The sequence below is a fragment of the Taudactylus pleione genome, unplaced genomic scaffold, assembly GCF_031769625.1.
Source record: "Taudactylus pleione unplaced genomic scaffold, aTauple2 ptg000070l, whole genome shotgun sequence".
Lineage (NCBI taxonomy): Eukaryota > Metazoa > Chordata > Amphibia > Anura > Myobatrachidae > Taudactylus > Taudactylus pleione.
In genome coordinates, this window is record NW_028284472.1 from 2991554 (window position 1) to 3119044 (window position 127491).

General features: G+C 48.1%; 1 protein-coding gene across 1 annotated transcript; it reads left to right on the plus strand.

Moving 5' to 3' along the window:
* Nucleotides 1-53972: 53972 nt before the first annotated feature.
* Nucleotides 53973-99164, plus strand: XKR5 (XK related 5). Its single transcript, XM_088467308.1, has 7 exons — nt 53973-54036; nt 74099-74282; nt 87304-87491; nt 89357-89566; nt 90101-90270; nt 94160-94271; nt 96015-99164. The coding sequence occupies exons 1-7, from the start codon at nt 53985-53987 to the stop codon at nt 97175-97177; spliced, it is 2079 nt and encodes a 692-aa protein (XP_088323434.1). The 5' UTR covers nt 53973-53984; the 3' UTR covers nt 97178-99164.
* The last annotated feature ends 28327 nt before the right edge of the window (nt 99165-127491 follow it).

Below are 127491 nucleotides of genomic sequence, written 5' to 3' on the forward strand. Positions count from 1 at the left end.
GCGCCGTATAAATAAACGGTGATAATAATAATAATATACTGTGCAGGGTGCAAGTCAGGAGTGTCCACAGATGCTGCAGCAGCAATACTGACTACAGGGTGACGTTCCAGACACCCTGCTAGCCTGGAACAAGTGCCGTGGGGCGGCGATGGAGCCGCCCACCGTGCCTCTGCCCTCTATGCAGTGGCACCGGTCGCCCATAGCTAGTTACGGCCCTGCGGGGCCGGCTCTAGGGGTGTTCGACCAGTGCGGTCGCACAGGGGCGCCACCCGTAGAGGGCGCACCCCTCCTCAGCAGCCCGAATTCAGCGAGACAGTACTGTCCCGCTGTTCCACCCACGGGCCGAAGTGGCCCGCAGGTGGTCAATCGGGAGCTGGGGAGGCTGTGCGGCGGTGCCGGACCCCCGGAGTGTGAATTGATGCAGCAAGAGGGCTGGGGGAAGCCCAGCCAGTGACGGAGTGCTGGGCTTTAACCCCAGCCTGAGGTTATTTGGAGGCGTGCCATGCGGGCACGCCTCCAAATAAGTTGTGTCAATAGCTTCTTATTTGCATCTTTGCACAAGTGGTGAAGAATAGTATTAAGCAGTATTTTTCAGTGAAAATAAGTAGCCCTGGAAAATTTGGGGTACTTGAAAATGGGTGCTAAAGTGAACTTTTAAAAAGCATGAAAAATGCACCTGTTGCAAACACCTGCGATCCTAAAATCACCTCACCCAGACTTGCAGACCCCTAAGAAGTCTATTTCACTACTTTTTATGCTTGTACCCCCACTTTGTACTTTTTCGCCCCCAAATTCAAAGTACTTTTTTGGTGTGTTCCTTGCATTTTTGGGGGGACTTTTTGACGCAGTTATCCTTTGGGGGGCTGTCCCAAGGGTCCTGAGTGCTTTCCTCACCTTTGCACCCCAAAATACCAAAAATTGACTTCTTTTCTCCTGCTATTCAGAGGCGAATCTTTGTCGCCTATTACATTGCATTGACTTTCCGCGTACGCGAAAAGTATTTGGAATTGAATACGGAGATAAGTTTCCGACAGGCGAAAAGTCGCAATCGGCGATACTTTTTCACGGATCTTGGCTTTTCGCTTCTAATTGAATACGGCCCTAAGTCGCGATAAAAAAAAAAAAAAAAGTTGGGGGATAACTTTTTATTTCTCTCAGCATGGAGCTCACTGTTAATTGTAATATATTTTTCCAGCAAACAGATCCTGGAGCAGAGAGTGTTGTGTTCTCAGGGGACATCCATGCCAATACATCAGTTCCCAGTATGGGGTTATCGGCCTTACTATTTCTGTCCCTAAGTGGTGCCTTTCCCAGCTCAGTGCCAGACACCGGGGAGAAGGTCTTTGTCATCATCAGCCGTGTACTGGGGTCTCCTGGTCCTGAGATAACCCAGATTCTGCTGGAGACAGCGCTGGCCCCGGAGGTCACACACTGGTCACTGAGTGGGATTATTCAGAAGCTGCACATTGATAACAGGATGAATTCCAGAGAATGGTCACATAATGCAGGATAGAGGAAGCGCAGCCCTGTAACATTATATTTTTAAATACTACTGAGCTCTGCACTAACTAATTATAAGAAAAACAATAAATATTTAATAACATTTTACATATAATGCTCGGATTTACCCTTAACATAAAGGTTATTCACTTGCTCTACAAGTAACAATGAAGTGATTTAATAAACCCCCACAAACTGTTATCAAACAGCCCCAAAAAGACCTTTTCTATCACGGCTCATTGAAAATATTTTTCTTTGCTATTTATCAAAAAAAAAAAAAAAAAGGTTCCCAGCACTACTAGCCAGCAACAGTCTGCACGATTTTTATTAAAAACATAAATAAAAATTGTAAAATATTTTTAGCATATTTCAAGAAATAAAATGGTTATTTGAATAATAAAGCATTTTTTTTTTTACTGCATTTGAAAGATGGTGATCACATATACATATATTTTTTTGTGAATCTCCACCTTCTAATTACATTTTATCTGAATTTATTAAATTTGCAACTTTAATCCTACCATTGCTTTTTGTCTGCAGCATGTGTTATATATATATATATATATATATATATATATATATGTATATAATGCAGTTATATTATCTTAGATTCCTGACCTTTACATGTATTTGTATGATGCCCATGTGCATTTGATCAATGTGGTTATTATCTGTATATTGACTTTCATTTCCACATTATTATAATTAATAATTTAATATTTCTTAAATAATTTAAATGATGAAATATTTGTATTTTAATTTGCATATATTTTATATAGCGTATTCTCATATCATTATTATACAGTATCTTGTATATCAGATGTCATGTTTTGCACTGGTCCAAGAATGGAACGTGCTGCTGTGTTTACACATTTTCACTTTTTTGCCGGCATATTATCAATATTATTATTACTACAATGTGAAAACTAGTGTTTTTACACCCTTTCCACATTATTTTACTATCACATAAATGTATTAAAGGGCTTTTGGAGGGGGAGGGGCTAGCAGGGGTGTTTGCGCGGTCACACACTTGGGGTATTTTTCGCAAAAAATACCCCGAGAAGTACCGGGAGAGGATTCACAGGGACAGAGCTTTCTCAGTCCCTGCATGCAATATTTCATACAATCTTGCAATGTATTCAAATATCGCATTGCAATATTTATCACATCCCATCCCCATCTGATATGTAGATTGTGATAAATAAGCCTCTTTAAATAATTGATTGCCTAATAGATCACACTTATATAACTGTCACATTTTATGTATTTTTTAAATAAATGTATCTTTTCATTTTCACTAGAACCTGGCATTATTTTCTTTTGTTTCTAATGCTGGACAGGACAACATATGAAATGTTGGCTGAAATTTGCAGCAAAATGTTGGTAAATTAATTATTGATTCAGTAATTACTTAATCTATTATTTTAAGTATTATATAATAATATGTTAATTTACTACGATTAGTATTATTATTATTATTATTATTATTATTATTATTATTATTATTATTATTATTATTATTACAGCTGTTCTGTAGTTAAATTATGTATATTGAGCATTTACACGTGCCTATCCTTATCTTTGTTTTTTTGTCCTTGGAGAATGTGCATTATAAAAAGTTTGCTTTCAATGAGTGCATAGCGCCATCTAGTGATTATATTAATACACACTTAAAAGTTCTGTTCAAATGGTCATTTTATGATTTAATTATCAACAGTTAATTATATAGACTTATGGGGCATACGCACTAGACGATGGTGCTGAGCGATATTGGTGACAGATATTGGCTGTACACACTGAACGATACCGTGAACGATATTGCTGTGACGTCATCCTGCCACATCCCTGAACAGGCACTTTCTGACGATATCGTCAGATTGGCCTGCATGTTTGCATGACAGCAAACATTGTCAACGACCCGTGGGAGCGCACATCATTGGTCATTTGGTGCATACACACTTAACGATATGAACGATATATCGTTAAAGTTCATATCGTTCACTTTTATCGTCTAGTGTGTGTGCTCCATTAGACAAGGACCAATCTGTTTGGTACTTGTGTGTGTATTAAAATGCGAAATCCCAGTTTATGTTTTACATCACGCCTTTAAACAGTGGCGGACCACTATTATCGGGGGGGGGGGTGTAGCAGCTTCGGGGACCAGGAGAGAGGGGGGCGCTGAATGTGATCATATAACATATACTCTTTTCAATCTTAATAATCCTCTAATGAATAATACTGATAACACCTGTCTGGCTTGATCATTAAAAGCAACGTGTGATAACTACAGGGGGTGTGGCCAGCAATGATGTGCGGTCATGTGAGGCAGAGCCTCTCCTGTCATACTTAGGTATATTCCACAGTTTTTACTATAAAAATTATAACAGAAAAGTAAAGAAAATATTATAAATAGCTTCCTTGTATTATTCTAATAATTTTTATAGTCAAAACTCTGGAGTGAAAAGTGATTGGCAGGTGAGGCACTGCCTCCCCTCTCTACCTTTTCCACACATGCCTGATCAAAATGCACCAAATTTACAGCACAATATACTGCTGCACCTTTGTATAATGCCCACATGAACCTTTGCGTTCACATATGTATCTGTAAAACTGGCTCTGATACTAGCCAGTGCCTCCCAGCCATTTACCTCACCGCACGTCGCTGGTGGCCAATTTCCAGAGAGGTACGGCCGGCTACTATAGTGTCAGTCCACGGGCGGCATGGCTACTGCAGTAATGGAGGATGTAAGGATATGATATCTTAATTGCCAGTAATAATAGGGATTTTCCTGCTTTGATCAATTTGCCTCTTGACCCTTTAACTCATGTGCAAATTGAGTTTTGAGCTTGATCAATAGGTTCCTTAATGTAACAAAAATGTACAAAAATGTACTACTTCTCGCCATCCACAGGTTCAGCGATGCTGTAACCTGACAGTGTTACTGCACACGCGTGACCAAAATGGATCCCAATGGATCACTACGGACCCCCATCCAATTGGTATGAAGATGGCACAACCACAATATGCCCATACATTGTATCTGTAACTGCATTCTGCACCGTTACTAATAGGAATGCAGGAGACAGAGGTGGCATCTCCTGCGTTAGTGGTTTACCAACTTGGGCCCGTATTCAATTTGAGGCGAAAAGTCCGGATACGCCATACTTTTTCACCGATGACGTCATTTTCGCCTGTTTTGCTTTTACTCCGTATTCAATTTGAAAGACTTTCCGCCTAGGCGGAAAGTCAATGCAATGTAATAGGCGGAAAAGTTACAACCTATGAATACCAGGCGGAAAAAAGTGTTTTGGGGTGCAACGTTGCGGGAACCCCCGTGCAGCCACCAGACAGTCCCCCAAAGGTAAACTGCATAAATTATAAAAAAAAAAAAAAACACTTAAGAACACCCCAAAAAATCACTTTCATTTTGGGGGGGTGAAAAAACAATGTTGGGGTACAAAGTTAAAAACTAGCGAACTTGACTCTGGGGGGGTCCCCAAGTATGCCCCATGTGTTTTTTTGATTGCAGGTGCTTGCAGCAGGTGGATTTTTCACGATTTTTTCAACTTCACTTTAGCAACTTTTAAATATGCTGGTCCCCATTTTCAAGTACCCCAAATTTGCTGGGATAAGTTATTTTCAGGAAAAAATACTCCTGAATACTATTCTGCACCACGTATAGAAAAACGCTATTTAGCAGCTATTGAGCCCGTTTAAAAACACCAAATACCTTCAGCAAGCCAAATCGGGGGTACCATAGGTAACCCCCATGTCAGAGCATCTTTTGGGGGGTGTCAGGTTGATTTCCCCAAATCTGACAGTACTTTCCGCCTGTTCAAGTTTCGCCGGGTCCCGTTTTCGCGTACTTTCAAGTTGAATATGGGGTAAAGCGGGCACACGCACAATACTTTTCTGCCTGCAAACCAGGCGAAGTAGGCGAAAAGCCCGGGCTGCGAAAAAGTATCGCGGCTCAGCTCAAATTGAATACGGGCCTTAGTGGTAATTATGTGGGAAGTGATTATTTCCTCATGATTTCTGGCAGCGCAGGAGGAGAGCGATTTTCTGCCCTGTGCCGCCCCCTCTCTCAACATGTGACTTCATGATGTCAGGAAGATCACTGCTGGAGCATCCTTAGGATGCTACCGGCAGCTCTGCATGCTGCAGAACGCGTGCCCGGGGTGTCCTTAGGCTGCAGTGGGGTGCCATTCCATGCCGCCTTCAAGCTAATTTCAGGTGCTGTGGGGTAGGGATGGTGCCCTCCCCAAGTTCCTGCATCCTGGGAGGCGGCACCTTTTCCGCACCCCTAGTTACGGTCCTGATTACCAGGGCAAAAGGCTTGATAAATAGGCCCCTATGGAAGTAATGAATGAATTATTTATGCTTTATAAAAAATATATATATATTTTGCCTTTTGTAAAATTGCTGTTTTAAAACCCACCTGGGAGAACCTTTGAAAATGAGTGAAATTAGGAAAGCGCACACTTTATACATAACGCCTGATAGGGTGGCGGTTACGGCAATGCAGCTAGTTTGTAGTGACATAAAAAAGTGCTTGGAACTGTACAGTGCGCAGGAGCAGGTAGGACAGAACGTTCTGCCAGTGACAGGTATCCTGTACCTTCCCTGTTTCAGATCGCAGACAATCAGCACACGTTCCCCAGACAGGGCTAGAAGTGAGCGGGGACCCATCCATCACCATGACGTCTGATTAGACAAATGTAAAGTTATAATGTAATCAGGGAAAACTGGTGTCTGACTTATGAAGTGTGGAATGGAGACCTGTCACTGGTAAATACCTACACTGTCTTCTGGACAGATAGTGAGCTGTGTAACTCTGCCGGGAGATTAATGACACTGCAGTCAGTGCGGGGTGATAGGAGAGGAGCAGTCTGTCCCAATTACATAGCTAGGCTACGGACAGTCTCTTCATCAAAATGTCCTGTACAGCAGCCTTCACCCAAAACTAATCTCTCCAGCCTCAGGCTCTCCTCTCTCCTCTGTAAGCAGCACAAGGGCTGTAAGAAATGAATGCAGTAACCGAAATAAAGTGTTATAGGTCCACCCACCTGAACAAAATAAGAGAACGCACAAGTAATGATATTTTAAATACGTTTAGGCTTCTGCGTACTGTTAAAATGTGATATCTATCTAGCTAAGGCCCTGATTCAGAGCCGGAAACTCTTTCAGAGTTTCTGGCCGCTCGTTAAGCTGTGGGTGACCACCCACGGCTTTTGCGAGCAGCCAGGTGATGGTTGCGATGGTCGCGACCATCGCAACCATCGGGCTTGCGACGAGACCCTTGTGGTAGGGTCTCGTTCCCGCAAGCCCCAGTGAGCTTCCTGCTCTAATAGAGTAGTGATTTTGTCACTCGCTGTGGGGCTCACCCACGCGCAGTGCGCATGTGGCGCGTGCGCACTGCCCTGGCCATTGACCCGCTTGCGAGCGCATATCGCTTGCGAGCTGGTCTGAATCAGGCCCTAAGTGCAAGCAATTGGCTTCCTCTAATTGCCCATGTTGGGCTTTACGTGTAGGGCGTCACAAGAGTCAGAAAGTCGGTATAACAAATCATACATAAAAGAGAACATGTATATTATTTATTAATATTTATTTGTACAGCGCCAGCCACCACCATGTTCCACTATGCTTTACAACTGGGAACGATAAAGTAATAAAACAAGACTGGGTGATTACAGACAGAGAGGTCAGAGGACCCTGCTCGCCACCTTACACTCTGCAGGCAAGCTGATTCTCTAGAGTGCATTATTATAAAGTACCAGTCAATCAGCTCCTAACTGTCATTTTTCAAACACATCCTGTAACATGACAGTTAGGAGCAGATTGGTTGGTACTTTAATCTCCATCCACTTTATCTCTCTCCAAGCTTTCATGAATACCCCCCCATAGGAGATAGTGGGACTCGGGTGGTGGATGTCGGGACTTAAGCTGGTAAGACACCCAGGAAGAGTATTATCAGGTTGGGGTGTGAGAGGCTACAATTATGAGGTCGATGGAGAGTGCTTGCAAGCAGGGTTGTCTTAACAGTAATGTGGGCCCTGGACAAAGCAATGCACTGGGGCCCCTACCCATCCAATCATGGGAAAAAATTGTAAATGGTCAATAAAATTAAACCCTCCTGCATGCCCATCAGATCTTCCACACATGCAGAGAGACTCTGTCTGACTGGTCTCAAGCTGGCGGATGAAGTGAAACTGGGACTGAGGTGAGTACTCGCGGCTGTAGGGGGGCGGGTTGGTGGGTCCCTACAAGCTTTGGGCCCTTGGGCAACTGCCCCACAAGCCCTAAGGAAGAGATGGCCCTGCTTGCAAGATGGAAGGTTAGGGAAAGGTCTGGTCAGGTTCTGGAGAGCATTCCATATAGTGGGAACAGCTCAGGAGACGTTTTGGAGGCAGCAGTGAGAGGGGCTCATCAGAGGTGAGGCTGAGATCAAAAGCACATCTCACAGGGGCAGTGTTTCGAAGTGAGGCGTGAGGTGAATGGAGGGGTGGTGTTGTTGAGGGCTTTGCAGGTGAGGGCGACTCATTTTGAAATGAATTATGGAATCTATTGGTATTGGGAACCAGTGTAGGTGTTAGCAGCATGTTGCAGCGGGAGATGAAGGTCAGTTCTGCAGTGACAGTCAGAACTGATTGTAATGGGGACAGATGGCTGAGGGGATGGCCATGTCGGAGAAGGCTGCAGTAGACAAGGTGGGAATGGCCATGTCGGAGAAGGCTGCAGTAGACAAGGTGGGAATGGCCATGTCGGAGAAGACTGCAGTAGACAAGGTGGGAATGGCCATGTTGGAGAAGGCTGCAGTAGACAAGGTGGGAATGGCCATGTCGGAGAAGGCTGCAGTAGACAAGGTGGGAATGGCCATGTCGGAGAAGGCTGCAGTAGACAAGGTGGGAATGGCCATGTAGGAGAAGGCTGCAGTAGACAAGGTGGGAATGGCCATGTCGGAGAAGGCTACAGTAGACAAGGTGGGAATGGCCATGTAGGAGAAGGCTGCAGTAGACAAGGTGGGAATGGCCATGTCGGAGAAGGCTGCAGTAGACAAGGTGGGAATGGCCATGTCGGAGAAGGCTGCAGTAGACAAGGTGGGAATGACCATGTCGGAGAAGGCTGCAGTAGACAAGGGGGGAATGGCCATGTCGGAGAAGGCTGCAGTAGACAAGGTGGGAATGGCCATGTCGGAGAAGGCTGCAGTAGACATGGTGGGACCTAATAATAGAATGCATCAGGTCCATAGTGAGAAAGGGGCGTATTCTACCTATATATTGTACACAGGAGAGAAAAGCAAAGATCTGAGAAAACTTGAGGAACCCAATGGGTAGACGGAGTGAGGGGGAGGATGTGCGAGAAGTAGAAGTACTGAAGGAGCATTTAGAGAAGTAGGAGGGGAACCAGGAGAGATGAATAGCGCAGAGACTCAGGGAGAGAAGTATGCACAGGAGAAGATGGCGGCCACAAAACCAGCGCAGTGGCCCATTGGCTTAGCTGTGAGTTGTAGTCACATTAGAAAGTGCAGCTCTGCCTCGGATTCCACTGCTCCCTGTGCCAGAGAATGTTACTTCAGGATCCTTGGCCCTTTCTATCAAGGTTATACATTTCTAGTAACTCCCCTAATACCTTATATTATTACTTTGGTGGAGTCTCCTCCCTACAAACACTCACTGTATTCAGCAGGGTACTGTGACTACATACAGCCGGTACCTCTAACCATCAGTGTTGGCTCGGCTCTCTCGGTAGCAGGAGACATCCAATGCATGCTATTACTTAATCCAAATAAAGGTCATCCTGCAATCAGCGCAAACGGATTTAATTTAGAACCGATGTGATCTGTCCTGCTTAGACCACCGTGCAGCGCCAAAAGTGATTGGCCGGGGTCACAGGACCATCTGCTTCTTCTAATGCAGGGGTCTTCAAACTTGGCCCTCCAGATGCTGTGGAACTACACATCCCAGCATGCACTGCACATAGTTTTAGCATGCTGTTATATCAAAAAGGTGGCAGTGCATGCTGGGATGTGTAGTTCCACAGCAGCTGGAGGGCCAAGTTTGAAGACCCCTGTTGTAATGGGTCCACTGTTGCATATAGAGAATATAGATGTATCTCCAGCACTGGGAAAATTATATAGTTTACCCTTAATGTGGTAAACGGTCAGATATATCATTGACACATAACAGTCCCCAGAAGGAGAGCCAGTCAGTGTTTTGTGACAATTCAATGTATTATCACAACCATTTTCATAATGATCAAAGCCCTTTGCTCACTAATAAATATGAGCTGCCCTTTGCTCACTAATAAATACACATACACTATGGGCCATATTCAATTAGGAGAGAAAGGTCTGTTATCGGCGATAATTTATCGCCGATGAAGTCATGTTCGCCATTTTCACTTATCCCCATATTCAATTTCAAAGACTTTTCACAGGTGCGAAAAGTCTTTGTAAAGAAAACTGGGATAAGTTTTCACCAATGCATAGGTGACGGAAAAAAGTGCAGAATTGGGGTTTTGGGGTGTAGATTTAAAAAAGAAAAGTACCCTGCAGCCTTTGGAATGTCCCCTTAAAGTAAACTGTGTCAATTTAAAAAAAAAAAAAAAAAAGCATAGGACACCCCAAAAAAAGTAGTTTCATTTTGGGGCGAAAAAATAAATAAATTGGGGGACAAACTTAAAAACTAGCGAAATTGACTCAGACGGTCCCCAAGTATGCGGCCGGTATTTTCTAGAATGCGGGTGGTTGCGGCAGGTGGATTTTTGAAGAATTTTTAAAATTCACTTTAGGGACTTAAAAATATGCTTCACCCATATTCATGTACCCCAAATTTGATGGGACTAGTTATTTCCCCCCCCCCAAATAAAGCTAAGTGGTATTCTTCACCACTTCTTCAAAGACGCATTAATGCACCTGCCATGGCTGTTTAAAAACCCCAATTACCTTCAGCAGGCCAAATCGGGGGTATCCATAGTGATCCTCCATGTCAGACCATCTTTTAGGGGGTAACAGGCTGATTTTACCAAAAGTGACAGGACTTTACGATACCTTTCTGCCAGTTCCATTTTCGCTGATTCCTAATTGAATACGGGAATAAGCTGGCACGCGCCCGATGCTTTATCCCCTCCAAAAACGGCGATGATTGCGAAAAGTCCGACCTCCGACTTTTCGCTTCAAACTGAATATGGCCCTATGTAGACAAAAGTGATTGGACACTGACAGCAAATATTTTATGGACGTCAGTACTTTGTAGGTCCCCCACGTGCCCACAAGTCCCCCACGTGCCCACAAGTCCCTGGACAGCAGCAGGCGCCATGTTTTGCCATTCTGCCGTAAGAACAGTGACCAACTGTGACACTGAAGAAGGTTGAGTCGGCTTAGAACGCGCCCGTCACTCTCATTCCTCCCAGAGGTTCTCAATGGGGCTAAGATCTGGACTCTGAGCTGGCCAGTCCATCCAGGTTACCGAATTTTTCTGTATACCAGTCCAGGGTCGCCCTGCAAACATGACAGGTGGCATTATCGTCCGAAAAAAACATTTGTTGTTTCCGTAGAACTGCAACTGCATGGAAACTCGTGTGCAATGCATTTCGCTTGCAAGGGTCTGTCCAATCACTTTTGTGTACATAGTGTGGTTAAAATAATTTTACTTTATTTACCAATGGCATCATAATACATAAAAGTAATGTCCTGGTTAAACAAATAAAATAAAAAAATCTTTAAAAAAAACATAACAGACAAAACTGATAAATTGAATTTTATAAGAACAATTTTTTTAAAAACACAGTATCACTATTTAAAAAAAATAAAACGGACTTAAAAAAAAACATACTTAAAAATAAAGCATAAAATAAAAAATGATCACTTAAATGCTGCTACGTGTTTCAAAGCACAGGCAGTCAAAAATGAAAGTGTCACTGTACCTACCTGCCCATCAGACCAACCGCGCCGGACATCGAGCCATAATTCTGAAGCAATCACAGTAAATATCGCACCATGACATGAAACCATCGGTAAGATGGAGTACCATCGCAGCCTCACACACACACTTGCACAAGCTCTGACCTTACTCAGGAATTGCTAACCCCATCACACGCACTGAGCACTCGAGCTGCGTATGGCACAGCAGTGTATAATTTATGCACGCCGCTGCAATGGCGTTCTAACGCACTGGCACGCCAGCGTTTCGCAAACCACCCCCCGTCACCTCCCAAAAACTGCACTTCCTGTCAATCACTCTGCGATGGGTCTGCGTAGTCACTGCGATCACAGTCCCGATCGCAGTGGCCGGTTCGCGCACTGTGATGCTTACGCGTGCGCAGAAGGCAACAATCGGCCGATTGGCGGTCAGTAGTGAATCAGGCCCTTAGTGCTGGAACGTGGCGCATATGTAGAAGACTCTGGCAGGGTGTTGGAGCCTTGTGCTTTCCTGCGCACATGCAAGCGACTTTTATTCGTTAGTGGGGAGGGGGCACGCGGACATCTGCACAGGGGTCCACTCCAGTCTTAAAATGCCCCTTCTAAGTTGTCAGTTGTAATATTTTATTCTCGGTTTCGCTAACAGAAAAGCCGTTAGGTGTTGTCTCGTTCCGTACAGCGATATAAAATGCTCCCTTCATAAGGGGTTGTTATTTAAAATGACTTTTTTTATACCAAAACAACATTTTCCATTTTCAAACACTTTTTTGAATAAAATAATAATACATATATCTTAAGGAAACTATTTTTAGCCACTATTATCAGACGCAGCAATTCCTGGTGAGCGCGGTGACCTGTAATGAATATTTGTGCTGATAACGCCGTCTCCTCTGTCAGGGGCAGGGGGAGCACATTAGGGGAGCAGCGTCTCTCCTGCAGACTGCGGGGTGATAAATACGTTGTCGTTAGTCAAACAGATAAACATAACAAGCCGAGCTCCTTCTATCGCAGCACCTGACAGTATGTAGGACAGGCTCATTCTTTCTGTAAGATATAAATAAGTCCTGCAGATATTTGTAGGTGAATCTGACTTTCTTCAGAAAGGTGCCGTCATAGTAAATTGTACTTTGTGTCTCTTTTCCCAGTTATGTCGCTGGTGCTTAGGGGCCGCCATTTGCCATATTCGTGCCTGCGAATTTACGCTGATGCTAGTACCAGCCCTTCCCCTGGCGTACAACCCTGTGTCTGACTGTACAAGGACTGGGACGTCCACTTCGCACATCCAGACACTGTAATACTGCTTGGTGCATTTTCGTATCAATGAAACTTGATACCGCCCTACGGTAAATGCAGATTTTCCTCCTGAGTATGGCTTCCAATGTGCGCACTAGTGTACGTAACCACTTTAGCAACATTGAAACAAATAGATGGTGTGCCTCCATGGCGCTACTCTACAAAAGCCACTATTGTATTTTATCAGCGGTAGCTCCTACCCTCTGTGACAAGGGGGGCTGCAGTCCGCGCTTGGAGACAGTCTTGGCACGGGGACCAGCTCATACACACAAACAGTGGTGGGACTGGCGCATAAACAGCGGCTTCTAGGGGCTGCAGCTCCTAGAAGCTGGGTAGGGCTGACGGTAAGGCAAAGTAGTAGCTTCCTATCTGCTAATCACAGCCATCTCCCCCTGGGATGCAGCCATCTTCCCATTGGTAGCGCTACCTGCCAGTGCACGGACCCAATGGCTCACCGAGGGGGGTGGTATATTGTTCTGGAGGGGCTTCAGCCCCCAGGGTAAAAACGGACATTTTTTTTTAATCCTATTGATACAGAGAGATCTACAGTTTTGTTTGTTGGGAATAAGGGGCTCATTCAGAGGCGGTCGGAGGATGCAAGCGGTCGCTCAGAAACTGGGCGGCCGCTTGCATCCTGACCGCCCGCCTCTGTTGCGGTCGTTAGGCTGTGGGTTAATGCCATCGGGGCTTACGACGAGACCCTAGGGTAGGGTCTCCCTTGTCGTAAGCCCCGGAGAGCTTCTGGCTCTGTCTGAGCCGGAAGCTCTCCACTGACATCACTAGTGATGTCAGTGGGGCCTCCCCCAAACGGTAGGCATTCCCATGGGAACGCCTCCAGTTGGGCTGCCACCCCACCGGCCCGCCTTCCAAATGGGGCGAGCTGTCAATCAACATCGACAGCTCACCCCCTTTGGATCGAGACCCGCTACGACCGGCACTGTCAGTCGTATCGGGTCTTACGCATGCGCACGATGGCGCCGGCGCAGTCATGCGCATGCTCTGTGGGGGGCCATCGACCCGGTCCGAGCGCATCGGCGCTAACGACCGGGTCTGAATGACCCCCTAAATGTATGAACGATCCGGAAGCTCTTTAATTTTTTATTGGTTGACCCCTGGATGAGTGACTGTGAGAAGAAGGATCAGACCAGAGGGGCATCCACTACACGATTTTAGCAGGCGATTGAACGATAACGACGTCGATTTCGTTCAATCGTTTAAAAATCATTTATAAATCGTGCAGTGTTTGGTCTTTAACAATCAATGATGCGCGCTCCCGCTGGTCGTTTGATCGTCTCGTCAGTCGACTGAACATGCAGGTCACTTTCACTTGATCTATTAAAGATAGTTTGCAAATCGTTCAGACTGAAAGATAAAATTTCAAGGGAAAAAAATCAAAGGAAAATCGTTTAGAGATTGGACAGGGAGTAGATCGTCTGGTGGATGTGCCCCTTAATTCATCCCAGAAAAACTGTTCTTTAAATGTCATCCTATATATTACACTAACTAAGGGCCTGATTCAGAGCCGGACGCTATTTGCGCTCGCTCGTTCAGAAAATAGGGGTGGCTATTCAAATGAACCGTTCGCTCTTTGCGGTCTGTTCACACCTCTATGTCTGAATGAGCGAGCAAAACTTGCGGTCGTTTTTTGAAAAAATACACCCCCTGGCCGCTCGCATCCTACGTCATGTCCGCTATTTATTAGATTAATCGAGTACATCGACCAGGGTATGAACTGCTCGCTATTCTTGTGGTTGGTTTTTGCTACCACAATTTTGCGAGCAGTTCTGGCTATAAAATAACCCAGTGACGTGGTCAATGACGCTGCTGTATTAATTATGCACACCCATAAAACGCCCGTTTTGATCTTTAAGCACGCCTGCGTTCTGATCTCCACTCCCCGTTTTCAAGCACCTTCCCCTGTTACCACCCACATACGCCTCCTCCTGTCACTCAAAATAGCAGGCATTCGCTATTTTGCGAGCACGCGATTTTCGGACGGACTGACTGGTTCGCGCATGCGTATTACGATCCGTACGCATGCGCAGTTGGGCAAACATCGCTCGGAGCGAACGAGCGGCCGCTTACGAGCGGCTCTGAATCAGGCCCTAAGAGCAATACCCTATCCATATGCTGTTATTTCTTTACTTTGGAGGGTTCACACTGACACTGATGCACAGGAGGTGATGAAGACACTGTTGTTTTCCATGCATTATTGATTGGGACCCCGAAGTGGAAGACACAACAATCCCAACTCTTTTGGTCGATGTCCATGAATGAAGACCTATTATTGGACATGCATTGGTGCCAGTCTTTACCTGTTTGTATATTATTCACTTCAGCGACACTCCTATAATATACCCATAAGACGGACCGTTTTCCTGCATCTGAAAAGCCACCTCCCAGTCCCCGCCCAGGGACGCGCATTTCTAGTACTTTTCTGACACTGTGCGTCTCAATCGCTACTGCGCCTCTGTGCGTACACACCGTGCAGTGCATGCGCCATAGGAGATTTTCACGAGCATTAGAAGAAAAAAATCGCTGTAACTCCGTGACCCTCAGAATTGCGCGTAACTCAGAATCAGTCCCTAAAGCTGCATTACCATCATGGAGTAGAGTTGACCATCGATGGTTGTCTATCGACCATCAAAATCACCATGAAACCATCAATGGCTTGCTACCAATGGTGATGGTTTTAGTAGTCGATGGAGGAAGTCTAACCGCGGAAGTACATGTACTTTTTGTTTTGCGCGTGATCTGTTCATGCGCTGTCCTGAGCTATCAATGGTAGAATGATCTATGGTTTCCAGGGGATGGACCAAAACCACTGACCATGGACAACCCTATTCCGGAGCACTATAGCTCTGCCCCCTCACCAGAGTCCTAGGGGTAAATTTACTAGGAATCGTGTTTGGTCAAGATTGCAATTCAGGTGAGTTTAGGCATTTATTTTAACTCGCAAATTTACTAAAGCCAAACTCGGGTGAGTTTGGCTGAGATTTCTCTGTGTACACTGAAACACATGGGTGAGATTTATCTATGTACACTGAAACACTCAAGTGAGATTGCAAACATGATTAAATACACCGTTGGCCAAGTACTTTCACTGAAAAGTATACAACTCGGGAATTTACCAAGAATCGTCATTACAATCACGGATGAATTTGTAGCAAACTCGCAGCTAAATAGAAGTTTTAAATAGCCCAGTGCTAGTGTGTGTTTTGCTGAAAAATACACAGATCAGTGTGATCTGTGTATTTTTCTGCGTCTACAGATAGTTTGAAGTGTTAATTTAAAGAAAAAATTCTGTAGCTTTTCTCCCCCCCAAAAAAAAGCGTAACCAGCCCCGGGCGCCTCAGCCTGTCCTGGTTCCTAAAAATACGGGGGAATAAACGAGTAGGGTTCCCCCGTATTTTTAAAACCAGCACTGGGCTCAAATCCGGCCGGGGTGTAAAGCCACAGCCAGGGGACCCTTTCACTGGGTCTCCCTGGCCAAAGCATTATCACCCCAAGCTGGGGATCTCAGGATAGGTGGGGACCCCTCCTATAAAGTGTACAGACCCGGGCTCCATCTTAAGCTTACCCTTTATTGGGGGGTTCCTCACCTCCCCTGAGATCCCTGGCTTGTGGTGATAATGCTTTGGTTTGAGCTCAGTGCTAGTTTTAAAATTAGGGAGACCTCTACGCAATTTTTTCCCCCTATTTTTAAAACCAGGACTGGCTCAGCAGCCCAGTGTTGGTTCCTAAAATACGGGGGAAACCTACTCGTTTTTTTCCTCGTATTTTTAGGAACCAGGACTGGCTGAGAAGCCCAGTGCTGCTTATGCTTTTTTGGGGGGGAACCTACATATTTTTTTTTCAAATTAACCCTTTTTTTACAGTTAAAACACACAAGCAACCTTCATATATCTCACTGCTATGTGCAGGCTGCTAGTTCCGGAGAGTTTGGCCGCCGTGAGACACTGCAAACTCGGGTGAGAAATCTCGATCAGATACACCATCGGAAAACACACTCTCAGCAAAACACGATTCTTGGGTTTGATTCAGAGATGTGCGCTACTTCGATATTTACGCAGCTGAGTAATTATCGGTCGACTGCGCATGCATCATGGTGGCAACCACGCACTTGCGAATTTACCTTTGCAAGCCGCTTGCAGTGAGGATGACTTCACAGAGTGACTGACAGGGTCCATTTGAGGAATATAACAGGGATCGGTGTAAAAAAAAAACAACGCAGGCCGTTTTCGGGGCGTGTCGTAGCCTGCATCTGCGATCCAGTATGCAAAGTGTTTCCGACAGCTCAGTTGAGGCGGCTATTCTGCAGTCTATAGGTCTGCTCAGATGGCGAATTATCGAATGATCTGCGACAGCGTACATCCCTGAATCAGGACCTTATGGCTTCCTATTAGTCCTCCCAGTCATACCCCCTTTATTTGCAACCATTTTAAAGGCCACCGTTGCTGCCAGCCCAGTCAAGCAAGGGAGCGGGGCCGCTGGCAGAAAATGGGAGGAGCTCTACACACTGTAGGGTGTGTGCCCGGATGCTCCAAGCAGCACAGTAGCAGAGCTACTGTTTGCACGGTGACCTTTCAGACCCTCTGCTGGACAGATGCAGGCGCCACTGGGCAGCAACGGTGCCTTGGGCAACGGCACTGTCCGCACACCCACCCTTACAGCCTGGTTACTATGTGCAGATAAATAGAGAATATAAATGCTGTGTTGCTAATATTAATCCAAGCATATAAACTGCTCTTGTGACATTAGCCTACAGGTTATTAGGTGTATTTTCTAGCTATATGCCAGAAAACTCTTTTTATGAGGACATCGACCAGCGTATGAACTGCTCGCTATTCTTGTGGTTGGTTTTTCCTACCGCAATCTTGCGAGCAGTTCTGACTATAAAACAACCAAGTGACGTGGTCGATGACGCTGCTGTATTAATTATGCACACCCATAAAATGCCCGTTTTGACCTTTAAGCACGCCTGCGTTCGGATCTCCACTCCCCGTTTTCAAGCACCTTCCCCTGTTACCACCCACATACGCCTCCTCCTGTCACTCAAAATAGCAGGCATTCGCTATTTAGCGAACAAACGATTTTCGGCCACACTGACTGGTTCACGCATGCGTATTATGATCCGTACGCATGCGCAGTTGGGCAAACATCGCTCGGAACGAACGAGCGGCCGCTTACGAGCGGCCGCTTACGAGCGGCTCTGAATCAGGCCCATAGTTCGTTTTTATTTAAACGGTTGCTGAGGTAGAAATGATGTCATAAATATTTAGGAAAATCCATCAAGGAAATATTATGCACCAAATGTCATAGCTTGCAATTTGTGGGAGCAGGCGCGATTCTGGCGACGTTGTCACTAGATTTAAGACGGCAATTAGTTTAAAGGCAAAACCTGGTTTGTTTTGGCTTTAAACTAATTGCCACTTTAAATCTAATGGCTATCGCATGCCATAATCGCCCCGGCTCTTGAAAACTGGGGGCTACAACATCTGGCCCTAGGTATATTATGTACTGAAAGCTAAAGCAAGATGTAGATGTGGACACATCAACACAATTTACCAAATCATAAAACTGTGACTTGCGTGCAGAGGATGTCACAATCACACGTTGCTAAATATCTTCCTCATCCTCAGGTTTCAGCAGGAACACTGATATTTACTTCAATATTCAACACATTGTGGACCTCATTCAGAGTCGGTCGCGAGAGCCGATGCACTCGTAACCGACTCAATGTTTAGTCCTGCGCACGCGCAGCGGCCGCACTGCGCGTGCGCAAGCCCCGGAGCGACAGAGAAACTCAGTCGCTCTGGAGCTCATTACCAAAGGGGCGGCTGCCGATGTTGATCGACAGCTCGCCCATTTGGTAGGTGGGCCGGGGGGTGGTTTGCAAAACGGAGGCGTTCCTTAATGAACGCCTACCGTTTTGTGGGCGGCCGCACTGACATCAGTGATGTCAGTGGGGAGTTTCCTGCTCAAACAGAGCAGGAAGCTCCCTGGGGCTTACGAGTGCCGAGACCCAACCTTAGGGTCTCGTCGTAAGCCCCGATGGTCGCGATGGTGATCACCATCGCGACCATCAACCTGGTCGGTCGTTAGGCTGTGGGTGGTAACCCACAGCTTAACTAACGACCAGGAGGCTGCACTTCAATAATGAAGTGGCCGCCCTCATTCAGAACGAGCGGTCGCTTCTTGTGACCGCCTCTGAATGAGATCATGTATCGCATGATCCATTCTCAGATCAGGAACTCTGGACATGTATTCCCTGCAGCAGTCTCAGTTTTGCCTCTGGAAATGAGTAACCTGAAATGATTACCTACAATTCGAACTTCTGATCCACCTCAAGTGTCTCTCACCCAGCTCAGATGGGCACCACGGTCTGTGATCTCCTTATCAGCAGTCTGTAGCGGCAATTCTGGCCTTAGGATAGATGTAGAGTGACGCAGAGGACAGGACACCCATCACCTTCAAAGCCTTTTAGTAGTTTATTGGAAATTGATATAGAGATGAGGGTGAGATTACCTTCAATCAGGTATCAGCAGAAGGCTTGCTGGGGTGCCCAGGCAGGTCTCTGCCACTGTCTTGCTATGGACATTCAGTGGAAGAAGTAGAAGAGTAGATTTTAGGGGAATAGGGAGATTTAGGACTTATAGGGGTCTAGTTACTAAGCAGTGTTAGGAGACAGAGTGAAAAGTGATAAGGTACCAGCCAATCAGCTCCCAACTGCCATCTCACAGGCTGTGTTTGAAAAATGACAGTTGGGAGCTGATTGGCTGGCACCTTATCACTTTCTTATCACTTTTCACGTAGTCGCCTAACACTGCTTAGTAAATAGACCCCTTAGGGACATATTTACCCCCCCCCCCCAAAAAAAAAAAAAAAAAAAAAAACCAACAGCAGTTTTTATGTGATATCTGCAATGTTCAAGTATTCCCTGGATGGTTTACCAAGCTCGGAAATGGGGAGAGTTCTGGAGCTTGGCCCCGTTAGCCAACTCCATCTTCTGATGGCGTTTGACCATAGTAGCCCTTTGCAATTTTTGGATCCCCCCCCCAAGTCAGCCTACACTGACGGCTGAGCAAGCCGTAATGCTGCTTCAGCTCTTATCGCAGCCTGGGACCCGGCAAGACATTTTTGCTAAATTCGAGTGAAAATATAAATTTTGGCCTGATTCAACAAGGATCGCAACTGTGATTACGCACACAATCTGCCGTTTGTTGCATTCTGCGCATGCATCGCAGTGCCCGTGCGCGAACCAACCACTGCGAACGGGACTGCGATCGCAGTGACTACGCAGGCCCATCGCAGAGTGATTGACAGGAAGTGACCGTTTGGCGGTGGTGACGGGGGGTGTTTTCAGCCAAACGCAGGTGTGCCAGTGCGTTTGAATGCCGTTGCAGGGGCGTGCATAAATTATACACTGCGATGCCCTACACAGCTTGGGCTTGCACTGCGTGCAATGAGGTTAGCAATTCCTGAGAAAGGTCAGAGCTTGTGCAAGTGTGCGTGAGGCTGCGATGGTACTCACTGTTACCGATGGTTTCTCAGTCTTGCTAATGATTACGGATGTGTGTAAGGTAAGGTGGGCATCCTTATGTTGCGCTGCTACGAAATATCGATCGCAATGGATAAGCATATCATCGCAATGAGACTGGGTGCGTCATCACTATTGCATTCGCAGTTGCGATCCGTAATGTACATAATATCAAATCACATCTGCATTAAAAATGCAGATATGTGATAAATAGGGAACATTTGCTGCTCTCTGTACTATACAGCGGTAATGAAATGATTCATGTGCACATAGCAGAGACATACCAATAACAAAAATTCATACTCACAAAACGTTATAAGGTTGGCATAAATCAGCAGTGCTAGGCCTGTGCCACCGTGTGCCTACGCTCCACATGTAGCCTTGCCAATAACTGCACCAATCTGCTCCAATCTTTGGGCCTGATTTATTACAGATCGCTATTGCAATCGCAGTTCCGTAATCGCACGCAGGTCTGCTGCAAAAATATGCTAGTGACTGCTATGGCAATGCCGTGCACAGCCAGCATAGAGACGCCCACTGCCTCCCACTACCGCTAGCTCACATCAGTAATACCTTACAGTCCTGCGTACACATCGGGAACATCAAGTACCATTGGCCACTCACACAATTACAGCAGCCCTGACCTTACGTAGAATAGCACGCAGTGAGTACACAGTCTGTGTATGCGATTGCAGTGGCTAATTTATGTGCGCCCACACAATCACTGTCAATCACTCTGCGATGGCTCTCCGTGGTCTGCGTGATCGCAGTGGTGCCTTCGCGCCCGTGCACTGCGATGCATACGCATGCACAGCACGCAACAATCGGCCATCTGCGTACTCTTTAGCAGTTGCAATCCTTGCTGAATCAGGCCCTCTGGGCCTGATTCAGAGCCGGACCCTCTTTGTGAGTGCTCGCACTGAATCTGAGCGGCCTGGTTTTTTTCTTTTTGAACGGCCTCCAGGCCGCTCGCTAAGCTGTGGGTGATGGTCACGACCATCGGGCTTGCGACGAGACCCTTGTGGTAGGGTCTCGTTCCCGCAAGCCCCAGTGAGCTTCCGGCTCTAATAGAGCCGTAAGCTCACTACTGACATCACGAGTGATGTCAGTAGGGCCGCCCTCAAACGGCAGGCGTTCCTCAGGGAACGCCTCCGTTTGGCCAGTCACCTCCCCTCCCCACCTACAAAATGGGGCGAGCTGTCGATCAACATCGACAGCCACCCCGTTTTGTTAACGAGCCCGGAGCGAGTGATTTCTCGCCTGCTCCGGGGATCGCGCACACGGCGCGTCCACACAGCCCGGCCATCGATCCGCTTGCGAGCGCATAGCACCTGCGAGCGGGTCTGAATTTGTCCACAACTGGCACAACTTCCAGCGACCTGTTTGTACATATACCAGCAGGGGGCAGACATCTTACTTACGTACCTCGCCTGTATAACGTGCTGAGGGACTATCAGGCAATGAATAGTTGCATTATTTATGTACTTATTATTGCACCTGTTGAGAAATCGCAATCACAGGACGGAGAGGTGAAACAGACTGTGCTGAGGCTTCATGTGTCACTTTCCTGTCTAAAAGGAGAGAATTATATACTGTATATAATGTGAGATAATGTAACGCCTGACCCGGAATGTCCTATCGGTATCAGTGCATAGTTATAGGCGAGCGTGGCCTGCGGCCTCCTCCTCACCCCTTAGCATGAGAACGCAGCCGCTCTGGAAAATGAGCTCACGGCTGCCTCATATCCTCTGTGTGGGAAGGGTCTGATAACAGATCTGCCAGAGAACGAGGCTGTCAGCTGTCAGATACACCCAGCCTAGAACAACAGTTTACACATTAAGTAAATTCAGCATCCACAAATACTGCGAGCGGACCGGTTATCCGCCATGCAGGCCGAAAACATTAACATTATGGGCAGCCCAGTCCCCTCTCTGTTTGTGTGAACATTTATTAATAGCAGTACTCCCATTGCTTTTATAACTAGAGCTGTATTTGCTCTGAGACCCAATAGGGTCAGTGGCCTTTCACCGAGAGCTGTCTTAAGTTCTACTTCAATTAGCCCTTTGTACTGGTGGGTCTGGTTTTATAGAATGACAGCCTATGATTGTAGCTATAGAAGAGATGTCAGAGGCTCCCATGCTTAAAGGTCTCAATGTTTCCATATGCGCTGTCTCTATGTGATGCCCAGATAATAAGTCCCAAAAAATTGTCAGTATTCTGTGTAATAGAATATAGTCAATTTGCCACTATTTCAAAACAGTTTTCCTCCATTTCAATAAAATTTCCCCCTATATACTGCTGTCCCATAGAGATTTTTCTCTATTATTGTCCTGAGGACCAGCGGACCCAACCCATGCCACGGGAACACACCCCACGCCATTATGGAATCTGTGGCACATCGTAACCCTATCATCAGCATGACACAAAAGGAACCGTGGCTCATCGGACCACGCCACATGTTGCCAATCCTCTATGGCCAATTAGCGACATCACAAGGCCCTGTGAGTGTCTGTGGGCCTGATTCAGACCCGGTCACAAGTGCTGAGCGCTCGCAACCGGGTCGATGGTGGCCCACAGCGCATGCACACGACGGAGCCAGTTCCGCGAGACCCGGCTAGCGACGGGCAATCCGTCGCTCCGAGTCTCGCAACAAAGGGGGCGAGCTGTCGATGTTGAGTGAAAGCTCGCCCCCTTTGGTGGGCGGGCCGGGGGGGGGTTACCCAAACGGAGGCGTTCCCATTAAAACGCCTACCATTTGGGGCCGGTCCCACTGACATCACGAGTGATGTCAGTGGAGAGATTCCGGCTCTGTTAGAGCCGAAATCTCTCTGGGGCTTGCGGCCACGAGACCCTACCACAAGGGTCTCGTCGCAAGCCCAATGGTCGCGATGGTCTTGACCATCATCATGGCCGCTCACAATAGCTGTGGGTGGTCACCCACAGCTATGCGAGCGGCCAAGAGACCGATCCAAAAAAAAAAAATGCCCGGCCCTGATTCAGAGCGAGCGGCTCTGAATCAGGCCCTGTGTCCGGTGTCATAGTATTAATAGGTGGACTCTGGTGGATCTTCTGCAAATTAAGCAAATGCCTAGGGGCATCCCAGCCCACCTAGAGCCGGCGGTCGGCAGAGGTTTGGAACAGGCACTGAGGCGCGGTGCAGCTGTTACTGCCACTGCGTAGTGTCCACTCTTTGCTGCTGCCAGGCCCGATCGGAGCTGTGAAGCTGAGCTCTGATTGCCTCCCGGCAGCAGCAAACAGTGAGCGGGCAGAAAGTGGCAGAATAGCCGGTGGCGGTTGCAGGGACGCAGCACCTGAACGTCGGGGCTCTGCTAGTGGTTAGACGGCCGTGATCGGAGCTCTTGGCTCCGATTGGGCAGCAGGCAGCTCACAGCCAGCAACAGTGCGCTGACTTCCAGGGAGGATAAAGCAGAGTAGCAGACTCTGCACAGTGGGGGCAGTGGGCATCAACAAAATGGCCGCTGGTCTCTGGAGGAGGGGTGCTGCTCATGCCCAGCCACATCAGCTCCTCCTCCCATGGGTCTTTGCAGAGTGCGGCACACTGAGGGTCCTATGTGTGTGAGGTCATCCGCTGACCTGGAAGTAGTAGCTCTGCACTATACAATATGATGGGGTTGTTTGGTGCATTCACCAATGACAAAATTTGTAGACAATCGAGCCACACACAGACCCGATCCTTCATTGATCAATTTGCTCATCAGTTCTTGTGTCACCATCTTTAGACATCATCGGTTATTCTTGCACATCTGTAAGGCTGTGATTCTTCTTCAAGCTTGTACTGTATATGTATGTGAAACAGGTCGTTTTGCTGAGGTGCGAAGTTCCAGCAATACGATCTTTATTTTGCTCTTTTGCATGACGATACTGTCACAGTTAGCAATAACAACCGCCATGTCCCATCGCACATTTGAAGTCTGTGCCACTTACTTTAGTATGTTGGCCAGGTTGGTACGGCTTTCAGGGTTTCAGAGACATTGCCCGCAGGTTGAAACAAACTTTCATGTCCTGGAGTTGTTAGAGTTCAACTGTACAGGGCAGGCAGCCAACATTTCTCTGCTCGGTTCTCCACCCCATAATGCCTTATAATGGGATCTCACCTAGCAGTCAGTGCTAGGTGATTGCTCTGTATTCCTGCATCTGCGCACACCCAGCGAGCTCTGAATGATATACTGGATCTGACTTCTGGCTCATTACCAACTACCCTTTTGCCTGCTCCTCTGTTGACCTTTTCTGGTTACTGCCTCATCCTAATCTACCACTATTACATTGCTGTATACCGGATCCTAGATTTATTACTATGCTTTTTTTCTCATCTCTGTCTACCACTGTCTTGCCTAGCTATGGGCCTGATTCAGAGCTGAACGCTCTGACCAGAGCGCTCGCTCTGAATCAGGGCCCTCCTACCTGTTTTAGGAGCGTCCTCATGGACGCTCGCATAGCTGTGGGTTACCACCCACAGCTTATGCGAGCGTCCATGATGATGGTCGCGATGGTCAAGACCATTGCGACCATCGGGCTTGCGACGGAGACCCTGCGGTAAGGTCTCGCTGCCGCAAGCCCTGGAGTGATTTTGGCTCTATCAGAGCCAAAAACACTCCCACTGACATCACTAGTGATGTCAGTTGGGCCGGCTTCAGACGGTAGGCGTTCCCATGTTCCCATGTCAATCAACATCGACGGCACGCCCCCTTTGGTGCGAGACCCGGAGCGACAGCTTGGTGTTGCAGTCCGGGTCTCACGCATGCGCACGACGGAGCTCCCTCTGTCGTGCGCATGCGCAGTGGGGCAACATCGACCCCTTTGCGAGCGTCCTTTGCTCGCGAACGGGTCTGAATGACCCCCTATTTACTGATATTGGAAAGCCTGGCCACGTACTGCAATGCTCCTGAAACTGTTAGACAGGTGAGCAGCACTGTTCTGTTACTATATTCCTGCAGTTGCTCACCTTCTGTTACCTTATATAAGTGTGTCTCTGCCACTGTAGTGTAACTTTAAAATAAACACAACACAAGTCTGGTAATAATGAGTGACTGCCGGAGAGGAAATAGCAGTGTGTAGACGAGTGACATAAAGACACATTATTAACCTCGACTGTCCCCTTTGCAAACCCAGAATCTGTGCCACCCTGCTACGTGCAGCCACATCTGTCCCACTGATAAGGCGTGGGCAGGCCTACACTTAGAAGACGTGCGCTGGTGGCAGGCGCCAGAGTGGGTACAGCAGTTTGTCTGCACTGCAGTCACCAACACTAAAAACATATGACGTCACAGGTGATCTCAGCTTCCTCAGCAGAGAGGAAGATGCTGGTTATTTTGGCTTTTACACAGACTCCTGCAGAACCTCACGGCTTGGACATCAAACATGCAGGGACCGGAGGCTCTTTCTACTGTCTGCTCTTATCAGTGACAGCTCCTCCTGGAGTGGAACAGAGATTCCTTTATGAGTTCTGCCTGGCAGTATGGCTGACCCCTGGCTAACTTTATTCAGTCACAGCCCAGTTATAGAGTTGAACTCGGTCTTCTTCTGTACACAAAGCCTGATTCAGATATGGACGCTAAGACACGATCGTGCACTATGGGCGATTGTCGCCCCCATCTGCACATGCGTATGTGGCAAAATACGCATGCGCGAACCAGTCAATGCGGCCGGGAATCGTGCGCTCGTAGTACACAGACTGGACGCTACTTTGAGTGACAGCGCCGTTTGTGGGTGGTGCCAGGGGAAGGCGCTTGTGAACGGGGGAGTGGTGATGTGAACACAGGCGTGTCTGGCCTTCAAATCGGCGTTTAATGGGCGTCCATAATTAGCATGGAGGTGTCATTGTACACGTCACTTGATTGTATTTCAGCCTGCAGTGATCTCAGTGCTTGCGGTGGGGTAGGGTCTACCTCAAGCGCTGCGGGCAGCTCCGATGGCTCTCGATGGTTCTGATTAATCGCACACTTCCTGGAGATGACGTGTGTTAAAAAAGAAAAGTGGGCGTCTTTATACCGGCGTGCGTTCACTCTGCCGTCGCTCTCTAAGACATAGAAGGCGTACTTCCACAAGACAGTGCAATCACGGAATTTGCATACCCGGCCCCTTTTAGCTGCGAGAGAGCATAGCTCAGCATCCGGGTCTAAATCAGGTCCACAGTCTCTAGGGTATCCTACTTAGCATAGAATAACAGCTCAAATATATATATATATTGTTGCTTTCTATCTAATATAACGTGAAGCGGCTTGGTGCACAGAAATGTATGAGGCACAGTTTTCCTACCAAATAAAGTTACGGTCAGGTCACAGGTGTGACGTGACGGTCAGGTAATTTGCACAAAATGTGATTCTATCACTGATCAGCACTATTCACAGAGATAAGGGATGGATTTTGGGGGGCAATTTATCAATTTGTTCATGCTGGGACAGAGGCTCTGATATGCAAGCGTCCTGGCGAATGCAAACACCGACTGCGATCAGCTGCGACAGGTTACAGTGCAGGCTTTAGTCTCGGCAATGTTACTACGCATCTGCACAAAAGATTATCGGAGAAAGCCGAGGTTCTGTAGAGATCTCTCTTCACACTCCGATAGCTCTTTCCATTGGAATGCCTGCTATCACTATCTTAAGATGGTATAAACTACCAAGTTCCAAAAGATTTAGCTTTCTGGAGCTTGTTAACCACTTGGCTGGTGTGGTCACATCTGATGAAAAACAAAAACATCTAATACAACAGAAACATCTCCCCATCTCAAGCATTCAAACAACGGAGCAACAAAGAAATCCCCAATCGATGTCAGCGGAGCCAAAACAAGTGTACAAATATCGCAATATAAGTACATAAACAGAATGAACAAAACAAGAAAGGAGTGACTTACAGGACAGAACATTGCAGGACATGGACAATGTATATAAACATTGCTGCATCAGCCGTCATAGCACCCAAATACGCAGCATGGCGGAGAAACCCTAAGATTAGGTGTTGTTGTAAACGGTGGGGAAGAGATAATGGTATAAGTGAGGGAAGGAAAAGCACATGAGGGAAGAGGGCCCTGCTCGTGAGAGCTTACAGTCTAATAATAATAATCAATAACTGACTTTTCTGTATTATATGGGTTTATATACTTACTGCTCCTTACATATGGTAAATGGATGGAAGGCACATGGAACTGCAGAAAGAAATCATTGATCCTTATGGAGATACCTACACAAGTGTTATAATAATGCACAACGGAGAGGAGAAAGTAAAAAATGTCTTACTTATTATTAATCACTATACAGGCCAGAAATGCTGATGGAACCAGATTCATGAAACTTTATCGCCATCTTGTGGCGTTAAAAAATATTGTACTAGTTATATTAACAGTTCTATACTTAATATTATTTTATTTACTATGTATTTTTTTTGCGTTGCCACAACATTCCAAAAAGATGTAAAGGATCATCTAGTGACATACAAACCAGAATTCAGGATATTCAAAAAGCATACAAGTAAAAATAGCAAGAAATGAAGCATAATACATGTACATAATATGCAAGCTCCTAGGAGCAGGGTCCTCCTTCCTACTGTCTCACAGCCTTCTTCTCTAGCACTTCTATGACAGCCTCCAGCTTCCCAGCTGTATTGTGTATGGAGAATTATGTTGCTAATTGTTACTTGTGCTCTGTTTATAAGTTGGTTACTGTATTGTAATGTAATGTTCTGTGTACCCTTTACTGTATGTACCGCGCTGCGGACCACTTGTGGCGCCCTATAAATAAAATGTAATAATAATAATAATAGGTAAGGTATATGACAAAAAAGTGCTTCACAGAGCAGGAAAGTGGTATCTGGTATCCGGTCATCTCGTCAGCATTCAGAAAGTCGACAGTCAGAATGTCAACAGGTTCTGAATGTCAACAGTCTGAATGTCGACATGGTCATTAGGTCGACAATCAAATGTAAACATGCATTTAGGTCGACATTGTTACATTTTTATTTATTTTTTATTTTATTTATTATTCAGAATGTCAACATTTAACATGTCAGCACTAAAATGTTGACATATTGTGTTTGTTGATTTTTAGGTTTAGGCTTAGGTGTTAGGGTTAGCATAAAATAAAATAAAAACATGTTAAATGCTGACATTTTGAACATGTCAACATTTTAACCATGTCGACCTTAATACATGTCTACATATTGATTGTCGACATTCTGAACATGTTGACATTCTGGTGTCAACATTCAGAATGTCGACCTTCTGAATGACGACAAGTCATACAACACTAGGAATGGCCATCGGTAGGTTACCCATCGATGGTCGCCATTGATGGTACCATTGATGGATGGCCATTGGTGGATAACATCAATGGTATGAAACCATCGGCTGTGAACCATCAATAGTTTCATCCACCTATGGTTTGGCTCTGTGCCATCAATGGTGGGGAACCACTGGATCACTGCCATCGAAGGCAACACCACCAGTCATTGGTGGTTAACCATCGATGTTTGTTAATCATCGATGGTCGATGGCCATCCCTATACCACACCCTTTCCAGATGCAACTATGGGCCTGATTCAGCAAGGAACGCAAAGGAGAGAACGCACGCACTTGGCCGATGTTTTTGCACTGCGCATGCTGGAACTAGCCAGTGCGATCGGGTTATGGTACGCAGACTACACGCAGTGTGTACGCAGACCCTTCCGATATTGATTGACAGTGGAGTTTGTGGGTGGTGACGGGGGGTGGTCAGGCGAACGCAGGCGTTATAACGCCATTATAGGGGCGTGCTTAATTAAGGCAGTGCGGCGGCATACGAAGCCATACCGTAAACTGTACACAGGAAGCGGCCAAAATCCTGTAGCCAAATTCCGTGTTTTGCCGCATTTTATGCTAATCCCAGTGTTTTGCCGCATTTTATGCTATCATTTTATGATAATACAACAGTGTTTTGCCACATTTTATGCTAATCCCAGTGTTTTGCTGCATTTTATGCTAATCCCAGTGTTTTGCCACATTTTATGCTAATCCCAGTGTTTTGCTGCATTTTATGCTAATCCCAGTGTTTTGCCGCATTTTATGCTAATCCCACAGTGTTTTGCTGCATTTTATGATAATCCCAGTGTTTTGCCACATTTTATGCTAATTCCAGTGTTTTGCCACATTTTATGCTAATTCCAGTGTTTTGCCGCATTTTATGCTAATCGCTCCGTGTTTTGCCGCAGCCACATTGTATGATAATCCTGCGATTTAGTGAGTCGCCCACTTGCAGCGCTGCATTTCCGTCTCTGTGTGTCTTTAGAGGCACCATGGAAATTTATGGGAGATGCAGTTTCTACATCTGAGTATGGTGTCCTGTGTGAGCGGCATTTTATGCTAATTCCAGTGTTTTGTCGCATTTTATGATAATTCCACAGTGTTTTGCTGCATTTTATGATAATCCCACACAATGTTTTGTCGCATTTTATGCTAATTACACAGTGTTTTGCTGCATTTTATGATAATCCCAGTGTTTTGCAGCATTTGATGCTAATTCCAGTGTTTTGCTGTATTTTATGATAATCCCAGTGTTTTGCTGCATTTTATAATACAACAGTGTTTTGCCGCATTTTATGCTAATCCGTGTTTTGCCGCATTTTATGCTAATCCCAGTGTTTTGCTGCATTTTATGCTAATCCCAGTGTTTTGCCACATTTTATGCTAATTCCTGTGTTTTGTCGCATTTTATACTAATTCCAGTGTTTTGCCGCATTTTATGCTAATCCCAGTGTTTTGCGCATTTTATGCTAATCCCCGTGTTTTGCCGCATTTTTATGCCAATCCCAGTGTTTTGCCGCATTTTATGCTAATCCAAGTGTTTTGCTGCATTTCATGCTAATTCCAGTGTTTTGTCGCATTTTATGCTAATTCCACAACGTTTTGCCGCATTTTATGCTAATCCCAGTGTTTTGCTGCATTTTATGATAATCCCAGTGTTTTGTCGCATTTTATGCTAATTCCACCGAGTATTGCCGCATTTTATGATAATCCCAGTGTTTTGCCGCATTTTATAATCCCAGTGTTTTGCCACATTTTATGCTAATCCCAGTGTTTTGCCGCATTTTATGCTAATCCCACAGTGTTTTGCTGCATTTTATGATAATCCCAGTGTTTTGCCACATTCTATGCTAATCCTGCTGTTTTGCCGCATTTTATGCTAATTCCAGTGTTTTGCCGCATTTTATGCTAATCGCTCCGTGTTTTGCCTCAGCCACATTGTCTGATAATCCTGCGATTTAGTCTAAAATGAGTCGCCCACTTGCAGCGCTGCATTTCCATCTCTGTGTGTCTTTAGAGGCACCATGGAAATTTATGGGAGATGCAGTTTCTACATCTGAGTATGGTGTCCTGTGTGAGCGGCATTTTATGCTAATTCCAGTGTTTTGTCGCATTTTATAATAATTCCAGTGTTTTGCCGCATTTTATGCTAATCCCAGTGTTTTGCTGCATTTATGACAATCCCACACAGTGTTTTGTCGCATTTTATGCTAATTACACAGTGTTTTACTGCATTTTATGAAAATCCCAGTGTTTGCAGCATTTGATGCTAATTCCAGTGTTTTGCCGTATTTTATGCTAATCCCAGTGTTTTGCTGCATTTTACAATACAACAGTGTTTTGCCGCATTTTATGCTAATCCGTGTTTTGCCGCATTTTATGCTAATCCCACAGTGTTTTGGTGCATTTTATGATAATCCCAGTGTTTTGCCACATTTTATGCTAATTCCAGTGTTTTGTCGCATTTTATACTAATTCCAGTGTTTTGCCGCATTTTATGCTAATCCCAGTGTTTTGCGCATTTTATACTAATCCCCGTGTTTGCCGCATTTTTATGCCAATCCCAGTGTTTTGCCGCATTTTATGCTAATCCCAGTGTTTTGCTGCATTTTATGATAATCCCACACAGTGTTTTGTCGCATTTTATGCTAATTCCACCGAGTTTTGCCGCATTTTATGAGAATCCCAGTGTTTTGCTGCATTTCATGATAATCCCAGTGTTTTGCAGCATTTGATGCTAATTCCAGTGTTTTGCCGTATTTTATGCTAATCTGTGTTTTGCCGCATTTTATGCTAATCCCAGTGTTTAGCTGCATTTTATAATACAAGTGTTTTGCCGCATTTTATGCTAATCCCACAGTGTTTTGCTGCATTTTATGCTAATCCCAGTGTTTTGCCACATTTTATGTCAATTCCAGTGTTTTGTCGCATTTTATACTAATTCCAGTGTTTTGCCACATTTTATACTAATTCCAGTGTTTTCCGCATTTTATGATAATCCCAGTGTTTTGCAGCATTTTATGATAATCCCACACAGTGTTTTGTCGCAATTTAATGCTAATTCCACCGAGTTTTGCCGCATTTTATGCTAATTCCACCGAGTTTTGCCGCATTTTATGATCCCAGTGTTTTGCCGCATTTTATGCTAATCCCAGTGTTTTGCTGCATTTTATGATAATCCCAGTGTTTTGCCACATTTTATGCTAATCCCAGTGCTTTGCCACATTTTATGTTAATCCCAGTGTTTTGCTGCATTTTATGATAATCCCAGTGTTTTGCCACATTTTATGTTAATCCCAGTGTTTTGCCGCATTTTATGCTAATTGCAGTGTTTTGCCGCATTTTATGCTAATCGCTCCGTGTTTTGCCGCAGCCACATTGTATGCTAATCCTGCGATTTAGTCTAAAATGAGCCGCCCACTTGCAGCGCTGCATTTCCGTCTCTGTGTGTCTTTAGAGGCACCATGGAAATTTATGGGAGGTGCAGCTTCTACATCAGAGTATGGTGTCCTGTGTGAGCGGCTGTGTCTTTAAACGCAGCTGCTTACACACTCCCGCCCCCCTGACACTGCCACATCTGCTTAGGCACACCCCGTAACCTCCCAGGGACCCCCACCAAATACCACAGACCGCGCGTCCACATCTGTGCTGCGTTTCTGAGCGCTAACAATCTGGCCGCGTGAGCTGGGGGGGCCTGCGCAGAATTCAACCATCAGCCAACTGCATGCGGCTTCACCAGTGCATGCGACTAAGAATTAGCGCTGCAAAGTGCAGGAATAAAGTGTAGTCCAAAAAGGCGCATGATTTTGGCTGCTCTTAGCTTTATGACTTCATCAGAGTCAACAATCCACCAGTTCAAACTTAGGGCATGATTCAGAGATGGATGCAGTTTGCATCGCCTCCTGCCAGAATCTGCGATCCCAGTGCTGCATTCGAAGATGTGGCATCAGATCATCATTGCAAGTCACGATGGGCGCAGTAATCAGCAGGGTCAGGAAGTCTGCATCGCAAGACCCAGACCCTCCCAGAAAACAGAAGCAACACGCACCCTGTCCAGGGAGAGCAAGCCAGCTCCACCCACTTCCCACCCCCAAACGGCCACAGTCTGTCAATCAGGCTGCGGCTTTGGGGAACTGCGAGAGATCTCGCAGTACAAATCCTGCGCATGCACCAATCTGACATCGGAGATGTAACCTTCGGGTTTTCATACATCTCTGAACGAGGCCCTCAATCAACTGGGTGACTCCAAACTTGTAATTACCCTTCTCACTTTACTCATTATAGATCATAATGATTGCTCATTCGCAGGTGATAGCAAAGACTCTGTGGCCCTCATTCAGAGCCGCACGTTAACAACAGTACGCTCGTTGCGTTCCGATGTTGACTAACCGCGCATGCGTCGGTGTTACACTGCGCATGTGCGTACGGCAGATTGCGAGTTTTTTCTCTCTCGTTCCTAAAATAGCGTACAGGAAGTGACATGTCAAATGTGATTGACAGAACAGGGCGTTTTGGGGTGTTGACGGGGGTGGAGATGAAAAAACGCAGGCGTGGCGAGGCGTTTTTGGGGCGTACATACATTAGCAGATGCGAACGTCAAATGTGTTCGGACCGTCTCATACGTCACTGGAACATCCGCTTTCCCTTCAAAATGCTCGCACAGCTTAGGGTCAGGATTACTCGACCACATTGGCGATGGCCTTCTCCTCCGTCCCTGGACTCAACGATGGTGCTGCGATTAATCGCGGCTGGACAGTTAAGTAATTAGTGTTGGATTGAAAACCGGCTTGGTATGTGTTTGGAAAGCAGTTTATTGGGATAGCACAAAAGCGTACGCAGGTGGAAATCAGAGCTGCTAATGTCATGATTACACAATCAATTAGCGTACATTTTTGGTGTTTTATTTTGGCCACAATTTGTTGGTTATGGCCTATTGTAACAATAATGTCATCATGTTTTAATTAGCTCCCCTTTTTTTTGGTTTACTGTGGAATTTGCATCGCTATGTGATTTTTTAAACGTTTCTTAAAGAGGCCTTTTTTTTTTTTTAAGAGGGTCAGTTTTTGCCTTTAGGGCCAGGATTAAATGTAACCCATTTGTACAATAATGTCACAATACAATGTCAGTTTTTTGTTTTAAATTTATTGTTTAAACACAAACAAATTGGCCTAATATTTTGTTGCCTTTTTTTGTGGCAAAGATATTTGTTTTAAAAAAAAAAAAGCCATAACTGGTAACATAAACGTAAATACCAAATGTAAAAAAATTTCACAAGAAAGGAGAGGGAAGTTTTGACCAGAAAGGAATATGAGCCAAGCACAGAAGGAGTGTGGGAAAAGTCGCCATTGCTGTCACCGTTTTCTCGCCCGTTTGGCTGGGTGAGGGTGGGCGCCAGACCGGGTCCGGGATGCCATCGGGCTGGCCTGTCCAGAGGCAGATGTTGTGGCCTCTGGACTAGGCACAGGGCTAGGCACATTTGGAGGATTGGCTGATGTTGTGCCAGAGGTGGAGGATCCGGATGTTCCGGCAGGAAGGGAGGTCGGCTCCACCATGTGCTGGCGAACGAGATGCTCCAGGGCATCGGCGATGCGGATGTTGGCCCTGGTATTTTCCGCCAGGGCCTGAGCAATGGTCACGTTGGCCGCAGCATTTTGCTCCAGGGCCTCAGCCACCCGTATCAGACTGGCGTCCATCCTCTGCAGAATCTCCGTATGGAAATCCGATTTAAAATTGAGTTCTGTGAGGAGGCCCACTGCCTGCGAGGGGGCACGCCCTGGACTGGCTTCTGCAGGGTCCTCAGCCGGATGTACTGGTTCCTCCCCTGCAGAGCCAGCAGAAATTCTGCGGCCAAGGCTCCCCTCTGGAGCAGACTCATCCGCCTCTGTCTCTGTTAGGAAAAATGCGAAAAGACTCACATTAGAATCTACATATTGGCACAATAGCATTTCAGAGTTGGTGACATCACAAGACTTACCTTGGCCAACATGAGGAGCCGCAAAGTCTGGCATGTCCGTATCCATGTTGGACACGCCAAACACCTCCACAGCCTGCACACACCCCTGTGCCAGCTCTTCTAAGTCTGTCAACTCCAATGACACAGGGGTGGGACCCCCACCTGTCCCCCTTGCATGCCTAGCCCTGTCGGCAAGTTTTTGCTTGAGACGATATTTGAAGTCTGCCCATCTGTGGAATGAATTTGGAACCATTATCCTTTTTTTTACAATGGGGTTTGTTTATAGGATGGGAAAGTGTTTACTTACCGCCGTTTGACATCCCGGGCTAGACGGACATAATCACCCACCCTATTGACAGCAACGGCGACCTCCTCCCACATTCTCCACTTCTGGCTTTGGCTCATATTCCTGGCTGCCTGGGGCAGGATGTCAACGCACTTCTGGATCAAAACCTCCATCTCCTTGCTTGTGAAATGTGGCTGCCTTTTTTTTTTGGCAGCTTTGGCGGGTTGACTGGGGCCAGCAGTCTCTTCCATGTCATCCTCCTCACCTATTTGGGTAAATATGCAGATTTAGCCACTTCACAACTTGCACAATATTATGTTTTAAAAGAATCATTGAGACAAAATGCATGAAGGCCTTACCGCCGGATTTTTGGCCATTGTTTCCCTGGTCTGAAGCCATGTCTCTGCTTCCAGAATGAAATCAACCAGAAATTCAATGTGATTTCGTGACGTATTTATACATGCGTCCTTAGTTTGCGGCCGCATCATTGATTGTGCGTCCCTATGATTCATCCTTAATTTGTGCGGGAAAATAAACACTATTTATGGCTTGGTGTGTGTGGAGTCGAGGTTGGGTTGTTGGATTGTTGGCGGTTAAGTTGTTTGGATTTGGTTGTTTGCGGTTGGAGGATTTGGCAGAGTTGTTTTTTTTTTGGTTTGGCTACAGTTGTTTTGGTTTTCCGTTCGCATTTTTTTGCTTTTTTTCCCCATCCTTTCCTGATTTGGTAAGTTTTGTGCAGTCTAATTTGTGGCCAATTGGTGTCTACTTCTGGTTTTTGGTTAGCTTTTTTTTTTTAAACACTAATTTCATCTTTTTTAGTTTGTTTTGGCTTTCGGACCCAAAGACCTTTTTGTTGGAAATCTTATATATTCGAGTTGGGTAAGTCCATTTTTTTTCTTGCATTTGCGAACTAATTAACGCATTTTTGACTGTTGGTGTATTGACTTGCATTTGCGAACTAATTAACGCATTTTTGACTGTTGGTGTAGTGACTTGCATTTGCGAACTAATTAACGCATTTTTGACTGTTGGTGTAGTGACTTGCATTTGCGAACTAATTAACGCATTTTTGACTGTTGGTGTAGTGACTTGCATTTGCGAACTAATTAACGCATTTTTGACTGTTGGTGTAGTGACTTGCATTTGCGAACTAATTAACGCATTTTTGACTGTTGGTGTAGTGACTTGCATTTGCGAACTAATTAACGCATTTTTCGAGGCTTATTCATCATGTAAACCAGTTTTGCTTTTCCCTTTTCCATTTTTGGGGTCCATTTGAACCCTATTTGACGTACGGTGTGCAATGTCGTTTTCATCGATGGCCAAATGTGTGTTTCGCCTATTTTATGTGTTGGCTTGCAACAATTTGACAAACAAAAAATCACCCTCTAAATTTTTGATGTCTCATTTTTGGCTTTTTTACAGTTTATACGTATCATGACAATACCCCGGCATGTAAGCAGCTATGGATGGTATCAGAAAGCTAAGTTGTTTTATGTTACTTTTGGGGTGGCTCAAAAGCCTTACATTGTAAACTTTGAATTTCAGGTAGATCTGGGGCGAATTGTTCTGGCCCTGCTCCCGGAAGACGACCAACCTCAAACTCGTCCCAGGCGTAGGCATGCAAGGCCCCAGATATTTCGAACACGTGTCACCCTTTTTGGAATGCCCGATGATGAGGTTTTAAGACGCTACCGTCTACCTCCCAAAATCATCATAGACACTCTCTCATTAATAGAAAGTGATCTTGAGCGGCAATTGACAGTCCAACAGCAATACCACCACTGACGCAATTTATGGCGGTGTTACATTTCTGTGCCTCAGGATCGTTTCAAACAACGGTGGGAATAGTGGCGGGCATCTCCCAATCCTCCTTTTCCCGGATCCTGAGGGCAGTGATGGAGGCACTTTTCAAGCACCTCCATCATTTTATTAAAATGCCTTTGGATATGGGTGCCCTTAGTGTGGCCAAGGCCAATTTTTACCAAATAGCTGGCTTCCCACACATCATAGGGGTTGTGGATGGTACTCACATACCACTTCAGCCTCCAGCACGGCTGGAGGCAATATTTAGAAACCGTAAACACTATCACTCCCTGAATGTAATGGTGGTATGTGATGCCTCCCTCCAGATCCTGTCCCTGAATGCTAAATTACCAGGAAGTGCTCATGACTCCTTCGTCATCCGGCAATCAGGGATATGGCAGAAATTAACCAACCTACAAGCTGGTGATGCGTGGCTTCTGGGTAAGTGGAGACCTTTAGTACATAACAATGTTAAGCTTGATACACAGTGTTCCTGATGTGGTCTATTTTTTTTCACAGGAGACAGTGGATACCCTTGCATGTCCTGGCTGCTCACTCCTTATTTGGCTCCCACACCAGGGCCACAAAGTGCGTATAATTCCGCACTTACAGCCACCAGGCAAGTGGTGGAGCGCTGTATCGGCCTTTTAAAAGGCCGATTCAGATGCCTCCACCGCTCTGGTGGCGAGCTCATGTATGTGCCGGATATGGTGTCTAAAATTGTGGTCCTGTGTGGGATATTTCACAACATTGCCATAAGGAGTGGTGTCCCAATGCAGCCAGAGGATGCCTTACCTGAGGATGGCCCCCCCGAGGTTGGTCGAAGGTCAGTATGTGGGGGGGCCATACGCGATGATGTGGTGGCCAGATTTTTTTAGGTAAGTTTGAACAAAACTACAGTGTTTATACCTAATGTGTTTGTGTTTGTTTGCGAACATCTAATTTTGTTTTTTTTTTCTCACCATCTTCTGTTTGTTCACATAATCTTTGGCACTCCAACGCTCACTACTTCCTGCTACCCTTACCAAACCTGGATCTGGTCCTTTTGGGCATATATTCTGGAACCCATATTGCAACGCCATGTTTGTGGAATCATGTTGGCATGGTCCTTCATCAACCAGTTCTTGATTTTTTGTTTTGATTTAATTATTTCTTGGTATGTGTTGTATTTGAATTTATCACTGTGTTCTTTTTTTGGGAGTGACCACTTTGTTTTCTCTGTTATGTTGTGAATAAATGTTTGGAGAGTGAAATATTCTTCCTTTTTTGGGACGTTAACAGCAAGTGTAACCAGGTTAACACAAGTTACATTTGACTAAGGGGTAAACCAGTACTGACGCCAGGTGAGCTAAACTTAAATATGTTTTCAGCTTCCCAACCCACACCAAAAGGAAGCCTGGCCCAACCTTGGGATTTGTAAGATTGGCCTAAGCAGCTTGCGCACCAACTAGGAACCTGTAAAATGTAGAAATATGTAATTGACACTACACCCAAAAAGGGAAATGACATTGTTACTGTTATGTGTTTCTTGGGTCTGTTTGACATACAAAGACAAAACACAATCTAACTTTTAAAAAAGGGAAATCCTTGCAGGAACAGTCTACTTATGTCATGCTAAACTATCTTGGTTTTGGCTTTAAAAAATGAGCCACAACGTATATTTGTCTGAATAAATTTATTTTGAAAAAATACCAAAAATAAAAAAACTACTGCCGAAGGAGGCCAGACAGCCGGTCGAGGGCCACCAGAATGCCGATTACATGTTGGCGCATCTGCCCCACACAATCCGCCACCTCTTGCCGACGCCTCTGTTCCTCTGTGGGTGAGAAAAGTGTGTGGGTTAATACAACAATAGGGAATCCACATTAAAAAAAAAAAAACACAACCAAATCACTCCTAAACCGAAAAAAAAAAAAAAAAAAGGGGGGGCTGGCAAAAATACAAGGCCTATGTAAAAATTCCCACAGGTATGATATGTGTATGTTGAAATCACCAGGAAGAGGTAAAGGCAAACCTTCAAAATCACCAAAAGTCAAGCCACAAAAACACGAAGAAAGGCACGACACATGATTACATACAAACAGTTTGTGCTTTAAAAAAATTGAAAAAAAAAACATACCGGGAGCCAAAACGGGAGCTCCGGAAATGCCTCCATGATCCTCCTCGGAGGATCCGTCATTCCCCAAAGAATGGGGAGGAGTTATGATGGACTCCGGGGAGGGGGTAATTGGAAGAGGGGTGGGTGGAGGAGAGGGGGAAGTGGGACGGAGGGGAAGGAGGCCCGACATTTCCGGGAGAGGGTCTGGGAAGGATGGGGAGGAGTGGGGAATAGGGGAAAGATTTGGGGTGGAGTGTTGGCTGGGGGTTGGGGATAGTGGCCGGGAACGCCGTCTGGACGGACGGTGACGGCGGAGTCTTGGCTGTCCCCCTAAAATATGACAAAGAAATTGCGGTTAGTTTATGGACAAATCCGGGCAACAAAACTAAAAAAAAAAAAAAAAAAAGCCAAATAGCAGTAGAATGAATAAATCAGAAATAGAGGGAAAACATGCACACGCAGATATGAGTACAAATAATAAATAGGACAGACAGGAAAACATGCACACGCAGATATGAGTCCAAATAATAAATAGGACAGACAGGAAAACATGCACACGCAGATATGAGTCCAAATAATAAATAGGACAGACAGGAAAACATGCACACGCAGATATGAGTACAAATAATAAATAGGACAGACAGGAAAACATGCACACGCAGATATGAGTACAAATAATAAATAGGACAGACAGGAAAACATGCACACGCAGATATGAGTACAAATAATAAATAGGACAGGAAAACATGCACACGCAGATATGAGTCCAAATAATAAATAGGACAGACAGGAAAACATGCACACGCAGATATGAGTACAAATAATAAATAGGACAGACAGGAAAACATGCACACGCAGTTTGCCCCACAAACACAAACATTAAAACCACAATACATAACACTTACTTTCCAGGATCTCCATGCGAAAGCATGCCAGCAAGCGGGGCGTTCGCCGTTGCAGGTCGGACCACCTGCGCTCCAGCTGCCCGATGTTGCGGCGTGAGCCGAAGGACCGCAGGCGGGACCGTGCCTCCGCATACGCGGAGCACTTCTGGCGGTTGGTCATGGGTTGAGGTTGGCTGGTGATCCGGCGATCCATGACCTCCGTAAGCACCAGCAGCTCACGCCTGGTGAATGCGGAGGCTCTCATGATGGCAATGGTGTTTTTCTTAAAAATCATTTTTGATAAAGTGTGTAAAAATTTTCTGATTGGCTAATGTATTTTGGAAATTAACAGGAGCAGTTTTATTGGTTAGTGTATGAGTCATGTGTTCGACAGGGCCAGAAATCTCTGGAGAGTTATGATAGGCTTGATGCAGTGACATGCGTAAGCAAATTTAAATAAGGAAATGAACCCAGGGAAATATGCGGGGATCCACAGCAATAGTACAATTGTTTAATTGTGGTTCACATGTTTTTTGAACAATAAAAGCGAATGTTTCATCCGTACGTATTCTGCAGGTAAACACAAACACGGACAAGAGTAAAGTTTCTTGCATTGTGTTGAAAAAAACAAACAATTAAGCTAATTGATACATTGATTGGCATGATACGATTGATGGAGGTAGGCAGAATAAAGGAGCAGGTAATCGACATCTGACAAGGCCACTTCCTGTTTATACTTGTGCGTGCGTTCCTTTCAAGCCATTTCGGGGATGTACGCTCGCTATTTCGTACGCTCGTTAGTTAGAGGAGGGGTCGCCTGAGTTTAGGGAGGAATTTTAGATGCGAACGAAAATACGAGCGAGCCATTGAATTTAAATATTTTTGTACGTACGCCTAACGTACGTGCGCCCGCTTGCGAGTGGGTCTGAATGAGGGCCTGTATCCCTTGCCATTTATATTTTGCAAAACTGTTTAAAAAAAATTTGAAAATAAAATTGTGGTTCAAAAGATGATTTTGCAGTTTTTGATTTGATTAAAGTTTATTTGAAAATTTATCCTTTAGGCATATTGGGCAGGGGTCTCTACGTTAAACTGGGACAATGGGGTGGCAACGTTGCTACAACCAAGATTAATCCCTGCTAACACCTCCATCTCCCATAACCCAGAATTATGGAGCCTTCAGAGCAGAGCTGGTAGCTGTGTTGAGGGCGGACAGTGACCAGCAGCAGGGGGCTTTTACAACGTCAGGACGACCCCACTTTAAAACAGTGCACTGGGCATTGTGCATGTGGACTGTCTGTATTACAGGTGGCTTGTTTGTGTGTGATTTGTTTTGTATATATCTCTATTTCTACGAAGTCCATAGGGTTCCACAGGATACCTTGGGGTATTGGTGATGACATCAGGCATCGGGCACCACAGAGTTAATTTTCAGCCTCCCAGGATGCACTGGGGTCCCTCTCCCATACCCTGCCCCCTAGCCAAGGCACTCAGTTTCGTAACAAGCCATAAGCCGGAGGAGGAGAACAAAGAGACAGAAGAAAGTCTGGAACACACAAGAATTACATTCTCACCAGAGGGAGACGGAAAAACTGGTGACCAGATCAAAGCCCATCTGCAGTACAGGTGCGACAGGGCGGGAGTCCTGTGGAACCCTATGGACATTGTAGAAATAGAGATAACAAGGGTAAGTTCTTACCATATCTCTTATTTTCTACTTTAGGGTCCATAGCGTATCCACAGGATACCTTGGGGATGTCCCAAAGCAGTATCCTTTAAGGGTGGAGACGCTCCTGTGCTGGAAGGAAAATCTGCCGCCCGAAGGAAGCATCCTGAGAGGCGAAGGTATCAAATGCATAATACCTCACAAAGGTATGGACAGAAGACCAGGTGGCTCCTCTGCACAGCTGAACTGCAGAGGCACCACGGCGAGCTGCCCACGAAAGGACCCACAGACCGAGTAGAATGAGCTATAAGAGAGGATGGTAGAGAAAGGCCTTCATGAATGAAAGCCTCAGAAATTGCCATGCAAATCCATCCTGCCAAAGTTTGCTTAGTGGCAGGCCAACCCTTCTCATGGAAACCACAGAGGACAAACAGAGTCCGATTTCCTAAATGAACTGGTACGGTCAACATAAATCACCAGCAGATAGATCTGGGGAATTAAAGGCCGGTACTATGATTTCCTCATTGATGTGGAAACTAGATACCACCTTAGGTAGGAACCCCAGGCGAGTGCGAAGCACTGCCCTGTCCCTATGGAAAATCAGAAAGGAAGGGCGACATGAGAGAGCCCCTAAATCTGACACCCTTCTGGCTGAAGCAATGGCCAGAAGAAACACAGTTTTAGCTTTAAGCCATTTTAAATCCACTGAGCTCAGTGGTTCAAATGGTGGTCCTTGGAGAGCCCTCAGGACCACAGCCAAGTCCCAAAGAGCCATAGGTGGAACAAAGGGAGACTGTATACGAAGTACACCTTGCATAAAGGTGCGGACATCAGGAAATGTAGCAATCCTACGCTGAAACCACACGGAGAGGGCAGAAAACCTGCACCTTCAGGGAAGCAAGGCGAAGACCGTGATCTAAGCCCGCCTGTAGGAAAGCCAAAACCCTGGATATCCTAAAAACCAGAGGATCATAGCCTCTAGGGCGACACCATTCAAAACAAAGGTATGCCACACTCGGTGGCAAATTCTTGCAGAAGCCGGCTTCCGAGCTCTGAGCATGGTGGTAACTACAGAGCTGGAAAAACCCCTGGACCTTAAGAGGGCAGTCTCAACAGGCACGCCGTCAAAGACAGACGACCCAGGTCCGGGTGATGGCAAGGACCTTGAAACAACAGGTCCAGACGTAGAGGCAACAGCATTGGATCGTCTACGGAGAGACTCTGAAGATTGAAGTACCAGTGACGTCTGGGCCACGCTGGAGCTATCAGCAGGAGCGTGCTGCCTTCTTGCTTGAATTTGCGAATCACTCGAGGAAGAAGGGAGAACGGAGGGAAGAGGTACGCAAACTGGAAGGTCCACCGGACCGACAGAGCGTCTACCAGAAGTGCCTCTGTGCCTCTTGTTCTGGACCTGTACACAGGAAGCTTGTTGTTGTGTCGGGAGGCCATGAGGTCTATCTCTGGAAGGCCCCACTTGTTCACCAGTAGCTGAAACACCTCCTGGTGAAGAGACCATTCTCCTCGATGCACGTCTTGATGGCTGAGAGAGTCTGCTTCCTGTCATGATCAGGGCTGAGAGGTTGCCGAGGTCACGGTCCTTACCTCTCCAGGTGCTCTGGCGCGGGGCTTCCGGCGGAGGTGCGGGGTCCTGGAGAGCGGCGCTGGGCATAGTGAGGCTCCGGAGGCTGAGGGCTTCCAACTGGAGGCAGGTGAGAAGGGGTGAGACTGGCGGCACTTCCGTGCTGTAGACTGCTGGGCGCGGCCATCTTGGATTCAGGCCAGGTGACTGGTTGGGCCAATCTGGTCGTAGTTTGGCCTAAGAGTTCTAGCAGCCAATCCTGCACTACCTGTTGGTACTGTCAGGAAGTCCTTTAGTTGCCAGTGCAACGTCTATCACAGCGTATGCTGTGAGCTAGTTCTCTGTGCTCCCATTGCTCCTTACGTACCGCAGTTCCAGTGTGTTCCAGTGTATTCACCACTCTGCCTCGTATCAGTCCAGCTCCTAGTTGCTAGCACGCTTTCGGAACCCACTTCCTGCTGGTTTTCCTGCCGACCCCGGTCCTCTGAGTTCCGCTAAGATCTCCACAGCTGTGCCTCACCCTACGTATATCCACTGTATACCCTGAACTACGCCTTACCATTCATGAGTCATACCCCTCTAAGACCGGCTGCGTTCCAGTACCAAAAAGCGTTCCTTCAATCACCATCCAACTCCACTCTGGGTCCAAGTTCATGTCAAGCCTTGACACTTCCCAGTTGAGGACTCCTGGTATGAACACTGCCTAGATGGGAGAGAGATTGCCTTCCGCCCACGCTAGAATGCGTCCCACATTCAGGGCCGTCTGACTGCGGGTTCCTCCTTGGCGGTTTATGTAAGCCACCGTGGTGGCGTTGTCCAACTGTACCTGCACTGGTTTTCCGTGGAGGACGTCTTGCTTGTTGGAGAGCCTTGAATACTGCCCGAAGTTCCAAGACGTTTATTGGAAGCACAGATTCTGCTGGCGTCCACCTTCCCTGGAAAAAGTGTGGACTCGTCATTGCTCCCCAACCTCAGAGACTGGCGTCCGTTGTCAGAAGGACCCAGTCTGCAATCCAAAAGGGGCGCCCCCTGTTCAGATGAGTAGTCTGCAGCCACCAGGCCAAAGACAGACGTACCTCCGGTGAAAGCACCATTGTCTGTGTCTTTATCCGGTGGGGCACCCATCCCATCTGGAGAGGATCCACTTCTGCAGAGGTCTGGAGTGAAACTGGGAGTACTCCACCATGTCGAGCATCGACACCATGAATCCCAGTAACCTCATCGCCGAGTGAATAGACACCCAGCGACTCTGCAGGCAACTGCGCACTTTTGCCTGAAATGCAGAGATCTTTTCCTCCTTCACAAAGATCCTCTGATGTTGGGAGTCCAACAGGGCTCTGAGATGGAGCATCCTCTGTGAAGGAACCAGGGAGGACTTCTTCCAGTTTATCAGCCAGCCGTGAGCATACAACACAGACTGTCAGTTGAAGATGGTGCTGAAGGATCTCTGGAGACCTTGCCAACAACAGGAGGTCATCCAGATAGGGCAACAAGCGGACCCCCTGCATCCACAGGTGGGCTGCTATAACTGCCATGACTTTGGTAAACACTAGAGGCGCCGTGGCCAGACCAAAGGGCGGTGGTTGAAATTGGAAGTGTTGGTTGACTACTGCAAACCTGAGGAAACACTGGTGTGCTGAAACAATGGGGATATGAAGGTAGGCATCCTGAATATCTAGCGACACCATAAAATCCCCAGGTTCCATCGCCTAAATGATGGAACGCAGGGTCTCCCTCCTGAACTGAGGAACCCTCAAGAATTTGTTGAGTGATTTGAGGTTGAGGATGGGCCTGTAAGACCCATTGGGATTCTGTACCAGAAAGAGATTGGAGTAATACCCTGATCCCCTCTGGGACAATGGAACCGGCACTATAACTCCAGCCTGGAGCATAAAGTGGATCACCTTCTGGAATTCCAGGGCCTTGTCTAGATCAGACTGAAGGCCCGTGGTGAAAAACCGTCTGGGAGGCCTCCGCCGGAAGGAGAGGGCATACCCCAGAGAGACCACTTTTCTTACTCAAGTGTCCACGGTTGTGAGACACCAGCACTGGGCGAACTGAAGAAGCCGGCCTCCCACTTTGGGGTCCCCCAAGGGGAGGTCCGTCCAGTCTGGCTGAAGGCTTATCGTCCAACTTGGGAGTAGGACGTCTTGTACTCCAGGCCTGCTTCTTTGGCTTGGCAGATTTCTTGGCCCCTGTCTGCCTAGGAAAGGACTGCACTTTGGACTTACCCTGGGCCCTATAAGGCCGAAGAACTAGACCGTGATGGGACTGTTGCCGATGGCAGACACGCAGACTTAGCTGCTGCTAGAGTGGCCACAATTTTGTCCAGATCAGGGACAAACAGGACCTGCCCAGTAAAGGGCAAGCATTCCAATCACTTTTTGGAATCTGCGTCCACTTTCCAAGAGCGCAACCGTAGGGTGCGGCAAGCCGCCACTGCTGCTGAGATTCTGGAAGTGAGGAGCCCTATATCTAAGGCTGCCTTATTAATGTACATAGCTGAGTCTCTGAGGTTACCCACTAACTCCACCTGCTCAGGTGACGAGTCAGCGTCTAGAGACATCTCCAAGCTATCAGCCCAACGCTCCATGGCTCTGGCAACCCAGCACATGGCCAAGGGAATAAATAGATTTTAGGCATATTTCAACCGTGCGATCCGTAGCATCCTTTAAGGAGGACATGGACAATGTAGCACTCATCACCAGGCGTGTGATATGAGAATCCACTTGCGGAGGGGTTTCCCATTTGGAAAAATAATTATCCGCAAAGGGGTATGCAAAGGCCAAGCGTATCTGAGGATGGTACTGCTTACCCGGATTTTCTACTCCCCCTCTAAATGATCCACTAACTGACCAGATAGAGGAAATACAGTGGCATAACCTTTAATATCCTTAAAGAAGGCATATGTGGACTTGGCCACGGGGGGATAGTCATCTTCAATAACCAAGGACGCACGGACTGCCCGTATAAGGCATGGTATATATATTTTAGACTTAAGACTCCGCCTCCTTAGTACGGGGGGGGCTCCTGGTCTGAAAACTCAAAAATCTCCCCGTCATCAGACGTCATGTTATCCTCATCATAATGAGCCATCTGAGACACTAAAGGCCGCTTAGCAGGCCGCAATGGTGACTCCCCCTGCAAAACGTCCGTTAGGTGCTGTACAGTATTGCACAGTGAATTCATCCACGCAGGCTCTTGCGAGACCTGGGGGGGGGGCGAAAGTGGGAGACACTGGGGTACAATCAGCTGCCTGGGGAACCCCTGCATGGGTGATGACACTACCGACTGCTGTGATAACCCCATATGGGGAAACGCAGGGGGCGTCGCTGGCTGGCCCACAATGGTTGTAAGTGCCTTAGCAAAACAAGCCCAGGGCGGTTCCTGTACTGGCGCAGTAACAGAAATCGGGTGTGACAGTAATTAAACATGCCCTACATAAACCCTCAGTGTGTCCATCACCCTCCGCTATTGGTACATTACATGTGGTAAACTTTAGCTGGAGAGGAAAATTACGTTCACTCCCAGACATGGTGAGTATAACAGAGTGTATGTGACTCTCTTCACAGACAAATATTTTTACTGTGAGGCAATGAGCACCCTGCAAGACCGCACCACAAGGGCTTTAGCAGAAAAAGAACAGGGATAGTAAAATGGCTGACAGGCAGAAGCTGAAAGTACAGATAGACAGCGCTAGAATTAAGTCACATACAATGCAGAAAACAAGCCCTGCACTAAAGGCACTGTGATCAACTACTCAGACACAGAGCCTGGCAGGAAACAGCGCTGCATACACTGACCTTATAGGAGGAGAGGTATGTGGGGGTGACCCGGGCCGCGATGCCACCAGTATCCATCATCCAGCAGCGTTTGTCACTTCATATGAAGAAAATGGCCGCCGAGGAGCACAGAGGAGGCGGGCCCAGGGAGGAGCGCTGACACAGCCCGCGAAACCGCTGTTGAGAGGCACTGTGCAGCGGGGGAGGCGCCAGCTGTGAACAGGGAAGGCGCTTCCCCTGGCATGCATTTAACCCCAGGGACTTTGGAGCCTGTCCGTTCTGCTGCAGCCCGCTGTCCCTGGGGCTTGTGGAAGCGCAGGTTAATACCTGGCTCCACTCGCAGCAAGTCCCCAGCGACCCCCCTGCCTGGGGACTCAGGACTGTTATTCCGGCGGGCACCCTCCGCGGGACCCGCCGCTTACCTGTTCCCCTTAGATCCGGCCACAGTCCGGGAGGTCCGGGGTCACCTCTAGCCGTGACCCCAGACCCCCACCAGCATCCCCGGATCGGTACCAGCGTTCTGGTCCAGCGGGGTGAAGGAGTGATAGCATGGACATCTGTACAGACTGTCCATGCTGTACTGCTCTAGTGTGCAGCCACAGCCCCAATCTGTAGAAGGTGAAACGACTCCTGGCCGGGCACCGACGAAAACTGATTGCCTTGGCTAGGGGGCGGGGTATAGGAGAGGGTACCCCAGTGCATCCTGGGAGGCTGAAAATTAACCAATACCCCAAGATATCCTGTGGATACCCTATGGATCCTAAACTAGAAATAGAGGTTTTGTGTACTTGACTGAAATGATAATGGTAATGTCTCCGGCAGGAGCCCTTGTTATGCTAATATTTACACAGCGGGATTTATTATGTGCTATGTACTCTCAGTATTGTTTTTCGGAGAAGACTGTATTAAACGCTCTATCTTATGTTTCCGTCACTTGAACGATGGCGCCTGCTGCTGGTTTTACAGCTCTCAGTCTCCGTGGACATTTTATGAAGTGAAGGCAGGAAGCTGTATATTATTATTATTATTATTATAAATCTTCTTTAGGGTCATGAAACCATAAATGTGGCCACGTAGTCTAATACCAAAAGTAAACTGCTTACAATTTCTATGATTCATTTTTGGTGACAGAGCAGAATATTATAAGCGTTCCCTTGTACTGTCACCTGTGTAGGGGTCCAGACCCGACAATTTTGGATGTTGTGAGACTACAAATTAAGCTGGGTAGGTGCTTATCTCCTGAGCCGTCTGTCCTATGAAAGAGTCAGTGCCGAACATCCCAGGCAGAATTCTCCTGGCAGGACTAGATAGACAAACAAGGTTGTAGCTGCTGACTGGTGTCCCAGCAGCCTGATACAATTGGAGTTGGAGATCAGACATGGCTGTCGGAAATGAGAGTATTTTACTCCATACATGCTGGAATTCATGTAAGGCTCAACTGACGGCAGTAAAACGAATACTCTTTAAAAGGCAATGAATAAACTTCAAGGGAAGTTTGCAAACCACACAGACAACATAAAGGAAGTTACGTTAAGAGATAAGAAACATATGCTGGGACCGTGAAAAAATAGCTGCTGCCCTTTCAATACTGCTGATCTAGCTCGATCTCATGCAGCCTTTCCATAGATTCGCATTTGCAACCCATATCTTACAGGCCTTCATCCCATGTGTTACTGCGCTCACTGGACTTCGCCATCAATACGGGTCATTTGTAACAAAAATGACACAAAAAATTCAAACGAGCACTGGAGCAATTCATCATTGCTCCAGCGTGGAGACAGCTGATCCACAAATCAGCTGTCTCCCCGAATCTTTTCCCTGCTCCTTTCGTAGCGTTCCCGCTAGGCTGTTTTAGTGGGGCACTGCGCCCTGCCCTCTTTCTGGAGGGCAAAAAGCGCCCTGCCCTCACCGCGCAGCGCACCGCTAAGACAGCCTGCGGGTGCCATCTTCACCCGCGGGTCGCAGTGTCCCGCAGGTGGGGAAATGTGCGGTGACCCGGTCGCCGCCGGTGAATAGACGCTGGGCGCATGCGCCCGGCATCTATTCTACCTGTCAGCAGTGCTTGGGGGCTGCCCGGCGTGTCCGGAAGTGACGCGTACGCCCCCAAGAGTGGTGGAAAGGTGATGCGGCTTACAGACATGCCCCTTTTTTCAATGGCCACGCTCCCCTTTTCGGGTGTGCGCGCGAGTGCCCTCTCTAGCTCCGGCGCCTTGCCGGCCGCCGGAGCTAGAGTGAACACTACTTTTAGAGCTGTGAAAGTAGTGCGCCTGCGTGACCTAAAGTTCACGAAGGCGCACAAAAGCCCCGGCGTCCTACGGAAGGAGCCGGACGGGGGCAGAGCGATCAAAAGGATCCCTCTTCGCAAACCCGGGACTTCTTCTGATAGGGAAGGAGCGGGGTGCAGGAGCAAATTGTGCATTGGTATAATAGGGGTGCAAACAGCTGAAGATGTATTATTACTCCTGAATGGAATCAGTATGATTTACCGCCGGCCACATGGCGGCTCAAATCCCGAAAGCAGAAGCCGGGCAGGGGTGAAGATCCCGAAGCTACAAAAGGTTAAGTATTAACGAACCTTTTTTTACCCCCTAACCCTCCTTTAGGGGTGCCTAACCCTAAGTCTCCCGGGAGGGGGAGGGGGGGTGCCTAACCCTGACCTCCCCCAGGGGTTGCCTAACCCTAACTCCCCTTCCCCTAGCCTAACCCTACCGGGGGGTGCCTAACCCTCCCCCACCGCGGCTGTCCGCGCCTGGCTTTCCTTCGATCGGTATGCCGGGTGTCGGGCTCCTGGCGTAGGTCTAATGACAGGCGTCGGGATTTCAACGCCTGTCAGTACCTTGCCGGGATTAGACAGTCAGGAAGCCGGCGCTCGGGATTTCGTCCATCAGCTTCACGACTGTTTCCCCTCCTGAATGACCTCAAGTTTCGGCATTTCGCGGTACATAAATCAGACATTTACTTATATAGCACCAGAATCATAGGTGTCTGCACAAACCTTAGTCAGCCCCAACCAGCACCAAATGCGTCTCCTCCTCGCATGTCAGTGTGGGGTGCGTGTTAGCTGTATCACAGTTGGGATAGATATTATTGGATCTGCCCATCTTCAGGACTGGATGTCGCCAATGCTGAGCATACACTATACAATTATCTGTCCGAACCATCTGATATCGACGGCCAGATAATAGCACTGTGTATGCGGGCAAGCAATCTGAAAAAATTGGATCGCCCAGCTCGCCCGTTTGATCTGATATTTTCAAAGTAAAAGTCGGCTGCACCGGGCAGTGTATGCTCAGCCACGGGCCACCGACAAACATTTCTCCTGTTTCTTCGCAGAAATCGGGGCCAATACACTGTGATATGTGCGGTGTGTCAGGCTGTCAGTCTGACAGGCATTTTATCTGGTAGTGCATGCCCGCGCCTGAGTTGGGAGTAAAACAAAATAATTTGTGGGCTACATGTAACAGCAGCAAGTGTTTATCCTGCATGCAAAAATAATACATGTATTTTCGTCCCTTGCATTGCAGCATGTTTGCTAGTACGCATTTGTATAAGCCGCAATGTGTACGGGCCGCGATTGCTTCGCGATTACGTTCGCACGAAGGATCCACTTGCAAAGTGAGTGACAGGTAGTCAGCATTTGGGGGAGGTAAAGGGGGGTGGCCAGAAAAACGCAGGCGTCTGACCGTTTGAACGCTGTTACAAGAGCGTGCATAAATCAGCCATTGCGATCTCCTGTGCAGCATGAGGGCCCTCTGTGTGTCAGGAGAACTGCAGTGTATGCGGCTGGTCAGACCTGCTGCGAGGGCAAGATGGCTGCTCAATGTGCGTCGATGTTACCGATATTTACGCAGGTAAGCGACGTCGTACGGAGAGAAGGCAGCGGTGCGCGTCCCTATGCTCGGGTGATCTTTGCAACCATTAGCATATTTTCTGGATGGAAGCATTAGCATAATCCTGACCTACTTACACTGCTAAAAGCTATTCTATCGCTGGAATTTACCATTAAACCTATGGGCCTGGTTCACCGTTGTACGATACGCACACAGCAGCCTTTGGACGCAGCTGCTGTATGAATACTGTATATGCTAAAGCTGCCGGAGGCGTCCGAAGAAAAAGACGCCTCCAGCCAGCATCTCAGATCCCACGCCTGCATCCGAAGACACAAGATCGGATCAACATCGCGACCATTGACTAATCAGGTTGTAGCGACCAGGGTCTCAGTAGCATCGCAGCACATGCGCACTGAAGCCCAGTTGCATACGCAGACCACACACCATCATACTTTTCACGCAAACCATCGGGTGCAGCTGGCAGTGCTAAGGCTGAACGTAACGTCACTGATTTTTGCGGGCAGCCCCCCAGACAAGTGGGTGAATCTGCCCACTTCCGAGTGAAGTGGGCAGTACAGGGAGAGAATACTGGGAATTGCGAGTCTGTATGGAGTGGGCAGGGTTAAGATGACACGAGTTGCAACGTTTTAGCCCCAGCGGGGGCGGAGCCTACTGTTAGCCGGCCCCCGAAGTGCTCAGCCGCATCTGGTCTCCAGGCTTCTCCTGGAGAAGAAAAACATGAAGTCGGCAAATATGAGTAACGCCAGGCCAGCATGGGAGCAAACGCACATACGTGACTCAGCTTGCCGGGAATACGCCTGCGCAATCATGTAACTGGAAGCCCGGACTAGAGCTTGTTAAAAAAAAAAAGGATTAATCTAGTAATAATTTGTTTCTGAGAAGCGTATCATCATTTTAATATGTCGCAAGTATGCAGACGATCGGACGGCCGTGTGTTTTACTGAACACCTGCTTGAATTTAAATGCTTATTTTTAATATTGGTCATTATGTTCTCGCTATTGTTTTACATTACTGCAGCCCATGGTCACCCATTGCAGGAAGTGACTGATATACTAGCAGGGCTGTAACTAGGGATGTGTGAGCAGTGCCTTCACACAGGGCTCCGGGGGTGCCACCCTCTATGCCCAATGGTACCTGCAAGTGGCTAGAACGGCACCCTGCAGCAGGGACGTGCAGTCAGGGTAGGCAGAGCCGCCCCTGCCATATTTCCTGAGATTTGATATAAAAATGACTAGAATACAAAGATATTTATAACTTATAAACATCTTCTTTGTTTACTGTAATCATTTTTATAGTTAACGCTCACCAGCTTTGTGGAGCTCCCTGGGACGGCAGGGAGACAACAGATGAGGCAGCAACAGCTCGGCCTCGCTTCTGTATAGTGAGACACTGCTTGCAGAGATGGAGGCGTGTCCACACCATGGGCAGTAAGCTGCACAGAAAGAAAGCTAATAGAGGCATGCCACTGAGTATGTGGGGCATCGTGCCTTGAGCACTGATGGACATCTTGGATGTGTCATGTGACCAGGAAGTGTACTGCAGTGTTTAGAGGGCCTGATTCAGAGCCGGACACTCTGAAAGAGCGCCCGCTCTGAATCAGGGCGTTTTTTTTTTTCTTATTGTGGCCTTTTGGCCGCTCGCATAGCTGTGGGTTACCACCCACAGCTTATGCAAACGTCCATGATGATGGACGCGATGGTCAAGACCATCGGGCTTGCGACGAGACCCTTGCGGTAGGGTCTCGTCTGCCGCAAGCCCTGGAGTGCTTTTGGCTCTATCAGAGCCAAAAGCACTCCCACTGACATCACTAGTGATGTCAGTGGGGCCGGCCCCAGACGGTAGGCGTTCCCATGGGAACGCTTCCGTCTGGGCAGCCATGCCCCCGGCACGCCCACCAAAGGGGGCGTGCTGTCACTCGCCATCGACAGCACGCCCCCTTTGGTGCAAGACCTGGAGCGACGGCTTGGCCGTCGCTATCCGGGTCTCGCGCATGCGCATGACAGAGCAGCCTCCGTCGTGTGCATGCGCACTTACCCAACATCGACCCGCTTGCGAGCGCTCAGCGCTCGCGAGCGGGTCTGAATCAGGCCCTCAGTCAGCACTCAGGAACGGCAAGAGAAGACACAGTGATGCAGGTAGGAGAATTAGTGGACACTGAAGCTTAGTGTAGCGAGGGGAGAGTTACAGTGAGTAGGGGGTGGGATAGGCTCCCAGCACTCGGTATGCAATCGGGAAGCCGACTGCCTAAATACCGGCAGCCGGCTTCCCGACTGTCATATCCCGGCAAGGGTGAAATGCCGGGCATCTAGATGTAGACCCCCGGCATTGACCCGACGTCGGGAGACCGGCGCCCGGCATCCCGATCGTAGTGATGCCGGGCGCCGCGAGCGGACAGCCGCGGGGGGGAGGGTTAGGCTAGGGGGAGGGAGGGTTAGTTAGGCACCCCAGGGGAACTTAGGGTTAGGCAGCGGGGAAGGGGGTGGTTAGGGTTAGGCACTTAGAGGGGGGATTAGGGTTAGGCACTTGGGGGGGGAGGTTAGGGTTAGGCACCCCTAAGGAGGGTTAGACAATACTTACCTATCCACGATCGGGATTTCCAGCGCTGTCGGGCTTCCGCTGCCGAGATCTCTGCTGATGTCGGGCTGCCGCTGCCGGGAATCGAACCCGGCATACCAATTCCCAGCACTCAGACCCATCTCCATGCCAGTAGCACTACTGCAGAGCTGCCCGAAGTGTCCAAACAATGCTTTAGGCAAGTGGCTGTCCTGATTTTATGGTAATTTTGCCTGTATCTTAGCGCACCTTCATTATTTTATTGTTCCTTAAACGCCGCTATGTGCGAGATCAGTGGCGGGATGCATGGCATGCTAAATTCAATGCTTGATGCATCCCGCCCTACGGGGCCTATTCATCGTGATATATCTACGCTATCTGCTGCGGCCCTTCCACGTCTCGCAGCTGCCACAGCCCCCATGGGTTTCCTCTGGAACTCTCCCCAGCAATGGCAGCCTGCGTTTTTCTAACCACCACACGCTGAGTACTTTGCGAATGGTTCCGCTGTACGAATGTAGACGCGTGCGGTGGTGCGTTCACACATGCGCAGTAGCAAACTATCGCTCGATCTGCAGAAATATCGGCGCTGCGTCCCCTGATGAATCAGGCCCGGCTCAGTCTGACTCTTATCTGTAACGTCTGCTGCTAACTAGGTTCTTCTGTGCCAGCATGTAATTACCTACAGCAACTGCCCCCAGGCCGCGCATCCTGCTCCCTCAGTGACCGCAGCACTACATGAATGACGGCCGGACCTCAGCAAGCCGGGAGCAGCCAGCAACCGGGAGTGATTTATACACACTGTATATATACACGGGAGCCCGGGACAGGGAGGGGCCACCAGTAGGCGTGTCCGGCGTGTGGGAGGGGTTAATGGAGTAAAGGGGGCGTGTCCGGCCAGTAACCGGCGCTCTGGGCGGGAAGGCGGTAAATACGGATCCGGGCCGGGGGCTGTGGTTGTGGTTGTGGCGGTGGCGGCGGCAGGATGAGGGCTGTGGCGGGGTCTCTCCTGCTGTACCTGGCGGAGCGGGCGGCGGGTGAGTCCTCTAAATATCGCTCCCCGGCTACTAGCGCGATCAGTGTGTGATGGGAGCTGTATGTATACATGTGTGTGTGTGTGATGGGTGCTGTATGTATACATGTGTGTGTGTGTGATGGGTGCTGTATGTATACATGTGTGTGTGTGTGATGGGTGCTGTATGTATACATGTGTGTGTGATGGGTGCTGTATGTATACATGTGTGTGTGATGGGTGCTGTATGTATACATGTGTGTGTGATGGGTGCTGTATGTATACATGTGTGTGTGTGTGATGGGAGCTGTATGTATACATGTGTGTGTGATGGGAGCTGTATGTATACGTGTGTGTGTGTGTGTGTGTGTGTGTGTGATGGGTGCTGTATGTATACGTGTGTGTGTGATGGGTGCTGTATGTATACGTGTGTGTGTGATGGGTGCTGTATGTATACATGTGTGTGTGATGGGTGCTGTATGTATACATGTGTGTGTGATGGGTGCTGTATGTATACATGTGTGTGTGATGGGTGCTGTATGTATACATGTGTGTGTGTGATGGGTGCTGTATGTATACATGTGTGTGTGATGGGTGCTGTATGTATACATGTGTGTGTGATGGGTGCTGTATGTATACATGTGTGTGTGATGGGTGCTGTATGTATACATGTGTGTGTGATGGGTGCTGTATGTATACATGTGTGTGTGTGATGGGTGCTGTATGGATACGTGTGTGTGATGGGTGCTGTGTGTGTGTGATGGGTGCTGTATGTATACGTGTGTGTGTGTGATGGGAGCTGTATGTATACGTGTGTGTGTGTGATGGGTGCTGTATGTATACATGTGTGTGTGATGGGTGCTGTATGTATACATGTGTGTGTGATGGGTGCTGTATGTATACATGTGTGTGTGTGATGGGTGCTGTATGTATACATGTGTGTGTGTGATGGGTGCTGTATGTATACATGTGTGTGTGTGATGGGTGCTGTATGTATACATGTGTGTGTGATGGGAGCTGTATGTATACGTGTGTGTGTGTGTGATGGGTGCTGTATGTATACATGTGTGTGTGATGGGTGCTGTATGTATACATGTGTGTGTGATGGGTGCTGTATGTATACATGTGTGTGTGATGGGTGCTGTATGTATACATGTGTGTGTGTGTGATGGGAGCTGTATGTATACATGTGTGTGTGATGGGAGCTGTATGTATACGTGTGTGTGTGTGTGTGTGATGGGTGCTGTATGTATACGTGTGTGTGTGATGGGTGCTGTATGTATACGTGTGTGTGTGATGGGTGCTGTATGTATACATGTGTGTGTGATGGGTGCTGTATGTATACATGTGTGTGTGATGGGTGCTGTATGTATACATGTGTGTGTGATGGGTGCTGTATGTATACATGTGTGTGTGATGGGTGCTGTATGTATACATGTGTGTGTGATGGGTGCTGTATGTATACATGTGTGTGTGATGGGTGCTGTATGTATACATGTGTGTGTGTGATGGGTGCTGTATGGATACGTGTGTGTGTGTGTGATGGGTGCTGTGTGTGTGTGATGGGTGCTGTATGTATACGTGTGTGTGTGTGATGGGAGCTGTATGTATACGTGTGTGTGTGTGATGGGTGCTGTATGTATACATGTGTGTGTGATGGGTGCTGTATGTATACATGTGTGTGTGATGGGTGCTGTATGTATACGTGTGTGTGATGGGTGCTGTATGTATACATGTGTGTGTGTGATGGGTGCTGTATGTATACATGTGTGTGTGATGGGAGCTGTATGTATACGTGTGTGTGTGTGTGATGGGTGCTGTATGTATACATGTGTGTGTGATGGGTGCTGTATGTATACATGTGTGTGTGATGGGTGCTGTATGTATACATGTGTGTGTGATGGGAGCTGTATGTATACATGTGTGTGTGATGGGTGCTGTATGTATACATGTGTGTGTGATGGGTGCTGTATGTATACATGTGTGTGTGATGGGTGCTGTATGTATACATGTGTGTGTGATGGGTGCTGTATGTATACATGTGTGTGTGATGGGTGCTGTATGTATACATGTGTGTGTGATGGGTGCTGTATGTATACATGTGTGTGTGATGGGTGCTGTATGTATACATGTGTGTGTGATGGGTGCTGTATGGATACATGTGTGTATGTGTGATGGGTGCTGTATGGATACGTGTGTGTGTGTGTGTGTGTGTGATGGGTGCTGTGTGTGTGTGATGGGTGCTGTATGTATACATGTGTGTGTGATGGGTGCTGTATGTATATATGTGTGTGTGACGGGTGCTGTATGTATATTTCTACTTCAGGGTCCATAGGGGGTCCACAGGGTTGACCTTGGGGTATAGCTGGATCTGGATCCATGGGCGCCACACAGTTAAAAGCTTTGCTGCTCCCAGGATGCACTTGGGTCCGTCCTCCTCTATACCCTGTCCCCGAGCCACAGCACCTCAGTTTAAGTTGGTGCCTGGCCGGAGTCGGGTCACCCTGCGCCCCCTAAAGCTTTTTTATTTCTTTTTGAAAAAAAAAAAAAAAAGTGCTTGTTAGGTTTTTTTATTTATACAAGGCTCTGTAGTGGTAGCGTAGGGCTGTCTGTGCAGACGCCCACGCTGCCGCTCTTATTCCCCGCTGGCGCCGCCAGTATCGCACTGGGGATCGTGGCGGGAGGCCAGAGTCCGTGCTAGCCTAACTCAGGGGACCTCCCTGGACTGGTGCTGGAGACACCGGGGACAAGGTAAGCCGCGAGTGGCCGATTAGCGACGGCTCGCGGGTCTTGCCAGCAATGCAGTCCTTTGCCCCCGGTTCTAGGGGGCTGCCAGCGGTGGCGGCGGGCTCCCCCTCTGTGGTGGAATGCCCCGTCAGTCCACTAGACCACCAGGGTTACATCTCGGCAAGCGGGATGCTGGCAACCCGGGGGTTAATGGCTAGCCAGGGGAGGCAGCCTTCCCTGTATAGCAGCTCCTCCCCTCAGCTCAGCGCGCCTTTCAGCTCGTAGTCTGGCGTCGCTGAGCTGCAGATTACTCGGCCACTCCTCCTCTGAGGTCTGTGGGGGCCACTTTCTCTGTGGCAGCGCAGATACTCTCAGGGAGCATACGGACCGGTCCCCCTGTGTACCTCTCCCCCGATCAAGGACAGTGTACACAGCGCTATAGCCCTCCCAGACATTGAATCTGGCAGGTTGATTGTAGTGGAAAGGTGCAGTGAGTATACTTCTCTGCATGGTATGTGACTTTTGCTAGTGCTGCCTGTCTGTGCTTATTTCTACTTACTGTCAGCCTATACCTATCCCTTTACTTCTCCTACAAGCCCTACAGGTGTGTGGGGGAGGGGCGTTTCTACAGACCTCACCTATATAAATCACGTATTTGTGAGGTCCGTCACATACAGTTGTGTGCTACACAGTACCATATTGTGGGCTGTTGTTCAGCACACTGGTGAGTGCGCTTGTTTCGGCTCTGTTGCCAGATATATTTATTTGTATAATATATTTTGTCATGTCGGACGAGGAGATTGAGCACTCCGTGGCTCCGGTGTTGGTCTCCTGCGGACGCTGTTCTGCAGGAGTGGATAAGGAGGATTTGTCACTGGATGGCCTGTGTAGACGGTGCCAGGTGATTCCTGGCCCCTCAAAACCTCCTATAACGCAGGAGCCACCATGGGCGATGTTTTCTCAAGTGCTGGTGTCTATTGCAGACCATCTGTCGGTCCCGACTGCGGTTCCTGCTAGGGCGTTGCCCCAGCCGTCTGTCCCCCATTCCCCGGGTGTCCCACAATTATTGCGCAGCCCCCCCGGGTCTCAGTCTGTTGGTCCTTATGCGGGGTTGCCTATGTATATACAGGCTTCCCCGTTGATGCAGCAGTCTGTGGTGCCCTTCCAGGCCCCTCTGGCGGCTCCTTCACCCTGGGTGGATGTGCTCTCCAACTCCGTACAAAATTTGGCGGCCGCGTCTTTGGCTTTTCAGTCAATGTTGCAGACTGACATGCCTTCCAGGGCATCAAAATGCCCACTAATGGCGCAGGCGGCACATGTATCGGACTCGGAGGGGTCCTCAGATGATGGGGAGGTTCCTGACTACACTGACTCGGACACATCGGTCCAGGAAGTGGATACCAAATCGTCCATTAATGTGCGAGCACTGGTAAGGGTGGTGCGTGCCATTCTCTTGATAGAGGATGAGGCACCAGCTCCTAAGTCGAAGTATCCTAGTTTTAAAAAGACTAAGGTGGCTTCTGCGGTGTTTCCCCTGTCTGATCAGTTGACGGGTCATATGGCGGTGGCTTGGCAGGCGCCCAGTAAGAGATTCCTACCTCAGAAGCGGTTGGCTTCTAATTACCCCTTTCCTGAGGCACATTGTAAGAAATGGGAAACTCCACCGGCGGTGGATTCTCACGTTACCCGTTTAATAAGGAGCGCTACTTTGCCATTACCGTCTATATCCTCGCTGAAGGATCCCACGGACAGCAAAGTTGAGACTTGCTTGAAGTCTATTTACTCCCTCTCAGGGGCAGTGGCCCGGCCGTCCATGGCCATCTCCTGGGTGGCCAAGGCCATTGAGGGATGGGCTAACGCATTGGAGGATACCTTTCCGGACGGCGCTCCGGATGTCCAGAGGGCGTTGTTGGGACAGATGAGGGACGCTGCTTCCTACATTGGACAAGCCTCTTTGGATGCTAGTCTGCTGACTTCTCGAGTATCGGCTGCAGCAGTATCTGCCCGCCGATCCTTATGGCTGAGGTCCTTGAGAGCGGACTCTGATTCAAAGAAGGGCCTGGAGGCCTTGCCTTTCAATGGAGAACTACTATTTGGTCCGGACTTGGACAAAATAGTGGCTACCCTGGCTAAATTCAAGTCTGCTTTCCTCCCTTCGGCGGCAACGCCTGCCGAGGTCCGGAGCTCGGCTTTTCATTCCTTTCAGGTTCAGGGTAAGGCAAAAGGTCAGTCCTTCCCGAGACAGTCGGCGAGTAAGACTGCCTCTAAACCCAAGAAGCAAGCCTGGAGTGCTCGGCGCCCTTCTTCCAAGCAGGAAGATAAACCTGCGGCCTGATGGGACGGGCCTCCCTCTGGGGGACCTCAGAGTGGAAGGCCGACTTCTATTTGCCCAGTGCTGGCACAATACCTCCACGGATGCCTGGGTTCGAGAAGTGGTCTCCCAGGGGTACGCCCTGTCTTTTCGGCACAGACCGCCCCACCAGTTTTTCTGCATGAGTCCTTCTCAGGACAAGACCAAGATGTTACAGATTCAGGAGGCTATAGCATACTTGCTGAAAGCAGGGGTCATTGTTCCCGTTCCTCAATCACAACGAGGGATGCGGTACTATTCGTCTCTGTTTCTGGTGCAGAAACCCAATGGTTCTTATCGCCCTATCCTCAATTTGAAGTCTCTGAACAAATTCCTCAGAGTTCCCAAATTCAGGATGGAAACGTTACGTTCCATCATTCTGGCGATGGAGCCTGGGGATTACATGGTGTCCCTGGATATCCAGGACGCCTACCTCCATGTTCTGATAGCACCTTCGCACCAGCGGTATCTGAGGTTCGCTGTCCTTCAGCAGCATTATCAGTTCAGGGCGCTACCCTTTGGCCTCTCCATGGCGCTGAGGGTATTCGCAAAGATTATGGCTGTCATGGCCGCACATCTTCGGAACCAGAATGTACGGCAGCTGCCGTATCTGGACGACCTCCTGTTGCTGGCGAGCTCCCCGGAGGTACTGCTTCAACATCTCCACCTGACGGTCGCTTGCCTGCAAGCGCACGGGTGGCTGATAAATTGGACAAAGTCCTCCCTGATTCCATCACAGCGGATGGTTCATTTGGGAGCCCTGCTGGATTCTCATCAGCAAAGGATCTTCCTGACTCCGGAGAAGGTCTCCTCCCTACAGCTGCGGGTACACAGTTGCCTGAGCAGTTGCCGCCTGTCAGTCCATTCGGCTATGAGAGTCCTGGGTCCATGGTGTCGACATTCGACATGGTGGAATTTGCCCAGTTCCATTCCCGGCCCCTGCAGGGGCTGATTCTATCGGAATGGAACGGGTTACCTCACCGGATCCGCTCTCAGATGCTGGTGTTGTCCCCGGAGGTTCGGCAGTCTTTGGCTTGGTGGCTTCAGACAGCTCATCCTTTTGGATCCTGGACTGGGTCCTGCTCACGACAGATGCCAGTCTCCGGGGTTGGGGGGCAGTGACCGTCTCTTTGTCGCTTCAGGGTCGTTGGTCCGTGGAAGAAGCACTTCTCCCCATCAACATCCTGGAACTGCGGGCAGTATACAGGGCCCTGCAGTCGTCCGGCCCCACTCTTCACGGAAGGGCGGTTCAGGTGCCGTCCGACAACGCCACCACAGTGGCATAGAACAACCACCAAGGAGGAACTCACAGTCGGGCAGCGTTGTCGGAGGTGTCTCGCATTCTTGCTTGGGCGGAGTGTCACATTCCAGCGATCTCTGCAGTCTTCATTCCCGGAGTCCTCAATTGGGAGGCGGACTTCCTCAGCCGTCACGACGTGCATCCCGGGGAATGGTCGCTTCACCCAGAGGTGTTTCAGCTACTCGTGGACAGGTGGGGGCTGCCGGAGCTGGACTTGATGGCCTCCCGTCACAATCACAAGTTGCCCGTTTACGGGTCAAGCACAAGAGACGCAGGCGCCTGTCTAGTAGACGCGCTGTCGGTGAAATGGACGTTTCACCTGGCGTATCTGTTCCTCCGATATCCCTACTTCCTCGGGTTCTGCGGAAATTCAAGCAGGATGGCGGCACGCTCGTGCTGGTGGCTCCAGCGTGGCCCAGACGTCCTTGGTACTCCGATCTGAGGTGTCTCTCCATCGACGCTCCGTACCTTCTTCCTCAGCGTCGGGACCTGTTGTCTCAAGGGCCCTGCCTTTACCCGGATCTGGGTCGGCTGTCTTTGACTGCGTGGCTCTTGAGACAGCCATCTTGAGGTCTCAGGGTTTCTCCAGTTCGGTCATTGGTACCATGCTCAGGGCACGCAAGCCTGCTTCCGCACGGATTTACCACAGGGTGTGGCGCACTTACTTTCAGTGGTGTGAATCCAGAGGCTATGATCCTCAGGTGTTACGAGTTTCCAGAATCTTGGAGTTCCTCAATCAGGTTTGGACCTCGGCTTACGCCTTGCCTCTCTGAAGGTTCATGTGTCTGCTTTGTCCGTGTGGTTTCAACAACCAATTGCTATACTGCCAGATGTTCACACCTTTTTCCAGGGTGTTCTCAGGATCCAGCCTCCCTTCGTGGCTCCTTGGGACTTGGCAGTGGTGCTACGGGTCTTGCAGGGTCCTCCTTTTGAGCCTCTTGAGTCGGTGGACCTCAAGTGGCTGACGTTTAAGACCGTTTTTCCCCTGGCAATTGCTTTTGCCAGGAGGGTGTCAGAATTGGGGGCGCTTTCCTGTCGCCCTCCTTTTCTGATTTTTCACCACTACAGAGTGGTGCTCCACACTCGTCCTGAGTTTTTGCCCAAAGTGGTCTCGAAGTTCCACATCAATCAGGAACTTGTTGTGCCAGCTTTTCAGTCACCTGATCTTTCAGCTGGTGAGGCTTCCTTGGATGTAGTCCGGGCGCTTAGAATCTATGTGGACCGGACTGATTCGGTTAGGAAATCTGATTCATTGTTTGTCCTCTTCGGTTTTCACAAGAGGGGTTGGCCGGCCAACAAACGTTAGCCCGTTGGCTTCGTTCCGTTATTTGTGAGGCTTATGCACAGGAAGGTTTATCTGTGCCAGCCTCTGTTAAGGCTCATTCCACTCGTTCTGTGTGTCCCTCTTGGGCTGCTAGACGTGGCGTCTCTGCTGTTCAGCTGTGTAAGGCGGCCACTTGGTCTTCGATTCAAACGTTTTTGAGGTTCTATGCGTTTGACACCTTCGCCTCTCAGGATGCATCCTTCGGGCATAGGATTCTCCTTTCTGCACAGGAGCGTCCCCGCCCTTAGTTGAACTGCTTTGGGACATCCCCAAGGTCAACCCTGTGGACCCCCTATGGACCCTGAAGTAGAAAACAAGAGATATGGTAAGAACTTACCTTTGTTATCTCTGCTTCTACGAAGTCCATAGGGTCCACAGGGCGCCCGCCCTGACGCACCTGGCTTCAAAAGGGCTGTGTTGCTGGTCACCGGTTTTCCGTCTCCCTTTTCTGTGAGTATGGTTTTCTTCTGTGTTCCAGTCTTCCTTCTCTCAGTTTAGTCTCCTCCTCCGGCCTTGGCTGCTTACCAACTGAGGTGCTGTGGCTCGGGGGCGGGGTATAGAGGAGGACGGACCAAAGTGCATCCTGGGAGCCTCAAAGCTTTAACTGCGTGGTGCCCATGGATCCAGATCCAGCTTATACCCCAAGGTCAACCCTGTGGACCCTATGGACTTCGTAGAAACAGAGATAACAAAGGTAAGTTCTTACCATATCTCTTGTTATGTGTGTGATGGGTGATATATGGGGACCTTGACCCTGATTCAGAGCCGGACACTCTGACAGAGCGCTCGCTCTGAATCAGGGCCGGTCTTCTTTTTTTCTTTTTTAGAGTGGCCTCCTGGCCGCTCGCATAGCTGTGGGTGACCACCCACAGCTATAGCGAGCGGCCAGGAAGATGGTCGCGATGGTCAAGATCATCGCGACCATCGGGCTTGCGACGAGACCATTGCGGTAGGGTCTCGTGGCCGCAAGCCGCAGAGAGATTTCGGCTCTAACAGAGCCGAAATCTCTCCCACTGACATCACTTGCCGTCCACATGGGAACTCCTCCGTTTGGACAGCCACTCCCCCGGCCCGCCCACCAATGGGGGCGTGCTGTCACTCAACATCGACAGCACGCCCCCTTTGATACGAGACCCGGAGCAACGGAATGCCCATTGCTATCAGGGTCTCGCGCATGCGCACGACTGAGCCGGCTCCGTCTCGCGCATGCGCACTGGGCTACCATCGACCCGCTTGTGAGCACACAGTGCTCGCGAGCGGATCTGAATCAGGCCCCTAGTTCCATGTGTCCTCCCCCTCACCTTTATAATAATACCTGCGACAGATGGGTGAAGGACGGGAATTATCTCCGGCTGGACCCGGCGCCCCTGTGCGGCCGCACTGACAGAATGTGTCAGGAACCAGCCCTATGGGGACCCCTGTGTGTGTGAGATGGGGTGCTGTGTGGGGACCCCTGTGTGTGAGATGGGGTGCTGTGTGTGTGTGTGTGTGTGTGTGTGTGTGTGTGTGTGTGTGTGTGTGTGTGTGTATGAGTATGATATGGGTGCTGTATGTTTGTATGTATATATGTGTGTGAGATGGGTGCTGTATGTGGATCCGTGTGTGAGATGGGTGCTGTGTGGGGACCCCTGCGGGGGGTGTGCTGTGTGTGTGATCGCAGTATATTTGTGTTTGGACATCATCTTGGCATAGCTTCTTACCCCTTGGTGCCCAGTGATTCCAATTTCCCCTTCAGAGGGCCCTAAAGGTCCTGAAACATCAGGAGACCAGCGGTGGAGCCATCTCTTGTCCACATTGCCCACGAGTCTAGGCATCAGCTTCAGACATTTATATATACATACATTGACTTCAGAACTTTATTTGTATATACATACATCAGCTTCAGACCTTTTATATACAGCCATGGCCAAAAGTTTTGAGAATGACACAAGTATTGGTTTTCACAAAGTCTGCTGCTTTTGTTTTTATGATGGCAATTTGCATATACTCCAGAATGTCATGAAGAATGATCAGATTAATTGCAAAGTCCCTCTTTGCCATGACAATGAACTTAGGGCCTGATTCAGACCCGCTCGCAAGCAGGTCGATTGTGGGACAGTGCGCACGCGAGCCCCGGAGCGAGCGCATAAAGCACTCGCTCCGGTGCTCGCATCCAAAAGGGGTGCTGTCGATGTTGATCGATAGCTCGCCCCGTTTTGGAGGCGGGCACGGGGGATGGCTGGCCAAACGGCAGACGTTCCCGAAGGAACGCCTGCTGTTTGGGGGCGGCCCCACTGACATCACGAGTGATGTCAGTGGATGAGCTTCCAGCTCTATTAGAGCTGAAAGCTCACTGTGGCTTGCGGGAACGAGACCCTACCACAAGGGTCTCGTCGCAAGCCCGATGGTCGCGACCATCACCTGGCCGCTCGCAAAAGCTGTGGGTGGTCCCCCACAGCTATGCGAGCGGCCAGGAGGCCGGATTTAAAAAAAAAAAAAAAAAAAGCGGCCGCCCTGATTCCGAGCGAGCACACGCTTTTTGCGTGCGACTCTGAATCAGACCCTTAATCCCCCAAAACATTTCCACTGCATTTCAGCCCTGCCACAAAAGGACCAGCTGACATCATGTCAGTGATTCTCTCGTTAACACAGGTGAGAGTGTTAACGAGGACAAGGTTGGACATCACTCTGTCATGCTGATTGAGTAAAGGCCCCCATACATCAGAGATGGATTGCAGCAATCGTGCAATTTGCAATCGATTGTGTATAAAAATCTGCAATGTATGGGCTTCACAGATTGCAACCAAACAGTGATTGGAATTGTTTAATCAGATTGTCCAATATGTTGGATTTCACAGATCGATTGGGGTTGTAGATTGCTAGTGTATGGACATAATCAGCAGATTTGCAGATCGTTTCTAGCAAAATGATGGAGCCTTTCAAGATTGCCAGATCTGTGTTTGCTGCAATTGATCTGCAAATCACTGAAAAAGATCTGTAGTTTATGGGCGTAGATTGCTCGATTGGGAAATCATAAAATCGGACAATAAATCTTCAAATTGTTCAATTTTGGTTTTCAGATTGCTGTTGTATGGGGGGCCTTTAGACTAACAGACTGGAAGCTTTAAAAGGAGGGTGGAGCTTGAAATCCTTGTTCTTCCTCTGTTAGCCATGGTTACCTGAACACAGAAAAAAAAAAGAGATTTGCCCCCCAGCACACTGCAGCAAAAACAATACTTAAATCCTACATGATAATAGCGATTCAGAGGTATTAGTTACATACATTTGCAAATATATGAATAAGCGCCAAGCCAATCGTCAAGGCTCCTCTATACTGGCGTCCCTAGCATTAAGGGGTTCACGTCCGAGAAGCAAGGCAACCCAAAAAAATTCCAACCAAGCTTTTTTTTTTTGCATTTTTTTTGCAAGCCATGGTTACCTGCAAGGAAACACGTGCAGTCATTGCTTTGCACAAAAAGGGCTTCACAGGCAAGGATATTGCTGCTAGTAAGATTGCACCTAAATCAACCATTTATTGGATAATCAAGAACTTCAAGGAGAGGGGTTCAATAGTTGTGAAGAAGGCTTCAGGGCAGCAGGACCGTCTCGTAAAGTTGAATCAGCTGCGGGATCGGGGCATCACCAGTGCAGAGCTTGCTCAGGAATGGCAGCAGGCAGGTGTGAGTGCATCTTCACGCGCAGTCTTTTCGAGGTTGTCCTGGTGTCAAGAAGGGCCGCAAAGCAGCCACTTCTCCAGGAAAAACATCAGGGACAGGCTGATATTCTGCAAAAGGTACAGGAATTGGATGGCTGAGGACTAGGGTAAAGTTATTTTCTCTGATGAATCCCCTTTCAGATTGTTTGGGGCATCTGGAAAAACGCTTGTCCGGAGAAGGAAAGGTGAGCGCTACCATCAGTCCTGTGTCATGCCAACAGTAAAGCATCCTGAGACCATGTGTGGGGTTGCTTCTCAGCCCAGGGAGTGGGCTCACTCACAATTTTGGCTAAGAACACAGCCATGAATAAAGAATGGTACCGAAATATCATCCTCCAAGAGCAACTTCTCCCAACCAACAGTTTGGTGAGGAACAATGCCTTTTCCAGCATGATGGAGCACCTTGCCATAAGGCAGTGGTTCCCAAACTGTGTGCCGTGGCACCCTGGGGTGCCTCAGGGCCCTTGCAGGGATGCCCTGCAAGGGCCCTGAGGCACCCCAGTGGTCCAGTACCAAATAAAATGAATTTTATTCAGTGTGATAAGTAAAACCAGTGCTAATGGCTGCCAATCAAAGAATGTGTGGACAGAAAGAAGCGCAGCCCTATCTACCACCACATAACTAAAACTAAGGTTGACCTAGAAACACAATTTACTTCAACTTTTAATTTTTTTTTTTTTTTTTATTTCTCAATAAAAACTTTTGGCTCAGGGGTGCTGTCGAAAAAATGCTGATACTCCAGGGCGCCGTGATTCAAAAAAGTTTGGGAGCCACTGCATAAAGCAAAAGTGATAACTAAGTGGCTCGGGGAACAATACATCAAAATTTTGGGTCCATGGCCAGGAAACACCCCAGACCATAATACCATTGAGAACTTGTGGTCAATCCTCAAGAGGCGGATGGACAAACAAAAACCCACTAATTCTAATTAACTCCAAGCATTGATTAGGTAAGAATGGGCGGCCATCAGTCAGTATGTGGCCCAGAAGGTGAGTGACAGCATGCCGGGGTGAATTGCAGAGGTTTTGGAAATAGAAGGGTCAACACTGCAAATATTGTGTCTTTTCATAAACTTAATATAATTGTCAATAAAAGCCTGTGACACTTATGAAATGCTATAATCTCACTTTAGTATATCATGGTAACATCTGACAAAAAGGTCTAATTACACTGAAGCAGCTAACTTTGTGCATACCAATACTTGTGTCATTCTCAAAACTTTTGGCCATGGCTTTACATCCACTTCAGACCTTTATATACATTGGAATTAGTAGCTGCGGAGCTGACACTTTACTCTAGAACCCTAAATCTTCGAAGACGTCTCTGAAACTCTCATTGGCACAAAGCCATCATGGTGTTCTTTTACCAAACGACTTTTCCATAGATAACTAGCACATCCAGCCGTCTGACCCCCTAGCTTTATGGCATTGTAGTGTAAACCTCTTTTTATATATAATTGCTTTAAGTTCTCGTTACATTGCTTTTGGGGAAAACTTATCAGTCATGACCCGAAGGTATAAGGAACAACGGCAAAACCTTGCTCTCTTTATAGACCTATAGGATCACAATAATAATTTGGTCATTGTACCTAGTCACCTGGAAAGTCGTACCAGGGAACGCTGTACCACCCTGATTTGGAAACATGTCACCCGTGAATTGAAGGCTTTATTAGCAGACATGACCAAAAAAACAATTTATCACAGAAAAACTGGAATGAAAATCTATATAAATTAAGGTATAATTTATATAAGGTTTCTGACACATCCTTAAGGCGCACATCCACTACCCGATTCAACAGAGCGATTGAACGATAACGTTATCGTTCAATCGCTCGTTAATCGGGCATGCAAATGTTGGAAACGACCAGCGATGCTCGCTCCCGCTAGTCATTTCCGACATCAACCATCGCCCGAACATGCCGGGCAATCTGCCAATAACGACAGATTGGCCATGTTCGGGGATGATGGCGGGTGCCTACACTGAACGATATTTCTACTTCAGGGTCCATAGGGGGTCCACAGGGTTGACCTTGGGGTATAGCTGGATCTGGATCCATGGGCACCACGCAGTTAAAGCTTTGCTGCTCCCAGGATGCACTTGGGTCCGTCCTCCTCTATACCCCGCCCCGGCCACAGGCACCTCAGTTTTAGTTGGTGCCCGGCCGGAGTCTGGTCACCCTGCGCAGTGGGGCTGCATAAGCAGCCCCTAAGCTTTATTCTTTATTTATTTATTTTTTTTTTTCTGAAAAGAAGATTTTATTTTATTTTTACTGTCTTCAAAGCGGCAGCATCAGACTGTCCATCTGGACGTCTATGCTGCCGCTCCAACAGCCCCGCTGGCGCTGCGGCGCCGTTACTGATCCGGGGATCGCAGCGGGACCCCGGAGTCAGTGCTAGCGTGGCTCCGGGACCACCCAAGGACTGCTGCCGGACTGAAGGGGCCAGGTAAGCCGCGTGCAGCGCTGTCAGCGCTGCACGCGGGGAAAATGCAGTCTGGGGACAGACCGGCGGCGCTAGTAGCGGCGGCGGGCTCCCCCTCTTCAGGCATACCCCGCGTGTCCGCTGGCCCCCGGGGTGTAAGTACCGGCGGGGAACCGGCTTCCCCGGGGGTTTAGTACTAGCAGGGGAGGCAGCCTTCCCTGCTTCAGCGCTCCTCCCCTCAGCCCAGCGCGCCTTCTCTCGTGTGTGCTGGCGTCGCTGGGCTGTTCTCACTCGGCCACTCCTCCTCAGAGCTCTCCGGCGGCCATCTTCCTCAGGCAGCATCGCAGAGCTCCCAGGCAGGCTTCCAGTGGACCAGTCCCCCTGCGTACCTCTCCCCCTGCAAAGAACAGTGTTCGCAGCGCTGTAGCCCTCCCAGACACTGAATCTGGGAGGTTGATTGTAGCGGAAGGTGCAGTGAGTATAACTTCTCTGCATGGTATGTGACTTTTGCTAGTGCTGCTGTCTGTGCTTATTTTCTACTTACTGTCAGCTTTTTACCTATCCCTTTCCTTCTCCTACGGCCCGCAGGTGCGTGGGGGAGGGGTGTTCTTTCTGTGTACCTCACTTATATAAATCTACGTATTTGTGAGGTCCGTCACATACTGCGGTGTGCTCCTCAGTACCATATTGTGGGCTGTTTGGATTGCATACTTGGGAGTGCGTGGGTGTTATACGCCTTACCTCGTTTCGGTGAGACACTTTTTTTTTGCAAAAAAGTTTGTGTCATGTCTGATGAGGGGAATGAGCGCTCCGAGTCTCCTGTGTTGTTTTCCTGCCGACGCTGTTCGGCAGGGGTTGACGGGGCAGAATTGTCTGAGGACGGTCTGTGCGGGCGGTGCCAGTTGGTACCTGGACCCTCTAAACCCCCGGTGGCGCAGGATCCTCCGTGGGCAATGTTTACGCAAGTGCTGGCGTCAATCGCGGACCGACTTGCGGTCCCGACTGCGGCCCCTTCTAGGGCGTTGCCCCAACCTACCATGCCCCGTTCCCCGGGTGTGACTCGTCTGGTGCAGTCTCCTCCCGGGTCTCAGACTGTGGGTCCTTATGCGGGTTTGCCGGTATATGTGCAAACCCCCACGGTGCCGCAGCAGTCGATGGTACCTTTTCAGGGGTATCCTCAGGCAGTACCCCCGCCTTGGGTGGACGTCCTCTCCAGCTCTGTTCAGAGTCTGGCGGCTTCGTCATCGGCTTTTCAACATATGTTGCACAGTGATTTGCCCCCACGGGCGTCCAAGCGTTCCGTTCCGGCTTCACTGGCGGCTCAGTTCACGGACACTGACGTGTCTTCGGATGACGGGGAGATCCATGAAGACTCTGACTCGGATGCCGGGGCCCAGGAGATGGAGGCTAAGTCTTCCATTAATGTGCCGGCATTGGTTAGGGCGGTGCGGGCCATCCTTCACATTGAGGAGGATGTGCCCGCCCCCAGGTCAAAATACCCAAATTTTAAAAAGGCCAAGGTAGCTTCGACGGTTTTTCCCCTGTCCGATCAATTGACGGATCATATGGCAGGGGCCTGGCAGTTGCCCAGCAAGAGGTTCCAACCGCAGAAGCGGTTGGCTTCGAACTATCTGTTTCCGGAGGCTCATTGCAGGAAGTGGGGAAACTCCTCCAGCGGTGGATTCCCACGTTACCCGCTTAATTAAAATCGCTACGCTGCCTTTGCCGTCGATCTCCTCCCTGAAGGATCCCACGGACAGGAAGGTGGAGACTTGTTTGAAGTCTATCTACTCTCTCTCGGGGGCGGTGGCCCGTCCGTCCATGGCCATCTCTTGGGTGGCTAAGGCCATCGAGAGCTGGGCCAATGCTTTGGAGGATACCTTTCCGGAAGATGCTCCGGAGATCCAGAGAGCGTTGATAGGTCAAATGAGGGATGCGGCTTCCTACATTGGGGAAGCATCGTTAGACGCAAGCCTGCTAACCTCTCGGGTGTCGGCTGCAGCTGTGTTGGCGCGTCGGTCCTTGTGGCTGAGGTCTTGGAGAGCTGACGCTGACTCTAAAAAGGGACTGGAGGCCTTACCTTTTAATGGGGAGTTGCTTTTTGGTCCAGACTTGGACAAAATTGTGGACACTCTGGCTAAGTCTAAATCAGCCTTCCTCCCTTCGGCTTCTGCTCCTACCAAGGTACGGAGCTCTGCTTTTCGGTCCTTTCGGGTTCAGGGCAAGGCAAAAGGTCAGTCTCCTTCCCGAGGCAGTCGACGACCAAGGCCGCTTCTAAGCCCAAGAAGCAGCCCTGGAGTGCCAGGCGCCCTTCTTCCAAGCAGGAAGGTAAACCTTCTGCCTGATGGGACGGGCCTCCCTCTGGGGGACCCCAGAGTGGGAGGCCGACTTCTATTTGCCCAGTGCTGGCACAATACCACCACGGATGCCTGGGTTCGAGAAGTGGTCTCCCAGGGGTAGGCCCTGTCTTTTCGGCACAGACCGCCCCACCAGTTTTTCTGCACGAGTCCTTCTCAGGATACGACCAAGTCTTTACAGATTCAGGAAGCTATAGAGTCCTTGCTGACAGCAGGGGTCATTGTTCCCGTTCCTCAATCACAACGAGGGACGGGGTTCTATTCTTCTCTGTTTCTGGTGCGGAAACCCAATGGTTCTCATCGCCCTATCCTCAACTTGAAGTCTCTGAACAAATTCCTCAGAGTTCCCAAGTTCAGGATGGAAACGTTACGTTCCATCATTCTGGCGATGGAACCGGGGGATTACATGGTGTCCCTGGATATCCAGGACGCCTACCTCCATGTTCCGATAGCACCTTCGCACCAGCGGTATCTGAGGTTCGCTATCCTTCAACACCATTACCAGTTCCGGGCGCTACCCTTTGGTCTCTCCACGGCACCGAGGGTGTTCACGAAGATTATGGCGGTCATGGCCGCACATCTTCGGAACCAGAATGTACGGCTACTGCCGTATCTGGACGACCTCCTGTTGCTGGCGAGTTCCCCGGAGGTACTGCTTCATCATCTCCACTTGACGGTTGCTTGCCTGCAAGCGCACGGGTGGCTGATAAATTGGAAAAAGTCCTCCCTGATTCCATCTCAGCGGATGGTTCATTTGGGAGCCCTGCTGGATTCTCGGCAGCAAAGGATCTTCCTGACCCCGGAGAAGGTCTCCTCCCTGCAGCTGAGGATACACAGTTGCCTGAGCAGTTGTCGCCTGTCGGTCCATTCGGCTATGAGGGTTTTGGGCTCCATGGTGTCAACATTCGACATGGTGGAATTTGCCCAGTTCCATTCCCGGCCTCTGCAGGGGCTGATTCTATCGGAATGGAACGGGTTACCTCACCGGATCCCCTCTCAGTTGCTGGTGTTGTCCCCGGAGGTTCGGCAGTCTTTGGCTTGGTGGCTTCAGACAGCTCATCTGGTCGAGGGGCGTCCCTTTTGGATCCCGGACTGGGTCCTGCTCACGACGGATGCCAGTCTTCGGGGTTGGGGGGCAGTGACCGGCTCGTTGTCACTTCAGGGTCGTTGGTCTGCGGAAGAAGCTCTTCTTCCCATCAACATTCTGGAACTGCGGGCGGTTTATCGGGCCCTGCAGTCGTCCGGTCCCGCTCTTTACGGACGGCCGGTTCAGGTGCAGTCCGACAACGCCACCACGGTGGCGTATATCAACCACCAAGGAGGAACTCGAAGTCGGGCAGCAATGTCGGAGGTGTCTCGCATCCTTGCTTGGGCGGAGTGTCACATTCCAGCGATCTCGGCAGTCTTCATTCCCGGAGTCCTCAATTGGGAGGCGGACTTCCTCAGCCGTCACGACGTGCATCCCGGGGAATGGTCGCTTCACCCAGAGGTGTTTCAGCTACTCGTGGACAGGTGGGGGCTGCCGGAGCTGGACTTGATGGCCTCCCGTCACAATCACAAGTTGCCCGTTTACGGGTCAAGGACAAGAGACGCAGGCGCCAGTCTGGTAGACGCGCTGTCGGTGAAATGGACGTTTCACCTGGCGTATCTGTTTCCTCCGATATCCTTACTTCCTCGGGTTCTGCGGAAATTCAAGCAGGACGGTGGCACGCTCGTGCTGGTTGCTCCGGCGTGGCCCAGACGTCCTTGGTACTCCGATCTGAGGTGTCTCTCCATCGACGCTCCGTACCTTCTTCCTCAGCATCGGGACCTGTTGTCTCAAGGGCCCTGCCTTTACCCGGATCTGGGTCGGCTGTCTTTGACGGTGTGGCTCTTGAGACAGCCTTCTTGAGGTCTAGGGGTTTCTCCAGTTCAGTCATTGGTACCATGCTTAGGGCACGCAAGCCTGCCTCCGCACGGATTTACCACAGGGTGTGGCGCACTTACTTTCAGTGGTGTGAATCCAGAAACTAATGATCCTCAGGTGTTCCGGGTTTCCAGAATCTTGGAGTTCCTTCAATCAGGTTTGGACCTCTGCTTACGCCTGGCCTCTCTGAAGGTTCATGTGTCTGCATTGTCCGTGTGGTTTCAGCGACGGATTGCTACACTACCGGATGTTCACACCTTTTTCCAGGGTGTTCTCAGGATACAGCCTCCCTTCGTGGCTCCTTGGGACTTGGCGGTGGTGCTACGGGTCTTGCAGGGTCATCCTTTTGAGCCTCTTGAGGTGGTGGACCTCAAGTGGCTGACGTTCAAGACAGTTTTTCTCCTAGCAATTGCTTCTGCCAGGAGGGTGTCAGAGTTGGGGGCGCTTTCCTGTCGCCCTCCTTTTCTGATTTTTCATCAGGACAGAGCGGTGCTCCGCACTCGTCCTGAGTTTTTGCCTAAAGTGGTCTCGAAGTTCCACATTAATCAGGAACTTGTTGTGCCAGCTTTTCAGTCGCCTGATCTTTCAGCTGGTGAGGCTTCCTTAGATGTAGTCCGGGCACTTAGAATCTATGTGGATCGGACTGCTTCGGTTAGGAAGTCGGGTTCTTTGTTTGTCCTCTTCGGTTTTCGCAAGAGGGGTTGGCCTGCCAACAAGCAAACGTTAGCCCGTTGGCTTCGTTCCATTATTTGTGAGGCTTATGCACAGGAGGGTTTACCTGTGCCAGCCTCTGTTAAGGCTCATTCCACTCGTTCTGTGGGTCCCTCTTGGGCTGCTAGACGTGGCGCCTCCGCTGTTCAGCTGTGTAAGGCGGCCACTTGGTCTTCAATTCAAACGTTTTTGAGGTTCTATGCGTTTGACACCTTCGCCTCTCAGGATGCATCCTTCGGGCGCCGGGTACTCCTTTCAGCACAGGAGCGTCCCCGCCCTTAGTTGAACTGCTTTGGGACATCCCCAAGGTCAACCCTGTAGACCCCCTATGGACCCTGAAGTAGAAAACAAGAGATATGGTAAGAACTTACCTTTGTTATCTCTGTTTCTACGAAGTCCATAGGGTCCACAGGGCGCCCGCCCTGACGCACCTGGCTTCAAATGGGCTGTGTGGCTGGTCACCGGTTTTCCGTCTCCCATTTCTGTGAGTATGGTTTCTTGTATGTTCCAGTCTTCCTTCTCTCTGTTTAGTCTCCTCCTCCGGCCTTAGCTGCTTACCAACTGAGGTGCCTGTGGCCGGGGCGGGGTATAGAGGAGGACGGACCCAAGTGCATCCTGGGAGCAGCAAAGCTTTAACTGCGTGGTGCCCATGGATCCAGATCCAGCTATACCCCAAGGTCAACCCTGTGGACCCTATGGACTTCGTAGAAACAGAGATAACAAAGGTAAGTTCTTACCATATCTCTTGTTATCGTTCAGTCTTTTCATTGTCGCCTAGTGGATGTGCCCTTTAGCTTCTGCCCACAAATTCCTAATACCCCTTTGTTACGACGTGGTAAAGGTGCCCATCCACTAGCAGACCTCAAAACGACTGCACGATTACAACATTGTAATCCTGCAGTCAGTTGTCAGTCTGTGATGAGCCTGCACTGAACTAGCAGTCGCTCAGTGCAGGCTCATCAATCATCTGCAAACATGCTCAACCTGACGTTATAGTCAGGTTGTCCAGCATGTTTGCCCGATGATAGATGTCTAAACGACAAGCGGGAGCACGCGTCACTGGTCGTTTTAGACATCTTTGCAAACGATAACGATAGCTATCGTTCAATCGCACAATTTAATCTACAAGTGGATGGGGCTTCTTAAGATTACCATTGCTCCTGTCTAATCTGTGTTACGCTGTCCACTCATCAGACCTGCACTGTGCAGCATAAACCCATTGTAACCAGCACTATAGTTCCGCTGCCAGCAGATGTGAGCAGTTTATTATAAGATGCTATGTTGTGTTTTGTTGGCAGAGTGCGCGGTGATTACACACTACTTCCTGTCCGCGCAGTTTCTGTGGGCTGGATGGACGCTTGGACTTTTCCTCCCTGGTTGCCTCATCCAAGCCCTCAGTTTTGTCTGGCATCGGACTGATGGGCACCCACAATGCTTCACTCTGACCCTGGCACACATCTTGCAGCTTGGGATACTTAAGCGGTAAGAACACTTCACACCTTACATTAAAGATGCAGTCGGTTCACTTATACTTAAATACCACCTGAAATCTTATTACTGTGCTTGTTTATTCGTTCTTTCTCTGCATTGTCCTGATTGGAGGTGAAATAAAAAATTAAAAACTCACTGTTCTGTACTAGAAGGTACCAAACACAAGCATACCCTCTCCCGCGGGCAACAAAACGGCTTAAGGCTTTAATGGAATCCAGCTTGCACAGAAGGAAGGTAGAGTTGTACTCCGCACGAAGGCCGCCTTTCTCCATAGCGCTGCCTGTGTGGGCAACAGGAGATAGAATGGTGCTCGCCGGACAAAATGATCTCTCCACTCCCACCCAAATTTCAATCCATGTGCTTTTGATTTTTGTTCATTCATTTTTGCACGTCACGTCTTAGTTAATATAAATAGACATTGACACAGGACCTGGACTACTATGAATTCATCACGTTTCCAGGAAGACTGACTGACTACCTCATTATGTACAAGATTGCCCTATATATCGTTAAGCCATCCTCTCTCACCATGATTCAAGTTTAAAGTATCTCAACCACAAACTTTCTTTTTTTCTTCTGCAAAGTGTCTCTAATATAAAAGCCACCTTTTTAGGTTTATCTACTGCCTCCTCTCCCCGTCCATTGAGCCCGGTGCAATATGGCGGTTCCCCTAACTCAGGGGTCTTCAAACTTGGCCCTCCAGCTTTTGTGGAACTACACATCCCAGCATGCACTGCCATAGTTTTAGCATGCTGTTATATCAAGAAGGTGGTAGTGCATGCTGGGATGTGTAGTTCCACAGCAGCTGGAGGGCCAAGTTTGAAGACCTATGCCCTAACTGGTAGACTAAAGCTGGACACAGACCTGAAGGATACGTTGCTCTAGCAACAGTCTGATTAAAATGTAGCGATATATTTGTGCACACTTCCCAATCCGTTGTACAATGACACAATATATCATTGCAGGGGCTAATGGTAACGCACCGCGTCGTGTGTAACATCATTCCATCTGATCAGCACATCGGGAGGGAAGGTGTGACCAGACCATTCATTGAATTATGGTTACACACTATACGATGGTTGTTGCGAACCATCGCGGATCGCAAGATTGGCCAATATATCGTGTAGTGCAGAGGTTCCCAAGCCCCGCCATTACATGCCACGTTTTAAGGATATTCATGCTTAAGCACAGGTGACCAAGTACCTCAGTCAGTTTGATTTAACCATCTGGACTCAAGCCTGGATATCCTATAAAACCTGGACTATAATAGCGGAGTTTGGGAACCTCTGGTGTAGTGTGTACCCAGCGTAAGCCTCCTTTTGCCCAAAGGGACATCTGGTATTCAGAGCCATCAATGGGACGTCTGCTGGATATGCTCTTGCCATAGCCGACACGTGTGCGCACAGTGGAACTGAAAGCATATGTAAACTATGGCCGACGAGTCCTTGATGTATAGGGCTAAGCTTTTCAGCCCTTGATCAATAGGCCACTTAATGTTTGTAGCTGTTCGTCTTTTAAAAAAGTAAAATGGATAAAGCTTAATAGTGGTTCTCTACACTAGGACTCTTCTGTTAGGTGCCCCCAACCATTACCTGGGCAAAGACGCTGCAATATGGGAAACCATGCAGAGGATAGAGCTGTGATTGGGGAGCCACAAGGAAATATAGACCCATCATATATGATATGTCCTGCTAAAATTGGCATTCCGAGAACTGGCTAGCCACTTAATGAAGCTATGTGCTAACATTTTATGGAATTACTTATTTCAGCATCTATTATTAATTGCTGGTAGGAATGTGTCTAGCAGCTGCAAACTATGCCCCGTCCTCTCCCTGTTTTAATAGCTCTCACTTGCTGCCTAATATTCACAGCCCGCTACTATCCCAGCCGGTGCCCTGGTTGGAGGGACTTGGAGGATACATGAGTCTGGGGAGCCTGAGTGGAAGACACGGGGGTAGGGGCATGACGCTGAAAAGACACGGTAGTGGGGGTTTAAGGCTGGAGAGACACGGGGAGGCAGCATGATGCTGGAGAGACACGGGATGAGGGGGTATAAGGCTGGAGAGACACGGGGGAGGAGAGGAGGTATAAGGCTGGAGTGACAGGGATGGGGGCATGAGTTTGGAGAGATGGCAGATGACATGTCAGTCTTGTATCTCCCCCTATCCTAATTCTCCACTTCTCATGCCTCCATTTGTGTCTCTAATACCCCATCCACCCAGTGTTTCTCCAGCCTCATGCTTCTACTAAGCACATAATGCAATAAAGTGCATTTTGAACGGTGTTCTCTTATAAAATAGGAGTATATTAAATTGCATTTTCAAATGCCTTTTATAAAGCACTGTTTTAAATGAGGAACTAGAACACAAGTTACTAAATTGTTGCATCAGTCGCCATTTACCTATTTAGTATTCTAATTTACTATTACATGGCAGGAATATGGCCCTTCAGCTTCTGTGGAACTACACATCCCAGCGTACGCTGATAGCAAAACTTTGGCATTTGTTCATTCTAGGTCTGGTGCCGGACCTAGAAAGGGGCACTCCTGCATGCGCCCAAAAAGGGGACATGCCTTTAAGGCGCACACCTTTTCATCACTCTTGGATGCGTGCCTGGCCCCAAGCGCTGTCTCTGTGAATAGATGCCGGGTGCATGCGGGGGAAAGCTAGGGTTAGGCACTTGGGGGAGTGGGTGGTTAGAATACTGACCGAGAAGTGGTATTCTAACCCTGTCGGGATTCTGACCGCTGGGATTCAGAACGCTGGCATCCCGTACCCATCCCGAGCATACTGCTGCGCCCAATAGAACCCAAGGGATGGACGGGGGAAACTATTTACATTCCTAGCTGTTTTTCAGTGTCACAGTCCTAATTGTAATCTATGTATTAAGGAATTTCAGGTACTGGACTGTAGTGAGAATGGATATGAGCTGCCCCCGTATACCGGTCCCTGGGATCACACTGCAGGAACCTGTATGATAACTTGCACAGGGAGAGGAGTAGTTCCCCTTCCTCTCATGTTCCTACCTTTACATTCAGCTGCCCCCGTATACCGGTCCCTGGGCTCACACTGCGGGAACCTGTATGGTAACTGGCACAGGGAGAGGAGTAGTTCCCCTTCCTCTCATGTTCCTACCTTTACACTCAGCTGCCCCCGTATACCGGTCCCTGGGCTCACACTGCAGGAACCGGTATGATAACTGGCACAGGGAGAGGAGTAGTTCCCCTTCCTCTCATGTTCCTATCTTTACACTCAGCTGCCCCCGTATACCGGTCCCTGGGATGATAACTGGCACAGGGAGAGGAGTAGTTCCCCTTCCTCTCATGTTCCTACCTTTATACTCAGCTGCCCCCGTATACTGGTCCCTGGGATCACACTGCAGGAACCGGTATGATAACTGGCACAGGGAGAGGAGTAGTTCCCCTTCCTCTCATGTTCCTACCTTTACGCTCAGCTGCCCCCCGTATACCGGTCCCTGGGATGATAACTGGCACAGGGAGAGGAGTAGTTCCCCTTCCTCTCATGTTCCTACCTTTACGCTCAGCTGCCCCCGTATACCGGTCCCTGGGATCACACTGCAGGAACCTGTATGATAACTGGCACAGGGAGAGGAGTAGTTCCCCTTCCTTTCATGTCCCTAACTTTACGCTCAGCTGCCCCCCGTATACCGGTCCCTGGGATGATAACTGGCACAGGGAGAGGAGTAGTTCCCCTTCCTCTCATGTTCCTACCTTTACGCTCAGCTGCCCCCGTATACCGGTCCCTGGGATCACACTGCAGGAACCTGTATGATAACTGGCACAGGGAGAGGAGTAGTTCCCCTTCCTTTCATGTCCCTAACTTTACGCTCAGCTGCCCCCGTATACCTGTCCCTGGGCTCACACTGCAGGAACCGGTATGATAACTGGCACAGGGAGAGGAGTAGTTCCCCTTCCTCTCATCTCATGTTCCTACCTTTACGCTCAGCTGCCCCCGTATACCGGTCCCTGGGCTCACACTGCAGGAACCCATATGATAACTGGCACAGGGAGAGGAGTAGTTCCCCTTCCTCTCATGTTCCTACCTTTACGCTCAGCTGCCCCCGTATACTGGTCCCTGGGATGGTAACTGGCACAGGGAGAGTAGTAGTTCCCCTTCCTCTCATGTTCCTACCTTTACGCTCAGCTGCCCCCGTATACTGGTCCCTGGGATCACACTGCAGGAACCCGTATGATAACTGGCACAGGGAGAGGAGTAGTTCCCCTTCCTCTCATGTTCCTACCTTTACGCTCAGCTGCCCCCGTATACCGGTCCCTGGGCTCACACTGCAGGAACCCATATGATAACTGGCACAGGGAGAGGAGTAGTTCCCCTTCCTCTCATGTTCCTACCTTTACACTCAGCTGCCCCGTATACCGGTCCCTGGAATGATAACTGGCACAGGGAGAGGAGTAGTACCCCTTAATCTCATGTTCCTACCTTTACGCTCAGCTGCCCCCGTATACCGGTCCCTGGGCTCACACTGCAGGAACCCGTATAATAACTGGCACAGGGAGAGGAGTAGTTCCCCTTCCTCTCATGTTCCTACCTTTACGCTCAGCTGCCCCCGTATACTGGTCCCTGGGATGGTAACTGGCACAGGGAGAGGAGTAGTTCCCCTTCCTCTCATGTTCCTACCTTTCCGCTCAGCTGCCCCCGTATACCGGTTCCTGGGATCACACTGCAGGAACCCGTATGATAACTGGCACAGGGAGATGAGTAGTTCCCCTTCCTCTCATGTTCCTAACTTTACGCTCAGCTGCCCCCGTATACCGGTCCCTGGGCTCACACTGCAGGAACCTGTATGATAACTGGCACAGGGAGAGGATTAGTTCCCCTTCCTCTCATGTTCCTACCTTTACACTCAGCTGCCCTCGTATACCGGTCCCTGGGCTCACACTGCAGGAACCTGTATGATAACTGGCACAGGGAGAGGAGTAGTTCCCCTTCCTCTCATGTCATACCTTTACGCACAGCTGCCCCCGTATACCGGTCCCTGGGCTCACACTGCAGGAACCAGTATAATAACTGGCACAGGGAGAGGAGTAGTTCCCCTTCCTCTCATGTTCCTACCTTTACACTCAGCTGCCCTTGTATACCGGTCCCTGGGATCACACTGCAGGGACTTGTATGATAACTGGCACAGGGAGAGGAGTAGTTCCCCATCCTCTCATGTTCCTACCTTTACGCTCAGCTGCCCCCATATACCGGTCCCTGGGCTCACACTGCAGGAATCTGTATGATAACTGGCACAGGGAGAGGAGTAGTTCCCCTTCCTCTCATGTTCCTAACTTTACGCTCCGCTGCCCCCGTATACCGGTCCCTGGGCTCACACTGCAGGAACCCGTATGATAACTGGCACAGGGAGAGGAGTAGTTCCCCTTCCTCTCATGTTCCTACCTTTACGCTCAGCTGCCCCCGTATACCGGTCCCTGGGCTCACACTGCAGGAACCGGTATGATAACTGGCACAGGGAGAGGAGTAGTTCCCCTTCCTCTCATGTTCCTATCTTTACACTCAGCTGCCCCCGTATACCTGTCCCTGGGATCACACTGCAGGAACCCGTATAATAACTGGCACAGGGAGAGGAGTAGTTCCCCTTCCTCTCATGTTCCTACCTTTACGCTCAGCTGCCCCCGTATACTGGTCCCTGGGATGGTAACTGGCACAGGGAGAGGAGTAGTTCCCCTTCCTCTCATGTTCCTACCTTTCCGCTCAGCTGCCCCCGTATACCGGTTCCTGGGATCACACTGCAGGAACCCGTATGGTAACTGGCACAGGGAGATGAGTAGTTCCCCTTCCTCTCATGTTCCTAACTTTACGCTCAGCTGCCCCCGTATACCGGTCCCTGGGCTCACACTGCAGGAACCTGTATGATAACTGGCACAGGGAGAGGAGTAGTTCCCCTTCCTCTCATGTTCCTACCTTTACACTCAGCTGCCCTCGTATACCGGTCCCTGGGCTCACACTGCAGGAACCTGTATGATAACTGGCACAGGGAGAGGAGTAGTTCCCCTTCCTCTCATGTCATACCTTTACGCACAGCTGCCCCCGTATACCGGTCCCTGGGCTCACACTGCAGGAACCAGTATAATAACTGGCACAGGGAGAGGAGTAGTTCCCCTTCCTCTCATGTTCCTACCTTTACGCTCAGCTGCCCCCGTATACCGGTCCCTGGGCTCACACTGCAGGAACCGGTACGATAACTGGCACAGGGAAAGGAGTAGTTCCCCTTCCTCTCATGTTCCTATCTTTACGCTCAGCTGCCCCCCGTATACCGGTCCCTGGGATGATAACTGGCACAGGGAGAGGAGTAGTTCCCCTTCCTTTCATGTCCCTAACTTTACGCTCAGCTGCCCCCGTATACCTGTCCCTGGGCTCACACTGCAGGAACCTGTATGATAACTGGCACAGGGAGAGGAGTAGTTCCCCTTCCTCTCATGTTCCTACCTTTACGCTCAGCTGCCCCCGTATACTGGTCCCTGGGATGGTAACTGGCACAGGGAGAGTAGTAGTTCCCCTTCCTCTCATGTTCCTACCTTTACGCTCAGCTGCCCCCGTATACTGGTCCCTGGGATCACACTGCAGGAACCCGTATGATAACTGGCACAGGGAGAGGAGCAGTTCCCCTTCCTCTCATGTTCCTACCTTTACGCTCAGCTGCCCCCGTATACCGGTCCCTGGGCTCACACTGCAGGAACCCATATGATAACTGGCACAGGGAGAGGAGTAGTTCCCCTTCCTCTCATGTTCCTACCTTTACGCTCAGCTGCCCCCGTATACCGGTCCCTGGGATGGTAACTGGCACAGGGAGAGGAGTAGTTCCCCTTCCTCTCATGTTCCTACCTTTCCGCTCAGCTGCCCCCGTATACCGGTTCCTGGGATCACACTGCAGGAACCCATATGATAACTGGCACAGGGAGATGAGTAGTTCCCCTTCCTCTCATGTTCCTAACTTTACGCTCAGCTGCCCCCGTATACCGGTCCCTGGGCTCACACTGCAGGAACCTGTATGATAACTGGCACAGGGAGAGGAGTAGTTCCCCTTCCTCTCATATTCCTACCTTTACACTCAGCTGCCCTCGTATACCGGTCCCTGGGCTCACACTGCAGGAACCTGTATGATAACTGGCACAGGGAGAGGAGTAGTTCCCCTTCCTCTCATGTCATACCTTTACGCACAGCTGCCCCCGTATACCGGTCCCTGGGCTCACACTGCAGGAACCAGTATAATAACTGGCACAGGGAGAGGAGTAGTTCCCCTTCCTCTCATGTTCCTACCTTTACACTCAGCTGCCCTTGTATACCGGTCCCTGGGATCACACTGCAGGGACTTGTATGATAACTGGCACAGGGAGAGGAGTAGTTCCCCATCCTCTCATGTTCCTACCTTTACGCTCAGCTGCCCCCATATACCGGTCCCTGGGCTCACACTGCAGGAATCTGTATGATAACTGGCACAGGGAGAGGAGTAGTTCCCCTTCCTCTCATGTTCCTAACTTTATACTCAGCTGCCCCCATATACCGGTCCCTGGGATGATAACTGGCACAGGGAGAGGAGTAGTTCCCCTTCCTCTCATGTTCCTACCTTTATACTCAGCTGCCCCCGTATACCGGTCCCTGGGATCACACTGCAGGAACCGGTATGATAACTGGCACAGGTAGAGGAGTAGTTCCCCTTCCTCTCATGTTCCTACCTTTACGCTCAGCTGCCCCCTGTATACCGGTCCCTGGGATGATAACTGGCACAGGAAGAGGAGTAGTTCCCCTTCCTCTCATGTTCCTACCTTTACGCTCAGCTGCCCCCGTATACCGGTCCCTGGGATCACACTGCAGGAACCTGTATGATAACTGGCACAGGGAGAGGAGTAGTTCCCCTTCCTTTCATGTCCCTAACTTTACGCTCAGCTGCCCCCGTATACCGGTCCCTGGGCTCACACTGCAGGAACCTGTATGATAACTGGCACAGGGAGAGGATTAGTTCCCCTTCCTCTCATGTTCCTACCTTTACGCTCAGCTGCCCCCGTATACTGGTCCCTGGGATGGTAACTGGCACAGGGAGAGTAGTAGTTCCCCTTCCTCTCATGTTCCTACCTTTACGCTCAGCTGCCCCCGTATACTGGTCCCTGGGATCACACTGCAGGAACCCGTATGATAACTGGCACAGGGAGAGGAGTAGTTCCCCTTCCTTTCATGTCCCTAACTTTACGCTCAGCTGCCCCCGTATACCGGTCCCTGGGCTCACACTGCAGGAACCTGTATGATAACTGGCACAGGGAGAGGAGTAGTTCCCCTTCCTCTCATGTTCCTACCTTTACGCTCAGCTGCCCCCGTATACTGGTCCCTGGGATGGTAACTGGCACAGGGAGAGTAGTAGTTCCCCTTCCTCTCATGTTCCTACCTTTACGCTCAGCTGCCCCCGTATACTGGTCCCTGGGATCACACTGCAGGAACCCGTATGATAACTGGCACAGGGAGAGGAGTAGTTCCCCTTCCTCTCATGTTCCTACCTTTACGCTCAGCTGCCCCCGTATACCGGTCCCTGGGCTCACACTGCAGGAACCCATATGATAACTGGCACAGGGAGAGGAGTAGTTCCCCTTCCTCTCATGTTCCTACCTTTACACTCAGCTGCCCCCGTATACCAGTCCCTGGAATGATAACTGGCACAGGGAGAGGAGTAGTACCCCTTAATCTCATGTTCCTACCTTTACGCTCAGCTGCCCCCGTATACCGGTCCCTGGGCTCACACTGCAGAAACCTGTATGATAACTGGCACAGGGAGAGGAGTAGTTCCCCTTCCTCTCATGTTCCTACCTTTACGCTCAGCTGCCCCCGTATACCGGTCCCTGGGATCACACTGCAGGAACCTGTATGATAACTGGCACAGGGAGAGGAGTAGTTCACCTTCCTTTCATGTCCCTAACTTTACGCTCAGCTGCCCCCGTATACCGGTCCCTGGGCTCACACTGCAGGAACCTGTATGATAACTGGCACAGGGAGAGGAGTAGTTCCCCTTCCTCTCATGTTCCTACCTTTACGCTCAGCTGCCCCCGTATACTGGTCCCTGGGATGGTAACTGGCACAGGGAGAGTAGTAGTTCCCCTTCCTCTCATGTTCCTACCTTTACGCTCAGCTGCCCCCGTATACTGGTCCCTGGGATCACACTGCAGGAACCCGTATGATAACTGGCACAGGGAGAGGAGTAGTTCCCCTTCCTCTCATGTTCCTACCTTTACGCTCAGCTGCCCCCGTATACCGGTCCCTGGGCTCACACTGCAGGAAACCATATGATAACTGGCACAGGGAGAGGAGTAGTTCCCCTTCCTCTCATGTTCCTACCTTTACACTCAGCTGCCCCCGTATACCGGTCCCTGGAATGATAACTGGCACAGGGAGAGGAGTAGTACCCCTTAATCTCATGTTCCTACCTTTACGCTTTTAGTAAATACGGTTCAGTGATTGCAGACAGGACGCTCGTGTCTCCTCCTGCCATTACTTACAGCTGAGCTGAGGGAGAGCATATGAGGGTTTAGCACCTTATTATCCCTGGGATTGTGCTACCTGAGTCGGGTGCGGTATCTAAGGTTGACGGATATCATGTTGGCATGGTCCAAATATCTGCATTTAACATGTCGTCATTCATCATGTCTACATGGATGATAGGTTGAGCTAACGTCCAGCGGTCACTTACCGACGGCTGCTGTGGCCCCAGGCCTCTAACTAAACAGCTGTATGAGTAAGTATTTTAATCCAAACGTGCCTCCAGAAACCCCCCCTCCCCCACGTCCTAACCCAAGCCGTACTGGCGTCACCTAACTAACGGGTATATTTACTAAAGTGCGAGTTTTTAGAAGTGGAGATGTTGCCCATAGCAAGCAATCAGATTCTACTTAACATGTAACTAGCCCCTTCTAGAAGATAATAGCTAGAATCTGGTTTCTATAGGCTCTCACTTTAGTGTATATATACTCCTAACACTGTTGCATTCCAAGAATGTTGAGATTTTAGATGTCGTCATTGTGGTGTCGACATTATGACTGCATTCCTCTGAGACTAGGTCCTTTCCTCATGGGAGGTTTAATGGCCTTGTGAATACCTACCACGATGTCCTCTGGCAATAGTCCTGGTGAGTGGCTGAGAGAGCAGACACCTGGGCATGGGGTAGGGTAATGCCACTCTCCTCAGTAGTGAATAGTTGTGTGCGCATCAGGTAGACTTTGTTCCCATGGTCTATTGCACTGTGTGTGTGTGTGTATGTGTGTGTATATATATATATATATATATATATGCTAACGCAGTCTTCTCCCCAGAAATTTTTTTCAGCCGGGTGGCATCCAAAAGTAGCCGGGTGGGGGCCTTCGCAGTTATTCGCGCGCCGGGAAAAGGGGTATCTCCCTTACCAATCCAGCCCGACAGGTCTCAGGTTGCTCCCCCACTGGCTCTCAGTCAAAAGTGCCCATTATACAGTGCCCCCTGTAGTTTTCCCCTTTATGCATTGCCCCCTGTAGTTTAACTTTGCCCTTATGCATTGCCCCCTGGCTGAAGTAGTGCTCCCAGACTGGTCCCTTATGTAGTGCCCCCAGGTTTAATAGTGTCCATTTTGCAGTGCCCCCAGACTTAAATAGTGCACCCAGACTAGTCCTGGCCCCAGCCCAGCACTTACCTTTACTTGCTGGCCGCTCCCGCTGCCTCGCGCTGACTGGATATAACTACATCCAGCAGGCACGCCGGGCAGACTCCTCACGTCGCGGGTGAAGTCATGACGTCACCCGCGCAGTGCATCACTGGGAACGCTGGGCTCTGAAGCAATCAGAAGCTTCTTTAGCCTCCGGTCACTTCAGAGATCAGCGGGGAAAAGTGTTGGGCAGCAGGCTGTTTCTGCCAGGCGATGCGCCCGCAGAAAACAGCCTGGGGAGAACACTGCTAACGTGAGCTTATCCTGGCCGCGTGGAGTAAATAACTATTCCTTATATCTTACCATTATGGTCGGCACAGTGGTTAGCATTGCAGCCTCACAGAGCTGGGGCTATGGGCTTGTGTATGACTTGAGCCCCATCTGCGTGGAGTTTATAATAAAAAAAAGCTTATTAACATGCACTAATTGTCAGTGACTGGATCTAATACACGATGTTTAAAAAGTAATGTCATCTTATGGAATGTACTCAGCGCAGAGGGAACCTGACCTTCTAACTATTCCAGTCATTCTGCTGGGCGCACATCTGGAAAGGGCATCTGTTACACATACCAGAGAGGGTGGAAGAACCCGGCTCTCCAATCAGATCAGCAGGATTTATGCCATTAACACTTCAGCCGCTCATCTGGCCCCATAGCACAGATATTGGGTGGTTTTATATTGTTTGACCTGCAGGTCTGTTATACAAGAGGTTAACTGGGAGTCAGTTGTTGTTGTTAATAAAGAGGGTGATTCAGCCTCGGCAGGAAATGGGAATCTGTCTGAAGGGCATCATCTCCTCTGCAAGATTTATTACCCAATATTTTAATTCTGTTCCCTGCTGCTCTTTCTGGGAATGAGCTCTCGGCTGCCTAGGCCGCAGAAAACATGAGTCCCGGCTCTGTATGAGTTTTATTCATCCTCCTATAAGAGCAGTTGGTTTTGCCACAAGTCATAAAGTGCACAATTTGTTATCCACAGCCTTGAAGGTAATCTGCCCATTGTCAGTCTGTAGAGGCAGTTATACAATATTGTCCATTTGTTATATAACCCTTCACATAATGACTGGGCAAGGTAGTGTGTGCTGCCTGCAGGTGTGTCCTGTAGGTAAGCAGCATGGCATCCAATAATTCCCCAGCTCCTGTTTTATGCCACCTGACAATAGTGTTTTCCACTGTTTATCAGCTGGTATGTGCTGGGTACTATTGGTGTAACAAGCTTGGATGCAAACTTCTGGGACTGTCCACTGCCAAAGCTAGTGTGGTACCGATGTATATTATGTACTGATACATGTCTGGTACTGATGTATATTATGTGCTAGCCACTGCCAATCCTTGTCTGGTGCTACAGTATATAATGTGCTGGCCACTGCCAATCCTTGTCTGGTGCTACAGTATATAATGTGCTGGCCACTGCCAATCCTTGTCTGGTGATACAGTATATAATGTGCTGGCCACTGCCAATCCTTGTCTGGTGCTACAGTATATAATGTGCTGGCCACTGCCTATACGTGTCTGGTACTGCTGTATATAATGTGCTGGCCACTGCCTATACGTGTCTGGTACTGCTGTATATAATGTGCTGGCCACTGAGGATCCTTGTCTGGTGCTGCTGTATATAATGTGCTGGCCACTGCCCACCCTTGTCTGGTACTGCTGTATATAATGTGCTGGCCATTGCCCATCCTTGTCTGGTACTGCTGTATATAATGTGCTGGCCACTGCCTATACGTGTCTGGTACTGCTGTACATAATGTGCTGGCCACTGCCCATCCTTGTCTGGTGCTGCTGTATATAATGTGCAGGCCACTGCCTATACGTGTCTGGTGCTGCTGTACATTATGTGCTGGCCACTAGCCATCCTTGTCTGGTACTGCTGTATATAATGTGCTGGCCAATGCCTATACGTGTCTGGTACTGCTGTATATAATGTGCTGGCCACTACCCATCCTTGTCTGGTACTGCTGTATATAATGTGCTGGCCACTGCCTATACGTGTCTGGTGCTGCTGTATATAATGTGCTGGCCACTGCCTATACGTGTCTGGTGCTGCTGTATATAATGTGCTGGCCACTGCCTATACGTGTCTGGTGCTGCTGTATATAATGTGCTGGTCACTGCCTATACGTGTCTGGTAGTGGTACTGCTGTATATAATGTACTGGCCATGAGCTAAGTTGTTTTAGATTGGTGATAAAACAGTCGGGAATGGGACATCTGGGACTGGCCGGCGTTTGTATTGGATGGAAATGCTATGGAGTTTCCTGCTCTGTGTTATGTGTATGAAATGTACTAATGCAAATGATTTGGTTTTCCTGACAGGCACGTGGACGGTCTCTGGTCGGCTGCGCGGAGGAGAGGCGAGGGGGAACGCGAGGCGCACCACCTGCTGATGACGCAGGGGGATCTCTTACTGCTGAGGCTAATGGAGACCCTTATACAGGCCCTGCCTCACTTACTACTGCAGACCTACATTTACCTGAGCCTGGACCATGCTGACATCTATGCAGGTTAGATTTGCCTCAACCAGTGTGATTGGGAGCTGCGGGTACACCCATTGCCGCCTGATTACACTGAACAGGTCTATAAAGGAGAACTCCACCCGCAATGTTAGTCTGGTGCTAGTTCCACGCGATAAGCTAAAGTAGAGCGATACTTGCTGATTGTTCAGTGGTCATTCCCTGTGGCCAGTCCCATTATTCTGCCACTGCTCTGCCTCAGACCGGATGTAGTTATGAGACCGGCAGCCGTGATGCTGACGGGAATCCTGACAAGGGACTTAAGATAGGCGTTGAAATACCGACGCCTATCGTAATCCCGACGCCGGAACGACGAAGGACGCCAACCCGAACGAGGTAAGTCTTTGGCGCAGTTAGCGTTAGCCAAGCACGGGGGGAGGGTTAGGGAGCATAGTGGTTTTAGGTTTTTTTTTGGGGGGGGGGGGGTTAGGGTTAGGCACCACTGGGGGGGGGGGGGGTTAGGCAATAACCAGGAGGGTTGTGGTGCCGGCTGGGGGTGGGTTAGGCTACAAAATGGGAGGATTGGTGTTGGGGTGGAACGGGGAGGGAGAGTATACTTACCTGACCCCTGACGGGATACCAACCATCGGGATGCCGCTGTCTGTATTCTGACAGGAGGCGACCCAACAGCCGGCATTACATACTGATTCCGCCTGCCCTGTGAACGCTCCCCGCCAGTGGAAAGCCCTTTTGTATGGAGGCAGCCGCACAGAAGACAGCAGTACTAGGTCACTTGATGGGTCTTGAGATACGGCCGAACGCTGCACCAATTGTGTGTACGTAATATCTGTACTTTTAGCTTAATGTACTACACTTTATTAGGTCCATGCATTCAGGATAGTGACTGCCCCGCTAGGACACATTGTTTTAAAACTTAATACACTGGCTTATGCTCTCAGTTGTGGGTATATCTGTAAAATGAAATTCTGTGGCTATTGTTTTTGCATATTGACCAAACCCGCTCCCCTATCTCCCAGTTATTAAGGCTGCAATCCTTACTAAGGGGACTAGGGACTGTTACATGTAGCAGGTTCTGTATTACAGTATGGGCAGGACCGTGTTATTCACCTACTTTAAATGACATCAGAATGGGGTCCAATCCCAAACTGCAACCACTGGATTGTGGCTTGTGATTGGTCCTCTCATTCCTTGGCTGGTGCAATAGGAGAGACGGAGGTAAGAGGTAGGAAGATCTCTTGGTGGCAGTGCAGCTCGATGTCCACTAACAATGGAGGCAGCATCTATGCTTATGGGAGCACATCCTATCCATTAACATCACTGAGGTACGAGGCACCAGTTTTTAGTGACTTGAATAGGCTGAATAATCCAGAGCTCACAAAATTGACCTCTCCACTGTGTGAGATGCTTTGGATATTCTGCATTAAGTCTTAATTTGGGTAACTTTAATCTGGAGCACCATGATCAATATAGAGCAATCCCTGCTTTCCCCACATTGATCTAATGCAGTGATTCCCAACCTCGGTCCTCAAGGCACACTAACAGTCCTGGTTTTAGTGATATCCATGATTGTGCACAGATGATTAAATCAAAATATCTGAGGTACTAATTAAGTCACTTGTGCTCAAGTATGGCTATCCCTAAAACCTGGACTGTTAGTGTGCCTTGAGGACCGTGGTTGGGAACCCCTGATCTAATGTGTTTCCTATATTTCTGGCAGAACAGACCCCATAACTGCTTATTCATCATTGTGTCTCTTGGTCTTTACCATCCTTCGTTAGACAACTGAACTCTTGTGTTTTAAGTAAAATTATCCCAAATATTCTGCATCACCGGAGAACAGAGCGTTTATTGGTCCTGCGCTGTGCGTAACGCTTTGCATTGTGGTCTCTCCCCAGCCTGCAGTGCGTTGCTGTGTCTGCTGTCAGTGTCCTGGGCGCTGGTCTCCTTCAGTCACTTCCTGTGTCTCCTACGACCTGGGCACCTGTGCTTGCCATGGGCATCGGTGCTCTGCCAGCTCCTGTGGAGGATGGGGATGATCGGGACGCGGGTGATGGCCTTGGCGGCGTTTACCAGAGTTTATCATTTTTGGGTATTTGCTGTGGGAGGTGAGGAAGGACGTGACGCCTTATTGACTGTATAACTAGGATTCTCCCCGTTATGTATGAAATCTGTGGGTGATTATGGGCATTACACTGATAAACAGCTGATACATTACTCTCCTGGGTATAAGGACCAGAACATTGGAGATGGACTTTATTGCTTTAAAAAAAAAAAATAAAAAAAAAAAAGCAGCTTTGTTTTGTTATAGAAGGTCGAAATATAATTGCACAGTTATTAGTTTAATATAAAAGTCCCCAAAACACTCCCCTGCTCCGTCCCGTTATTGGGATCGTCCCAACAGCCTCTATTGCACCTTATTAACCGAACAAAAAAAGTACTTTCTGCCTTTGAATTGTAATATAACAGGTATATAAATACATATTAGGTGTTGGAGTATTATAGCTGTTCTTCTAATGAAATGCAGAGTTCATTTTAAATCGTGCATGTCCCATAGAGGTAAGTGTTTTCTCTTGTTCTCCTATAAAAAGTGACATTTGGAAAGCATTTGTGGCCCTAACAAAGTCCTCGTGTCCCCGCAGGTGCACACTGGCTGGTGATGTCCTTCTGGCTGGTGGCTCAGCAGACTGATGTGATCTCCAGACCTTGCTACTGGAGACTGTTTAACATCCTCCTCGGAGCTGTCTACGTCTTCTGCTTTATTAATGTCCGGGACGGGCCTTCGCGGTATCGCATTGCCATCTTTTATGTGGTAAGCGCTCGTTCTTTGTAAGCTCTTGTGCTTGGATTATTTAACCCCACGAAGACCTCTGTATACTATTGCACCGCTCAGATAGTGGTCTTACCAGTACTGGTGTGTAAGGAACCTCTACTCTGCTTTCCAGGCATCCCTGGACAATAAGCACCGCCCCTTTCTTACTATTTGATGATTGGCTGCTTCTGGTAAACTCAGCTGAGCCGGCCAATCCTAAAATATTAAAGGAGATAAGCTTGTGAAGATGGGGAACAAGGTTGTGCTGCGATTTGTACCATGGAGACAACTGGTGCAGCAGAAATCCTCATCTAACATTTCTCCATCCATCCACTAGGGGACGCTAGAGGTCCATGATGCATAGAAGTGCCGAACAGGAGCTTGGACACTTTAAACCTTACTGTAAAAGCATAAGCGTCACCACCTCTATGCCCCTGGCCGCCTATGACTGTAGTAGTGCCCGCCAGAGCTGGGTGCTTTTTAATTTGTTTTACTATGATCATCAGTGGACCCTTTTCTCTCGCTGGCAGCCGCAGAGTCGCTGTGGGACGTCTCCAGCCACTTGCCCACTCCCAACATGTGATCATCTCCAGGGGGGTGGAGGCATTTCATGTAGTCTCTGATCTGGTCCTTCCAAAGAACCAATCAGAAGTGAAAATCCTTACAGACTGGAACAGAGGGGGTCATTCAAACCCGCTCATGAGCGGCAGTACGCTCGCAAGCGGGTCGATGTTCCCCCACTGCGCATGACGGAGGGAGCTCCGTCGTGCACACGCGCGAGACCCGGCGAGCGACGGGCTCTCCATCGCTCGGGGTCTCGCACCAAAGGGGGCGTGCTGTCGATGTTGATTGACAGCATGCCCCCTTTGGTGGGCGTGTCGGGGGCGTGCCTGCCAGACGGAGGCGTTCCCATGGGAACGCCTACCGTCTGAAGCCGGCCCCACTGACATCACTAGTGATGTCAGTGGGAGTAATTTTGGCTCTGATAGAGCCAAAAGCACTCCAGGGCTTGCGGCAGCGAGACCCTACCGCAGGGTCTCCGTCGCAAGCCCGATGGTCAAGACCATCGCGACCATCATCATGGACGCTCGCATAAGCTGTGGGTGGTGACCCACAGCTATGCGAGCATCCAAGAGGACGCTCCATTTTCAGGGAGGAGGGCCCTGATTCAGAGCGAGCGCTCTGGTCCGAGCGTTCAGCTCTGAATGAGGCCCAGAGACCATCAGGAGACTGGTATAAAGTACTTGGATGTGATGCTGAAACATTAGATGTGCGACAAGAGACTAATATTATTAATGTGCTGAGTAAAAATGGGGATCTCCCATGTCCAATGATAAATGTTTCAGAATTGAATTTATCATTTTAGCTACCGGTGCAGCATTAGGCACTATTACAGATCTTTTATAATAGAGTAAGATTCAAAAAAAAGTCGACCTGGGTGGCGCCAGTAATCAAAATAAACTAAAACTAACAACAACAATCACAAAACAATCTAAAATCCACTAAAAGCCCTACTCACAGATTAAAGTAAACTGAATTCCAGGCCAGTTGGCTCCTGAGGAACCAGATTGCATTCTTGGCTAATGAAGCATTTTATAACCTAAATCTACAACATTCATACACATTACAGACACAGGGGCTAATTCAGCGCTGATCGCAGATTCACGATTACCGGGAACCTGCGCGTGTGCAGAATGGGTCCTGCATGTTCGCACGCAGCCCCTGCTATGCCTCTGCCTGATTGACAGGCAGAGGCATTTAAGGGGTGGGTACGGCCGTCGTTCCAGGAATTGGGGTATTGTTGGCCCCATTTCACAGGAGTGGCAAGGCCATGGGGCTCACTTAGCTGGCAGGCGCCGTCCACCTTCATGACCATCAGCCGCGATGGTGCTCCCAGCCTGCCACCTCGGTCGCAGTTCTGGGATCGCAAATGCAGCAGGGGGTGCCATACAGGGGGTGTCATATACCTCCTGCTGCATTTGCATATTATCAAGGACTGAATTGCAAAGCTGCCTGCGTGCAGCTCCATCCTAAGCTGAATCGCCCCCAAAGAGCAAACTGGGCTTCGCCGCGTGAGTCGATTTATAACGGAATACAGTAATAAGGTCGACATTCACAATGCCGTCCATCATTATGTCGACAGTTATGATGTGGACATGGTTGACATGTGACATCCCGACATTCTCGGGATGCTGACATTGAAGTTAGGCCGTGGGAAGTTAGGGTTAAGCACTAGGGGGAGGTTAAGGCCGATATAGTCATTAGATCGATCATCTATATGTTGACGGGGGGTTTTTTGTAGGTACATCAACTAACATGGCCAATCTGTCGTTATCGGCAGATTGGATTGCATGTTCGGCCGACGATTGTTGTCAGAAAAGACCAGCGGAAGCGCGCATCAAACAGTAATGGAGTTAGTGCATATCCGAGAGGTGCAGCAACTATCTGCTCCTAAGTGTGTAGCTAAACAAGTATTAGCACATGGGTGACGCATTATATGCCTGTCACTCCACACACCCACAGGGACGGGTCAGCTGCTGCAGATGGAACCTAATCCACCTACTGCATTACCTAGGACGGGATATGCAAAGGACAATCTAATGTTTTTTTTTAATAGAGTATCGAAACTATTTGAGGGGGAATTCAATTAGTCTAAAGTGGCCGGGAACGATTCACTTGTTTGTGCCGCAGGGCGCGAGTGGCCATCATTTTGCATTGCGGCGTATAGGTGCGAGGGAGAGTGTCCCAAGTTTAAATCATCAGAAGGTCGGGATTTAAAACATTTTATTATTGCGAAGGCCCCCACCCGGCTGGAAAAATGTTCTGGGGAGAACACTGCGGGCAGGGGGTACAGTACACGCTCCTATAGTAATTTCTGATCGCATGCTCTTCTGCCGTTGTGGGAACTCCTGTATGATCTCTGTATGGGCGACCATGAGGGTCAGATGGTGTTTACAGCCGGACAGTCTGCATCTTATTATATAATTACTGCTACGCATTTCCAGCTAGTAATCTGGAGCAGACCCTATTGCTCTTTATGATTTACTTTAATGTTTTGTTTTTTGTGATTTATGCATAAACAGATGACAACATAATTACATTCACTGTCACAATGAGCTGACACCTCTAATAGTGCATACACACGGTCAGATCAGGCAACGAAAAAAGATATCGTCTGATCGTCCTGCATGTGCTGGATGATTGTAATCGAACATCCAGCACAGCACCAAACGACCCATGATCAACGATCGCAGGTCCCTATAGTAACCTGGTCGATATTGACCAGGTTGGACTGCATGCGCGGACGATGGTCGTTATTGTCCACCCAGGCCACTGCCGACTCCTCAGATCCGCTGGCAGCGCCCAAAGACCTTCGGATCAACTGCTTGACCCTCGGGTTACTCAGGATCTCCGGCAAAGTCACTCTGCCAGGACCAGTGAATCTGCGTCCAAGGACGCAGCCACTGGCTTTGGCACGCCCTGAAAACGTCGCCGGCACTTCCCTGATTTTTGGAACGCTCCCTGTCGATGCCCCCCCAAACGCCAGCAGCCTCTCAATCGTGCTGCGGCTTTGGGGCACTGCGACCAACGTTACAGAAACAGAGCTGCACCCAAGAGGGTCCTGCGCATGCGGAGATCTGCGAACATCTGAGATTTACATAAATATCTGAATTAGGCGCCAAGTCTGTGTTTTATTTATAAATGGGGGAGATTACAGGGGCCCAAATCTGTGCCCCCACCCCCTCCCCCCCCACACACACACAAAGTACTAGTCAGGCTCTGTATGCAAGAGATCACTATTCACATCTGAGCATATGTTAGAGACGATGTGTAATATAAAGCTGTGTAAATTTGTATTGAAATGTCCTCCTTTCCGTCCCTCCTCTAGATCATGTTGCTAGAAAACTGCATCCTGCTGCTGCTGGCCACAGACTTCCTGCAGGTGGCAGTGTGGAGCAACGTTAAGCTGTCTGCAGCTGTCATGTCAGGATTTCTTATTGGTGAGCGATTAGTCATGCCTAATAAAGATCACTTGCAATTTATTCTGCCTTGTTAAAAGCGTAACTGAGTTGAAGCCTTATGTCAATGAAGCTCCCTGTTCACAGAACCGCAGGCTTTTATTTAATTTTACTGGTCATTTTCCATGTTGTATCTCTTAAATTGCGTCTAGAACAATAAAACGGGCATGCTGGCTTTACAGCAGGGTTACGGACATTTTCCCATATTTAATAGTACATGCATCACAAAATAAATCTAAATCCGGTTTGGCGTTATTATGGGATGTCATTGTTTCTCTTACAAAGTCTACAGCGCAGGCCGGTCCCTTTTTATAGCTACAGATATATGTCCACCTACATCTATCCTCCGTACGCTACAAGTCGCGTTACACAACGCATAGGCCCTGTGCGACTCGGTAGTCTTTAAAATGTGTCTTATTTGCAAAGCGATGCGAATGGGACGCACAAGCGGCTTATGCTGGTTGAATTGATATGCGTCATGCCTATATACTGAGTGTAACTGCGGGTGTATCTATGCAAAGCATTCCGGGGCGCAAATTCTGCAGTGATGTCGGTGGTCATAGTCCGCTACATCACTACCAGGGGGCTGGAGGAGACCTGTTTTGCACATGTGAATTGCTGGGCGGGGTGAATTGCTGGGCTGGGCAGACATGGTTGTGTGGATTGTGGCCATGTAAACTAAAGCCCCATTGAAGTTGCTCAGTGCAAGTTGCCATATATCTGTTAGTCTGTCACATGCTTGAATTAATCCAGCCTGATAGCATCAATGTATGTCACAGAAGGTTTAGTTCTATTCCCCCCCCCCCCCTATATTATATAGGGCTGTATTCAATTGCCACCGAAAAGTAGTTTTCGCCGATGACGTAATTTCGCCTGTCGGAAACTTTCCGCCGTATTCAATTGCACAGACTTTTCGCGGAATAGATTCGCCTCAGAATGGAGGCGGAAAAAAGTGCAGAATTGGGAGTTTGGGGTGCAAAGTGGCGGCAACAAACCTGCAGCCTTGGGACAGTCCCCAAAAGGTAAACCGCGTCAACAAAAGCTTAAAAAATACTTTAGATCACCCCAAAAAAGTACTTTTGTTTTGGGGGCGAAAAATTCCAGTTAGGGGACAAACTTAAAAACTAGCGAAATCTACTCGAGGGGGGTTTGCCCAAGGTTTATCTTTTTTTAGTTTGCAGGTGATTGCTCACAGTGCATTTTTTACGTTTTTTTTTTTTTTAAAACCCCACTTTAGCGATTTTTACCATGCTAGCACCCATCTTCATGTTCCCTAAATTTGCTGGGACATCTTATTTTACCCCCAAAAATTGCTAAATGCTATTCTTCAACCCTTGTGCATAGACGCTAAATAGCAGCTATTGAGAGCAAATAAACACCCCAAATACCTTCAGCAGCGCTATTCGGGAGTATCCATAGTGATCCCTCATGTCAGTGCATCTTTTGGGGGGGTGTAAGGTTGATTTCCCCAAATCTGACAGGAGCTGATTGGTTGGTACTCTCTCATTCCAAGGCAAAACTCAATCAGCTCCTGTCATTTTTTTCAAACACAACTTGTAAAGAGACAGGAGCTGGTTGGTTGGTACTTTATCTTTCTCAAAAAAGGCTTAGTACATCTCCCCCTCATATATATATATATATATATATATATATATATATATCTATCTCGCTCTATTGTTAGATCCAAGTAACATGGTTTGTGTTTTTTTTCTTGTTGATCCGTAGGCTGCGCCGCTTTAATTATTTACTACACTCTGCTGCACCCCAAATCGACAGAAATCGCCCAGAGCTTTAAGACAGGTGGTGCAGCCCACGGCAAGGGGGATGAGTCGTCTGCCTCCTCCAGGTGGTGGCATCGAATGTCTAACAAAGAGGTGGACGACTTATTTCGAAGACAAGACCTCAACCCAAAGACAAGAGAGCAGGAAACATTAGCCGAAAACAAAGACCTGGCCTGGATGAAGGTGGATAAAAATCGCCACCACTTGCTGCTTTTGAAACTAGCCATGAAAACCGGAAATCGGTCAAAAATAAATGCTGCGTTTGGCGGCGGTGGCCCTGGAGACCTCTTTTACCTTGGGTGCGCCCCAAATGCCCAGCAGCCTCTGATGAAGAACAGTGATGTGTCAGAAGGCCAAAACAAACATGTGCATCCAAATGGTGTCTACCTAAAGTCGGAGCCTTGGTTTTTGGGCCAAATGCAAGGGGATACTGGCCAAGGTCACAAGTATGGGCCACAGGAATCCTCTACATATGTGACTCTTGGAAACTCTACAGCTGGCGATGGTGTAGCCCAGAAGGATGTGGGTGATGAATTGCCTGCCGATGGTCGGACTTGTTGCTCTGTGAAAGTATCGGAGGTGGCTACAGCTGGTTCCCCAAGCAATGACATGCTTGGCAGCGCCACACTGTACTTCAGCGCACACACTGATGGGATGGTGCTCTTGGAGAAGGACACTGACTGCATGGTGGCGGCTCCAGAGGCTGGATTAAAAGCCTCACTCGACAGTCCCTTAAAGGGAACACCAGAAAATGAGGCTGTTGAGACCAAGGCGCTACCAGTCATGTGTGTCAGTCCTATTCTAACCCTGGCTGCGAACAGCAACTTCCAGAGGAGCATTGCTGGGGACGTGGGCAGCCTGTGTGAGGAATCGGATATGTCCACTGATGAGACGGCAATCGTGGAGGCTGGGGAACCTTCAGGGAAAAGCCGGTACCACTTACTAACGGCCGGGGCTCTCCCTCCCTCTGTGACAGGGAGGCTCATCCAAGAGGAGAAACCCTGCTTCACATCCACTCCCAAACCACAGGCCACGAGTGGAGATAAAGGATCGCGGGAGGAGACCAAGGCCAGGAGAAGGCTTGAACAGTCGACTGAGACGACCTAGTTGTAACGAATCTCTTAAAGGACGAAGAGATTCTTGCTGACGATATAGAACCCAACTTCCAATGGGATTGGCTGAGTAGCATTAAGTATTACATTAAAATTTTGCTGTTTATGCTACTGACCTATCCTGCGTCACTGGAGAAAGTTACTTGTTCTGATTATAAAGACGGTACATGGCCTATAGCACAGAAATGGCTGTCGCGTAAATTAACAAATGTTGCCCATGGCACAAAGAATTTTGTGAACATCTGCCTGCATATTAAGGTACATCCGTGACGGCTCATCCATCTTCATTGTAACAAGGGGTGTTTCCGGATTGTAACACGGAAGGTGTATCCTAGTGACTAGGACGCTGCGTTCCTTTTACACCTGCTCTGGAAATTGCGCAGAGGGAGCAGTCCTGCGCGGTGTTCGTATAATGATGTACGAATTGGCGGGCTGTGGCTTGTAATTTATACCAGTCCCTATTCCTAACATCAAATGTTCTGGGGGTGATCACTCCTATATAATAATTATATAGTATTAATCTTGTATTTAACTGTAATCTGTATGTTTTTATGTGTAATATATTTTGTCAAGGGATGATTCATTCCTACAGGTGCACCCTCAGCGTATGTGACCTGACTGGTATATTTATTTTAGCTGATATATACTGCCCTATAACTGTAAGCTTTGTTGTACTAATTACACATGTAAGTTTTCCTGTAGAGAACAAAAACCTTTTATATATAGTGAAATTGATATGTACCTGTCTCCTGCACAACGAGGCAGCATTGTATGTGGGCTGAATTGATCTTCAGCCTATTGGAGCACTTGGAAGCGGCAGGAGCTGGCTACTGTCATTAATTCCTGGTGGATTAATAGGCTCTATTCTCCCTGGACAGAAACCCTACCATTGGTTTGTGTGATTGCGCACGACCGATATACTTTACAAGTAGTGACATTTTAGTTTGTGCTATACATAAACTCCCAGATCATGTGACATCATGCCGAAGGGGCAGGGTCTCCGGCACCAAGGAAGATGATCACTGTCATGCACTACACAGGGTGCATCCGGCTCTACTGTTCCAGACACCTGCATTTGGCTTGCATGGTGCCTGGAACAGCACCCTGCAGCCAGTAGAGCTGCATGTAGCCTGTAGAGCTGGGCAGCACCGCCCCCGGAGCCCTGCACCCTAGGCGGCAGCACCGCTCGTTATCGCACTGGCATTCGGAGGTTTTACAGCGCTGTTAGCGTTTGGCATTTACCTCAATGTTCCTTAGTATAGGTCTGTCCATGTTCAAAATGTCTTCCTTTGTGCTGATGTGGCCCTCTTGGGTTTTGGGGCCCTCAGGTTTTCCTGGGTGTTTAGCTTGGGTTACATCACTGCCTAAAACCCTTATATACAATAATAAATGGGCATGGTTCTGTTTTCATTTAATAGTAACCCAAATAATCTTTGTTTTTGTTTTTTTTACTTCGTATTTATAATATACTGGACCAAAGGTAAAAACTGGCAATCTACCTAGTGTTTAGAGTGTTGGACATGTAACTGTAGATTTAATATATTTTGCAGCGTATAAATATTTTTATTAAGCCTTTCTGCACACTAACTTTTTTTATAAAATATTTAATAATGATATTGTCCTATGAAACCGTGTTGTCAGTACATTTCCTGAGTAATAATCCTGGATAATATAGTGATCCCAACATTTCTGCTAGATAATGTATTCCCAGCATTCCTGAATAATAATGTATTCCCAGCGTTCCTGGAGGATTAATGTGTTCCTGGGTCATGTTGTATTCCCAGCATTCCTAAAGGATAATATATTATCCTCCAGGGACGCTGGGAACACATTATCCTCCAGGAACACAACATCACCCAGGAACACGTATTCCCAGCGTTCCTGGGTGGATAATGTGTTCCCAGCGTTCCTGGATGAATAATGTGTTCCCAGCATTCCTGGATGAATAATGTATTCCCAGCGTTCCTGAATAATAATGTATTCCCAGCGTTCCTGAATAATAATGTGTTCCTGGGTCATGTTGTATTCCCAGAGTTCATAAAGGATAATATATTATCCTCCAGGGACGCTGGGAACACATTATCCACCCAGGAACGCTGGGAACACATTATCCTCCAGGAACACAACATCACCCAGGAACACGTGTTCCTAGCGTTCCTGGGTGGATAATGTGTTCCTGGGTCATGTTGTGTTCCTGGAGGATAATATGTTCCTGGGTCATGTTGTATTCCCAGAGTTCCTGAAGGATAATGTGTTCCCAGCGTTCCTGGGTGGATAATGTGTTCCTAGGTCATGTTGTATTTTCAGCATTCCTGTAGATTGTGCTCTCATTGTTCCTGGAAACTGGATATGATCACGTTTTATGGATCACAGGGTCTGATTCAGAGCCGGACACTATTTGCGCTCGCTCGTTCAGAAAAAGGGGCCGGATATTTAAATTGAGCGCTCGCTCTTTGCGGTCTGTTGACGCCTCTATGTCTGAGTGAGCGAACGAACCATGCGCTCGCTATTTTGTAAAGACGCTCCCTGGCCACTCGCATCCTGTGTCATCTCCGCTATTTATTAGATTAATCGAGTAAATCGAAAGGCGTCTGAACTGCTCGCAGTGCTTGTGGTTGGATTATCCTACCTCAATCATGCGAACAGTTCAGGCTAAGAAACAACCAAGTGACGTGGTTGATGACGCTGCTTTGTTAATTATGCACACCATTAAAACGCCCGTTTTGACCGTTTGGCACGCCTGCGTTCGGATCTCCACTCCCCGTTTTCAAGCACCTTCCCCTGTTACCACCCACAAACGCCTCATCCTGTCACTCAAATTAGCAGGCACTTGATTTCCGACCTCAGTAATGACTGGTTGGCGCATGCGCATTACGACGCATGAGCAGATGTGCGAACATCTAACTACGAACGAGCGGCCACTTACGAGCGGCTCTGAATCAGGCCCACAGTACGTTGGTTAAAGACTCTCAGCACTGTTTCTCCCATATAGAAAATGGTTTAAAGCCTGTGACTAAATCACGTGTATAACTTCATCTGACACAATGACGCCCGGTCATGCAGGATTGAGGTCGCTTCTCAGCCCTTCTCCTTGAAATGTATTTTGCATTATTTAACAGTGGTTTTAGTTATATATTTGCAGGTTCTTCTCCTTGGTGGCTGCCGTGCAGGCTTGTGTCTGAGACTCTGCTTTGGGCTCTTGGCTTTATAGTACTAATGAAAAGCCTTCATTGCATTACTTTTTGCCTATATGTATATTAAATTAAGGTTGGAAATGGACATGAACAAAATATCCTATGAGAGACCATGAAAGAGTCGGTACTAAGCAAAGCTCGTGGGAAGGGATTTGTAGAAGTTGGACCACAGATTAGAAGCCCTGGGTAAGGCTGTCCTGCCCTATGTCATCTCCTTTATTTTGCATGTGGAATTTTTATCTGGACAAGTTGAAATCTTAGAAGATGCAGATTTGTGTCTTCCGTGTGCTGCTCACGGCTTAGAGCAGACGTCATTCTCTGTTCTCTTAAACCGGTGGTGGCGATTTGGGGGGCGGGGGGGGGTTAGCTGTTGGCGAGATCACAAAGTTGCTTATGACAAGGTACAGAGATAATATACAACAAGGGCCGCATGTGTGGCCACTACAGACACCCTCCTGCCCTCTACTTATCCTGATCATCTTCATTATAAATAAGTGTCTAGTGGCTAATATGGAAGTGTTATAACTTTGTATCTCTGTAATAATAAACCTGAAAGTGCCTTGATTGTGTGTTGTCTTCACTATGGGATAACAAAATGTTCTGAAAGAAGATCTCTGGAATGTCTGGTCAGCATGTCCTGCTTCCTTTTCTCTCCGTTTGTCAGTTGTTTGTAATATTCTTGGCTTGAAACGCTCTAAATTATAATAAGTGTCCGTCCCCCTCCCTCTGTGTGATCTCGTCCAGCCCTGGAGCTTTTAACTGGACAGGTGCTATGATCTGGAGACTGTGCCCGGTAGTGACCACATCAATATTGTGGCCTTGGTACAGATTATTTTTCCACATAGTACCCATACTTGTCTAAGTATTTGTTCCAACGATACACTAAGTGACTGTCCCCTTCAGCGCCATCACACAGGTGACGTTATACCGCAGTATTGTCAGATATAAGGCAGCACCTCAGGTTTGCGGTGTCCGGGATCATTGGCCTAGTAGTCTGCAGCCTACTCTCCTGATGCCTCATGTATTGGCTTTTGGCCCCACAGAATTGCTGTGGATTACATTAGTGGGGAGAATAAATATTGCTTTATCAGATCAGTGGGGTGAGGTATCGTCCTCTAATCATTGACCAACCTGCACCATGGCAGGTACTCTACCCTATCCATATCACTAGAATGAGGAAGTTACTTTAATCCACCTGCTGCTGTAAATATAACTGCCCCATGATTGCACGTTTAGGTGGTCCATGGGCTGATCACAAGCTTTGGGTTTTACCCCTGAAGTTTATGACTTTGTACAGATTTGGTCGTTCGGGTCTGTCCTCACTTGTATATAAACAAAACACCAAAATGTCAGGTCCTAACTGCATTTATGTCAGACGGTTACCTGGCAGGAGTGGGGTCAGCTTCAAAGAGCGTAACTCCTAACAGGTGCGTCCGGCAGGCCGACCGAGCTACATGGGGTTCTGTCTTAGAAGTCATTTGAGCGTAATGTGATCCTCTGTCTCCCGTCACTAGGCCCAGTTTTTATCCCCCTGTATTCTTACGTTGGATTTGAAGAAATATATTTTCCCAAAAAAAGTTCAACCGACTTCAAAGTATCTTATTTCCGTATTAGGGGTACACTGTCTTCTACATCGCCAGAGCAAGGTGTTTTCTGCCTGTATGTCCTGATGCTGTGAGAATGTCACCTGTGCTGGCACCTCACCCAGCATTATAGCCTCTGTGTTATACAGCAGTTTGTGCAGTACGGTGTGACATTTATATAAAGTACTTTTATACGGGTCATAAAGTTAAGAGCAACACTGTGTAAAGGTTACAGCGAGCGAGTGACTCATTCATCACGCCTGCTATTGTGCCGTTCTGTCCTCTACAAAACCGTCTTATAATGCTGTGAATTTACATAAGGCGCCCTTTCATTCACTAAGAGCAGGGCGCAGGCTTCACGGGCCAGGGATTCTGTCTTCTCTGCATGTATAAAGTGAGTGGATCTCCTATTCAGCAAATTGATGAAGTCAATATTCACAGATACCAATGGGACCAGTGCCCCAGGTGGACATTGTTCAGCTATAATAATTCATTACAAGTATTTCATTAGATAGGTGCATCCATTCGTTACGCACTAGTGCCATAGCTCTCTTAAACCATATTTGGGTATTCTCCAGAGCCACGCGTTGAGAAAGAGGAAACAAAAATTTCAAAACTTTAAAGTACTTACAAAATGCACAACGTTGCCTTCTGTCTAACAAAATAAAAATGCCCACAGTCCTGAAGATGCTGCAAGTTGAACCTTTTTTATAAATCTGAAAGTTATACAAAATAGTGACTGCTCCGATCAACTTAATGGTCTTTCACAGGTGCTTGTAATGGGAGGGGGGGTTTACGCTAGACTAGAACAAAAATGTTCCCGCAGCACACAGTAAAACACCGGCAGTAAGACTTGAATACTACATGGTAATAGAAATTCAGCGGTCATTGTTGCTTATATTTGCAAAGATCTGTTTAAGCACTGGGCCGCGTCAAGGCGTCTCTGTACCGGTGTCTAAAGGTGACCACACACTAGGCGTTCAGGTCACGATCCGATATCGTGTCCGATTTCTCCCCCTGCAGTCGTGGGCACGATTTGGTGATAAAAACAATCCAAATTGACCCACGATCTATCGTGCATCCTATACTCTTCTAGTGCATCGTGATAAGATATTCAGATCTTGCCTGCAGCAGGCAAGATCTGAAGATGCGATGTACAACCAGCGGGTACAGGCATCGTAATCGTGAGTAGAGACTCACGATTAGGACATATTTTACACGATCTGTCGTCCCGATGCGTCAGAATCGGGCCGATCGTGTAAAATATTGCCTAGTGTGTGGGCACCTTAACACTACATAATAGCACCCACTATGGGTCATATAATTGCATATTGTGCCACATGATAATACCGTGTTTCCCCAATAATAAGACACGGCCTTTTTTTTTGGTTCAAAAAAACACCATAGGGCTTATTTTCGGGGTAGGTCTTATATTAATTATCATTGACAGCAGTGCCCCTTATGCAGGCCCCCTTGTAGAAGTGCCCCTTATGCAGGCCACCCCCTTGTAGAAGTGCCCCTTATTGCTGTGCACTTAACTGACTCGTCGCCGTCCGGGATGTCGCTCTCACTTGCGCGTTGACTGGATCTAACATGATCCAGCAGGCGTGGCCGCACAGGATCCTCAGCGCGCGGGTGACGTCATGACGTCACCCGGGCACTGCATGACTGGGAACGCTGGTCTCTGCAGCGTTCCCAGCTCAAAATGAGATTCAGGTAGGTCTTATTTTCGGGGTAGGGCTTAATTTGGACCGGGTTACAAAATTAAGGGTAGGGCTTATTATCGGGGAAACACGGTAGCACATATATTTTAAGTAGAGAGCCAGCTCACCTGGAGGTGCCCCAGAGACTTCCAAATAGCACTACAGGAACCAGCACACCCTCTCAATGCTGATCCCATCCATGATTTATAAATCTGAATTGTGTTCATCCAGAGGAAGGCAAAACATAACCTCTTGTTCCTTCTTACGCCCCAAAAAAGGAATCTGATAAATGTAACCCCTGTACTAATTACAGGTACCATTATTTGTCAGAGAAGCATTCCATCCATTCTTATGCCTACTAATTGGGTCACCTCTGCCTTTTCTTAGAGCCAGAGGTTACTCTGCTGTGATCGCTGGCCCCTATGCGCCCCCTCACCTGTACATTAGCCACCTGTTCCAGCAAGTCTAGCAGCAGCCCTCATCTACTTTGGTTCTTTTACTTCTTGCTTCCAACAATCGACCGACCTAATCCATGGATTCAAGAGCTGAACTCTGCAGACGATTATATCTGTTCATCATTCATGGTCCTATGACCTCTGCCCTCTGTACACGTGAATCCCCTTCCACTAGCAACTATCTGCCCCTTGCTACATTCCCATTCTCATCTTCAGCATTCTCTTGGTTGTTAGTTCCATTATTCTGCTATGTGGAGGGTATTCAACCTGCGGCCCTCCAGCTGCTGTGGAACTACACATCCCAGCATGCCCTTCCACAGTTTTGCTATTAGGGCATGCTGGGATGTGTAGTTCCATACCAGACGGAGTACTGCAGGTTGAATACTCCTGTAGCTACAGCAGTGTTACTCCAAAAGTTGACATCCCCAAGAGGATATAATTATATACTGTATAATGACCCAGCTGCTGTACCTGTTTTCCTAGGTCTGTACCCTTTTCTACACTGGTCCCAACCATATCCTAATTGACCTCATAAGTGCCTCATGTTATATCCAGAATCTGGGATTCCCTGTGAGCAGTCAGTGGGCCAGATTCAGAGCCGCTCGCAAGCGGCCCGATGGTTGCGAATGCGCGAGCCCCGCTGAGCGACTGAAGGTTAGTCGCTACGGGGCTTGCAACAAGATGGGGCGGCTGTCGTTGTTGATTCACATCACTCCCCGTTTTGTGGGTGGGTAGGGGGGGTGGCCGGACAAACGCAGGCATTCCCTTAGGACGCCTGGCGTTTGTAGGAGGGGTTACTGACATCCACTCGGGCTTGCGGAAGCTAGACCCTACCCCAGGGTCTCTTCGCAAGCCTGATAATCGCGACTGTCTCCAGCCCGCCCGCACAAGCTGTGGGTGGTCACCCACAGCTTTGCGAGCGGGCGGAGATAAAAAAAAAAAAAACCCACATTCAGAGCGAGCGGCCTCCAGCAGCGATCGGCTCTGAATGAGCTCCAGTGGCACCAGGCATGGAACCGCTACTGATTGTACATAACCTGTATGGGGATAATTGCGCTAAATCTCTGAATAATGTATAACTAGATGTGACAATGCGATAGGAGTGCAGCACTACCTAGTATCAATGGTGTTTATGTGCTAATAGACCAGTTACCCCAACAAAGTCATTTCTTTAAAATGGATTTAAACAGAAGACTTATCGGGCTGGTTCTGAGTCTGACGCACTGGAGTCTGTGTGAGCCATTAGCGGTCGCACACCTGTGACTTTATGCTGATACAGCTACAAGCTCTTCCCTGCTGTATGAATCGCCCACTCGGGGCTTCTCCACGCAATAGTGCTTGGTGCGGCTTTAGACGCAACCGGCTGTCGCACCAGCAACATTCCGCCATTACAGTCTATGTTTTAGGGATAGCCATGCTGGAGCACAGGTGACTTACTTAGTACCTCAGTCAATTTGATTTCCCCATCTGGACTCACGCATAGATACCCTTAAAACCTGGACTGTAATGGCCGAGATTGTGGGAACCACTCGGTTAATGTATGACTTAGGACACAGGTTCTCAAACTCGGTCCTCAGGACCCCAAACAGTGCATGTTTTCCAGGTCTCCTCACAGAATCACAAGTTTAAATAATTAGCTCGACCTGTGGATCTTTTCAAATGTGTCAGTGAGTAATGAAAACACCTGTGCTCTTGCTGGGTGACCTGGAAAACGTGACTTGTGTGGGGGGATCTGCAAACCATGCACTGTGAGGGGCTCCTGAGGACTGGCGTTGGGGAAATCCTGTCCTGCGTAATGCTGATACTCTTCCCATCAGTTTGGGCTGTTTCCCAGTGTCTTCAGTAACACGAATAGCAGGAAATAGACAGAGTGCAGAGTGTGTTCAGCAGAAATTCTGTCCGTGACAAGTGATGACTTGCACATTCCTTTTATTGTGGTAAATAACTCTGACTTATAAATGTGTCATGAAATAGGAGCAGATACAGCAAACGTCTGCGATTCTGTGTAAGTCCCATCAGCTGTAGCTGACACCGGGATTTTCATGGACTGTGGCCCTGATTCAGAGCCGCTCGTTCGTTCTGACCGATGTTCGCACATCTGCGCATGCGTACGGATCGTAATACGCATGCGCGAACCAGTCAGTGCGGCCGAAAATCGTTTGTTCGCTATATAGCGAATGCCTGCTACTTTGAGTGACAGAAGGAGGCGTATGTGGGTGGTAACAGGGGAAGGTGCTTGAAAACGGGGGTGTGGAATTAGAACGCAGGCGTGCTTAAAGGTCAAAACGGGTGTTTTAAGGGAGTGCATAATTAATACAGCAGCGTCATTGACCACGTCACCTGTTTTTTTTTTACTCAGAACTGCTTGCAAAATAGCGGTTGAAAAAACCAGCCACAAGAACAGCGAGCAGTTCATACGCTGTTCGATGTACTCGATTAATCTAATAAATAGCGGACATGACGTATGGTGCGAGCGGCAAGGGGGCGTATTTTTCAAAATTACAACCGCAAGTTTTGCTCGGTCGTTCAGACTTAGAGGCGTCAACAGACCACAATAAGCGAACGGTTCATTTGAATAGCCACCCCTTGTTTTAGAACGAACGACCGCAAATAGCGAGCGGCTCTGAATGAGGGCCTGTATCTTATACAGCTGCTGGGGCCTATCCATAAGCAGATAAATTGAACGATATATCGTTCAGTCGTTCAATTTATCTGCTAATGGATAGGCCCTGAACGATGACCGATGCGCACTCCCGCGGCCGATAAATTGTGTCTTTCGTCTCTCCAACATGTTGGTCAATTATCGCTTATCACTACCAGATATTTTACATATCTGGCAGTTTATAAGCAGTAAAACGACGAACGATATTTGTAATGAAAATTCATAGAAACAAAAAAAAAATATCCACTCCCGGAATGATGTCATGCGATATCGTTCGTCGTTTGCAGAAATCGGTCATGTACATGACCGATATCTGTCACCGCAGCCCCAGGAATTTTCAAGGGATAATCTTTTGTCTTTCATCGTTAGAGAAAGATCTGCTAATGGATAGGCCCCTGCCTGCAACGCAATTCCCTTTAAACATGATAAGTAAATCGCAACGTTTTCAGATATACGTTTACAGGTGGCTGGAGCTTGGTAATAAGTGCCAGAGCGGCGGTCTGCCATGTATAGGACCCAACCCCCCCCATTTAGGTGCATATCACAATCTGCACACGAGCATCAGGAATGGAGGAAGGAGGCCTGGTCGGATGAATCCTGTTTTCTTAGACATCATGTAGATGGCCGGGCATGTGTGCGCTGTTTACCTGGGGGAGAGATGGCACCAGGATGCACTATGGTAAAAAGGCAGCTGGCGGGGGCAGTGTGATGCTCTGGGGCCGGCAGTGTTCTGCTGGGGCACCTTGGGTCCCGCTGTTCATGTGGATGTTACTGTGACACGTAACACCTGCCTGTCCTGTTGGCTGGTATATACAGTGGAGCTATCTGCCGAGGGCTAGTATATACAGGTGCATAGGCAAACGCAGGTGGGGTTTCCATCTGCCTGGAAACCCCCCTCCCCAGCACACACATGACTACAGTAGAAATAGTAATATAATAGAATTTTGCTAGTGTTGCATGTTCTTCTCAGTATCACAAATGAAATAATTAGCACCAGCTATGGATCTTTTAACATGTGTCAGCATAGCCGAATAGCAAAACTGCGGCAGGGCATGCTGGGATTTGTAGTTCTACAACAGCCTACCGTAGAGAGAGACCAATCCTTACCATCAACTTAGTGAAAAGGGCAGTGTGTGCATTTATTAGTAGTATTTAACTAAAGGGTAACCAGCCTAAGCTATGATCACTAGTGCTGTTTCTTTTCCTTCTTTAGGCATATTTTTCTCATTTTAGCAAGGTCCAAGCTGATAGGCCTCATTATCACCACGTATCCTGCTCCGAAAGGTAGAGCGGCCACAATATATTTGCTTCCTAACTGGCATAACTGCGCCGTTCTGCACCCCTCGCAGGTAGCACATTTTGCGACATCCCCCTTACTGTATTTTCCCTGAATAAACAGGTGATAGAAAAAAAAAAATCCCACTTCTGATAGGTGCCCATATCGTACACACAGATTACCGAATGCCGCCTGAGACTAAACTGAGGAGCGCTGCTAAGGAGGGGGATGACAATGGCAGTGTCTGAAATAACTGATAATTTTTAAAATTAATTTACTATGATACTAGAATTGATTGGCGGACACAGACGGACCAGCGCGGATCTCCTGGCGTTAACAAATCCTGGCTTGGATAATCTGTGAAACTTTGAAAACAGCTGGTTGCACAGTGAGTCCACATGGTCAGGCCTGGCCGAGAAGGAGGAAACAAACATAGGTGACTACTGGGGATAAATAATATACTAGTGGCCAGCTCTGGCCGGTGACATTACTGGAAGCCAAATGGACGTCCTGTGATTTTAAGATAAGGAGATAAATATGCGTTAGACATAATACGAGGATGGTTCAATAAATAAGGCAGCCGGACCTCTCATTGCATAAATTTATACAACTCGTACATATATACGTATAATCAATATTGTGGCCTTGGTACAGATTATTTTTCCACATAGTACCCATACTTGTCTAAGCATTTGTTCCAACAATACACTAAGGCAGTGGTTCTCAAACTCGGTCCTCAGGACCCCACACAGTTCATGGTTTCCAGGTCACCTGTCAGGTGCACAGTTGTAGTCATTACTCACTGACACATTTTAAAAGATCTACAGGTGGAGCTAATTATTTCACTTGTGATTATGTGAGGAGACCTGGAAAACATGCAGTTTGTTTGTGGCCCTGAGGACAGAGTTTGAGAACCACTGCACTAAGGCATCTATCCCAGCATAGAAGAAATCAGTATCTGTGCCTTAGTGCAATGGTTCTCAAACTCGGTCCTCAGGACCCCCACACAGTTCATGTTTTCCAGGTCACCCAGCAGGTGCACAGGTGTATTCATTACTCACTGACACATTCTAAAAGATCCATAGATAGAGATAATTATTTCCCTTGTGAATCTTTGAGGAGACATGGAAAACATGCACTGTTTGGGGTCCTGAAGACAGAGTTTGAGAAACTGGTCTAAAGCTACAGTTATTAATGTTACTAGAACTCTAGCTGCATTCCTACATATAAACCAGTGATGGGCACTAGGCAGCCCACCAAGCCTATACCTGCAGCCCCAGCTCCTTTCTGCTTTATTGCCCTCAGTCCTAGGGGTAAATTTACTAAAGTAAGTTTTAAAAGTGCCCATAGCAACCAATCAGATTCTACTTAACATTTAACTAGCACCTCCTAGAAGACAATAGCTAGAATCTGATTGGTTTCTATGGGCAACATCACTTTTAAAACTCACTTCTAAAAACTCTCACTTTAGTAAATGTACCCCCTAGTCTCTGCTTTATAATTCCGGCTCTTGTTTTCTGCTTCATGGCCCAGCGGCCACAGCTCTTATTGGGTAAGTCCTAATGGATGAAGCTCGGCAGGTCATACACGTGACAAGCTTGAACTGGGCGCAGCATGGTGGCACAATGCTCACAGCACTGGCTTCGATTCCCAGCAAGGCCCAATCTGTGTGGAGTTTGTACATGTGATAGGGAATATTCTCTTTAAAGCGCTGTGGAATATGTATGGTCTAAATATATATATCTATTAATAAATAAACTTGATATTCTTTTGCCTGGGGCAGCCCTGTAATGCATCGGTCTGCTGCAAAGTTGTCAACGTTTGTTCCACTTACACACGTGAACAGACATTTGCCTATTATGGGGCACTTTAAATACTAGAAGAGAAACAGGTTAACAATGGAATCTCCTTGAAGAAATGCATTGTGCCCTTTCCAGTCATGACACCGTTTCATTACCTTGTTTCTGATCTCTGAGAAGCTTTGCGCTACCACCATATATTGCCTTTATGTGCCCAGTCACCAATTGCACGTTGGCCCAGTGGTTAGCATTGCTGTCCTGCAGTTTTGGGCTCATGGGTTTGATCCCTAATTAGAGCCCTATCGATGTGGAGTTTGTATTTTCTCCCTCGCACCTAAATGAATTGACACCCAACCACAAGACCTTCGCCTTAGCTTCCAAACCTTCAAGTGTTCCCTGGAAACTCACCTCTTCATGCACGTTCTTCATATTCTTGAAAAAAAAACCAATAACCTCAATAAGCTTTTCTACCTAATTAACACCCATCAAAACAGTTCACACAATACTTACATGTGTTCTCTTTCTATATTCCAGCATCCCCGGACCAACATTGCTGGTCCCCCAAGCTCTCCTCCTGTGTGTGCTAATAAAATTAACAATACATAATAGAAGATCTGTTGGCTCCATGACCTAGCCCTGGTTTTTGTCTTTCCCATTTACAAGTAGTCAGTGAGCACAATATTACTATACACACGTGCTGTGCTGCACTCCTATAGCCTGAGAACATCTGCATTAATATTTGCCATACATATGTGCGTGGGAGTCTGGGTGTTGCCATATATATATCTGGGGACTCAGGCTCAGCAAGATTCTAAACCTGTGAACTCTGCATTACATTCCTGTCCCTAGGTAGTGTAAATAGACCTGTAACACAGAGGCTCTCCTGTGTTCTATGTACAGTACACGGCTGAAAGTCTGTAGACCCCCAGACATCGCACCTATATGTGCTTGTTGAATGTCACATTTCAAGCCCCCCACTTCGCCCGCTGCTGCTGTAACGTCCTCCATTCTTCTAGGAAGGGTTTACCACTAGAGTTTGGAACGTGACTGGGTAATTAGAAACAGCTAAGGGTATCACCCAGCACTCAGAATGATATCAGAAATAAGATTTGAAAAACTACATGGTGGAAGATAATTCAGAGATCTCAGTTACATGTGTTTGCAAAAATATGGCTAAGCCCCCAGGCCACGTCACGGCTTCTCTGATTCCAGGAGGTCCCTAATTCTGTCTGGGGTGCAGAACCCCAAAAAGCCAGCAAAGGCCAACCACCCCATGGCAGCACACCAGTGAGAGACTAAGGTGTTAGCTTTTGATTTATTAATATTATTATTGACACTATGTGTTAAATGGTGATACACAGGTGAAGGGTGTAATTAAAATGCTAAATAAAGTATTAGTAGATCGATAGGTTGTGCATGTTCGGGGATGAGGGAGGGTGCCTGCACTGAACGACATATCATTCAGTGTGTGCACAATATCCACTGCACAGTATGATGAACGATTACGATGTTGTATTCGTACAGTCGTTCTACACTCGTGTAGTGGATACGCACCTTTAGTCAGCGGCTCAAACAGTCCTCCGACTCTGCAACAACGTTGGACATATGCGTCCTGCGACTTTTTAGGGATTTAGACGCATGGGCAGTCGCACAAAGCCGCCAATTTACGTACACATCTGCATTGCATGCAAATCAGCCGCTAGCTGTGCAATTAGCATGAACAATTTTATTTTTGGAATTGAGGTTTTGTCAGGTCTTATGCCCAAAGGAGATCGTGACACTTTCCCACAACAAGAGTCAGTGTTCCCAGTCTTGTTTCCTGGCATCCGTAACTGACCTTTTATGCACGTACTATACATCTTACCATTGCCACATTGTCCATGTTATACTCTTGTAACACCACTTAGACGTATGCGAGAGTATCATGTCTCGCGTAGGCATCTGTGACACCATCATGGGCCTCTGAGAGAGTTTTTCAAAGGACCTAAGAGTGTGACACGGATGCCCGGGTGAGAGTTACAAGTCTCCAGTTGGGCCAAGTTTTGAATGTTGCTGGTTTGTAGTCTTTCAGTTTCAACTCGTTGGAATGATAGCGAATGAACCCAATTCCAGCAGGAATTTGAAATTGTCGTGTCGCCGATATTGAGAGTATGTGAGTTCTGGGAGGGAGTCGCTGGAATGGACAGAGATAAAGAGGCAAATAGAGCTTCAGAGAATCAGGAGCGTTGGGTTGATACAGTGGTACTGCCATGATGGAAGGCTGTCGAGTGGAGTAAGCATACTGTAGGTCTTGGCATGGACACCTATGGATGGAGTCTGAGATCTTACTTGCCAGTATCCAGCTGAGGGATGGAAGCTGAAGCCTGAGATGAGAGCGACTGAGCTAGGTTCTAGGTGAAGGATCCAAACTGGCGTTTTATGTCATCTGTGTGGCTCTAATTTCTTGCATTGGGAACCTTCTTGGGGTTCTATTCATGAAAGCTTGGAGAGAGATAAAGGACCAACCAATCAGCTGCTAACTGTCATTTTTCAAACACAGCCTGCAAACTGACAGGAGCTGATTGGTTGGTACTTTGTCTACATCCACTTTATCTCTCTCCAAGCTTTCATGAATAGACCCCTTGGTGCCTGTTTGTAAGGTTGTTGGTGATGAGGAACATTCAGCCCTGACACTGCCCACCCGGTATTGAGTTATTGGCATCACTTAACTGAAACAACACTTTCTTTCACCACTGTCTTTTATTTAACACAGTCCCGTTTCTTATACCCCTTTTACACCAGAGCAAAAACCTGGGTTTTTGCTGGGTCTACCCGGGTCGCAGCTCAGTGTAAAAGGGTCCCTGAAAAATAACCTGGGTCAAGTGACCCTGCAATTCAACCCAAGTAGCTACCAGGGTTGGACCCATGTCCAAAAACCCAGGTCGGACCTGGGTTTTTGGTGGAAAAGAGGTATCACATATAGCTAGCACCTTTGGTGATCACCTTCAACACTGCTCCAGTCTCTCGGAAGCAGGACATGTACAATGAAATCCGACAGCTGACCTCATTAATCAACGAGTTTTATCATTCACAAGAAGTGAGAAAACTCGTTGCATATAATTCTGTTTGAAAAATGACAGCTGGGAGCTGATTGGCTGGAGCAGCATTTATCGTAGGCAGAGAGTTTCATCACTCACTGAGAATGATAAAACTCGTTGATAAATGAAGCCCTGGGTGGGCAACCTCCAGTCACTTATAACAGGTTTTCACTTCTACATGCTAAAGGTAAGTCCACGTTCACTGATAACATGCTGGAGCCATCCAATCTAATACTATTGTACGTGGGAGACAAGAATTGCGTCTGGGGACAGAGATCTCCATGGTCCCAGCCAGGCGTACGTGTGTTACACATATAACATCAGAAGGAGGGTGTGGGTGATCTCTCAGGTGCTGGACATGTGATGATTTGGTGAAATGTGACATTCTAAGAAATGTTTTAGGTACTGCAATTTTTTTAGATCTGTTTAAGCAAGTATGATCATTGTTATTTTATATCCACTGTACATATAGGAACAGTTACAGAGATCTATGCTGTGCTGCCGGTTACTATGTTTAATTAGGAGAAAAATATCCTAATTACAGCTGATATTTACAGCTTAGAAATGCAGTTAACCCTCAAAGGCCATTAGAAACATTAAAGTAAATTACAGCCTTATCTGAGTGTACAACATTTAGGGGCAGATTTAATAAACGTCAGTTTTGCAATCCGCCCATTTACTGAATGCAAGACCGATGGATAACTGACCAAATGACATACTTTAGAACATCGGGCAAACTTTCGATTATTTTACATAGACAAGTATTACAAACCGCAGATTTCCTAAGCATCGACCAACCCGACTGCAAACCAATGGCCAAATAATAGACGACAAACTGACAGGCGTGTTTGAGTTTCCTTTGTGTTTTGTTATAGCAGCTTGGATCGCAAGGCTGCGGACGCACGCTCCTGGTCGATATTAGCGTTCTGTGCATGCGTATGCACCGCAGCGCATGTGCGTGAACCAGCCGCTGCGAAAGCGAAGAACCGCAGTTTGTAAGTCTGGTCAAGCTCAACCACAACTGTGCGTATGGGTCCTGTGTTACTCGATATTTTCGCTGACTTGCGGATGAATGTAATGGGAAGCGGGCGGCTTTATAAGCTGGCGGGCGTCTTGGTATAGTGCTGCGGATCGCATTCATTTGCATCACTTCACATCGGCCAGGTTGCGTGTGATTGCAGACTTGCGATCCAAGCTGAATGAGCCCCGCAGTGATCTTACCTCATATAGGATCGGTGCATGATGGATGTCTATACCAGCAATTGTTTACAGGTATAAAATACAATTGAAACGTTTGTCAAAATAGGCTTTACTGTGCTTGTTGAATATATTGGGGTCTATTCATGGAGAACATGAAGTGGCTACTGAAATATATCACATCACATCAATGCGATATATAGGGGTCTATTTACTAAGCAGTGTTAGGAGACAGAGTGAAAAGTGATCAGAAAGTGATAAGGTGCCAGCCAATCAGCTCCCAACTGTCATTTTTCAAACACAGCCTGTGAGATGAGAGTTGGGAGCTGATTGGCTGGCACCTTATCACTTTCTTATCACTTTTCACTCTGTCGCCTAATACTGCTTAGTAAATAGACCCCAAAGTGATGTTTAGTAGCCATTCATGTACACTTACCTGTCCAACCCCCGCCATCCTGAAAAGCAGTGCGAGGACAGACTTATCTGGTTTAATGGTAAATATGTTGAATTGTAAACTTAATGTCAGAAAATTATTGAACATTGGTTTCTTTTAGGATGTGAGGCTGAGGCAGGGTCCACATGGTTCTTGCGTGTGGGTCTTCCCTGCTCCTCATCTCCCCCTCCAACTAAACAAATAACACAAAGAAGACAAACAAATACTAAACAGTACAACTTACACTAAGGGCTATATTTACTAAAGTGCAGGTTTTTACAAATGGAGTTGTTACCCATAGCAACCATTTGGAATCTAGCTATTATCTTCTAGAAGGTGCTAGGTAAATAATAGGTATAATCGGATTGGTTGCTATGGGCAAAAATCTCCACTTTTAAAAACCTGCACTTAGTAAACACTTTTTTTTTATTTTATTGTATTTTTTAAATAAAGAGTGTACCTAGAAAATGAAGTCCTATACATAAAATTCTGCAAGTGGAAAGATATTACACAGAATCCAGAATATTATACAAGTTAACAGAATGTAAATCGTACTGTGGTATTTGCAAAACACCGGACAACCTGCAGCTGGTCCTTCAACATTGAAAAATGGAACAATAGAGCATAAAGTCAATAAAACGTAACTTAAAAGCAAAGGTGAATTTGGTTGAAGAAGAACTAAGCTACATGGCGGTCTCGGGTTCATGACTTCTTAAGATATTTATCTTAATTTTTATTTTTTTAATGAGCTGTTATAATAAAAACAAAATATAATAAATTATATATAAATTATATTAAAAATAAAATAAAAAGAATAGTGGGAAATATAGAGAGTGAAAAGTAAGAGGAGGGGAGCGAGGGGTACTGAAAAATGTAAGGAACCCATGTCTACATTTAGGTACACTGGGGTGTTAAAAAAGGATACCCAGGGTTTCTGAGTTAATCTCTTAATTAACAGGGACCTCTATAAAGTGGTTGTAGGCACGGTGGGTACTTAAATTGACTTCATGTTGAGCTTAGGGGTTCGGGATTAGGTTTCGGTTCTAACCTAACTTTGTGTTTTATTATTATTATTATTAACAACATTGTGTAGCATTCTGTTTATGATTTGTAACCATTTGCAGTATATTACCAGTGTCTCACCCTTACCCATTGATTACCCTCCCCCTCCACTGTCTATATTATTTTATTTTTCTTATTTGTAATCTTTGTTATTTTGATATATGCTTTAGTAGAATAATGTATATTTTGTCTGTAGTTTATTCAGTGGCATTCCTCCCCGCGGTCTCACCCGGGGCAGGGAAGGATGCTGTGCGCACGCCACCGAAAAGGGGGCGTGGCTTTGTGGCCCAAACCCCCGTGCCTATTACTTGGGGGGGGGGGAGAAGGGGGTGCAGGAGGTACCTGTGTGCTCTGTGTCAGGAGCCGAGTGCTGCACTTAATGCTACAGTCAGTGAGGGGGGGTCTGCACCTAGGTGTCCCCTCGGCAGCCCCCGCACTCCCCTAATTTTGTAAAAAAAAGGATAACCGTACTACTTTAAAGTCCAATAAACAGCTAACCTAGAGTTCTATTAAACCATGGAGTTATCAGGTTCTCAAACTTGGTCCTCAGGACACCAAACAGTGCATGTTTTCCAGATCTCCTCACAGATTTGCAAGTGAAATAATGACCTCCACCTGTGGATCTTTTAAAATGTGTCAGTGAGTAATGACTACACCTGTGCACCTGCTGGGTGGCCTGGAAAACCTGTGACCTGTGTGGGGTCTTGAGGACCGAGTTTGAGAACCCCTGGTCTGAATAAACTCCCTGTCTGTCATGACATTTTGTAACTCTCTTTTCGATGTCCAACATTGCTGTGCGCCTATCATAATACAATATGCTAGGTAAATCTGTCTTTACCATCTCCAAGGAAGGGGCGTGTGGTGAAATCGCTTTTTTGTAAGAAGGCCTTTCTAGCAATAGTAATCAGGATTATAAGAAAAGGGGAGAGTAGGAGGAGGTATTGAGTGTTGGTGACCAGGATTCAAAATCAATCATGTCAGCCTTTAATTAGTGTTAATATGATGATGTCAGAACCTGTGACATCGGAGGAGGACCCGAGGATTGGATATGGTTGGAGGCCAAATGTAAGAAACCGGGAGGCTTAATGGGGTTTCTCCTCATAGGTAAGATTGAACAGACTATTGATGCTAGAACATGTATTGGCAAGGGTCTGGGAACTGCAATGCACTATAGTCACGGAGACTGGTATTTATATATAGCAGGAACAAGGAACTGTGGAGAGTACCCAATATTCAATTTGAGGCGAAAAGTCAGAGGTCTGACTTTTCGCCATCATCGCCATTTTTTCTGGGATAAAGTATCGGGCGCTTGCCCGCTTATCCCAGTATCTGGCGAAAACTGGACCCGGCGGAAAGGTATCAGAAAGTCCTGTGAAATTTTGGGAAATCATCCTGCCCCCCCCACCTAAAGATGGTCTGACATGGGGGATCACTATGGGTACCCCCGATTTTGCCTGCTGAAGGTAATCGGGTTTTTTAAATAGCCGCGGCAGGTGCATAAATGCGGCTTTGCTAAAGTGGTGAAGAATAGCATGAATGAGGCTTGCTATGACTTTTTTTTGTTTGGGGGGGGGAAAAAATAGTCCCACCAAATTTGGGGGACATGAAAATGGGTGCAAGTATATTTCTAAGTCCCTAAAGTGATTTTTGACAATTCTAAAAAAAAAAAACACCTGCCGCTACTACCCACATTCTAGAAAGCACCTGCCGCATACATGGGAACCCCCCCTGAATCAATTTCGCTAGTTTAAAACTTTTTTCCCCTATTTTTTTTTTCTTTGGCCCCCAATATTAAAGTAAATTTTTTGGGGTGTCCCGAGGATTTTTTTGTATTATTTTTTTTTTTATATATATACAGATTACTTTTAGGGGACATTAAAAAAGGCTGCAGGCTATTTTTTTTTTATTCTGCACCCCAAAACTCCAATTCTGCACTTTTTTGCACCATGTATTACATGGTGAAAATTTATCCCCGTTTTTTAACAAAGACTTTTCGCACCGGTGAAAAGTCTTTGAAATTGAATACGGGGATAATTGAAACAGGCGAAAATGACGATAACCCATTTTCGCATCCTAATTGAATACGGACCATAGTGTGAGTGGGGAGAATCTCCAATGTGATAGTTGCTGGATATTTCCTCCCTGCAGCATCGGGGAAGGGTGAAGAGCATCAATCGCTCCCATCCATCCTGGCTTCAATAGTATCAGGTGCACTCTCATTCCGCTAGGAGGAAGTAGTCGTCACTCTCTTAGGGATTTCCCTTTATGGTTTGTAATACTTCAGGGCAGGTGACAAAAGGTTCCAAGAGAATAATAAACAAAGAACACGGGTCAGTTTTATATTTCAAATACAATAATCAGTGACTGTTTCTTTTCTTACTATTACATGTTTGTATGGGACTACCTTTTCCAACGGGCACGTTAACACTTATATCAACTAATTCTGAGGTGCACGCAATGCCTGTCGCTGCTGCAATCACTTATGCAGCGGACATGAGAAAATGTGCTAATGGCTCAGCCGCCGTCTCGGCATCTCACATCCGCCGCTTACGTTAAAAAGCAGAAACATTATTTACACATCGAAACCTCTGAGCAAACCTAAGGTGCCTCTGAATGAGAGTCTCAGGCACCGTGGCTGCATACGAATTTGCATTGGCTCACTAGTGCACGCCCAAAAAATGGTCCCGACAAGCCTGCGTTTTACTAGCCACCCCTGTCACGATTTGTCTCCGCGGATCCTCAGCCGGACAATTGGAAGTCGAGGTATCGGGGGGGTGGAGAGAGCAACAAACGAGGAGGAGGATGAATGTAAGTCTTCCTCATCCACTAGCACAGAGTGTTGGCGAAACCTGACCAAAGGCGCGGAATCTAACTTACTGGGTGGTCTTCGCCAGTGACCCCTCCAATTGGGATATGGGCTTCGTTGCACCCAGCAAGCAGGTCGCGACCCTTTGGTGAGGTACCCGGTGACTAGCAAGGAGACTGGGTGACAAAAGATAATAGGAGTCACTGGAGTTTGACACTGAGGAACAGCACTGGAGAAAATCACTAGTGGAAGTCACTGGAGAATAACACTGGAGTTCCGTACGCGGTAACGTGGAAAAGAGTCACTAGAAAAGGATATGTAACCAGTACTGAGGAAATGCGTATGCAGCTATACTGTAGGTATACTAGAGATCAGTACGCAGGTTTGTGCTGGGAGTGTATCTGGTGATCAGTACGCGGGGTTGTACTGAAGGTATAATACTGGTGATCCAGATGCAGGAAAGCACTGGAGTATAACTTGGGAGATAGACGCAGAATAGCACTGGAGTATAATACAGGAGACCCAGATGCAGGATAGCACTGGAGTATAACACAGGAGACCCAGACGCAGGATAGCACTAGAGTATAATATAGGAGACCCAGATGCAGGATAGCACTGGAGTATAATATAGGAGACCCAGATGCAGGATAGCACTGGAGTATAACACAGGAGACCCAGATGCAGGATAGCACTGGAGTATAACACAGGAGACCCAGATGCAGGATAGCACTACAGTATAACAGGAGACCCAGACGCAGGACAGCACTTGAATATAATATAGGAGACCCAGACGCAGGATAGCACTAGAGTATAATATAGGAGACCCAGACGCAGGATAGCACTAGAGTATAATACAGGAGATCCAGACGCAGGATAGCACTGGAGTATAATACAGGAGATCCAGAAGCAGGATAGCACTGGAGTATAATACAGGAGAGCCAGACGTGAGATAGCACATTAGTATAATACAGGAGATCCAGATGCGGGATAGCACTGGAGTACAATACAGGAGACCCAGACACGGGATAGCACTGGAGTATAATACAGGAGACCCAGATGCAGGATAGCACTGGAGTCTAATACAGGAGATCCAGACGCGGGATAGCACTAGAGTATAATATAGGAGACCCAGACGCAGGATAGCACTAGAGTATAATACAGGAGATCCAGACGCGGGATAGCACTGGAGTATAACACAGTAGATTCAGATGCAGGATAGCACTGGAGTATATTACTGGAGGTTCAGACGCAGGAAAGCACTGAAGTAACACAACGTGGAGCCTGGAACAATGCAACAGCAAACAGTCACTAGAGAATTGAAAAGTTGTTCAGGCAACTTCCTGTTTCCTGGGGTCTTGCTTTATACCCCAGGGTAGCTGTCCATAGGAGGAGAGAGTCAGCTGAGAACTGACAAGGCTACCATTGGATGAGAGACTGTCAGGGGATTCAGACAAACATGGCTGCGCCCAAGACCACAGCCGCAGGAAGAAATGCAATGGAGCGTTCGCATGGGCATACGCATGGAAGTCTTAGCAGCCCCAGGGAGAAAACTCAGCATGCCACCTGCCGTTGAGCCTGGCGTCCGGCCGCCCAGGAGATCAGGGGAAGCCGGCGGCGCTGTGAGTAGCGGCCGATCCCAAGCCGCATACTGACACACCCCCTCCCGTAATGTCCTCCTAATTCTGATTACCTGTCATTCACCTTGCAAATTTTTCCTCTCCTATCGCTGCCCCAGAGCTAATCACCACAGGGCTTGTTTACCCAAGGAAGTTGCCCACCCTTAGTGCCCCACATTTAATAGATTCTCTCTTCAGGTGCTTTACCCCAGGCCTGAAGCCAATCGTACTGCCCCTGGCTGGTAGCACAGGCTAGAAGTAAATGGAGGAGGCACAGGAACTTTGGATGTGGGTTCTGCAGCTAGACTGTGGGGACCGCAGTTATGTACTTACAGCTCCACAGCAAGAACAAACCAATCTGCCATTGTTAACTCTGCAATCTTGGCAGAGGACTGCCAGTACTGGATGGCTTCCAGCAGGAATTGGGCACGGATGATGTCATGAGTGACTTGTGTTGTGATGCTTCTTTGCTACGATGCTACCGGACCATTTGTCACTTTAGTTGGAATGTGAAGGAAGTTTGTAATGTCAGCCACCCCCCTCCTCCATAGAATGATCTCAAGCACAGGTGCTAACTCTCCTCCTTTTGGATCACCATGGCACTGTAAGCCGTGCCTGTGGCCAGCACCGAGTGGGCATCTGCTGGACTACCTGGGATGTGCTCTGCTCAGTCACAAGTTCCCATCACTGGTGCAGTCAGAATCAGCGACTGCTGCACAGTGGGCACAAACGCAACCAGGACCAGGAGCGTGGATAAATCACATGATCACCGGTACTTGTTGCTCCAACTATCAGTGGACTGGGCAGAGCAATTAATGGGTAGTGCGGCTGCTCCTGTAGTAGGAGGTGCAGAAGGTGGAGCGGATAACCGCATAAGAACTGCTGCATAAAGAGGTAAAAGAGGCTAAGCAGACATTGCATGGAACTTCAAGGGGGGTGGTCCGCACTGAGGCTTGTGGCAGCCACGGTACACTAAAAAATGGTTGCCTGGGCATATGGCTGAGACTTACACTAGGCAGAAGAAGAAGGACTAAGGCACAGGTTCTCAAACTCGGTCCTCAGGACCCCATAACAGTGCATGCTTTCCAGGTCTCCTCACAGAATCACAAGTGAAATAGTTAGCACGTGTGGATTTTTTTAAATACTGTGTCACTGAGTAATGAATACACCTGTGCACCTGCTGGGTGACCTGGAAAACGTGACCTGTGTGGGGTCCTGAGGACCGAGTTTGAGAACCACTGGACTAAGGTATAGTTGGGCCGTGTGAGCGCCTCACAGACTTCTAATTGGCTCGCTACTCAGGGGCAGCCGGACGGCACAATGCACCCATGTGCCAGTTCAGCCATCTGCATCCTTCCTTGGTCACCTTATTCCTGACCTGGTGTAACACATAATACAGGAATGCATTGATGAACTTGCTAACCTCCCTAAAGGGAAACCCCACTCAGCAATTTTGGGACCGCTCTAGCTCCACCTCAGCTACCCAATCTCCTTGGCCTCTCCTTTCCCTCTGCCCTACAGTCCTGTCCCTGCAGCCACAAGCCCATAGTTCTACAGTAATGATCCTGCACTTTTGCACGACATCTCTTATCATGCGTCTCAATAGTAACGGCACCTTTGCGAGTACACTCTGCGTTACGCATGTGCCATAGGAGATTTGAGGGATATTCACACATGCACAGTAGCAAAAAAAATCACTGAACTCCGGCACCGCGCTCGGCTATGAGCCTGAGGCAGGTTCTAGGTGAGCCGGCACCTCTGCATAATTACATTATGAATAGCTCTTCAAGAGCAATTTTTTTGTCCAAATTAAATCATCAGTATAATGTTTTTCTTGGACAGTAAAGTTACTTGACCTTGTAAAAAAGGTGTTATTGAGTGCCAATGGCGTTTATTTAGGAGCACAATGAAATCACCATTCAGATCTTAGTGTTTCTTTTCCAGCCTTTCTGATAAAATGGCAGCATTCCAGCACATAACGCTATGCTCTAATATACCGTTGTAAGGGCTCTTCCTGTGACAACTTGTGAACTTATATTTCCATAGACGTTGGAGTCGGAGGGAGGACATTAGGGAGGAAGGAAATTAGTCATGATTTATTTACATCCTACATTTCCATTGAGTAGAAACCTCTAGAAATCATTGAAATATATTCTTCATTTAATGCAATTGTCATGTTTTAGATTTTCTACCGTTCTCTAATCTCACCATAGTCTTTCTGTCTAATCCTTCTGCATGTGATCTACGGAGGTATTTTACAAAGTGCAAGACGATCACTGCGGAGGTCAGACTTGGCACAGCCGTGCGCCTAGATGCCCAACAAGATAGTGGTGTTAGAAGCAGAAGGCAGGAGGCGCGGTGGAGTACACCTGTACACCTAGGCCCTGATTCAGACCCGCTCCCTGCCGCAGGCAGCTCGCAGGGTCTGTGGGCGGATTTTTTTTTTTTAGTCTCCAGGCCGCTCGCAAAGCTGTGGGTGTCCACCCACAGCTTGTGCAAGCGGGCTGGAGACCGTCGTGATTATCGCGACCATCCGTCTTGCGGCGAGACCCTGGGGTAAGGTCTCGGCTGCCGCAAGCCCAAGTGGACTCCCTGCTCTAATAGAGCAGGAAGTCCACTACTAACATCACTAGTGATGTCTGTAGGTCCTTTCACAAACGCCAGGTGTTCTTAAGGGAACACCTGTTTGTGCAGCCACCCCCCTACCCGCCTACAAAAAGGGAACAAGCTGTCACTCACCATCGACAGCCGTCACTTCTTGTAGCGAGCCCCGCAGCGACTGAGGTTCAGTTGCTCGGCAGGTCTCGCGCAGTGGCCAAACAACGAGCCGCTTGCGAGCGCTGTGCACTCGCGAGCAGCTCTGACTCAGGCCCTTAGTCTTGTGGGGCAGTGCAAGATTGGGATTTCTTTTTGTGGAGGAGAATGATTGAAATCAGATAAATGGGTATAGAGGGGACTGTGACCGGACGCCTTTCGCCTAGGCCGTACTTGGTCACGGGTTAGCGCTTTTGGACTCCCACTCACCGTCAGTGACCGCCTGTCACTGACTCCGCCCACTGCGCCGTGGGTGTGTAACAATGCTGCCACCACCAAACTCTACCATCGGCATTTGGAACCGCTTTTTATGTACAATCAGGCTCCTGCCTAGGCACCTGGAACCGCTTCTGCTGCGTATGCGTTTGACTAGCTGTGGCCACACCCCCTGATTGGTGTCGGCTGAATCCTCCTGATCCCTCGTAATGGACCAGGTCTGCACGGTAGCTTGGCAGAGGGCTTGAACTTGGAGACACGGAGCTCTTACCCAGAACAGCCGGAGAACGGAATAGCGTTTGGCGCAATTCTGATAGTCGCAGGATTGAGATACAATTGAAGTCAGGCAAGATGTTTATTGCTCAAAGTCTTGAAGAAGACTCGTCCTTCTGGATGAAGGGGAATATCACATACAAGAAATCTTATCAAGCAGTTCTTCTCCTCAAAGAAGTTACAGGGTTGTACACATACAGGGCTCACAGTCCCTCTTTTTATGTCATTCTTACACACAACATCACAGGGGGCAAATCCACCCTGTGTTCCTTCTATCCAATCAGGCTATCTCAGAAAACATAAATAAATACATCTTACATTTCACAGAAATTAAATCAATTTCCTTGATACCACCCAAAAACATTTGGTTTCCTAAGCACAAACCGCTTGTCTTTTACAACTATGCATTTCAAAGGAAAGGCTTCTTCAGTCAACACCCAACCCTCCACTGCCAGGCTAGGGTAATTACCATATCCATCGCTAGGTGAGGATGTCTAACGAGCAGTTTGTCTCCAAAGGTCAAGACATGTTACATTTCTATAAGTGCATTTAAAGTAAACCCAGTTTACATTTAAAATCATACATTTTGAATACATGTCCTGACTCAGTGCTGCACATACCATCTTGAATACGTTTTTATGTATAAACACTTGGCGCCTAGCGCCGGTAATACATTTAAACATGGCGCCAAGCGCTCTTTGTCTCTTTAAATATGACGCCGCGGCACAGGAGGTTAACCCTTTCAGCGCCGTGGCAAACATTTTAAACACGTGTGGTCAGCCTCCGGCCACAGGGATATTTTTGAAAAATTTTTCTTCCTGGGTTGAAAGCCTCACGGCAATTACCAACCTGTAAAAGGAATTTTATTTTGCGCTTGCGCAGAGCTGGTGGACCGCATATCTTGTATACATGTGACAATTACATTTGTGTGCGGTACACCTATGGAGATCTTTCCACTCTGTCTAACTAACATTATTTGTTGGGATATATGTACCAAAGAGGGTCTCTTTAACTTATTGATGATGGTGGTGATCGTAATGCAGGGTAAATTCTCTACTTCAAAACAACCAAAATATGAATCCACCAATACAAGGTGCTCCCCACCCCACCCCCCCACAATAAGATATGTCAGCTACAACAATGGACCAGGGAAGATCAAGAACTGCATGGAGAGTGAGAGTTTCTTTGGCGTGAAGAGCATGGAGGGCGGTGCATGAAGCACAAGCAGTCATGACTTGGTCTATGTCAGCCAACATAGAAGGCCGGAAGAGGAGGCCTGGGCATGGAAGCTTTGCATCCTGGGTTCCCCTGAGGCACCTGCCTGGCATAGAAACTCTGCAAAGATGGATGTGAATTGTGAGACTACTCTCTGGATGAAGAAGTACAGCCATCAAAGACAACCTGAGCCATCAAAGGCAACCCGAGACAACCAAAGTCATCATTCAAAGTTGCATCGTAAAGTTCTTGTAGACGTATTGTGGATAATACATCAATTTCCATTTCATCGAGATCATTGTCACTCTCAGAAATATATATGAGGCAAGAGAATGCATGAGAAAGGGCATCTACAATATTGAGTTCTCATCTTCTGTATAGCCAACGTCTTGGCAAGATTGGGCAACACAGCCTGTGAGGTGAGTAGGTGACCCACGTAGCAACTTTTGTCAACCAGAAATGGCATCTGTCAGGGTTGAGCTTCATGTTGACACAGCAGATTGTCTGAAGCACTTTCAAGAGACCTGATCATGTTCCCCCATGCTAGAACCTAAAATCAGTATGTCATCCACGATGATCTCTACAACGATAACCTGTACAGAGATGGAAGACCTAACTATCAGTGAATATGCTATACGCCATCCTTAGGAATGCATACCTGCCTCCTGGAGTCATGACTGCAGTGAGGGTGGATGATTCCTCGTCTAGAGTAATTTGCTAGAATCCACACCGAGGGGAAATTTATCAAACCTTCTAAACACTGGAGAGATTTACCTTAGCAACCAATCAGCTTCAAACTATCATTCATCAAGTACAGTCTATAAAATGATAGGCAGAAGCTGATTGGTTGCTATGGGCAACTTCTCTACTTTTTCACTTCTCCACTTTTTAGAAAATTTGATACATCTCCCCCTTAGCACCCAAAGTCATTAACATCTTAGCTCACAGTTTTCAGCATATGGTGTGGTGTATTAAACAGCTTATTCACATGTACTGGATGAGTACAGATGAGCACAGACCCATCATGGCATTTACCACTGAGTAGGTTCCTCCACAGTGGCAATTACCCAAGTTCTACAATCACCTTGTCCTTCATGGCAAGTGGTATCTGCCTGGGAGAATATACTATTGGTGTAAGTGATTTGTGTTGGCACATGTGACAGGTTATAGGCAGTTTCCCAATGGAACTATTATCAAACAATCAAATGATCTTTGATATCCGGAGTGTCCTGCCTAATGACATGTACGTCTGCTCAGTATGCAGTCAGGATGCCGATGGTCTAAATGCCGACCGTCGGCATCCCGACTGTCTAATCCCGGCAAGGGATTAGACAGTCGGGACAGACGCCTGTCATTTTACCTACGCCGGGAGCCCAACGCCCGCCATTCCGATCGAAGGTAAGCCAGGCACCAGGCGTGGACAACCGCACGGGGGTGGAGGGTAAGGTTAGGGGCTCCCGGGGGGGACTTAGGGTCAGGCACCCCCCCGGGAGGGTTAGGGCTAGGGGAAGGGGGGGTTAGGGTTAGGCAGTAGGGAGGGAGGTTAGGGTTAGGCACCCCTAAAGGAGGGTGAGGGGGGGGTTAGGTTAGTTAGTACTTGCCTTTAGCGCAGTCGGGATCTTCACTGGTGCCGGTCTTCCGGTCGGGATTTGAACCATGCGTCCGGCGGTAAATCATACCAATCCCCGTCTGCTTCTATTGTGGTCAGACGCAGTTTTGCATTGTCTGGCAAGCCAAGAAGCGGCCTGACAACACTGTCCACTAGGTGAAAGTGCAACGGAAGACTTGTCGTGTTAATGGTAGGCACGCGGCACACCCCATGCTCACGGTTTTGATCACCTGACCACCGTTCAATAAAATTCACTGTGTGAGTGCGGTCTGCTTGTATCCTCAGATTTATCCGGTGGAGTAAGTCCCTAGAAATGACATTACACTTTGCACCAGTGTCAGTATTAACTCTGAGGTCAACACTTATACAGTGGAACCCTGTGGCTGGCATGGTTTCTGGTGCGGACTCCGTGTCAGGCTATTTGCCCATGGTGTGCAGGACTGTCTGGCATCATTCCTCACTTTCCATTTTCAGCATCTTGCAGAGTGATTCAACTTGCCACAAGCATTATGGCGTTTGCTAAAATTGGGACATTTGTGACACTCGTAGGAATGGCGACCACTGCGACTCATACAGCTTCTTTATTATCAGTTATTTATACAGCGCACACATATCCCCCAGCACTTTACATGGTTATTCATATCAGTCCCTGCTCCAGTGGAGCTTACACTCTATGGGCCTGATCCAGAGATGGACGCTATAGCACTGTACACAGCGGCTGTGCTAAAAGATGGCCAATGCCGGCTTCTGTGGTCCGCTGCTGTGTCCAAAGGCACAGCCAACGGAAGAACTGCATGACCATCGGACAGACGCAGCCATCGTAAGAAGAACTGCGTGACCATCGGACAACATACAAACTCCACTGGATGTCGCATACAGTAAACTTCCTGGGTTCTCTTGTCTAACTTTGTGAAACATGTATGGCAGTCTCTAATGTCAGTCCCATACATGTATATCAGTATCTAATGTCAGTCCCTTACATGTATATCAGTATCTAATGTCAGTCCCTTACATGTATATCAGTCTCTAATATCAGTCCCACACATGTATGGCAGGCACTCATGTCAGTCCCATACATGTATGTGAGTCTCTAATGTCAGTCCCATACATGTATATCAGTCTCTAATGTCAGTCCCTTACATGTATATCAGTCTCTAATATCAGTCCCACACATGTATGGCAGGCACTCATGTCAGTCCCATACATGTATGTGAGTCTCTAATGTCAGTCCCATACATGTATGGCAGTCTCTAATGTCAGTCCCATACATGTATATGGCAGTCTCTGTCAGTCCCATACATGTATATCAGTCTCTAATG

Bases quoted from the DNA above. Each gene is read 5' to 3' on its own strand.
- XKR5 (XM_088467308.1), top strand. From the start codon at position 53,985: ATGAGGGCTGTGGCGGGGTCTCTCCTGCTGTACCTGGCGGAGCGGGCG. The intron at 74,283-87,303 runs GTAAGAACACTT...TTTTCCTGACAG, and splicing joins CAGCTTGGGATACTTAAGCG to GCACGTGGACGGTCTCTGGT. The intron at 94,272-96,014 runs GTGAGCGATTAG...GTTGATCCGTAG, and splicing joins CATGTCAGGATTTCTTATTG to GCTGCGCCGCTTTAATTATT.